Here is a 144,179-nt window from a genome sequence, read left to right as displayed (position 1 = left end):
CGTTTTATTCGCTCCCTTTTTTCCATTTGCTTTAATGTCTTACTTGGCTCGTTTGCTCGTTTGGTTGGAATAGTTGTTTATTTATTACTAAATAGAGAACCTAATATCTATGGATCCTCATCCACTTGCCAATCTTTTTAAGAGATCCAATTATGATGAACCAATTCCTAGTGATTTGGATGCACTAGATTATCTTTATAAGCTTTTGCCTGAAATCCGTAAATCTGAAAATTGCGATGAAGTGCTTCACGATAGATCTTTGAATAAAAAGCATGATTGCAATGATATTATTATAAATTCTATTTATGTCAATTGTGCTAATAATATGCAGGAACAGATTTAAAATTGCGAAAATCATAAAGCATACATGGCATAGCTTAACATCGCAGATGAATAGTGTCATGCACAACAAAATATGCACGATGGCATAGCTGGATAAGAGTTGAAAGCTAGCCTATTAGAAAGCGCCTGGTGACCAAAAGGATAATTGTTTTTATGTCTTGCAGAACACAGATGATAAACCGGCCCTGGTACATGAGTCTTGGCCTGGATGGCTTGAAGGTTGTGATTCATCCCTTGCCGTTTCGTCTTCCTCCTCCACCGTATGGAAGTTGGGTTTGGACCAGTCAAAGCCACGCAAGGCGCCGAATTCATCTTCATCATCAATCAGATCAGACGGGTCAATATCAGGGGCGAAAGTGTGCTTACGAATTGGCAGGATTAAATCAATCACTTTATACGAAGGAGTCTACATCTTCTGATTATCTGCATCATAAGCCGGCTGGTACTTGGTGAGATTGGTCTCTTCAGCGATGATTGTTGCATGCGGATGAAAGATACGTCTCCAATGTATCTATAATTTTTGATTGCTCCATGCTATATTATCTACTGTTTTGGACTATATTGGGCTTTATTTTCCACTTTTATATTATTTTTGGGACTAACCTATTAACCGGAGGCCCAACCCAGAATTGTTGTTTTTTGCGTATTTCAGTGTTTCGAAGAAACGGAATATCAAACGGAGTCCAAACAGAATAAAATCTTTGGGAACATGATTTTCTCACCGGACGTGATCCAGGAGACTTGGACCCTACTCCAAGGAACAAAAGAGACAGTCACGAGGGTGGGGGGCGCCCCCCCTTGGGCGTGCCCCCTGCCTCGTGGGCCCCTCGTTGCTCCTCTGGCGTACTTCTTCCTCATATATATACACACGTACCCCCAAACAATCAGAACAGGAGCCAAAAACCTAATTCCACCGCCGCAACTTTTTGTATCCACGAGATCCCATCTTGGGGCCTGTTCTGGAGCTCCACTGGAAGAGGGCCGTCATCACGGAGGGCTTATACATCATCATAGCCTCTCTGATGAAGTGTGAGTAGTTTACCTCAGACCTTCGGGTCCATAGTTAGTAGCTAGATGGCTTCTTCTCTCTCTTTGAATCTCAATACAAAGTTCTCCCCCTCTCTTGTGGAGATCTATTCGATGTAATCTTCTTTTTGCGGTGTGTTTGTTGAGACCCATGAATTGTGGGTTTATGATCAAGTCTATCTATGAATAATATTTGAATCTTCTCTGAATTATTTTATGTATGATTGGTTATCTCTGCAAGTCTCTTTGAATTATCCGTTTGGTTTGGCCAACTAGATTGGTAGTTCTTGCCATGGTAGAAGTGCTTAGCTTTGGGTTCGATCTTGCGGTGTCCTTACCCAGTGACAGAAGGGGCAGCAAGGAACGTATTGTATCATTGCCATCGAGGATAACAAGATGGGGTTTATTTCATATTGCTTGAATTTATCTCTCTACATCATGTCATCTTGCTTAAGGCGTTACTCTATTTTTAACTTAATACTCTAGATGCATGCTAGATAGCGGTCGATGAGTGGAGTAATAGTAGTAGATGCAGAATCGTTTCGATCTACTTGTCACGGACGTGATGCCTATATACATGATCATGCCTAGATATTCACATAACTATGCTCAATTATGTCAATTGCTCAACAGTAATTTGTTCACCCATCGTAGAATACTTATTCTCTTGAGAGAAGCCACTAGTGAAACCTATGGCCCCCGTGTCTATTCTCATCATATCAATCTCCACCACTTTAATCTTCCTTTGCTTTTACTTTGCTTTTACTTTTTACTTTGCATCTTTATACCAAAAATACCAAAAATATTATATCTATCAGATCTCACTCTCATAAGTGACCGTGAAGGGATTGACAACCCCTAATCGTGTTGGTTGCGAGTAGCTATCGCTTTGCGCAGGTACGAGGGACTTGAGCGTGGGCTCCTACTGGATTGATACCTTGGTTCTCAAAAACTGAGGGAATACTTACACTACTCTGCTGCATCATCCCTTCCTCTTCGAGGAAAACCAACACAAGCACAAGACATAGCAATGAATCTCTTTGACGCAGGCGGCAAAGTCTTGCTGGTCAAAAGAGGTTCCATCTTCCTTCAGACTAGGATCTCCACTAGCTACATCTGCCGAGTCTAGTTCTGATACCCATGCTTTGGCACGGCTCAAGGCTGTTACAGCTCCGGCTCTAGCACAAGACCGTTTGATTTCCTGGAACCTGGTGGGTAAGATGGACAGTTTCTTCAAAACATCACTTAACAAGTTTGGCCCTTGATTCGTTGGAGAGATAGTAGCGAGAGTCCGCTGAACTCCAGTGTATAATTGCTCAACATGCGTATAAACCGCCTTGAGCTTCACCAGCGTATCTTGGCTAAGATTGCTGCTCCTGGGACCTGAAAAAGTTCAAACAATTGGATCAGTGGTGTCTTACATTATGACGACAAATACTTACTTTGGATAAATAACAAGGGGATTTACCGAAGATAGCAGAAACCATCTAAGACACACGGTATTTTAAATCGGTGAGTTCAGTGGTAGCTTCCTCAAGAATCGCCTCTGCCTTCTCAGCATGCTGTATCAAGGCAGTTTTTTCCTCAGCCCAAGCCTTGTTATCCTCATCAAAATTGGTCTTCAATTTTTCCGACTCAGACACACTGAACTGGAAATTTGATTCTGCCTTCCGGGTCTCATTTTCTTGAGCCGCCAGCCGAGTCTTGGCATCGTTCAGTTGAGACTCTAGTTCAGTATGAGCAGCCTGCATACAACACAAGTTTATCAAACATATTTCAAGGAGGATTACAAAAGTTAAGTCCCAAGTGCTTTGCAAGCAACAACACTTGGCACTTGGGGGCTAATGCATATTGCTTGTTTCTTCCTAAAGATGAGTCGGGTGAGCTGTTAACAATCTCAGCCGACTCATGTGGGCTATATAGTTCAATTATGTTCTTTCACAATGATCAATACGACCGGCTCATTCATACTGATTAAACTGGCCCTTGGGGACTATACATGCAAAATTGTGCTACTATCAGCATCCGGCTTAGTTGTAAACTGGACTTGGAGGGAGTCTAGGATAGAGGCTTGTAAGTTTTTAAGTCTATAGATTATTCAATCTCATCATAATCAGAAGACTTGGGGGCTGGCAGGATATATAACTTATATAAGCCTGAGAACGTACCTCATACTTCTGGTGCATCTGTTTGACCACCTCAATTTCTAAGTCACTGCTGGAGTGTACTTGACTGAGATAACCAGATAATACTTCACTATTACTCAATTGAGCATAGTGGGAGACATTGAACCTCACTTTCCGTATTTCCATGACTTCTTGTTTGGCAGAATGTCTCGCTAGTACAGTTGGATTCCCCGGTTCAGTAAATCCAGTGCCAGTGATTAAAACGTCATCACCATGAGTCTCTGACGGGTTAAATGAGCTTGACGGTTCAGTAGTTGACTGATCAATGGTGGTTTGATCAACAGACGGCTCAGGTATCTCAGGTTGAGCATTGGGAGCAGGATCTTCTGGTTGTTCAGGGTGTTCTGGTACAAAGGTTGGCTGGTCCGGTTCAGCGGCTTTCAGATCCTCGGCCGGCTTTATCACCTTCACTTTCTTGTTGGGTTTGCTTGACCGCTAAAAGAAATTTGGACAAGTCAGCATAAAGATGAAGATAGAAATGTACAGAAGAAAGATATTTATTGTTACCCAGGGGCAGTCTTAAAAGCCGACAGTTGAATCTGCGAAGAGTCGCCAGGGGAAGAACGGGAAATCTCCTGCAAGAATGGAATCAAAAGGAATTGAGTGATTAACGAAAGAAACCCGCCGGTAAATAAAAGAGTTAAGGTTAAAAAGAACCTCATTTTGGCGCTTCCGAGCAGTATTTGGTAAGCCGGAGGCTAAATCTTCACCTCCACTGGTCCAGGTCTAGCGGCGGCTCTCATGTTGCTGTCATTTCAAGAGAAAATGAGGATCTAAATAAGCCAAGGGGTGTGAAAACCTTACTTTCCGGGTTACCCGCTGAAGTTTCTTCCTTGGTAAAGGTTCTGAGTCAGAGGAAATAATAGCTACCTCTTCTTTGACTACTTGGCTGGCTCCCGTGTCATCCTGGCAATAGTCAGTGTCAATAAGGTGGTTACAAAGCAAGCCAAGAGAGTCAAGGGCTACCTCCGACTCAGAGATTTCGTCCAGCTTAAGCAGGTCAGAGGCGCTTGGCTTCTTCTTAGACCTCCTGATGGTCTTTTTTGGCGGCTTTCACGGAAGCCCTAGCCTTTTTGGCAGCCTCATGGTCATATTTGGCTTTCTAGAAATCAGACTTAGCCTACAGAAGAATAACATAAGTTGAGTTCATACAATGTTTGGGTGATGAAGTAAGGTAAAAGAAATCAAGAGACTCACCTCTGGCGACGGGTTAACCTTTCAAAAAGGATTCAAGCCCACCTTGCTGCAGTCTTCAAATTTGCTATTTACAAGGGTTGTCGCCATTTCAATGATGCCCTCTTTAGTTAGACACACAGAGCTATGGCGCAAGGATCGTATGTTCATCCGGTATAAGAACACATCAAGCCGGATCAGTGGCTTAAAGGTATGATCTGCCATGCGACCCAGCAGTGGATTAAATCGACTCCAGTTAAGACGTTTCCTAGCAAGGCTTGGACTTTTCCGATTGTATGGATGAGTTTCTTGCATTCGGCGGCGGTAAGTTTATCAAGAAGTTGATAACTTGAGTCGAGACGTTCAGCATGATAACCCAGCAATGGGTTCTCATCAGACGGCGAGATATCTTTGCAGTAGAACCATGTTTGATTCCAGTCCTTGGGGTGACTCGGCAGATCTGCTTGATGGAAGATAGCATCCCTTCTGCGCTGGATTGAAATTCCACCAAGTTCCAAGCTGGGCCCGTTGGTGAACTCATTTTGCCGGTTTAGGTAGAAGTATTCCCTGAAAAGCTCAATACTAGGCTCTTCTTGGAGGTATACCTCACAGAAAACTTACAGATGTTTGATATTGAATTGGGTCCAATGTCTTGCGGATGGAGTTTGAAGAAGTGCAGGACATCTCTAAAAAACTTAGAGCCGGGCGGCAAGAAGCCCCGGTTCATATGATCAGTAAATACAATAACTTCACCGTCCTTTGGCTGACGTCTCTCTTCGCCCGGGTCAGGAGCATGGTAATGCATGGCACTTTTCTATGGAAAAAATCCAACACTGACAAAATCCTTCAAAGTGCTCTCAGTGATGATGGAGGGGACCCAGTTACAGGTCGTAATTGTCTTTGGAGGCATGGTGAAAGGACAACCTAAAGAAAGGACATAATTTGACGGCTCAAGTTAGTTGGCGGGATTACAAGTTAACAATTGCAGTGCATGTTCAGAATGGCGGCTTAAGTGAGGTCTAATGATATATGAAGTAATGATAAGCCGATAGAATCAACCGCCATGACTAAGATATTCAAGAGCTACCAAGAGTGAAAATTGCTAAGTGTTGGACAAACAGGTTCCACAGGTCGGAGCTATAAATTTGGATCTACCACTATTCAGAAAAGGGAATAAATTCGAAACCTACAGAGGCGATAGTGGAAAATCTTGTGCCCTAGAAGAAATCTGTAGCGATGAGGATATATTCTAGTATCAAAAGTAGGTGCTAAAACTACTACCGCACAAGATTTATATGATTTTTGGATCTAATCCATGGATCTAAGCAAGGAGAAAGAAGGGAGGCGACGAATACCGACAAACACCGATGAAACCTAATGATAGATCTATGATGAAGGAAAGAGGGCTTACTAATGCTGATAGGACAGCGGAGTGGCACCACAGTTTCTGGTCTGTTCAGGGTGATGCAGTGGCCGAAGTTGAGGTTGGAGACAAAGGTCGACGGCGGCAGAGTTCGTGTAGGTTGGTGCACCGCGAGGAGCAAGAAGGCGAGAAGGCAAAGGATAAGAATGGAAGGCGACTCCATGGCCCTATTTATAGGCTTGGAAGTACAAACGGCAGGCACAGGTATAGAGGAACAGTAAAATGGATATGTGTCGGCACGGGTGCCTCAATTTTCGGAGGGTCAGGAAAGAAAGAGATTTATTAAGATTGGAACTCTGTGTAGTATTAATCGCAGGTGACGTCATGGCAGGTTATCACAATTTTTGGAGACGACGTCATGGAGGGTTATAATATTTCACAGTAAGAGGAGGAACGATTTTTTTAAGTCTTGAAGATTGACATGAACGAGTTCAAATCAACCTGGGGCCTAATGTTGGGGATATGACTATCAGGTATGACCCGCCCAGGAGGGGCCGGGTCACCCTATGGCGGTTCATCTCAATGAAGCCCAAGAGCATATTAACAATGGCGGTTCATAGATAGGCTTAGTGGAGGGCCCAAACCCGAAGGCGGCTTAAGGCCCACAGTTTCACAAACCCCGATAGGAGCAGCGCATATCTCGTTCTCAGGGCACACTGGATGGGCCAGACGTCGGGTTGGCTGAGACCCTGGTTGCCCAGGGGGCGCCGGACATCGCCCGGTTTTGACCAACACTCAGAGGAGCACTGGCCCGGGGGGGTTAAATAAAGATGACCCTCGGGTTTACAACTCCCAGGGGAAAAGATTAGGTTGTTATTTGGCAAATGTTAAAACCGAGGTTGGGCCTTGCTGGAGGGGTTTTATTCAAAGCGAAGTATCAAGAGGGTCCCATACCCCTCATCGTGTTAGGGACACAAAATCAAGGAACATAACACCGGCATGACCGAAACTAGGGTGGCAAGAGTGGAACAAAACACCAGGCATAAGGCTGAGCCTCCCACCCTTTACCAAGTATATAGATGCATTAATTAAATAAGAGATATTGTGATACCCCAACATATCCATGTTCCAACATGGAGCAACCTGCAACTAGCAATGCTATAGGAGGGGCTGAGCAAAGCGGGAACATAGCCAAAAATGGTTTTCTAGGAAGGGTGAAAAAAGGTCAGAGGCTATCAAGGCAACTGGGAGGCATGATAAACAAGTAGTAGGTAGCGTGACATAGCGATAGCATCGAGACAACTAGCATAGCAAATATAGTAGTGAGATCCAAGGTGACGGTTATCTTGCCTAAAATCCCGCTAGGAAGAAGAACGAGTCCATGAAGAAGATGAAGTCACGTAGACGAATGAATCCTCACGATCGCAACGAAACGGGAACTATCGAGAAGGGGCACAACCGAAAAAAGAAAAACAACATGGTAAACACACAACACATAAACAAAACATGATGCTCAACCAAGTATGATGCATGACAAGGCTACATGAAGCTACTCATGGCAAGATATGATGCATACAAGAGGAACACATCAATGCAAGTTTACGAGGCCGGAAACAACATAGAACAATTCCGGTAAGTCCCCATATGCAAATTTCGAAATTGGTTCAGATCTGGAAGAACACAATATTGAAGTTGTTAAACATCAAGTTAAAATGCACCAATATGATCTACATGGTTTTCTAGTCAAATTACATATAAAGTTCGTTTACTTCAGAGCTACGACCTAGACGATATGAGCAAAAGAAGTTATACATGGCATTGATGCAAATGCAAGCAAAACAACATCACAAACACTCTAAAACATGGATGCAACAAGATAACATGAAACTACATGCAAAACTAAGCAAGTTTCATATAGAGCATGCACAAAATGGAGCAACGGTCCAACACATACACTCCAAACAAGATCCAAACACAATCTACCCAAAATAGCAACTAAACACTTTGCAATCGAGGAAACAACATGCTACAATAATCATATGGGCACAAACTTGATATGCACTCAAAGTATAGTCAACATGCTTCAAAACATCTTTAAGGCTCAGGTTCATAGGCATCAAGATTAATCCAAGATGATCAATGCAAAAGACAACTTAATAACACATATTATGACTTCGTGAAAAACAGGGCATACATATGAGCAGGAATAACATATTGACATGTTGGAGGCATGAAGCAATGATGATATAGTGCAAGAACATAACAAGAAAAAGCATGAAATTAAATTACATGTCAAACATGGCAAAACATCATTACTAAGCATCTCCATATGTGTTGGGGATATGACTATCAGGTATGACCCGCCCAGGAGGGGTCGGGTCATCCCTATGGCGGTTCATCTCAATGAAGCCCAAGAGCATATTAACAATGGTGGTTCATAGATAGGCTTAGTGGAGGGACCAAACCCGAAGGCGGCTTAAGGCTCACGGATATAAACCGCCATGTATATAGACTTGTATTGTAAGGCATGTAAGAAAGGTCACCGAGCCGGATACGTTGTATAAGCCGGTCGGGACTCTATAGGCCGCAGGGCATCAACCCGTGTATATAAGGGGATGACCCAGCGGCGGCTTAGGGCATAAAAGAATAGATCGAGAGCTGGGTCAAGCGTATTCTCTCCCTGCTCATCGAAACCCTAGCAAAACCACCTCCAACTAGACTAGGCTTTTACCTTCACCGTAAGGGGCCGAACCAGTATAAACTCCTCGTGTCCTTTGTCCTGATTAACCCCTTTAACCTAACCTCATCGCGATGGCTCCATGATTAAGTCCTCACACTAGGACATCTGCCGTGACAATTCCATGACAATATGAATCCTAGATCAATGGAAATCAACAAGACAAGATGCAACAAGATATAAACTGATTCTCAGACAAGGAATTCTGGGAATGCAAAACATAACACTATGATGCTGAATTTGGAGGCACACAAAAGCAAGAATAGCAAATTAAATAATGATGCAAAAGAAATGGACATGTAATAGACATAATATACTTCAACTTAGTCCATGGGCACAAGTTCATATGAATCATGGAGCAACTACTAAGATGCTTTGCAAAATGGAACATGATGTTAACAGGATGACAGATTTACCATGATGGCAACTTGAGAGCAAGAAAGAGACAAGCTACCACAAGTTATAATGACAACCAAGGGCATGGCTTCAAAGTAAACATAACAAATAGCAAATAACATGAAGGCATCATATACATATGACTCAAGGACTAGTGGGAACCATCAAGACAAGATTGCATGTTGTAACAGTTTCAGCAAGTGTAAACAACTACTACAACATAGCATGTTTGCAAGCTTGGAATAGAGGTCATATGAAGACCAAAATTAACAAACTTGGCATGAGGATAAAGTACTCATAGCATACTTCAATTCATGTAATTGGAGCAACTCAAAAAGCGGCATAGATCAATCAATACCAAGCTCACAACATGGCATCATGAAGTTAACAGAAAACTGGAACATCATATAGGCATGTTCATGACAATGAAAACATATGATACATGTCATATATGAGGCATCCAAAAGGCATCGAATGATAGAGCACAACATGGACATCAAAACATGTCAAACTAAGCACCTCCAGATTATGCATGGAATAGATGGTAGCTTCAAATCAACAAGGCATGACAACATAACAGTTACATACTTAGTAAAAATCACTAAGTCTTAGAAATCAGCAACATTGAGTAGCACACTTCATAAGCTTGTGCTAGTCACCACAAGGCACATAAAAATACACGGATTGCGCCACTGTAAAGATGGCATGAATATGCTCCTAAAACATGTAGACATGATGCACAAAAGATGCACAGACAAAATGCAACGAAAAAGACAAAACAACAAGTTATGACAAGTTCCAGCAGTTAACGGCACATGGCACTTTTCCAACAGGGATTAACATGGCATAATGCACCCCAACGTGCATGCAAATCACACCATCATGTAGAGCATCACGATATGAACATTTTGACATATCATTCACTCAAATCGGGTAAACATGCACAAAGTTACATCCTCTCAAACATGCACACATGATATGAATATGCAGGGACTTGGTCATTTTCTGTAAAAAAACTAAATGGCACAAGATATTATAAAACGCATGGGTCGGGGTTTAGCTGGTGACGCTCACCATGGGCTTGGCCCACTCGGTGGAGAGGTAGCAGGCCAGGTGGGCTGCTGTGCCTGTGAGGCCGAGGTGAGGCCTAGGAGGCTCGACGCGGCCCAGCCGACGACGGTGGATTGATCGGGACTTCCCGATCTCGCAAGGCGATGGCGGCGACGGGAGTGGATGGCGGTGGCGCCAGTAGGGCTCCGGCGAGGGGAGGTTCGCCGGCGAGCTGGGTGGCAGATCCGGGCGTGGCGCCCCTAGATTCGGGGACTATGAGGCTGGGCCGTGACAGTCGTGAGGGGTGGCGCAGGCGGTGGTGTCCGGTGGCGATGGCAGTACGCCTTCGCTCCGGCGCGGTGGTCGTCGTCGGTGGCGGAAGCAGATCGGCGACGGGTGCTTCGCGGTGGATAGAGGGAGAGCGGAGGTGCCAACTCTCGCGATTGCCGGCGAGGGGTCACAGGAGATGGTGGCCGGCGACGAGGCGGTGGTGGTTGTGCGTGGTGGTGCAGGGCGGTTGGCGGCGGCACGCAGGCGGGCGGCGCTCGGGCCGGGCGGTGGTGTTGTTGGGCTCGCGCGGGCCTCGGATGGGCTTCGTGGGCCGCGGCGCGGTGGGGTGCTGGCGGGGACGTGTGTCGCCTCCTGGTTGGGCGCGGGAGGTGGCGTCTCCGGATTGGCCGGACGACGTGGAGGCTAGCGGTGGACATGTCCGTCCATCGGCGGACGTGTCCGGCGGCGCGGGGAGGTGGTAGACTACAGTTTCGTCCGTGAAAAATGGATGGGAAGGTGTTTATACAAGTACATGGAGCTAGGAGAGACCAAAAGAGGTGCAGTTTTTGCCCACACAATCGTGATTCAATGTCGGAGAGCATGGAGGGGGTTTAGATGAGCTAGCGGGCTGTTGTGGAGGGCTGCAAAGAGAAGGGGGTTTTGGTTAACGCGGTTAACCGTTGGGGCATCAAACAACCTCCAAATGGAATGAAATTTGACAGGCGGTCTACCGGTGATATACCAAGACCACACGGCAAATCTTGGCCCATTCTGAGAACGTTTTTCTCCTGCTCACGAAACAAGGTCTAAGAGGTGCAACGGGTGCAAGTGAGAGAGAAGGAAGTCGAAGCGGACAACAGAGAAAGAGGCTGGATGCAAGTTTTGAAAACATGATAATGCAATGCACATGATGACATGGCAAAATGCAACACGCAAGAAAATGACATGGCAACGACGGCGAATAACTGGAAGACACATGGTGCATCATACTAGGGGCATTACAACTCTCCTCTACTAACAAGAGATCTCGTCCCGAGATCTTAGGAACGAGACAGAATAGAGAGGATGAGGTGAAACAAGAACGCAGGAGAGAAGATTATGACAAGAATCAAAAGCTCAAGGTATAAGATAGACTCTGCAACCACTCCGGTTAGAAAGGAATAAGAATGAAAGAATTGGGATAGAAACTTGGTTGAACATGGGATGAATAGAACATGAACTTGAGAGGATGGAACTATACTTGAGGAGATGGACAACACAATGCCTCCAGAAGAACTTGAAAGAGTTGAATGAAAGAACGAAGAAGATATGACAACTTCTAACACGAATGAAATTGAAAGAATCCTTAGAGGGAAGGATTGAACGGAGTTGTTGAGGAAATCAACAACAAAAGAATAAGCTTGTTGTGGGCTTATGGAAAACATCTCAAAATTTTGAGGTGATAACCGGCCACAAACAAAAATTATTGAATAGCTGAGAAGAAAGAAGAAATGCAAAACTCCCCTTCAAAAGAATACGGAGAATTAATTGCACTTCGCGATGCAAGAAGAAATGATACTAAAGATCCTCCAACAAGAACCTTGATGAAACACTGGCAGAATGAATTAAATCATGATGAACCACCATGAAGAATTCCGGTAACAAAAGGACGATGAGATAGACTTGAAGGATGAAAAGAATAAGATTAAAGCCTTACGATGATTAAGATGGAGGTTCGCGAAGAGTCAAGCGAGAAAAACTTTGAACTCCGGAAAAGAAAATATGAAAAAAAACTTTGAACCGAGAATGTGATAAGATGAACAAACTCCGGAATGAAGAGATTAATCAACTTGATGAAAGAATAATAAGACTTATGTTATGCTTATCCTTCATCAATTAGATTGATGAGAAGCAATGTATTTGCATACTAATTCTTCGCGTTGGGAAAGATTAGGAGTGATATAGCACAAAACTTGGGAAAGTCTTCATGAACCACCGGTAGGACTGGAAAGAATGAATGAATTGATATGACAATGAAGGAAAAATAATCTTGAATGAACCACCATAAGAATTGAAACAAATGACGAAAAAGAGAATGAACCACCAGAAAGAATTTGAAAACGAATGAAGATACTTGAGAGAATCAAGGTGCAAGAGGACGAAGAGATCTTGAACTGATTAAAGAATGCTTGAATGAAGCACCGGTACAAATAAGGGAACGAACGAAGATGAAAACTTGGAACAAAGGAATCTTCTTTATGGTGGCCTACAGATAATCGAAACGGAAAAACAACAACTGAAACACTCCGGATGGGTAAGAAAAGAATTGCATGATTGGATTCAATTTTAGAGGATAACATGAAGCTAGAACCATGAATCTTTGGAAGAACGGACAAGATTTGGAGGAAAGTCTTCTTCGGTCTTCAGATGTTGAGAATGACGACGAGGAACACCACCAAAATTGCTGAGATACACCGGGGTAATAAAAGCGAAGAGGTTGAACCAACAATGAAATAATTCGAAATCGATCTTGGGAAAACATCTGACTGATGAAATTCATTCTTACATCAAACTTCGAAAAGGCATTTGAGAATACTCTAGGAAATTAGAAGAGTTAGGTAAGATCCTGGGAAAAGACATGTTGGTTAGGGCCCACTAAAAAGAAGCACCGTTGGAAAGGATTGCTTGAATGAGAAATGATGCACTGGAATGATTGAAAGACTTGGATGAGGTGACAACCTTGAATTAATTGAATGCAAACATGAATCTTCTGATATGTCTTGAAATCTCTGGAACGATAACCTGGCGAGAGGAGAACGAGCAAGTGAAGCACTTGAGTCGAGGAAAAGAATATGATCAAGAACAAAAAAGATTGAATTGGATCCACCGGAAAAAAATGAGATGAACCACGTTTAACTAGACGAGAATTCACCGGTGGAGAAAATTGAGGAAAGACTGAAGAGGCTCCGCACAAATAAAACTGATGCTCAAATATGGCTCAGACTTCGGGAAGAAAATGGTTGGGAGGGCGGGTAAAACAGAGGCAAGGTTGGAATGAGGAACTGACGAATAACTTGAATAGAAAAGCACCGATTGAAATAATTGAGGAAAGAATGCAAAGGCTTCACATGAGTAGGACGGATACTCGATCACGGACTTCGGCTCCGAGAAGAAAAGGGTGGGCGGGTGGGAAAAGAAAGACAACTTCACACGGGGAACAACGTTGTTGAGAAAGAACTGATAACCGATCTCGTAAAGGACGACGAGGATCGAATCAACTTGACGAGAAAGCACCGGATGAAAAGAGCTGACAACGCAACAAATGAAAACTAACTGCATGAACCTAAAAAAATTTGGAGGAGAAGAGGAGTAGTTCAAAACACCTACGATAAGATTCCTTACTAGAGCAACGAAGGAGGCTGAGGAGTAAAAAGAATCCTACTCTCCGATATAACTAGACTCCGAATTTTTTTCTTCTAGACTCAACAACGGCCAAACTTCACGATAAAACAAGGGGGGCTCATAGGGTTGGTCGAGGCTCTGATATCAACTTGTCAAGCCTAATATGTGATGCTATCCTAAAGAGACTCGAAGGTCCCACCAAGGATAGAACCGCATATTGACATGCTTTTGCAAGGTGGATATCATTACATCAACATTACATAATAGATGGGGATACATACAAGGCGTACAAATGCCACAAGAATACATCAATACAACATACATAAGATCAAAATCCAACTAAGGATGAAACACAAACAAAAGCCCAAGTGACATCCACCCTCCTAGCCCAGGCTGCTGACCAGGAACCTATCCCTCGAATGAAGAAGAAGCGGAAGAAGAACTCCAAAAACAACAAACATCGCTCTCGCATCATGATCATCGCATAACCTGTCCCTGCAACTGGTGTTGTAGTAATCTATGAGCCACGAGGACTCAGCAATCCTATTACCATGGGCATCGAGACTAGCAAAGCTTAATGGGTAAGGAAGGGGTAAAGTGGTGAGGTTGCATGATACGTCCATTTTGCATCATGCTTTCATATCAATATTTATTGCATTATGGCTGTTATTACACATTATATCACAATCCTTATTCCTATTCTCTCTTATTTTACAAGGTTTACATGAAGAGCGGGAATGCCGGCAGCTGGAATTCTGGGCTCGAAAATGAGAAAATATTAGAGACCTATTCTGTACATCTCCAAAAGTCATGAAACTTCACGGGAGCATGTTTCAGAATATATATAAAATATTGGGCGAAAGAAGTACCAGAGGGGGGGCCACCCACCGTCCATAAGGGTGGGGGCGTGCCCTACCCCCTGGGCGTGCCCCCTGCCTCATGGGCCCCCTGGCAGCCCTCTGATGCCCATGTTTGGCTATATGAAGTCTTTCGTCAAGGAAAAAATCATAAGTAAGCTTTCAGGAAGAAACTCCGCCACCACGAGGCAGAACCTTGGCGGAACCAATCTAGGGCTCCGGCGGAGTTGTTCTGCCAGGGAAACTTCCCTCCGGGATGGGGAAATCATCACCATCGTCATCACCAACGATCCTCTCATCGGGAGGGGGTAAATCTCCATCACCAACTTCACCAGCACCATCTCATCTCAAACCCTAATTCATCTCTTGTAGCCAATCTTTGTCCCAAAGCGTCAGATTGGTACCTGTGGGTTGCTAGTAGTGTTGATTACTCCTTGTAGTTGATGCTAGTTGGTTTACTTGGTGGAAGATCATATGTTCAGATCCATTATGCATATTAATACCCCTCTGATTATAAACATGAATATTATTGGTGAGTAGTTACGTTTGTTCCTGAGGACATGGGAGAAGTCTTGCTATAAGTAGTCATGTGAATTTGGTATTTGTTCAATATTTTTATGAGATGTATGTTGTCTTTCCTCTAGTGGTGTCATGTGAACGTCGACTATATGACACTTCACCATTGTTTGGGCCTAGGGGAAGGCATTGGGAAGTAGTAAGTAGATGATGAGTTGCTAGAGTGACAGAAGCTTAAACCCTAGTTTATGAGTTGCTTCGTAAGGGGCTGATTTGGATCCATATGTTCCATGCTATGGTTAGGTTTACCTAAATACTTCTTTTGTAGTTGCGGATGCTTGCAATAGGGTTTAATCATAAGTGGGATGCTTGTCCAACGAAGGGCAGTACCCAAGCACCGGTTCACCCACATATCAAATTATCAAAGTACCGAACGCGCATCATATGAACGTGATGAAAACTAGCTTGACGATAATTCCCATGTGTCCTCGGGAGCGCTTTCCTTTATATAAGAGTTTGTCCAGGCTTGTTGAGGGAGTCCTGGATTAGGGGGTCCTCGGACTATGAAGATACAAGATTGAAGACTTCGTCCCGTGTCCGGATGGGACTCTCCTTGGCGTGGAAGGCAAGCTTGGCAATTCGGATATGTAGATCTCCTTCCTTGTAACCGACTCTGTGTAACCCTAGCCCCCTCCGGTGTCTATATAAACCGGAGGGTTTAGTCCATAGAGAGGACACACAATCATACCATAGGCTAGCTTCTAGGGTTTAGCCTCTTCGATCTCATGGTAGATCAACTCTTGTACTACTCATATTATCAAGAACAATCAAGCAAGACGTAGGGTATTACCTCCATCAATAGGGCCCGAACTTGGGTAAACATCGTGTCCCCCGCCTCCTGTTACCATCCACCTAGACGCACAGTTCGGGACCCCCTACCCAAGATCTGCCGGTTTTGACACCGACATTGGTGCTTTCATTGAGAGTTCCACTGTGCCGTCACCGTAAGGGAGGATGCCTTGTCTTGTCGTAAAAACAACATTACCGCCAGGGGAGCCCTGGCTGTCGGCCAAACTCTCCGGCTAGGCAGTTTCATCATGACCGCCCGTTCGGCTGCTGCACCGATGATGACTTCTCGGGTCATCGAAAGCAGCCTCCACGTCAGCTCAGAATTTGCTGAGCAGATGGATCCAATGGAGCTCTCTTCCCTAAACGAGCTCTTAGATTGCATCACCGCCTTGGGAGTCGCTACGGACTATGATCGGATTGGGCTTAAACCCGATCAAAGGGAGATTAACTCTCCACTAGTCACCCATCATATCGCGGTGGTGGGGGAACAACGCGGCGATTCTCCCTCTATCTTGAGGACTAACTATGTCCGGATTCCTGAGCTCTCCGAGCCGGATACCCGTTTACGGGAGGACATCACCCAAGCCCTGAACCTAGAGTCGAGCAGCGGGCCAGACTTATCGGGCAACATCCCGGAACCCGAACTTCCAAGATTGGAAACTCCTCGGCCCCTGGGTCTCAGATCGGGTAATGGTTCGGACTCAAATCCACCCACCCACCCAAACATAAATGATCTTTCCCACATCAGGCAAGAGCCCCAGTAAACAATACATCATTATTGGGCCAGATTCCTCCTTGTGATGAACAAGGTTAAGGACTGTCGCGAGGAAGGTGCAGTCTCAATTTTCTGCAATAATTGCACGGACAAGGGAATCCTTAATGCCATAAGTCGTCGTGACATATCACGCTTCGCCGACTTGGCGTCCATAGTATGAAAGTACTGTGCGATGGAAAGCGCCTGGAAAACCGAAACGAAATTTTGGGATAATCCGGCTCCGAATATACACCCAGTCCGAAGTAAAAGGGTGCACTATCATAAGACACCCGAGTTAATTACAAAGAAGCAAAAACCATCTACAGGGCGTGGAACCATATTGGAGGGATGGCTCAACGGACCCTGCAAAATTCATAGTACAGTGGATACCATACCAACACACAGCCTTAGAGCATGTTGGGTACTCCGGCAGGTGGCCAAAAGTGATGAGGATCTTCTCATCCCAGATGCCACAGAGCACCATCCCGGGGATAACAATATGGTATTAACAGTCCTTGAGACCTTCGCATCAAATAATAGGCGCAAGCGAACACTCTGCAGCCTTGCCGAAATCTGCCACGTGGCAGCAATAAATCCATGGAGTGACACGGCTATTACCTTCAATGCCAGTGACGAACCTAAATTCCGAACAGCCCGAGCACTAGCTACACTGGTCCTCAGTCCAATTTTGGACGGCTTTCGACTCACCAAAGTACTCATGGACGGCGACAGTGGATTAAACCTCATTTATGAGGAAACTCTTCAAAAAATGGAAATAGACTGGAACCACATTGAGCGAAGCAGCACAACCTTCAGAGGAATCATCCCCAGTCGGGAAGCACGCTGTGCTGGGAAAATCACACTAGATGTGGTATTCGGCACGCCGGAGGACTATAGGTCCGAAGAAATTACATTCCAAGTGGCCTCGTTCAGTAGCGGATACCACGCCCTTTTAGGGCGGGAGGCGTTCACGATCTTCCAAGCCATACCCCATTACGGGTACATGAAGCTCAAAATACCCGGGCCCAACGGAATCATCACTCTCGCTAGTGATCTGGACACAACACTTCGCGCCAAAAACAAAACAGCCGCATTGGCCCTCGAGGCATTATTCGAAGCCCTTGCGGCCGAGGAATTAACTGCGCTGCGCTCCATAGTGGACAGGGACGATGTGATACTTGACAAGAGATCCAAGTCCACCTCTTTTAAACCAGCGGATGAAATAGTCAAATTCGAAGTCCACCCAACGGACCCTACAAAAACAGCCTCCATCGGGGCACAGTTAAACCCCGCAGTAGACGCCGCACTGCGAGAGTTCCTGTGCGAGAATTGGGACATATTCGCCTGGCATCCCTCGGATATGCCAGGAATCCCACGCAGGCTGGCCGAGCACAGCCTTAATATTCTAAAGGGATTCAAGCCGGTCCAGCAGACTCTTTGGCGTTTCGCTGAACCTAAGAGACAAGATATGGGAGAGGAACTAGCTAAGTTATTGGAGGCCGGATTCATTAGAGAAATAAAACACCCGGACTGGCTAGCAAACCTGGTGATGGTACCAAAGAAGGACAAATCCTGGCGCCTATGTGTCGATTTCAAGGACCTCAACAAGGCTTGCCCAAAGGATCCCTTCCCCCTCCCCCGCATCGATCAAATTATCGATGCTCCCGCATGACACGATTCATTGTGTTTCCTCGACGCATACTCCGGCTACCACCAAATCAAGATGGCGGAGTCCGACCAAGCCGCAACGGCATTTATCACACCATACGACCCCTTCTGTTTCAACACAATGCCTTTTAGGCTCAAAAATGCCGGCGCAACATATCATCACATGATTCAGACATGTCTGGAGAAACAGATCGACAAAACAGTAGAGGCATACATAGATGATGTGGTTGTCAAAACCAAACACGTCGACTCTCTAATAGACGACTTGAGGCTCACATTCGACAACCTCCGAACATATGACATCAAGCTCAATCCGGAAAATGCGTTTTCGGTGTACCAGCCGGAAAGCTCCTGGGCTTCATTGTCTCCAGTAGAGGAATTGAAGCAAATCCGGCCAAAATCCGAGCTCTATCACAGTTGGCTATCCCAACGGACCTCAAACAAATCCAGAAATTAAACGGATGTGTGGCGGCTGTAAGCCGCTTTATCTCCCGCTTAGGAGAAAAGGCATTACCCCTTTATTGCCTCCTTCGGCGCACCGAACACTTCGAGTGGACGGATGCTGCCACAGCCGGATTGGAAGAAATAAAAGCCATACTGGCAACCAACCCAATCCTGGCTGCGCCAAACATCAGCAAATCAATGCTGTTGTACATTGCGGCAACTCATCAGGTTGTAAGAGCAGTGCTCATTGTCGAATGAAACGGACAAACATAAATTCCCCCTTCAAAAGCCGGTATATTATGTATCCACTGTCCTCACTCCATGAAAATCACGGTACCCACATTATCAAAAGATAGACTATGCAGTATTCATGACATCCCGGAAGTTGCGACACTACTTTCAAGAGTGTTCAATTACAGTAGCCTCGGAAGTGCCACTTAATGATATTATAAACAACCGCGACGCCACGGGCTGGATTGCCAAATGGGCCTCCTCCCATTCGACATAACATACAAACCTCGGTGAGCCATTAAGTCGCAAGTATTGGCCTACTTTGTCGCCGAATGGACGGAAGTCGAACTCCCTAAAGAGTACGACGCATACTCCAATTGGATCATGCATTTCGACGGCTCCAAAATGCTGGCTGGTCTGGGGGCTGGCGTCGTCCTGACGTCCCCAACTGGAGATACAGTTCAATACGTACTCCAGATACTGTATATAGACTCCAACAACGCAGCCGAATACGAGGCCCTGTTACATGGTGTTCGGATGGCGGTTTCCATGGGTATTCAACGCCTGGAGGTGCATGGGGATTCGAACCTCGCAATATCCCAAATAAATGGAGACTTCGATGCCAAGGATCCGAAGATGGCGGCCTATCACAACACCGTCCAAAAGATGTCAGCTCGGTTCGAGGGGCTCAAATTTCACCATGTGGCTCGGGAAAACAATCAGACGGCAGATATCCTTGCCCGCATCGGTGCAAAATGCCATGCGGTCCCCCCAACATATTTTTGGAGAGGTTGTTTAAGCCATCCGTGGTATGGGAAGAGGACACCAATTACAATAGTCCGGACCCGGCCAAAATGCCCGATACCGAACACTCTGACATAATCGGAGGCTCTGCCACCGAAATAACACCTTCAGCCCACGTAATAATGGCCATCATCGCCCCGTGGACAGAACCATTCCTGGCCTACCTAACGAGGCAGGAACTTCCCGAGGACCAAAATGAGGCACGCTGCATAGTGTGGCGATCTAAAGCCTACATGGTCCAGAGGGAGAGCTGTATAAAAAAAGCACTACCGGAGTCCTTCAAAGGTGCATCTCCGAAGAGGAAGGGCGGAAGCTTTTGGCAGAAATTCATGCCGGACTCGGCGACCACCACGCCGCAGCCCGGGCCCTTGTAAGCAAGGCCTTCCATACAGGTTCTTATTGGCCGACGACCCGGGCAGATGCACATGACTTGGTCCAACGCTGCGTCGGTTGCCAGCTTTTTGCAAACCAAAGCCACATGCCACCCACTGCCCTCCAAACAATCCCCATTACCTGGCCCTTCACGGTCTGGGGGCTTGACATGGTTGGACCCCTTAAAGGGGGAACCTGTAAGAAAAAATACTTACTGGTCATGGTGGATAAATTCACCAAATGGATAGAAGCCAAACCTGTTAAACAGCCGAATCCAGACCGATGATAGACTTCATATCCGGGGTTGTACACCGTTATGGCATTCCCCACAGCATCATCACTGACAACGGCATGAACTTCACGGCCGACGAGGTAAAACTCGGGTGCAGCAACATGGGCATCAAGCTCGATTATACTTTTGTCTATCACCCACAAACTAACGGCCAAGTTGAGCGAGCAAATGGTCTTATCATGAGCGGCATCAAACCCAGATTAGTGCGGTCCTTAAAGGAATCTAACACGCACTGGGTAGAGGAGCTCGACTCCGAACTCTGGGGGCTGTGGACCACGCAGAATCATACTACCAGATACACACCCTTCTTTATGGTGTACGGTGCAGAGGTGGTTCTGCCCCGCGACATAATTCATGACTCACCTCGAGTGCGCATGTACGAAGAAAGAGAAGCCAAGCTCGATCGGCAGGATAGTCTGGACACCCTGGAGGAGGAGCGCGACGTGGCAAAAGCCCGTTCCGCATTCTATCAGCAACAGGCTCGCAGATACCAAAGCAGAGAAGTACGGGCCAAAACTTATAACGTTGGAGAGCTAGTTCTATGCCTGTCGGAGAAGAAAAAGACCAAGCTCGAGCCCAAATGGGAAGGTCCCTTCATTATTGACCAAGTTCTGACCGGTGGAGCGTACCGTCTGCGGGATGCATCGGATAATCGACTTGAGCCAAACCCATGGAACGCAGCCAGGCTCCGAAGATTCTACGCCTAGTGCCGGACTCTATGTTCGTCTCCTTCCTCTGTCCATTTTTTGCATATACATTATCTGTCTTTTCTTTCTTTCTTTCCTTTTTTCTTTCTCAAGGCCTTCAAGGGAAAACTTGTGCCTTGCCCGCACACTATTGACGCGCTAACCGAGCTCATTATACCTGGGGGCTTCTTACACAGAAGCTTAAATTATTTATCTGGGCTTCATGCCTCGCACATGTGTTATTCTTCCGCATGTACCTTTTATTCGCCATTATATGCATCGATATGACTTAAGTTTTGGCCAAGATAGGTTGCCTGGCTCTTGAATTTATGCCCTACATTCCCGTTAATTCGGCTAGGGCATAAGGGGAGCACCTCTGTGATTGTTAATGCCGGGTCAGCCGAATGTGTACCTCAGACTGGGTGAAGCCGAAAGTTAGCGTTCTTGAGGGAATATTCGGTCGACGAACAAAAGATGATTTTTATTCATTTTCCATATGTTCCCACAGATGTTTTTGCCTGCGTCTCTTCTCGCAGTCCGGACATGCACTTTAGGGCATGCATACCCAGGGAAAGGAACCCTCAACGGAACTATTCTCCCTGGAAGATGTTTCTTACTACCCATGTAATATAACATAACTAGTTGGGTATTTGTCTGTTCAAGCACTAATGACCCCTACGCCTGGTTTCCATGCATACCCCAGTTCTTATATAACTGAGTGGGTATTTGGATACACTACGGACTATCGGGTCCCGAGGTTGAAGCGAAAAGGTCCGCCATGACAAATGATTTACAATCCGGCTAGAAGGCATTATACATGTCACTTTAATTACATAGTCATTTAGACTAACTAAATTCCTCTTCTATACCATCCAACAGGCTGTCTAGCCTACAATCCTGTTGGGAATACTTTGCGGCTAATTCTACTTGCCCATACACTAAGCTAATGGGGATCTCTTTCCCATCGGGCCCCACAGGTCCGACCTCGGCCATGTGGTTTGGGCCAGCCTTGGTATACCGCGTCTTCACCATGGCCCAGGCTTCCCTGGCACCTTGACGGCAGGCCGATATCTTCCATAATCGGAAGCGCCGCGTGCTCTCTTGAGCTTCTCCGCAAGCTCTCCAATGCCTGCTGGCAGGGAGACGGATGGCCACAAGGCCTGGGCAATACTTTGCATCACCTGCCGAACTTGTTCGTGCAGTTGTGAGAGCTCGGGTAGAAGATCACCCGTAGACCCGGGCATCTCCTCCGCGGGACGACCCGTCAGCATACCTGCAGACATAACTCTGTTAGCCGGCTTCTTCACCGCACTCTTTTAAGGGTTCGTTCAAGCACTTACTGAACATGCCGCGTCGAAGCCGCTTATTCTCCTTCACGGAGTCCGCAAGCTGGGCTCTAACATCTTTCAGTTCCATGCTCAGCTTGGTATTGGCGTCTTGGAGATTGTTTTTCCCCCGCATGACCTTAGTCAGCACGCGTTCGCCAACCTATAGCTATCGTACGACATGCTGGTCCTCCAGATTCTCTCCGGAGTCATCTGCAATATCTATTATTAGATTTGCAGACATGCCGCACACTATATGGTACCTATCATTCTTTGAAATAAGTGTTACCAGCCGGGGACTTTTCAGGTTCCTTCAATGTGGCAACGGTGGCCCGAAGTTGGGTCTTGCATTCCTCCAGCTCCTGTGACAGTCGAGTATTCTTCTCTGTAAGAACCTGCACAATAAATGATCCTTAAATCAGTTGTGTCAACTGTTTCAAGTCTCAGGGGCTACTGGTATATATACTCATCAAATTTTCTTACCCGTACATCCTTTACATACTGGTCCGTGGCTCTGGCTAGACCATTTTGAGCAGCACGGATGTACGCATCTCCCGAGTTGAATGCATCAAACGCCTCTTGGGAGAAACAAGCGTCACGGAGTACGGCTCGGCGACGCCTGTGATTCATGGCGCTCTCCACTTCGGAATTTCTAGCGGATATCTTATCCGCATCCTCTGTAGAAGGAGCATCCGACGTGTACCTCGTGTTAGCTTCTGCCTCTGTGTCCGGCCCTGGAGCCCGACTGGTAGTGGTGTGATTGGTGACCTCTACGGATATTGTCCGGCGAGCGTTCTTCCTTCTAGGAAACACAGGTGTTATTATGTTTTTAAAGACGACAACCATGGAGTGAGGTGTTGCATCATACCTCTGCGCTGGCGTCTCCGTCCAGACCGCCTTGCTTTTTAGCCTGTCCGGCTTTGAAACCCCTTGTTGGCGAGTCGCCGCGGGCTCGGCATGGCGTCCCGAGGGCCTTCCCTATAAAACACCATTTGTATACAGTAGGTAAAGTGCATAAAAGGAAATCCTTTTCAAAGGTTGGGACTCCGGTCTCATTTACCTGCGAGGCTGGGAGTAGCCCAGGGTAGTCAGCTATAATGGCAACCATGGCGTCATCATAGCATAGCTGATAGAGAATCCTATCAATCAGCTCCATGAATATGTCAGGATCCTCTTTCAGGCTGGGGTCGAGGACCCGCTCAAGATCCTCCGGTTGTGGAGGTGGGCTATTGATCTCCCCTACTGCCTTACGCAGTTCCTGCGATGAAACGGCAAGGTAAATATTTATCACAAAAACAAGGGTAGGATGGAAGTAAAAAGAGCGGAAGCTCACCCAGCTTCGAGGGTTGTTCATGGAGAATCCATCCCGTGGCTTGATGCAGAGGAACTCCTCTTCTTCCCCCTTATACAGATCGGATAGAATTTTTGCTAGAGCAGCAACTGAGTCCGGTCCCTTGCGCCCGCAGCGAGTGGCATCATCTTCCCCGTTGAAGTGCCACATGGGGTGGCCTCGATATTGAAGTGGCTGCACCCCCCGCATAATGCATATTGCCATAACCTCGGTTATGGTCAGTCCTGATTTGGCCAGCAACTTTATCCGGCCCATCAGATAAAATACGTCTCTATCATCTTCCTCCTGTGGGCTCCGTGGGCGCTAGCTTAGGTGTTTCTTCAAAGGGGCGTTGTCGAACTCAGGAAGACCAATCCGGATAGGATCCGGGAGAGGAACATCCTCCATATAAAACCACTCCGAAGGCCAGTCCTCGGACGTCTTCTTCGGGGTACCGGATAGGTATCCGGTCCCGGCGATGCGCCATACTTCGGCTCCGCCCACTTGATATATTGATCCCCTCTGTGTACGGGGCACAAGGCAGAACAACTTCTTCCACAGCGGAAATGAGCTTCGCAACCCAGAAACAGCTCGCAAAGGGCTACGTAACCAGCGATGTGCAGTATGGAGGCAGGGGTGAGGTTGTGCAACTGGAGGCCGTAGAACTCCAGGAGCCCTCGGAGAAATGGATGGATTGGAAATCCGAGTCCCCTTAACAAATAAGGGACAAGGCATACCCGCTCTCCCTTAGAGGGGTTGGGAAAGCTCTCCGCTTGCTCCCCGCCATTATAGGTGGCGAGCCCGGCTCGAACCGGGACCATATACGCTGGAGGGAGGAATCCCTGGGTCTGTAGCTTCACTAATTGGCTGTGCGGGACGGAACACTTCTCCCAATCTACGGGCTTGGGGCTGCGGGAGCGAGAGGAGGAGCTGCGCTAGCCGGCCATGTTGGGATGGATTTTTTCGGGCGCGCTCCGATGAATGCTCGCTGAGGGAGGATGGTGTGGTTTGGATCTGAGGATACTCGTCTCTTTAATAGACAGTTCATTCACATAGATGGGGCGGTAAATGTAAAAACACCCTGGCTCCTCACATTCGCTTGACACGTGGAAGATGGCCATTATTGGATGCAGAAGCCAAGAAGCGCAACATTTACGAGAAGCCGGGCACTATTTAACAGGTACTCAGAGTTTGAAGAAGAACCCGCCTTGCAATGCCGAAGACAATCTGCGTGCCGGACTCGTCATCATTGAAGCCTCATTCAGGGGCTACTGAGGGAGTCCTGGATTAGGGGGTATTCGGACGGCTGGACTATATCCTTTGGCCGGACTGTCGGACTATGAAGATACAAGATTGAAGACTTCGTCCCGTGTCCAGATGGGACTCTCCTTGGCGTGGAAGGCAAGCTTGGCAATTCGGATATGTACATCTCCTTCCTTGTAACCGACTCTGTGTAACCCTAGCCCCCTCCGGTGTCTATATAAACCAGAGGGTTTAGTTCGTAGAGAGGACACACAATCATACCATAGGCTAGCTTCTAGGGTTTAGCCTCTTCGATCTAGTGGTAGATCAACTCTTGTACTACTCATATTATCAAGAACAATCAAGCAGGACGTAGGGTATTACCTCCATCAAGAGGGCCCGAACCTGGGTAAACATCGTGTCCCCTGCCTCCTGTTACCATCCGCCCAGACGCACAGTTCGGTACCCCCTACCCGAGATCCGCCGGTTTTGACACCGACACTTGTCCTTTTCTACAAAAAGGATTGGGCCATATTGTTGCACCCTATTTACTTTTATTACTTGTTACACGTTACAAATTACCTTATCACAAAACTATCTATTACCGATAATTTCAATGCTTGCAGGGAATACCTTGCTGAAAACAGCTTATGATTTCCTTCTACCCCTCATTGAGTTCGATACTATTACTTATTGATAAGGCTATGATAGATCCCCTACACTTGTGGGTCATCAAGACTCTTTTCTGGCGCCGTTGCCGGGGAGTGAAGCGCCTTTGGTAGGTGGAATTTGTTAAGGAAAAATTTATATAGTGTGCTGAAATTTACTGTCACTTGTCACTATGGAACATAATCCTTTGAGGGGCTTGTTCGGGGTATCTTCACCCGACCAGTAGAGCAAAGAGATGCTCCTCAACCTACTAAACCTACTTAAAATGTTCACTTTGAAATTCCTTCGAGTATGCTAGAGAAACTGCTAGCTAATCCTTTTACAGGTGATGGAACATTACATCCCAATGAGCACCTAATCTATGTGGATGAAGTTTGTGGATTATTTAAGCTTGCAGGTATACCCGATGATGTTGTTAAGAAGAAGGCCTTCCCTTTATCTTTGGAGGGAGATGCATCGACATGGTATAGGCTATGTGATGATACGGGGTCATGGAACTACAAATGATTGAAATTGGAATTTCATCAGAAATTTTATCCTATGCATCTTGTTCATCGTGATCGCAATTATATATATAATTTTTGTCCTCGCAAAGGAGAAAGCATCGCTCAAGCTTGGGGCAGGCTTAAATCAATGTTATATTCATGCGCCAATCATGAGCTCTCAAGAGAAATAATTATTCAAAGTTTTTATGCTTGGCTTTCTGATAACAATCGCACCATGCTCGATACTTCTTGTGTTGGATTTTTTTACGATGAAGACTATTGAATTCAAATGGAATTTATTGGATAGAATTAAACGCAACTCTGAAGATTGGGATCTCGACGAAGGTAAGGAGTCAGGTATGATACCTAAGTTTGATTATGTTAAGTCTTTTATGGATACAGATGTTTTCCATAAATTTAGCACTAAATATGGACTTGACTCTGAGATAGTAGCTTCCTTCTGTGAATCTTTTGCTACTTATGTTGATCTCCCCAAGGAGAAGTGGTTTAAATATCATCCTCCCATAGAAGTAAAAGTAGTTGCACCTATTAAAGTCTAAGAAAAGACTGTCACTTATAATGATCCTATTGTTCCTACTTCTTATGTTGAGAAACCACCTTTCCCTGTTAGAATAAAGGATCATGCTAAAGCTTCAACTGTGGTTCATAAAAGCAATATTAGAACTTATACACCTCCTGAGCAAGTTAAAGTTGAATCTAATATTGTTATTGTTAAAGATCTCTTGGCTGATAATATTGATGGGCATGTTGTTTATTTCTGCGATGAAACTGCTAGAATTGCTAGACCTTGTGCTAAAGATAAACATAGACCTGTGGTAGGCATGCCTGTTATTTCTGTTAAAATAGGAGATCACTGTTATCATGGCTTATGTGATATGGGTGCTAGTGCTAGTGTTATACCTCATGACTTATAGAAAGAAATTAAGCATGAGATTGCACCTGCTGAGTTAGAAGATATTGATGTTACAATTAAACTTGCCAATAGAGATACTATATCAGCAATGGGAATTGTTAGAGATGTTGAAGTCTTGTGTGGGAAAACTAAATATCCTGCTAATTTTCTTGTTCTTGGTTCCCCACAAGATAGCTTTTGTCCCATCATATTTGGTAGACCTTTCTTGAACAAAGTTAATGCTAGGATAGACTGTGAAAAGAATGTTGTTACTATTGGCTTGGGTGATATGTGTCATGAGTTTAATTTCTCTAAATTTAGTAGACAACACTATGAAGAAGAATTTCCTAGTAAGGATGAAATTATTGGTCTTGCTTCTATTGTCGTACCTCCTAGTGATCCTTTAGAACAATATTTGCTAGACCACGAAAATGATATGTTTATGAATGAAAGAAGGGAAATAGATGAAGTATTATTTAAACAGGAACCCATTCTGAAACACAATTTGCCTGTTGAAATCCTAGGGGATCCTCCTCCACCCAAGGGTGATCCCGTGTTTGAGCTTAAACCGTTGCCTGATACTCTTAAATATGCTTATCTTGATGAGAAAAAGATATATCCTGTTATTATTAGTGCTAACCTTTTAGAGCATGAAGAAGAGAGATTATTGAAAACTCTGAAGAAGCACCGTGCTGCTATTGGGTATACTCTTGATGATCTTAAGGGCATTAGCCCCACTCTATGTCAACATAAAATAAATTTGGAGGAAGATGCCAAACCAGTTCATGATCATCCACGACATCTGAATCCTAAAATGAAAGAAGTGGTAAGAAAATAAATACTAAAGCTCCTTGAGGCAGGTATAATTTATCCCGTTGCTGATAGTCGGTGGGTAAGTCCTGTCCATTGTGTCCCTAAGAAGGGAGGTATTATCGTAGTTCCTAATGATAAAGATGAATTGATTTCTCAAAGAATTATTACAGGTTATAGGATGGTAATTGATTTCCACAAATTAAATAAGGCCACTAAAAAGATCATTACCCCTTACCTTTTATCGATCAAATGCTAGAAAGATTATCCAAACATACACATTTTTGCTTTCTAGATGGTTATTCTGGTTTCTCTCAAATACCTGTGTCAGCCAATGATCAAACAAAGACTACTTTCACTTGCCCTTTTGGTACCTTTGCCTATAGATGTATGCCTTTTGGTTTATGTAATGCACCTAATACCTTTCAAAGATGCATGATGGCTATATTCTTTGACTTTTGTGAAAAGATTTGTGAGGTTTTCATGGATGACTTTTCTGTCTATGGTCCTCTTTTGATGATTGCTTGAGCAACCTTGATCGAGTTTTGCAGAGATGTGAAGAAACTAATCTTGTCTTGAATTGGGAAAAGTGCCACTTTATGGTTAATGAAGGTATTGTCTTGGGGCATAAAGTTTCTGAAAGAGGTATTGAAGTTGATAAAGCCAAGGTTGATGCTATTGAAAAGATGCCATGTCCCAAGGACATCAAAGGTATAAGAAGTTTCCTTGGTCACGCCGGATTTTATAGGAGGTTCATTAAGGACTTCTCAAAAATTTCTCGGCCTCTGACTAATTTATTACAAAAAGATATACCATTTGTCTTTGATGATGATTGTGTAGAAGCATTTGAAATACTTAAGAAAGCATTGATCTCTGCACCCATTGTTCAGCCACCTGATTGGAATTTACCCTTTGAAATTATGTTTGATGCTAGTGATTATGATGTAGGCGCTATTCTAGGGCAAAGAGTTGATAAGAAATTAAATGTTATTCAATATGCTAGTAAAACTCGAGACAATGCTAAAAAAAATTATGCTACTACTGAAAAAGAATTCTTAGCAGTTGTATTTGCTTGTGATAAGTTCAGACCTTATATTGTTGATTCTAAAGTAACTATTCACACTGATCATGCTGCTATTAAATATCTTATGGAAAAGAAAGATGCTAAACCTAGACTTATTAGATGGGTTCTCTTGCTACAAGAATTTGATTTGCATATTGTTGATAGAAAGGGAGCTGAGAACCCCGTTGCAGACAACTTGTCTAGGTTAGAAAATATTCTTGATGACCCACTACCTATTGATGATAGCTTTCCTAATGAGCAGTTAAATGTCATAAATGCTTCTCGTAGTACTCCATGGTATGCTGATTAAGCTAATTATATTGTGGCTAAATTTATACCACCTAGTTTCACATATCAGCAAAAGAAAATTTTTTTCCATGATTTGAGATATTACTTTTGGGATGACCCACATCTTTATAAAGAAGGAGTAGATGGTGTTATTAGACGTTGTGTACCTGAGCATGAACAGGAACAGATCCTACGCAAGTGTCACTCCGAAGCTTATGGAGGACACCACGCTGGAGACAGAACTGCACATAAGGTATTGCAATCCGGTTTTTATTGGCCTACTCTCTTTAAGGATGCCCGTAAGTTTGTCTTATCTTGTGATGAATGTCAAAGAATTGGTAATATTAGTAGACGTCAAGAAATGCCTATGAACTATTCACTTGTTATTAAACCATTTGAAGTTTGGGGCTTTGATTATATGGGACCTTTTCCTGCCTCTAATGGATATACACATATTTTAGTTGCTGTTGATTACGTTACTAAGTGGGTAGAAGCTATTCCAACTAGTAGTGCTGATCATAACACCTCTATTAAAATTCTTAAGGAAGTCATTTTTCCGAGGTTTGGAGTCCCTAGATATTTAATGACTGATGGTGGTTCACATTTTATTCATGGTGCTTTCCGTAAAATGCTTGCTAAGTATGATGTTAATCATAGAATTGCATCTCCTTATTACCCTGAGTCTAGTGGTCAAGTAGAATTGAGTAATAGAGAGCTCAAATTAATTTTGCAAAAGACTGTTAATAGGTCTAGAAAGAATTGGTCCAAGATACTTGATGATGCATTATGGGCCTATAGAACTGCATATAAAAATCCTATGGGTATGTCTCTGTATAAAATGGTTTATGGAAAAGCATGTCACTTACCTCTCGAACTAGAACATAAGGCATATTGGGCTATTAAAGAGCTCAACTATGATTTCAAACTTGCTGGTGAGAAGAGGTTATTTGATATTAACTCACTTGATGAATGGAGAACCCAAACTTATGAAAATGCCAAGTTGTTTAAAGAAAAAGTTAAAAGATGGCATGACAAAAGGATACAAAAGCGTGAGTTTAATGTAGGTGATTATGTATTGCTATACAACTCTCGTTTAAGATTTTTTGCAGGAAAACTTCTCTCTAAATGGGAAGGCCCTTACGTTATCGAGGAGGTCTATCATTCCGGTGCCATAAAAATCAACAACTTCAAAGACACAAATCCGAAGGTGGTGAACGGTCAAAGAATCAAACATTATATCTCAGGTAATATCATAAATGTTGAAACCAATGTTATTGAAACCGTAACCCCAGAGGAATACATAAGGGAGACTTTTGAAAACGTTTCAGAGTCCTAAAACGAATAGGTACGTGGTACGGTAAGTAAACCGACTCCAAAACAGTTCTAATGGCAATTTTTCTCCATTTTGGAATATTTAAGAAAATAGGAAAATAAGAAGCAGTCCGGAAAGGACACGAGGCTTCCACGAGGGTGGAGGGTGCGCCCCTTGCCTGGTGGGCTCCTTGTGTGCTCTTCGGACTCCGTTTTCTTACACGATACTTCTTTTGGTCAGAAAAAATTAATTATATAATCTCCCGAAGGTTTTGACCACTTTATCACGCAAATATCCCCTGTCTTTGTTTCGAGCTATTTATGCTGCAGATATAGAGCAAGGTGTCTTCTCAAGAGTCAGTCGGGGAGAGTCGGGTGTCTCATTCGACACCGGGGCCAAGAGCAAACAGCTATGCTGACCACTTTGGGCCATCAACTGAGGAAGAGATGGAGGCCTACTTGAAAAGGATACATGCCATGGAGGAGGATGAAGAAGTTACTTCTTGTTTCCATGCTGGATTCATGATGGGGGAACTACAGAGCTCAGCTATTCCAAACTCGGTCATCCCTTCCAATGTTAGATTTCTTTCTTATGAAAATATGAAAAAGAGTGTTACTTGTTCTCCCGCAGCTATGCAACATCCTTGGGTGAAAGGAGCTTTAGCCGTCACGGGAAAGCTCCGTAAGGAAATAATGGACCTCAAGCAGCAAGTCAATAAGCTCGAGGAAGAGAATCGTATCCTAAGGGGCATGATCGCCAATAATATCACATCACCAGCCCTGAAGAAGGAGACATAAACACATGGGTATGGGCACTCCCCTTGGCAACTGCCAAGCTTGGGGGAGTGCGCCGGTATCGTATCACCATCACACTTTTATCTTTACCGTCTTCCTTTGTTCAATCATTTTGGTAATATCTTGATCTAGTAGAATAAAGTTTTAGTATGATCTAGTTTTGAGGTTTTCTTTATTATCCTTCTATGTAATCGATTCCGTGAGCTATATATAATAAAGATTAGTTTTGAGTCAAGGGCTTGGTTATCTTGCTATGATCTTGAGGGAATAAAAGAAAAGATAAAAAGAAATAAAGAGATCATATAGATCTTATGGAGAGTAATGACTTCACATATAAAGAGTATGATGAATAAAGGTTGTTGAGAGTTGACAAACATAGTTTTGGTCATCGTTGCAATTAATAGGAAGTAATAAGGAAAGAGAGGTTTTCACATATAAATATACTATCTTGGACATCTTTTATGATTGTGAGCACTCATTAAAATATGACATGCTAAAGAGTTGATGTTGGACAAGGAAGACAGCGTAATGGGTTATGTTTTCTTATATATGAAATAAATTATATTGCCATGGATCATCCAACATGTTGATCTTGCCTTTCCCTATCATGCTAGCCAAATTCTTTGTACCAAGTAGAGATACTACTTGTGCTTCCAAATATCCTTAAACCCAGTTTTGCCATGAGAGTCCACCATATCTACCTATGGATTGAGTAAGATCCTTCAAGTAAGTTGTCATCGTTGCAAGCAATAAAAATTGCCCTCTAAATATTTATGATTTATTAGTGTGGAGAAAATAGGCATTATAAGATCTTGTGATGTAGAAGAAATAAAAGCATTGGACTGCATAATAAAGGTCCATATCACAAGTGGCAATATAAAGTGACGATCTTTTGCATTAAGATTTTGTGCATCCAACCATCAAAGCACATGACAACCTCTGCTTCCCTCTGCGAAGGGCCTATCTTTTATTCTTGTATTATACTTCATGCAAGAGTCATGGTGATATTCACCTTTCCCTTTTTACATTTTATCCTTTGGCAAGCATAGTGTGTTGGAAAGATCCTGATATATATAGCTAATTGGATGTAAGTTTTCATGAACTATTACTGTTGACATTACCCACGAGGTAAAAGGTTGGGAGGCAACACTATAAGCCCCTATCTTTCTTTGTGTTTGACTAAAACTTCATACCCATAAATATTGCATGAGTGTTAGCAATTGTGAAATACTAAATGATAGTTGAGTATGTGGACTTGCTGAAAATCTCTTATATTGACTCTTTCTGATGTTATGATAAATTGCAATTGCCTCAATGACTGAGATTATAGTTCGTTGGTTCTCAATGAAGTTTATGATTCATACTTGAAATTGTGAATGAATTGTTACTTTAGCATAAGAAATCGTATGACAATATTTATATACGTTGCTGTTATAAGAATGATCATGATGCCCGGTTGTCCGTATTTTATTTTTATCGACACCTCTATCTCTAAACATGTGAACATATTTATCGATATCGGCTTTCGCTTGAGGACAAGCGAGGTCTAAGCTTGGGGGAGTTGATACATCCATTTTGCATCATGCTTTCATATCAATATTTATTGCATTATGGGTTATTATTACACATTACATCACAATACTTATGCCTATTCTCTCTTATTTTACAAGGTTTACATGAAGAGGGGGAATGCCGGCAGTTGGAATTCTGGGTTGGAAAAGGAGAAAATATTAGAGACCTATTCTGCACATCTCCAAAAGTCCTGAAACTTCACGGGAGCACGTTTCAGAATATATAAAAAATATTGGGTGAAAGAAGTACCACAGGGGGGCCACCCACTGCCTCGTGGGCCCCCTGGCAGCCCTTTGATGCCCATATTTGGCTATATGAAGTCTTTTGTCAAGTAAAAAAAATCATATGCAAGCTTTCGGGAAGAAACTCCGCCGCCACGAGGTGGAACCAATCTAGCGCTCCGGCAGAGCTATTATGCCAGGGAAACTTCCCTCCGGGAGGGGGAAATCTTCACCATCGTCATCACCAACGATCCTCTCATCCGGAGGGGGTCAATATCCATCAACAAATTCACCAGCACCATCTCATCTCAAACCCTAGTTCATCTCTTGTATCCAATCTTTGTCCCAAAGCGTCTGATTGGTACCTGTGGGTTGCTAGTAGTGTTGATTACTCCATGTAGTTGATGCTAGTTGGTTTACTTGGTGGAAGATCATATGTTCAGATCCATTATGCATATTAATACCCCTATGATTATGAACATGAATACTATTTGTGAGTAGTTACGTTTGTTCCCGAGGACATGGGAGAAGTCTCGCTATAAGTAGTCATGTGAATTTGGTATTCGTTCGATATTTTGATGAGATGTATGTTGTCTTTCCTCTAGTGGTGTCATGTGAACATCGACTACATGACACTTCACCATTTTTTGCGCCTAGGGGAAGGCATTGGGAAGTAATAAGTAGATGATGGGTTGCTAGAGTGACAGAAGCTTAAACCCTAGTTTATGAGTTGCTTCGTAAGGGGCTGATTTGGATCCATATGTTTCATGCTATGGTTAGGTTTACCGTAATACTTCTTTTGTAGTTGCGGATGCTTGCAATAGGGGTTAATCATAAGTGGGATGCTTGTCCAAGGAAGGGCAGTACCCAAGCACCGGTCCACCCACATATCAAATTATCAAAGTACCGAACGTGAATCATATGCACGTGATGAAAACTAGCTTGACAATAATTCCCATGTGTCCTCGGGAGAGCTTTGCTTTATATAAGAGTTTGTCTAGGCTTGTCCTTTGCTACAAAAAGGATTGTGCCATCTTGCTGCACCATATTTACTTCTATTACTTGTTACTCGTTACAAATTACCTGATCACAAAACTATCTGTTACCGATAATTTCAGTGCTTGCAGAGAATACCTTGCTGAAAACCGCTTATCATTTCCTTCTGCTCCTCGTTGGGTCCAACACTCTTACTTATCAAAAAGGCTATGATAGATCCCCTAACTTGTGGGTCATCATTGCAGCAGCGACTAAGCAATGTATGGTGGCTAACTTAGGAAAACAAGAGTAAGATGAGAAACTACGCAATTGGTCGCAAACTAGAAATGATCAAGAAGTGATCCTGAACTACTTACAGTCAAACATAACCCAACCGTGTTCTCTTTTCGAACTTCCCCGAAAAGAGACCATCAAGGTTACACAACGCGGTTGGTGTATTTTAAAAGAGCTACTTCAAATCTTCTACAACCGGATATTAACAAATTCCCATCTGCCACATAACCGTGGGGCATGGCTCTTCAAAGTTTAAACCCTGCAGGGGTGTCCCAACTTAGCCCATTACAAGCTCACGATCCACGGAGACAATCCTCCATCGCGGGACACCCGATCAAGTCGTAATCCCGGTGCACAAGACATTTCGACAATAGTAAAACAAAACCAGCAAGACCTCTTGATGCGCCGACAAATCCCGATAGGAGCAGTGCATATCTTGTTCTTAGGGCACACCAGATGGGCCAGACGTCGGGTTGGATGAGACCCTAGTTGCCCAGGGGGCGCCGGATATCGCCCGGTTTCAACCAACACTCAGAGGAGCACTGGCCCTGGGTGTTAAATAAAGATGACCCTCGGGTTTATAACTCCCAGGGGAAAAGTTTAGGTTCTTATTAGGAAAATGTTAAAACCAAGGTTGGGCCTTGCTGGAGGAGTTTTATTCAAAGAGAACTATCAAGAGGGTCCCATACCCTCATCGTGTTAGGGATGCTAAATCAAGGAACATAACAACGGTATGACAAAAACTAGGGCGGCAAGAGTGGAACAAAACACCAGGCATAAGGCTGAGCCTTCCACCCTTTACCGAGTATATAGATGCATTAATTAAATAAGAGATATTGTGATACCCCAGACATATTATTTATATAAGTGGCCTGAAAATGTTCTCGGAATGGGATGGAAGTTGGCATGCGGTCTTGTTATAGTGTAGGTAGACCACATGTCAAATTTCATCGCATTTGGAGCTCGTTTGTTAGCCCAACCGTTAAACATACAGCCGTAATATAGTCGGTATATTCGTCGGACGTTTCGGTCCCCGAAACTGCTGCCGGGCCGCTCTGCTTCTCTCTCTTCTCACCCAACACATCTACATAGCCCATCTAGCCTTCCTACACTCTCCCTCCGCTCTGGAACCATCCGTTGGTGATCGTATGGCTCCGAAAAAGCCTCAAACCCCCTTAACCCTAACACCTTCCTTATATAATACCCTCCCACTGCCTAAATTGGAAACGTAGCCCCCTAGCACTCCTTCCTCGGATCTGGCGCCGCCACCTCCCTTCCCTCCTCGTTTTCCAGCACTGGCCATCTCCTCCATGCCACTTGGCGGTGTCTCAATGGCCGCGCCGCCACCTGCGCGCCCCTCCAGCCAGCCACAACTGTCGTGGAATCGAGAGGCCAATGCATCTATGTGGTAGCTTGAGAGGGGTTGAGCGGAATCGAGAGACGCAACACAAGACAAGGGTTTAGACAGCTTCGGGCCCCGGGAAACATCAACCGGCAACAACCCTACATGCTGTTTGTGGCTAGGTCTCATTATCATAACGAGGGAGTCGCCGTAAACCGGCTCTCCTAGTTGTGTCTAACCTTAGCGATTGTTTTCTGTCCCCCCCCCTCTTGGGGTGCCCTGCCCCTCCTTATATATGTTGAAGGGGCGGGTTACATGACTAGTCCTAGTAGGATTAGGATTACTCTATTACAAGTGGAGTCCTAGTCTTGCTTCCTTTGTAGGAGAATATTCCTTACGCCTTTTCACTTAAGCCGACCCACCATCATACGAACCAGCATACTGGGCCTTGGGCCTTGTCGTCCGTCTGACCCGCCCGCCGGGTTACTAATGAGTCGCAAAGATCGGGCGGGTTACCCATGAGTCGCCAAGCTTCGGGCGGGTCACAAGTGAGTCGCCAAGATCCATCCGGGTCATACATCCAGCCGGGTTACACTGCGGGGTATATCCCCGACAATAACCCTCCACGTTGCCTCCCCGCCGCCAAGTCAATGCTGCCTCCACCGTGCGCCCGCCAGGGCCCAGGATAGGCCCGCCAAGCCCATCGGGGCCCATCCTCGAGCTCGCACGCCGCCGCCCATCGCCTGTCTCCCGCTTGCCGCACTCCTCCCGAGATCCTCTGCGCCGCCCACCTCGAACCCGCTTCGGCCGCCGAACGTCGCCGACGACCTCCTTCGCTGCCCAGGTCGTGCCGTCCCTGCCGTCTGCCTCCTCCTCTCCTCCTTCTTCGAACCCACTTCTTCCTCTCACCCCACCGACCCCGTCCTCCCGCATGTAACCGCCACCGCCGCCATAGGATTTCGTCGGAGCCGGAGCTCCCTCCGTGCCACCCTCGTCTCCTGCCGCTGGTTTCAACCAGAAACGGAGCCGCCGCCTCCGGATCTGTCGTCCTCCGTTGCCTCGCGTCCGTCCCCGACCTCCTCGGCCACCCCTTGCCGGAGATCGTGCCGACGCCACTCTCTAGTTCGATGGGGGGAAGCCATGATCGCATCGCGCCGCGCGCTGACCGGTCCAGGTGGGCCCAGTCGTCAGCGCCATGGACCACCCCGACCCGTCTAAACCGATGAACCGATCGGTTCACTTGGACCGGCCCGGTCCACCTCGAGCCGCCTGAACCACCCCGAACGGCCCATTTGTCCCTAGGTGAGCGGCCCACTCCTAAACCCCGCCCTGAGCGAAGTATACTATCGTGCACCCGTATGTTTTCTCCAGAAAAACGACTAAGTCCCTGGAAACTATTGCTTGTTATATTCTTTGACCTGCCACATCTCCATGCATGTTGCTCCGTTTTGCGTGTATGATATGTAAAAATGTTCATCTGAGAGTGCTCTTCATGTTAGTGTCATTTGCATGCATGTTAGGATGCATTATGCCATGTTAATCCCTAATGCAAGAGTGCTATATGATTTAAACTTCTGAAACTTGTCAGAACTTGCTATTTTGTCTTTTTCGTTGCATTTTGTGTGTGCATCTTCTATGCATCATGTCTATATTTTTTAGGAGCATATTATTGCCATTTTACAGTGGTGCAATCCATGTATTTTTTATGTGCCTTGTGGTGACTAGCACAAGCTTGTGAAGTGTGCTACTTAATGTTGCTCATTTCTAAGACTTCGTGATTTTTGCTAAGTGTGTAACTGTTACATTGTGATGCCTCGTTAACTTGAAGCTACCATCTATTCCATTCATTTTTCTATGAACTTCATTAAGGGTGTTTTGATGTCCATGTTATGCTATATCATGCCATGCCTTTTGATGCCTCATACATGTCCTGTAGCATATGTTTTCATTCCCATGAACATGCCTAAATGATGTTCCATTTTTCTGTTAACTTCATGATGCCATGTTGTGAGCTTGTTATTGATTGATCTATGCCTCTTTTGGTGATGCTCCTGTTACATGAATTGAAGTACGCTAGGAGTGCTTTGTCCACATGCCAAGTTTGATGATTTTGGACTTCATATGACCTCTGTTCCAAGCTTGCAAACATGCTATGTTGCTGTTGCTGTTTTACACTTGCTGAAACCGTTATAACATGCAATCTTGTCTTGATGGTTCCCACTAGTCTATGAGTCATATGTATATGATGCCTTGATGTTATTTGCTCGTTGTTATGTTTACTTTGAAAACATGCCCTTGGTTGTCATTATAACTTGCTGTAGCTTGTCTCTTTCTTGCTCTCAAGTTGCCATCATGCTAAATATGTCATCCTGTTAACAACATGTTCCATTTTGCAAAGCATCTTAGTAATTGCTCCATGATTCATATGAACTTGTGCCCATGGACTAAGTTGAAGTATATCATATCTACTACATGCCCGTGTCTTTTGCATGCTTATTAAAGTTGCTATGCTTGCTGTTATGTGCCCCCAAAGTCAGCACCATAATGTTATGTTTTGCATTCCTAGATTTCTTCTAAGTCCGAGAATCAGCTTATATCTTGTTGCTTCTTGTCTTGTTGATTGCCATTGATATAGGGCTCATATTGAGATGCTTAGTAATCATGTTTTTCCATGTTTAACCTGTACTTGCGTGTCATGCTCTTGCTTGTTATGTTCGTGCACTATATCATCTTTGTTTCATGTCTCCAACATGTCAATATGTTATTGCCGCTCAAGCATATGCCATGTTTTTCACCAAGTCATAATCTGTGTTGTTAAGTTGCTTTTTGCATTACCATCTTGGATTAATCTTGATGCCTATGAACCTGAAACTTAAATGTTATTTGAAGCATGTTGTCTGTACTTTGAGTGCATATCAAGTTTGTGCTCATATGATTCCTGTAGCATGTTGTTTTCTTGATTGCAAAGTGCGTAGTTAATGTTTTTGGGCAGATTGTGTTTGAAACTCGTATTGAGTGTATGTGTTGAACCATTGCTCCGTTTTGAGCATGCTCTATATGGAACTTGCTTAGTTTTGCATGTAGTTTCATCATGCCTTGTTGCATCTATGTTTTGGAGTGTTTGTGATGTTGTTTTGCTGGCATTTGCATCAATGTCATGTTTAACTTGTTTTGCTCATATCTTCTAGGCCGTAGCTCCGAATTAGACGAACTTTATATGTAACTTGACTAGAAAACCATGTAGATCATCATGGTGAATCTTAACTTGATGTTTAACAACTTCAACATTGTGTTGTAATCAGATCTGGACCAATTTCGAAATATGCATATGAGGACTTACCGGAATTGTTATATGTTGTTTCCGGCCTCATTTAAACTTGTTATGATGTGTTGGTCTTGTATGCATCATCTCTTGCCATGAGTAGCATCATGTAGCCTTGTCATGCATCATACTTGTTTGTGCATCGTGCCATGTTTTTGTGATGGTTGTTTACCATGTTGTTTGCTTCTTTCCAGTTGTGCTCCTTCTCGATAGTTCTTGTTTCGTTGCAATTGTGAGGACTCATTCGACCACGTGGCTTCATCTTCTTCATGGACTCGTTCTTCCTCCTAGCAGGATTTCAGGCAAGATGACCGTCACCTTGGATCTCACTACTATCTTTGTTATGCTAGTTGTCTCGATGCTATCGCTATGTCGCGCTGCCTACCACTAGTTTATTAAGCCTCCCAAATTACCATGATAGCCCCTAACCTTTCCACCATCCTAGCAAACCTTTGTTTGGCTATGTTACCGCTTTGCTCAGCCCCCTCTTATAGCGTTGCTAGTTGCAGGTGCAGTTGCAGGTTGTTCCATGCTGGGACATGCATATCATGGGATATAACAATATCTCTTATTTATTTTAATGCTTCTACATACTTGGTAAAGGGTGGAAGTCTTGGCCTTATGCCTGGTGTTTTGTTCCACTCTTGCCACCATAGTTTCCGTCATACCGGTGTTATGTTCCTTGATTTTGCATCCCTAACACGAGGAGGGGTATGTGTCGGATTTCGGGTTCTGGCAGACCCTTGAAGTTCGAACACTGGGATGCGCGCGGAGATTTCGCCTCCTACCTACCCGCACCCCTCCGCCTCGCTAAGATCTAAGCTAAGGAAAGAACAGCACAAGAAACACAGGATTTATACTGCTTCGGCCACCGTTGTGGTGTAATACCCTACTCCAGTGTGTGGTGTGGTGGATTGCCTCTTGGGCTGATGATGATGAACAATACAAGGAGGAACAACCTCGCGAGAGTCTGTTCTTGGCTGGGGGGGGGGGACGAACTGCTAGGAGGAGTTCAGTCACCCTTCTCTCTCTCTTTGATTTCGATCCGATCCTTCCTTCTCGATGCTTGATCTCGACCTTGATCTCGACCCCTTTACCTCTCACCTCTCTGTGGGTGGCTGGTCCTATTTATAGGCAATGGCCCTGGGCCTCTTCCCAAATATTGAGCGGGAAGGGCGCCAACAATTGGCCATTTTGAAGGGGAACATCTGGTACACTTATCCTGACTAAAGTTGGTCCTCGCCTGCACAAAGCTCTGGTGGTGACGCCGTCTTGGGCTCCACGATGACCTCCGTCTTGCAGTCCTCCTGGTCTTGGTCTTGTTGCACCGAAATGGCAACCTTTGCCTGATGCCTCGGTACCCCGCGGCTGCGCTTGCCCCCTTTGCACCAAAGGGGAAAGGAGGACACTGCGCGGGCTGGCGCCCGCCTGGCGCCCTTGGTCGTCATGGCTTGCGTAACGGGCACCTCATGAGGTACCCCGCCTTGATCTCTCCGCCTCCTCGCGAGCCAGCCTGGTGAGGCCGTGCCTGAGGAAGCTCCGTGTCGTCCGCCCCGTGAGGCTTGGCCCCTCGCGAGGGTCTTGGGTCTGTGTTGATGAAGATGGGCCGTGCTGGGCCCCCCTTTGAGCCACGCCGCAGGCTGCAGGCAGGCAAGTCTGGGGACCCCCGTTCCCAGAACGCCAACAGTAGCCCCCGGGCCCAAGGCGCGCCCGGACTTGGCCGTGCAGGGAGGCGGAAGGGCAAGAGCGAAGCGTCGCGGGCCCTAACAGCCTGTGGTCTTGGGCGCTGCGTGGCGGTTGATTGGACGTGAGCGCCTTAGCAACCGCCCGAGTTGATAAAGGAGCGGCATCCGCCTAGGCTTTGCTTTTTTGCTTTCTCCGGTTGCTGCTCAGATCCCCTTTCTTGCGCCTCTCCTTCCTTCCTCCAAAATTTCCAGATCCACTCCGACCGCGTGACCTAGGAAGCCATGGCGCCTCGTCAGTCCCCGGCTGTAGCTTGGTATTCGTCTGCCCTGGAGTCGCCGAACGTGTCGCAGGCGAGCCTCGCCTGGTTGCGCCGGATGGCGGCGGCGTGGGGCATCGACGGGGAGAAGGTGTTCAAGGCCGGCTCCGCCACCCGTGAGGGTCAAGGGAGCACCTTCTATCCGTTCTTCGTAAGCGCCGTTGCTGCTGGCCTGGTGCCTCCCTTCTCCGAGTTCTTCTTCTCTGTCCTCCGCCATTATAAGCTACAGGCTCTGCATCTCCACCCCAACTCCATCCTTCTCCTGGTGATCTTCGCCTATTACTACGAGGCTCATGTAGGGGTGCAGCCCTAAGTGGCCTTGCTGCGCCACTACTTCTACCTCCGGACCTCTCGCGGTCCTGCTTCCGCGTGCGCGAGCTTCATCGCATATGGTGGCGCCATTGCCATTTCGAACCCCGGGAAAAGGATTGAGGGCTTCAGGAGTAAGTGGGTCTTGGCGGATGCTGGGCGCATCCACCCTCGACTGATCTTGCCCATGAAGCAACCCACGAGCTCCAGTGATTGGGGTCGAGCAGAGCTCGCGGACCCCCGCGCGAAGCTGGTGTTGGAGAAGATGGACGCGGATCTGAGGCCGGCCAACATGGCGGTGGCGAAGCTAACCGGCGCGTCGCTGCTGAGGGAATTCCTGGAGCACCAGCTGGCTCCGCTTCGGCAGTACTCACTTCCGATGTGGAGGCCCCATCCGAGCCCCGCGGCCTTGGCCTACGGAGATCTGGGTGCGGTCCTCCAATCTCTGGTCGGGGGCGATGTGGCGAGGTTGGAGGGCGCTCCTACGCCCTTGTTCCTCCGCGACGACTGGGAGCAGGTAGTGGAGTCCATGCCCGTCTTCAACGGGGACGGGCCCATGCCCATGGAAACTCCCGAGGAACCGGTGGACGTGCCCTCCGACGACTCCAGCGAAGAGGAGGAAGGAGGGGAGCGGGAAAAAGGGCCTAACTCCGAGGCGACTGACGGAGAGTTGAGGGCCCCCTCCGCCGGTGCAGGTCCCGCGTTCTCCGCCTCTCTCAGAGCGATGACGAGGATGATGATGAGCAGGACGGCGGGAGCTTGCCCCCGATCCCGAAGAAGGACAAGACCGGGCTGATCTCCCGCGGGTCTGCCCCGGCCCCGAGGCGGACCACAAACGCACCTTCCGCTTCCAAGCTTCCCGAGGTTGACCCTTCTAGCCGGCTTTCGGGCTTCAAATTTGGTCGGAGGCCGCTTGAGCTCACTGGCGACGACCCGTAAGCGCTTGATTCTTGTCTTTATTTCTTGTTCTGCTTCTGAGGCTTGACGTCCGCATCTCTTGGATAGGCTGGCGCCCGCAGCAAAGAAGCCGAAGGGAGCTCCTGAGGTTCCATCTGTGGCAACGCCTCTGCCCGCGAAGGAGGGTGACCGCGACGCACGGGCTTCTCCTGCCCAGTCGTCCTCGCGAGGCCTGGCTGAGCCGGTGGGGGCGACCTCACCCCCCATGGCCCAAGTGACACTCGAGGTGCCTTTGCCTGCTGCCGCCACTACAGCCGTTGGGGCGCAGCAGACTTCGCCTCAGGATGCTATGGCCGCGCTGCTGCCTTCTCCTTCTACTCCACCGACTGCTGTCTCTCCGACTCCTCCTGCCATTCTAGATCGTGCTGCTGCTGAGCTGGACCGGCTGCGGCAGGATCTTCTTGGCGCCGACCCTCGCTTGGTGGCCGGGCGCTTGGAGCTGGCTTCAGGATGGATTCGCTCCAACGCTTTGATTCGGGCGGCGCTAGTCCAGGCGTCGACGGCTTGCGATGAGGAGAAGAAGGCCGTCCTTGAGGCAAAGGCTGCTCGTGACGCAGCCCTGGGGGAGGTGGTCGATGTCCGTGGTCGCTGCAAGGCGCTGGAGGATGAGCTGCAAGGCCTGCAGGACCAGCTCGCGAAAGAGGTCTGCTTTCGCCAAGATCAGGAAGAAGGCGTGAAGGCTCGCGAGGCAGCCATCAAGGATAGGGAGGTCAAGCTCAGGAAGCGCCGCGACCGCCTAGGCGCGCTGGAGCAGGAGTTGGGGGCGAGGAAGGCCGAGCTGGACGACAAGGCCCTGGTTCTTGCCGAGGACCGCGTGGCCTTCACGGAGATGGAGGCGAAGGCTCGCTCCTCGCTGAGGACGCTTTACGATAGCGGCCTAGAGAGCCCGCTGGCTGGCGCCGAGGACGGCCCCACCAAGCTGCTTCCCTTCCTGGTTCGTGCTCTTGAAGATGTCGCCCTTGGCCTTGGCCCCATGGCCAAGGCCGAGGCACGTGTCCTGTCTTCTGCAGCGCTGACGCGGGTCCTCACCCACATCCACCTTCGCGATCCCGGCGTTGACGTCGACAGCCTGCTGGAGCCAGTAAGCGGCGAGTGTGCCGCAGCCGCTGCCGAGGCCGTGAAGGGTCGCACGGAGGCTCTGCTGGGGAAGTTCCGATCCTTCAGCACCAAGCCGAAGCAAGGCGCTGCCGACCCCACTGCTCCATGAGGCGAACCCACTCCGCGCTGCTCCGCCGCCGACAAGTGACTCCGTTGTGGCTCTTGTCCTGCCTTTAATTCCTGCACATGTATCATGCCTCGGGGAGGCATTTAAACTTGCGTTTGGCATTGAGATAACAGTGTGGACTGTAATATTTTCTTTTGAATTCCTTGAGATTTACGCTATTCCTTCCTACTTGCTTATGTTCTACGCCGGTAGAGTCCGGCCCCGCGCATACCTCAGCCGCTGTTAGCCCCGACCGGAAACCAGGACGGGACCAAGGAGTGAGGGGCTACGTGACAAGTTAGGCTCCTGAGTCGCGATGCTCAGGAGTCCCCCTTGGCGCACGAACAACAAGTAGGGAGGTATGATGTGGGTGGATCTACCGTTCTACGTCTGTAGAGCCCGGCCGCGTGCATACCTCAACCGTCGTTAGCCTTTCGGAACTAAGGAGTGAGGGGCTACGTGACTAGTTAGGCTCCTGATTCGCGATGCTCAGGAGTCCCCCTTGGCGCACGAACAACAATTAGGGAGGTATGATGTGGGTGGATCTACCGTTCTACGTCTGCAGAGCCCGGCCGCGCGCATACCTCAACCGCCGTTAGCCTTTCAGAACTAAGGAGTGAGGGGCTATGTGACCAGTTAGGCTCCTGAGTCGCGATGCTTAGGAGTCCCCCTTGACACTCAAACGGCCTTCGTACCTTGGCTCCGCTTGGGGAGAGACGCGCGACGAACCAGGCCTGGGGGGGCCTGGCTGCGCGGCGTGCGTCTGGGCGTGACCCAGGCGCAGCCCCCGTGCCCAGCCCCCTCGCACGGCACTCCCGAGGGGAGGCGTTACGATGAGGCTAGACACTGAGCTCTGGGCTCCTTGAGGTTGATGCGGCCTGGGGGGCCACCCTCAGTTGTTTATCACCAGCGCGGAGCATAGCGCTTCCGTATGTGTACGGGCATAGCCGCTCCTCGGCAGTGTCGTCAGCCAGCGCGGAGCATGGTGCTTCCACTGGTACGTGGGAGGGGGCCCCTCCGGGAGGAGCCCCCGGGGCGTGTACAACCCCGCCCTGACATGTGGCTGGCACGGTAGGGCCTGGCGAGGTGTATCTGGGCACCTGTGAGCCAGCGCGGGACTCACGGGGCCCTACCTCTAGGCGGGTTGCGCCTGGCACTGGGCCTTATCTTGTGATGTGTCCCTGCAAATTTGGTTAGATGCCGGCACTCTACGTCCTCGGGTCCCGGCCCTCGAGCTGGTCTCAGCCGTCGCTGGTATGCCAGGTCGCGATGCCATGGAAAAGGCCAGAGGGTGAGGGCTGGAGAGCCAGTAAGAGCCCTGAGTCGCGATGCTCAGGTACCCCCCCTTTAACATGCAAGTGGTCGGCATGGAGAAGCAGAGGTGCCGTGGACCAGCAACAAATAATCAAGCATGGTGGGTCGAACGCATAACCGAAAGTAAACGCAAAAGGGATACATGTCGCTGGGTCTGGCCCGAGCGACTTGGGGATGATGCAGCCCGAGGGGCGCCCCCAACAAGGTAAGCTAACAACATGAAATAAAAGGGATACATGCCGCAGGGATGGACCCACGCGGCCTGGGAAAAATGCAGCCCTGGGGGGCGCTCCCAGCTGGAAATGAAACTTGAAAGATGTCACCTGATGATGTTGAGGACGAAGGACTGTTGGTGTAGCAGACTCGGTGGGCTGCGGAAGCCGATCCTCATGAGCCCCCAGGCCTAGGGGCCTCGGGAGGTTCTGAAGGCGCTGGTGGCTCCTCGCGGACCATCTCCATCTCCACCAAGGCTGCAGAACGCCTGGCCTCTTGTGCCTCCATGATGCCCCTCATGAGGCGCTGGTACGTGGCACCCGCGTTCAGAAAGCCGTAAGGCATGAGAACATAGCTGTGGGGTGGACCTCTGCAGCGCCCCACTCGCGAGGGCCAGAGGCGCTCCAGAGAGGCGACTCGATTGAGCCCTGGTATGTCGATGCGGACGCGCAGCCCACCATCCTCGCCTGGATGGGGAGCTACTGCTGGTAGGCAGCGGCCGCCTTTCATGACTCTTGACTCCTGTAGCTCCTGAATGGCCTTGCTGACGAACTCCTGAGGGTCTGGCTCTCCTTGCCTTACTCCTTCTTGAAGGAAACGTGCTTCGAAACACGCCTCCATGTGGTGCCCAAGCGCCTCCCTCGTGACCTTAGCCAGGTCGGTGGCCCTCCAGGGGAGAGCCCCCGAGCCCTGCCTGAGGAGGGCGCCGGGCGCGCTTTCCTATGCGATGGAAGGAGGTTCCCCCTGGGCAGGCGCGGGCACTGAGGGGCCTGCCTCCAGAGGGACCGGGCAGGACGATGTCTTCTTCTTCTTGGGGGCGGTCTCGGGAAGCCTCCTGCTTCCGCGATCCGGGTCTTCCAGTGATGCGGCCTGAAAGTCTCGTTCCAGGGAACACACCGCGTCCTTCTCTTCACAGGGCACCGTGATGACTCCGCCACTTCCTGGAATCTTGAGGACATTGTAGCCGTGGTGAGTTACGGCCATGAACTTGGCCAGCGCTGGGTACCCAAGGATGGCGTTGTACGGCAGGAGAATGTGAGCGACGTCGAAGTCGATGAGCTCGGTGCGGTAGTTGTCACATGCCCCGAAGGTGACAGGGAGGTGGACCTGCCCAATCGGGACCGTGGAGCCGTCAGTGACTCCGGAGAAAGGCTTGGTTGGCTGAAGCTGGCTGTAGGGCACTTGGAGATTGTTGAATGTTTCCACGGACAGGACGTTGAGCCCTACCCCGCCATCGATGAGGGTCCTGGTGACCACCACGTTGCTGATGATTGGGGAACAAAGCATCGGGAGGACTCCGGCTGTAGCCACACACTTGAGCTGGTCTGCTGAGCTGAACGTGATGGCGCACGCCGACCTCCTGGGAGGGCGCGTGGTTTCGAGCTTGGGAAGGACTGCATTCACTTTGCGGGCGAACTGCTTTGAAGATGCATTGAGAGGCTGTGGCTTGAGCCCCACCCAGGATGCAGGCGATCGCGTGCGGCTCCTGGAAGCCCCCAGCCCCCTCGTGCTGGCAGCGGTCCTCGTTTCTCCTTGGCTGCGGCGGCAGCGGAGGGAGGCCTGCGTTGCCTTGCGGGCGATCCTCGCGAGGCTGATCCCTCCAGTCTCCCTCGCGAGGCGGATCTTGCCAGCGATCCTCGCGAGGTTGATCGCGCCACTCTTGGCGCGGGCTGCGGTCTTCCCAGCGTCCTGCGTTCCTTCCTCCTCCTCGACCGTAGCCCCGGTCACCGCGGTCGGGGCGACGGCCGATCCTTCCTTCTCGCACGGCTCAGAGCTCTTGACATTCGTTGGTGTTGTGGGTGTGGAGGTCGTGGTACACATAGTATCGACTTCCCTTGGAAGGTTCGGGCTGATCTCTGCCCCGCTTGGTGTCTGGTTCTGCCGCGAGCACGGCAGCCCCCTTGCACTTCACATCCTTGGCCTTGGGCTTCTTCTCTTCTGGGTCTGCGGCAGGCAGCTCGAGGAGGGAGAGACGCCCTTCCTCAGCCCTGGCGCACTTGGTCGCCAAGTTGAACAGCTCCAAGGAAGTGCACATGTCTTCATGTATCGCCAGCTCCTCCTCCATCTTGACATCGCGCGCGCCGTCGGAGAAGTCTGAGATGAGTGCCTCCTCGGTCACCTTGGGAATCTTGAGGCGTGCATTGTTGAAGCGCTGGATGTACTTCTGCAGGGTCTCTCCGGGTTGTTGCTTGATGCGGCGCATGTCGCTCACGGCGGGTGGCCGGTCGCGAGTACCTTGGAAGTTGGCGATGAAGCGGGTGCGCATCTCGTCCCTGGAGGAGATCGTGCCTGGAGCCAGGTTCAGGAGCCATGTGCGGGCCCCGTCCTTGAGTGCCATGGGAAACCAGTTCGCCATGACCTTCTCATCTCCGTTGGCAGCTTTGATGCCCCGCTCATAGAGCTGGTGGAACTCCGCAGGGTCGACCATGCCGTCGTAACGAGGAGGCAGGTCTGGCTTGAACTTGTCAGGCCACGCGACGCTGCGTAGCTCGGTGGTGAAGGCACGACAGCCTGCTGTGGCCACGGGAGGCCTTGGGTGACGGAGAGCTTGGTCTTGCATGTCCCCACGTGCTGCAGCTAGGAGCAGCGCGGGGTCTTGACGTGCGGGAGTAGGAGCATGGTCGCGACGTGCTGGAGCAGGGAGCGCCCGGGCAGCTTCTTACGGGCGAGGGACTTCTTGGCAGCTCTGCTCTTGCCGTGCTGGCACCTGACGGAGCGGGTTCCGCCCAGGGCCACGCGCCTTGGAGCCATGGCGCCTTCTGGAGGAGGAGGCGGCCGGGGCGCCGTCGGAGCCTTGTCGCCCGCGCGGGGCGGGGTGCGGTGCAGCAGAACGGACGGAGCAGGAGAGCCCCCTGCGGCGCGGACAAGCTCGGTGATGCGGTCGAGCCATTCTTCGTAGATGTCGTCAACGGGACGGTAGCGCAGGAGCTCGTTTCCCGCGATGAGCGCAGCTCGAGCCTCCATGGGTGCGCGGAGCGCGCGGGATGAAGAACCAGCTGGGGTGAGCGAGGGAGTAGCGGTGCGGCCGTCTTGCCGCACAGACGGATCCTGAGATGACGCTTGCTGCTCATCCCCCGCCGGGCCGGTGGCGGCGTTGACGGCAGGTGACGGGGAACGGCGAGGACGCCCGCCGACAGGAGCCGTCTGGGCGACGCGAGAAGCAAGAGTGGCCCGGCGCTCGGCGCGGGCCCGACGAGCGTCAGACATGGGCATGATGGTCGGAGGAGAACGGGGTGGTGGAAGACTAATTCCGGTGCACCGCTACCAGGCGCGCCAAATGTCGGATTTCGGGTTCCGGCAGACCCTCGAGGTTCGAACACTGGGGTGCGCGCGGAGATTTTGCCTCCTACCTACCTGCACCCCTCCGCCTCGCCAAGATCTAAGCTAAGGAAAGAACAGCACAAGAAACATAGGATTTATACTAGTTCGGGCCACCGTTGTGGTGTAATACCCTACTCCAGTGTGTGGTGTGGTGGATTGCCTCTTGGCTGATGATGATGAACAATACAAGGAGGAACAGCCTCGCGAGGGTCTGTTCTTGGCTGGGGGGGGGATGAACTGCTAGGAGGAGTTCAGTCACCCTTCTCTCTCTCTCTGATTTCGATCCGATCCTTCCTTCTCGATGCTCGATCTCGACCTTGATCTCGATCCCTTTACCTCTCACCTCTCTGTGGGTGGCTGGTCCTATTTATAGGCAATGGCCCTGGGCCTCTTCCCAAATATTGAGCGGGTAGGGCGCCAACAATTGGCCATTTTGAAGGGGAACATCTGGTACACTTATCCTGACTAAAGTTGGTCCTCTCCTGCACAAAGCTCTGGTGGTGACGCCGTCTTGGGATCCACGATGACCTCCGTCTTGCAGTACTCCTGGTCTTGGTCTTGTTGCACCGAAATGGCAACCTTTGCCTGATGCCTCGGTACCCCGCGACTGCGCTTGGCCCCTTTGCACCAAAGGGGAAAGGAGGACACTGCGCGGGCTGGCGCCCACCTGGCGCCCTTGGTCGTCATGGCTTGCGTCACGGGCACCTCGTGAGGTACCCCGCCTTGATCTCTCCGCCTCCTCGCGAGCCAGCCTGGTGAGGCCGTGCCTGAGGAAGCTCCATGTCGTCCGCCCCGCGAGGCTTGGCCCCTCGCAAGGGTCTTGGGTCTGTGTTGATGAAGATGGGCCGTGCTGGCCCCCCCTTTGAGCCACGCCGCAGGCCCCAGGCAGGCAAGTATGGGGACCCCCGTTCCTAGAACACCGACAGTATGGGACTGTCGGTGTCAAAACCGGCGGATCTCGGGTAGGAGGTCCCGAACTATGCGTCTAAGGCGGATGGTAATAGGAGGCGGGGGGCACGATGTTTACCCATGTTCGGGCCCTCTCGATGGAGGTAATACCCTATTCCCTTCTTGATTGATCTTGATGATATGAGTATTACAAGAGTTGATCTACCACGAGATCGTAGAGGCTAAACCCTAGAAGCTAGCCTATGGTATGATTGTTGTTTTTTATCTCTATCGACTAGCCTGGCCTTGGTTTATGTAATGCACCAGAGGCCTAGGATAACAAGAGTCCTTGCCCAATACGCCGGTGGGGGAGGAGTCCTTGTCTTAACCACCAAGTCTTGTGGAATCTTCCTTGTATGCGGTAGTTGTCCGAACTGGCCCATGAGTATACGGCCATCGGGGTCCTCAGCCCAATCTAACTGATCGGGAGATGACGTGGTGAGTCCCCCCTAGTCCAAGACACCGTCAGTAGCCCCCTGAACCGGTCTTCAAGTTGGGGACACTCCTCGATTCTTCTGAATTGTTCTCCATCTTCGGTCGTCGTTCTTGAAAACTGGTTCAACAAATCTTCTTCGATCTTGAGGATCACTAGCGTGCATCCGAAGAGTTTATACGTCGGGTATCCGAGGAGCCCCTTTAAGTTGCCGGCCTCTATCAATGCCTTGTCATTTTTATTCCACACCTCGGGTTTGAAGTTGTTCCCAGGCGGCAGCGCCCTCTTGCGTCTGAGCTCCAACGCCAGACTATATTCGTGGTATCTTTTGCAGACGAGCACCAACACCGGACCGCTTCCGATCTCCAACGCCGGAATGTATCCGAGCTCCAACGCCGGACTATGTCCAAGCTCCAACGCCGGACTGTATCCAAGCTCCAACGCCGGACTATATCTGAGGTGTCATAAATCACCTTGGTTCAAAAAATTGAAGGAGTTTAGCCGAGCTTAATGCCGGAAATGCCCTCTATGGAGCCAGCCACTAGCGCCCGAGCTTTATGCCGGACTGCTTCCGAGGTAGTGCACCACCCCGACTGCGAGCCGATTTTTTGTCAATATTTTTAATTGGTGCAATTTATTCTCTGCCGAGATATATAGCCAGTAGCCCTCAAGGTGTGTATCGGTCTAAAACCCGAGATGCACCTGAAGGATGACATAAGACCGCTGATCCCAGTAGCCGCTGAGACTCAGGTTGATCTGCAAAATCGTCCTGAGGATCAAGTCCTAGCTCGGCAGAATACTTCAGGACACAAAAAGCGGCATGCTCAGTCCTCGAGACTCAGGTTGGGTGCGGCCGACCAACCTTAGGATCAAAATCTCCTCGGAAACTGTATTGCACTTAAAATTTTCTGCATTGGACAGGCCATGCAATAGCCCCCGAGACACTGGTCGGGTGGCAACACCAGATCAGGGGATCGATGTGCCCCTTTAATATTTGTAAATAATAAGCCCGAAGCCCAGTAGCCCCTGAGCCTTAATGCGGGCACGGGTGGCCGAATTAAGGATCGATATCCATAGTAAAATCACAAATTATGTGTAATGACTCTATGTATCCAAGTACTTTATGTCATTAATGCTCAGATCTGCATTGTATAAAAGTTTGTTGACCGACCATCGGCTTCCACCTCCTCGGCCAGTAGCCGAGGAGTGTTTGTCCTACTTTATAAAGCCTTTATTTGGGCAAAGATTTATGACAAACAAGGCAATCTAGCCATACGATTTTATAAACAAAGGTACGCAGAGAGATATGTTATATTACTGTTTAACATAAGAAATGTCTTCCAAAGAAAATAGTCTCGCTATCGGTTCCTTTCTTTGGATTGTCATGCTAAGCATGATCATGAAACCTCAGCTCTAATGTAAGAGCAAAATATTGAGGATTTAGTTTGGGAGGCCAGTTACTAGCCCCCGATAGTGTTCAACGACAATCGAGGTCCAGCCGTAAACACTTCGGCCAATGTTATGAATGGCCCATCATTTAACACAGTCATCGGATCACTGACCAGTTTACACTTATTGTGACAGTCAGTTTTTGGCTTTCTCCACTAAGGTGCTTAACCATGTGAGCTAGAAGCACAATCGCAGTGGTTCTCCGTTTGCACACCTAGCCGAACAAAGCGGAACGTAGGAGGCAAGCGCAGGAGGTGGGAAACCCAACTATTGACCGAAGACACAATTTGAAACTGATGCATATATAGCAATATCTGAGAATATTTCTGCCAAATCTCTAAAGGTGTCCGACGTTGCACTGCGAGACTTGTGCTGAAAACACACAAATAGTTTAAAAGTGCCAAAAGCTTGGAAAACCAAAAAATGTCAGTAAAAACATGACGTCCGAACAAGATCAAGTGTTTGGTGCCAACCTGAAAATTGGAAGAGAAAGAAAATTGTGCTTCTGTCGTGTTTTGACAACGACCAAGAAGAAAACACATTTACAGCTCATATATAAATTTTAAGAGCCCCCAAGTGACTTGGGTAAAAGAATTTTATGTATAATGATTGGATGTACCGAAGTACTTATATCATATATGTGTTCACCTGAACTTTAAACGCGTCTTAACCGACCGTCAGCTTCTCCCTCTTCAGCCAAGGGCCGAAGAGTGTCATGTACTCCGTCTGTCGAGAGTATCGATGGTGTTTCCGATGACCAGGAAATCAGGCCAAAAGGCTGTAACAGACAAAGCGCGCTTAGGGAACTTATGCTATATTACTAACGAAGTGTAAGAAGCATCTTCAAAGAAAATAGTACCCCCACTGATACCTTTCTTCGGTGCTCATTATTACTATGAGACTTGTGCAATAGATTTTTTGTACTCATGAGTTCCGTTGTGTGCCAACCATGATTGAAAACAATAAGAGCGCTAGCTTTCGGCTTCACCCAGTCTGAGGTCAGAGCTCGGATGACCCGGTCGAGACAATCGCATAGGTGCTCCCTTTACTCCCTAGCCGAACAATCGGGAACGTAGGGGTAAACATAGGAGCGAGGCAACCCAGCTTGCAAATCGCTTAGGTCAATATGGTGCATATTGTGGCGTAATACATGAACAAGGAACGAAGTTGTACAAGTATAATCATATGCAAGAGGAAAGGCTCCATCAAGGGAGCCCCCAAATAAATGGGGTATTGAATATGTGAGTCACAAACAAAGTTTTGACAAGGAACTTTGTCACAAACTACTTTGTGCCGAAAAGTATAATGCTTGGTCGAACCGAACAAAATTTAAAACTGAAAGTTTTTGAGCATCAAAGCGACTTAGCTGGTTAATGTGCTTGATGTTGATGACGCAGGCCGAGATTGTGGCGGGACGAGATCCCAGCCCCCATGCTGGTCCCGAGATGTACGAGTAAAGAACTCGGCTTGATGAATTGGTGACGCGGCATAGTCGATGGGCGCGGTGAAAACCCCAGTCCGACCGCGGCGATAGAGCAGGCCGACAGTGTGACGCCGAAGCCCCCAGCTTGTGTTAATGAAGTGATGACGAAGCCCCCGGTCAGCCGAGGTGACATGGTACATTGGTACACCGCGGTGAAAGCGCTGCCCAGATTATCTACCTGTGCACAGAAAATAGTGCAAGCCGGAGATAATAGGAATAATAATAAAGAAAAATTTGTTGCATAATAAATAATTTATGCAAAGTGAGTAATAAAAGAAATATGGTCTGTGCACCGAACACTCGATGAGGTAGAGCTCTCTCGGTGATGCCGAAGTCCCCGAGGCAACCGAACACGTCGGTATGGCAACACAACCAACAAGGTGATCACGCGAGCTGATTTACGCCGATTGGGATGACGACGTCGGTTTGCCGAAGAGACCACGTGACGCAGTCGAAGTCGATCACCTACACACATAAAATAGTGCGGTCCAAAAAGGATAATTGCTTTTTGCAAAAATAATTTATTGAAAGAGATGTGGCCTGGCGCCGAAGTCGTGGCGATGCAGGGCGTCGGCATGACGCGGTGAAGTCGTGGCCAAGACCGAATTCGCAGGCCGGTTTGAGTTCCGGATGCGGCATTGGCCGAACTGTATATAGAAACCAACTGAACCATCATGCCACCGTTGTTAATGCAGCCACCATTTGATAGACATGTGTATAGATGATGAAACAAACTGGAGTAATAATTCCTTGGGAAAATAAACCCAAGCAAGAAAAAATACTAGGATTAATAGCACCTGCTTTATCTATTGTAGCAATCTGAAGAAGGTTACTCCCAAACATGGGACTCGATCCGCACACCCATTGCCTGATGGGTGATGAAGCGGTGGCATGGGGATGCTGGCAAAGGTTGGCTTGCCGAGGAAAAGCTCGTGGTCCAGCTAATGTGATGAAGCTGGTCGGCTGGTGACGCCGAAGTCTTCGAAGTAAGTTGATGAAGAGATGGTGAAGCCCTCGGTCTAGCCGAGGAGACGGAGCAGGTCGGTAAGGAGGCATTGCAGCTGCCATGTCAGCCGAGGTGTTGAAGCAGTTCGGCTTGATGGACATCGGCTTGAAGAAGCAACAGTGCGGCCATGTCGACGCGGGTCGTAACTTCTGACGCGATCAATGCCGACTTGATGAAGTGACCATGCGGCGATGCCTGTGTGCCCGCTCCCTGTAGTCCGTGGGGCGGCGATGTTGGTGATGATTTATACTTAGTGAGTCCGAACTCTTGTTCGCTCGCCGAGATGATGATCCGAAGAAGTTGAGCTCGGCTCAAAAGGCGACGACGTGTCTAGTGCAGGTCGGCAGCCATGGAGCAATATTGCCGGACTGGTTTGACACCAGCATGATAGTGAAGATTACCCCAGAGGAGGCTTAAAATTTTATGGGCACGTGTTTAAAAACAACGCACAATACCCTAGGAGAAAATTCCTTTAAGAAGGTTGTCCCATCATGTTCATAAAGAAACATGAATTCGGGCCGGATCCGTATTCACGCAGAAAACAGACCCGAAAAGTGATGCACTAGTCGGAAGGTTCTCGGAGTTTGGACGGTCGGATCGAGCTGGAATTTTGAGGCTGTTAGATATAGGAATTCCGCAGCCGATCAACGGTTGGATCTTCCAAAGGACGTCCGAGCTAGGTGCTGGATACAACGCTCTAAACTCGTCCAGATTCCCGTCCAGATTTGACACGGCTCCGGTATATATCGTAGGTTGCCAGAGATTCCTTCATCGGAACTCGACGAAATTTTGCATGGTTGTTGTAGACTCAATCCCGCACAATTCCACCAAAGGGATCGTCAAACCGATGCTCTAAGAGGTTGTGGCAGCGGATACAAGTTCGTTGTTCGGAAAAACAGCACGGTCGTTCGAGGGCAATGTTGACGTTGAGCCCCGAGGCTCCATGGCTGATTCCTCCATGATCCTGATAGAGATTGGAGTTGATGTTGATGAAGGCCCTCGTCCGAACATGTAGATCGAAGATGGAGCACGGTCCTCGGTCGAGCCAAGGTGACCAGTCGAGCCGGCGACGACAATGCCGGCATCACAGTTGACTTGCAGACAAGCCATCGATCCTTTTGCCGATCACACACTGAAGCTCTCAATGAAAGCACCAATGTCGGTGTAAAAACCTAGGGATCTCAGTAGGGGGTCCCAAACTGTGCGTCTAAGGCGGATGGTAACAGGAGGCGGGGGACACGATGTTTACCCAGGTTCGGGCCCTCTCGATGGAGGTAATACCCTACTTCCTGCTTGATTGATCTTGATGATATGAGTATTACAAGAGTTGATCTACCACGAGATCGTAGAGGGTAAACCCTAGAAGCTAGCCTATGGTATGATTGTTGTTTTTTATCTGTATCGACTAGCCTGGCCCTGGTTTATATAATGCACCAAAGGCCTAGGATAACAAGAGTCCTAGCCGAATACGCCGATGGGGGAGGAGTCCTTGTCTTCACCACCAAGTCTTGTGGAATCTTCCTTGTATGTGGCAGCTGTCCGAACTGGCCCATAAGTATATGACCATGGGGGTCCTCGGCCCAATCTAACTGGCCGGGAGATGACGTGGTGAGTCCCCCTAGTCCAGGACACCGTCAGGGACCCTCTTGATAGTTCGCTTTGAATAAAACTCCTCTAGCAAGGACCAACCTCGGGTTTAACATTTGCCTAATAACAACCTAAACTTTTCATAGGGAGTTATAAACGCGAGGATCATCTTTATTCAACCCCCCGAGCCAGTGCTTCTCTGAGTGTTGGTCCAAACCGGGTGATGCCCTGCGCACCCTGGGCAACCAGGGTCTCAGCCAACCCGACGTCTTACCCATCCGGTGTGCCTTGAGAACGGGATATGCGCAGCTCCTATCGGGATTTGTCGGCGCATCGGGAAGTCTTGCTGGTTTTGTATTACCATTGTTGAAATGTATTGTGCACCGGGATTCCCAGTCTGATCGGGTGTGCCGCGATGGAGGATTGTCTCCGCGGATCGTGAGCTTGTCATGGGCTAAGATGGGACACCCCTGCAGGTTTTAAACTTTCGAGAGCCGTGCCCGCGGTTATGTGGCAGATGGGAATTTGTTAATATTCGGTTGTAGAGAACTTGAAGTAAACTCATTAAAAATACACCAACCGCGTTGCGTAACCATGATGATCCCTTTTCGGGGAAGTTCGAGAAGAGAACACGGTTGGGTTATGTTTGAACGTAAGTAGTTTAGGATCACCTCTTGATCATTTCTAGTTTGCGACCGTCTGTGTAGATTCTCATCTTGCTCTTGTATTCGTAAGGTAGCCACCATATGTTGCTTAGTCACCGCTGCAACCTCACCACTTACCCTTTTCCTACCCATTGAGCTTTGCTAGTCGTGATACCCATGGTAATGGGATTGCTGAGTCCTCGTGGCTCATAGATTACTACACAACAGTTGCAGGTATAGGTAAGGCGATGATCATAATGTGAGAGCGATGTTTATTGTTTTGGAGTTCTTGTTCCGCTTCTTCTTCCTTCGAGGGATAGGTTCCTGGACGGCATCCTGGGCTAGCAGGGTGGATGTCGTCTGAGCTTCTGTTTGTGATTAATCAATGTCTACCTCTGCGTCTCTCCAATGGAAGGTACTCGAAGCTTCGGTATGAAAGGGAAGCTTGCCCTGAGATACGTGGGTCCTTTCAAGATCATTGGCAAAAGAGGCGACCTTGCCTATCAACTTGAGCTTCCGTCCAACTTCGCAAACGTGCATGATGTGCTTCATGTGTCACAGCTTCACAAGTGCTTCGAGACCCCCGAGGGAACTATCAACTTCGAAGAGATTAATCTCCAAGAAGATTTGTCTTATAATGAGCATCCCGTTGCTATTCTTGAAGAAACCAAGCGCAAGACTCGCAACAAGTCAATCAAATTCCTGAAAGTTAAGTGGTCGCACCATTCGGACCGAGAAGCCACCTGGGAACGCGAGGATCATCTCCGTTCCGAATATCCGGAGTTCTTTTAGACCTAGATCTCGGGACGAGATCCTCTTGTAGTGGTGGAGTGTTGTAACACCCCGGATGTAACTTTCCATATTTGTATCTCCAACTCTTGCCATTTTCCGTCTATGTGATATGATATTCCCTTCGTGGTTGGGTTTTTGTCTTTCATTTTGCATTTTGTTCATGTCATGCATTTCACCTCATGTCATCATGTGCATTCCATTTGCATTCATGTTCGTCTCATGCATCCGGTCATTTGCCCCGTTGTGCGTTTCGCAATCCGACACTCCCACATGCACCTGTTGCACCCCTCAAACCTCGTTTCGTGAGCGGGACAAAAACGTTCTAGGAATGGATCAGGATTTGTCGAGTGGCCTAGGTTTATCACCAGTAGGTCACCTGTCAAATTTTGTTCCATTTGGAGGTTGTTTGATGCCCCAACGGTTAACCGGGTAACCGCAAAAGCCCATCTCTTGTTGCAACCCAACACCCCTCCAAAATAGACACTAGCCCATCTAAACCCCCTCCATGCTCTTCGTCGTTGGATCATGATCGTGTGGGCGAAAATCACACCTCATTTGGACACTCCGAGCTCCCCTACCTATAAATATGTGTGTCCCGTCCATTTTTCGGGTCCAAAACCCTAGCCTAGCCCCTCCGCGCTGCCTTAATGACAAGTCTTTTCCTGTTACATTTTGATGCTATGTTGCCATGTTTCTACCATGAGATCCATGCACATTTTGAGGTAGTTTAGTATGAGTGTTTTGAACATGTGGTATTGCTCTATCCATTCATGCCTCTGGTTGCAATAATGGAGTATATAGCTTGTCATTACCATGCTCTACTTTTGCTAAACATTGTTGTTGGCAAATTGTTAACATGAGATTCAGTTTTGCCATGTGTGTTGCTAGTGATACATGTACCCTATGAACTTGCTCTTGCCATTTTTAGCTTCTTGAATATGTCTAATTCATGTTGGTTACCTTGTTATGCCATGCAATGCTTTGTGGTGAGTGGCATGAGCTTGAAAAGTCTGAAACTGTTCATATAACTTGCCATGTTTGCTTGGGTGCGACATCATTCTCCATGCATCTTTCGTTAAAGTTCAGTAAGGGATTTTTGTTCTATGCCTTTAGTACTAGCATGCCATGCCCTTATTTGCCATGATATGTGCCTGTAGCATGTTGTTTGCTAGCTCTAAACATTTCTACCTGATGTTGTTTTGACATGTTTAGTATTTTCACCAAGTCTGTGAAGCCGTTATCATTTGCATCTTTGCCATGCTATTTTAGGGTTGTTCTAGTGAGTTCTAGCAGGAGCTCAGTGTTCATGATTTGTAGAGCTTCATGTTACTTCAATGCCATGTGCTTTGTTGATATGTTGGAGTGCTGTAGCACAGTTTCTTGTTGCATTCTAAGTGCTATGGTGCTGTTAAGCGCATATTTGCATCATTCTTGTTTTGCTTGTCATTTGCAAACCGTGCATCCGTTTCCGGTGATCCTTATATCAATTTCGACCTAAATCACTCACTCTTTCTAGCGGCACACTTGGTTTGCCAAGTTGATGCCTTGATCATCATTTTCCTTCCGGAGTACCCATATGCATTGCACATCATACCTTGCATTCCATGCCATGTCTTGCATCATGTTGCTTGTGCATTGCACCGTGATTGATTGTTGTTCCGTTGTTTGTGTTCTTGCTTTGGGTAGAGCCGGGAGACGAGTTCGTGAATGAGGAACCGCTTGAGTACGCTAACGAGGAGCAAGCTTTCGAAAACTTTGAGAACTTTGCAGGCAAGATGATCATTACCCTCGAAATCACTTCTATCTTTGATTACTAGTTGTTCGTTCTATCGCTATGTCGCGCTACCTACCACTTGTTTATCATGCCTCCCATATTTCCATGTCAAGCCTCTACCCCACCTTCCTAACAAACCGTTGTTTGGCTAACTTACCGCTTTTGCTCAGCCTCTCTTATAGCGTTGCTAGTTGCAGGTGCCTTGGAGGTTGTTGCATGGTGGAAAATGGATATGTTGGGATATCACATTATCTCTTATTTAATTAATGCATCTATATACTTGGCAAAGGGCGGAAGGCTTTGCCTTTTTCTCGGTGTTTTGTTCCACTCTTGCCGCCCTAGTTTCCGTCATACCGGTGTTATGTTCCTTGATTTTGCGTTCCTTACGCGGTTGGGGTTATGGTACCCCCTTGACAGTTCGCTTTGAATAAAACTCCTCCAGCAAGGCCCAACCTTGGTTTTACTTTTGCCTAACAACATAAGCCTTTTTCCCTTGGGAGTTTCAAACCCGAGGGTCATCTTTATTTTAACCCCCCGGGCCAGTGCTCCTCTAAGTGTTGGTCCGAACTAGGCAATGTCCAGCACCCCCTGGGCGACCAGGGTCTCAGCTAACCGACGTCTGGCCCATCTGGTGTGCCCTGAGAACGAGATACATGTGACTCCTATCGGGATTTGTCGGCACATCGGGTGGTCTTGCTGGTCTTGTTTTACCATTGTCGAAATGTCTTGTAACTGGAATTCCCAGACTGATCGGGTCTTTCTGGGAGAAGGAATATCCTTCATTGATCGTGAGAGCTTGTGACGGGCTAAGTTGGGACACCCCTGCAGGGTATAAACTTTTGAGAGATAAGTTTGGACACCCCGCAAATGGGAATTTTTTAATATCCGGTCATAGAGAACTTGACACTTGACTTAATTAAAATGCATCAACCGCGTGTGTAGCCATGATGGTCTCTTTTTGGCGGAGTCCAGGAAGTGAACACGGCTTGGGTTATGTTTGAATGTAAGTAGTTTCAGGATCACTTCTTGATCACTTATAGCTTCACGACCGTTGCGTAGCTTCTCATCTTACTCTTATTTGCGTATGTTAGCCACCATATTTGCTTAGCGCTTGCTGCAACTCCACCTCATTACCACATCCTACCCATAAGCTTAAATAGTCTTGATCTCGCGGGTTTTGGGATTGCTAAGTCCTCGTGACTCACAGATACTACCAAAACAGTTGCAGGTGCCGATGATACCAGTGCAGGTGATACTACCGAACTCAAGTGGGAGTTCGACGAGGACCTTGGCCATTACTATGTGTATTTTCCTAATGATCAGTAGTGGAGCCCAGTTGGGACGATCGGGCATCTAGCAGTTGGGTTTATCTTCTTTTCATTTGGATTTGTCCGTAGTCGGACTATGAGTGTACTCTGGATGATGTATGAACTTATTTGACCATTGTGTGAAGTGGCGATTGTAAGCCAACTCTATTTATCTCTTTCTTGTTCATTACATGGGATTGTGTGAAGATGACCCTTCTTGCGACAAAACCACAATGCGGTTATGACTCTAAGTTGTGCCTCGGCATTAGACCTATAAACCGAAAGGAGGTACTACTACCACGTTATATTTAATTGCAACCTGTTCACACCGATCACAACCTAAATAGTTTTCCACTTAGGCACGTATTAGTACTCGGTTATAAATACTACTATGCCAAGATGACTGCACATTCCTCCTCAACTCCTCATCAAAAAAAAAACAAGTCATTTAGCATCCTTCCCTTGCGTCTGCCATGGCCAGCGTGAGTTCTGGGTTGAGACATTACCACCAGGGAGAGGCAAGCATGGAAGTAGAAGCACGAGAGATGTCCCACCTCGCCCCGAAAGCAGCCGACATGTCCCACCGCACGGAACTAGCAGCATAGAGGTCCTGCCGCGCCGCCGAAGCAGCACGGAGGTCCCGCCGCGCTGTCTATGCAGCAGACTGGCCCGGCTGCGCCACGGAAGCAGCAGAGATGTCCCGCCACACCGTGAATGCAGCAGAGATGTCCCGCCGCACCGCGACGGCCTGGGAAAATGTCTCGCGGGCAGGCGACGACTTTTACAGGCGCCTGGATGCAATCATCCGTAGCTAGATGGATCAGATCTCCGGCTGTGTGAGGTTGCAGGACGACATGAAAGCCTCGTTTGAATAGGCTACCGGCGTCATTTGGCAACTAAGGGAGGGTAATGAAAGGCTCCGGGCTGAGCGCGACCTGCTGAGGGCGAAGATTGTCCGAAGTGCAGAGAAGTAGGAGGAGACCAGTGCCTTGTTGAAGAAGACCGGCATCATCGTCAAGAAACTTATGGACGAGAATGACATGCTCTGCATCGAGCGCCAAAGGCTGGTGGAGGAATCCGTGGATGCTCTCAAGCAGCGTCTTGAGAACACGACGGAGCTCATCGCTGCTCGACGCAGAGACTAGTTCCCGCGGCCTGCAGCAACGCTTGAAGAAAGTAGAGATCAACGAGCCAGATCGTTGTCCTCCTTCTTATTTTGCCCTTGTGTATATCGGGCGTAGCCGCATGTGCCTTTTTAAATTATCTTCTTAATTATGTAAGACAATTATTATGCACTGTCGTCGTCCTTATATATTCATCGGTCTTGCTATAAGTCGCAGTAGATGCTATATAGGTCCGTCGGATCTTACATCAAGATCTGTGCAAAACTTTGTTTTCAGATTTTCTTTTTTCTCTCTTAAATCTCAGTCGAGTGAGACATAGCCATGCCATTAAACAGAGGCTCGGGCGCCACTAATGGAGACTTTGGGAGCGAGGTGGACGACAAATGGACCTCAAAGGGCTCTCCTCCTGATAAGCACGCACAGGGGTCTGATCGCATGCCTCCCGTACTCAAATAGCTACCCTGCACGTCACCTCCTAGCTAATAAAAAAAGGGGACGTGTAGCGGCACGTACATGGTAAATAGAACACCCACGGTTTCAATAATACTTGTGTTTCCGATTGTAACGTGACAACACTTGTTCCAAAATGACTTTGTTGATTGTTAATGTGTGCGCCTTCGCAAATCGGACAGCAAAATTACCACATCATGTTGGTCCCATGTCATAAAACCAAGCGAAATTTCATGATTTCATGTGTGTTTTGGATTTACAGGAATTAAAAAGCCAAGTTTCTCAATGTTTTCCAGCCGAGCCATGATCCCGGATGTTTGAATTTCATTCCCATTTCTTGCATGTGACCTATAAATTTACCCGAGCACACACATGTGATTTTTCAACCAAGTTTGGTGCACTGGAGCAAGTGCTTGTATTTCCAATTTGAATTATGCACACAAAGGTGACACGTTCCCTCTCAGAATCACGAGCCTTCTCGAGAGAAGCTCTGGTTTGCAAGAAGCTTATACCAAAACTTGTTCCTATTCAGCCAATTTTTTTACCACGGCATGGCAGTACCATGAAATGACACCATGCCAAGTTTCATGATTTTCAGACGTGTTTTGGATTTACAAGAATTTTAAAACCAAGTATCTCAATGTTCTCGGCCGAGCCACGATGCCCAGATGTTTGAATTTCATTCCCATTTCTTGCATGGGACCAAGAAATTCACCCGAGGACACACATGAGATTTTTCAACCAACTTTGGTGCACGGGAGCATGTTCTTGTAGTTCAAATTTGAATTATGCACATTAAATGACCAGAAACTCAATTAATGTATAAAAAAGGCCACACAAACCCGGAATAATTCCAAATTTTAGCAGGGCACTCATGTAGTTCTATGTTGCCTCTGTAAAGAAACTCAAGGGGGGTAGCGTATATCATTACACACTCAAAGGTGACACATTCCCTCTCAGAACCGCGAGCCTTCTTGAGAGAAGCTCCGGTTTGCAAGAAGCTTATACCAAAACTTGTTCCAAATCATCCCAATTTTTTTACCACAACATGTTAGTGCCATGACATGACACCATACCAAGTTTCATGATTTCCAGGCAAGTTTTGGATTTACATGAATTTAAAAACCAAGTTTCTTGATGTTCTCGGTCGAGTCACGACGCCAGATGTTTGAATTTCATTCCCATTTCTTGCATGTGACCTAGAAATTCACCCAAGGACACACATGTGATTTTCCAACTAACTTTGGTGCTCCGGAGCATGTGCTTGCAGTTCTAATTTGGATTATGCACATTAAATGTCCAGAAACTCAATTAATGTATAAAAAAGGCCAAACAAACCCGGAATAATTCGAAAATTTAACAGGGCACTCATATAGTTCTATGTTGCCTCTACAAAGAAAATTAGGGGGTAGGTAGCATATATCGTTTCGCACACAAATGTGACACGTTCCCTCTCGGAACCACGAGGCTTGTTGAGAGAATCTCGGGTTTTGCAAGAAGCTTATACAAAAACCTGTCCCAATTCAGCCAAAAATTATACATATGAAAACAGGGTTTAGATTATCCTGAACATCTCGCTACCTAGACCAATGTACTCTTATTAGAATTCAACATAAAATGGATACAAATATTTGAATTGGAGATCATATGGTACATGTAGTTCATTGTGAAATATGATTACTGCTATATTCATGTTTTTTGTTATCAAGATAATATTTAAATGATTGGATAACTTGACAACAATCGTATTCAAATAAGGAAAATTGATTCAAATTTAGTCCATATGGTAGACGACAATATATATGGTCATAGGGTGGAGTAAAATGTTCATATATGATGGAAGATCAAAATCTAGGACTACATCCATTATAAACCGCAAGGTGACCTAATGATATATTCGAATTCAACATAACGTGGGTTCAAAAATTGAAATTTGAGATCTTGGCATTTGTAATCATATAAAAAGGGACATGACTCTTTCTTTTGGTGGGAATTGATTTATTTTTTGTTGTTGTTAGGGGAAGTGTGAATCGATTTGGTACTATACAGGGTAATCTTGTTCTCCCAAGTTTTTTACATTTTTCTTGTAGTTTTTTCAATGGCATTCATAGTAATATAGTAAAAGGGGACATGACTCTCTTGTGTATTGCATGAATTGTTTTTTTGTACATGTTAAGTTTGTTCCGCCGAACAAGGAATCTGCGCCTTGTTATCCCGAAATTTTCAAGCTCGAGTATCTTTTGTCTCATCTTCTTTGAAACTCCCGCCTCTTCAACCCGCGACGCGCCTTGTTATATCGAAATTTCGATGCATGCGATAACTCCCTCCTCATCCAAAATCGGTCCCGCAGCTCAGACATGCGAAATGCCCCTTCTACCCCTTAGCCGGAAATGCCGGCTTGAAGTCCTAGTGTCAAAACCGATGGGGTACGCTGGTAACTTACCCTACATTTTGAACAAGCGCGTCCCTATGCCAGGGCTCCCCCTACCTTCCCCTTCGTCCCCCCATTCCTACACCGAGATGGCCAAAACTCGCGAAACCCCACGCCCCTCCATTGGCCTCCCAACCGCCGCCCAGCCGGAGACTCTTCCCCAACGATGTCATCCACCGTAACAGCTCGCCGTCCCTCATCCACCACACCGGATGAGGATTTGTCGTCGATCTCGTCGTCCCATCGGATGAGCCGCCCTGTCCTCCACCTCCAAGGAGCTGCCCCGACATTCGCCTCGTTTGTCGTTACACCTCCATCCCCACAGCGATGTATTGACCCACCCTACCGGAACCGCAACACCCTCACCAATTCCTCCGATGAAACCGAGGCCAACTCGGCACCACCAAAGAGGTTCTACACTCACCGCTGCATTTTATCTTTTATTCGATCTCATGGGGCTGCCGGTGCTCGAACCCTAGTAGCCATGGCGGGTCTCCATCGACGGCGTCGTCGCCGGCCACTTCATCCACGACGTCTCTCCCCCATGTCGTTGCTTCCTCGGCGGCGACTTCCACACCGGCACTAGCTGCAGCTGCTCTGGCTCTCGCTCGCGCTGCTGCTGCTGCTGCTCCAGCTCTCACTTGCGTTGCGGCTCTATTCTTGCTGTCGGTCACGCTGCTGCACTGCTCTTGCTTTCGTTCGTGTCGCTACTCTGCTCCGCTATTGCTGTCGGTCTTGCTGCTGCTCTGCTCTTTCTCTCGTTCGTGTTGCTGCTCTGCTCTTGCTCTCACTCGCTCTGCTTCTACTGTTGCACGACCTCTAGCAGCTACAAGAGTTGCTGCTTTAGCACTCGCTCTCAGTGCTGGTGCACGACTTGGTCTCTGCTAGTGCGCTAGTTCAATCAGTTTCGACAATAAAATTCAGTTTTGACTATAAAGTTCAGTTTCTTCAGTTACGTTCAGAGTGAACAGTATTTATGGCATCTGTTGGAGTGGCCGTTGCGCGTTTGATGCGTTTTACATCTAGCACTTTTTGGTGATGTATTTTACATCATCTATTGCAGATGATATTAGAGTCCCACTTCAGATTAACATTATCTGTCTTGTCCTGCTTCAGCCTCGCTGCCGTACACCTCAACAGAGCTACTCCAACAACGGAACCGTCCATCACAGCGGAGCAGTACCCTCGGCGCCGTTTCCAGAGGCCTCAGATCTTCTTCCCCGCCTCCGACAGTCGCACCAGCATCACCATCCTCCACGTCCAACCCAATGATGCCGAGGTCGACAGGGCTATGCCAAAGAGGTTGTACACTCGTTGCAACACTTTGTTACTCTGCATTCATGTCGATCCCTCAGGGATCCTTTGCTATGGAACTACTATTCATGCATTTGGTTAGAAGGAGTGGAGCAAAGCAAAACTAGAGGATTTTTTTTCCTTTGGTGTCTCTTTCAAAGAAAAAACGTAGGAATTTTAATATCCACTTGGACGTCCTTTCAAAATCAATATGCATGAAGAATAGGACTAATTGCATTACTGGCATAATAAGAATTTAGTTTTTAATTTTCATGTGGTTTGACTTTAATTGACCATGTTTCTCCATTCCTTTTTTCTTCCAATTCATGTGAACAAAACACCCAAGTTGACAAAAATCCTATGTTTCCAAATGCTCTATTTTGCACATGCATTCCTATCCTATTCTTGTGTTTTTCCTGTCCCTGCGTTTATAGAATCCTCCAATTCTAAGGGGCCCTTACAGATTTACTTCATTTTCAGATAGGCGTTAAAGAAAACTCTGTGTGTTATGTCCTGCTCCTGCCGTGCCATCATCCACCCCACCTGAGGTGCACCATCGATAGAAGCGTTCACTGTAGTAGAGATTCCCCCTGCAGACTTTCTTTCGCCACCTCAGATCATCTTCCCCGTTGCCGGCAGCAACGCCAACTGCATTACCATCATCGACTAAGCAGATGAACCTGGGGACTACATAGTTCTGGAAGAGAGGTCGTAGTCTTTCGTGTTTCCTTATGTTATACATCGGTTATTATTACCTGCTACTTTATCGTTCAAACTTGAGTTTTAAAATGCTCATGGGTCTCATATCGAGGCAGCGAAGAGTGGTATCTATCTACTATCTGGTTCATCTAGGGTCTTCTATGTGGTTCATGTTGGGTGGGCAACAAATAGTAGATGATCCATTGTCTATCTTTTTAAACTGAAGCTATAATCTACCTGCTATCATTAGTTTTGGATCTATCCACTCGTTTGCTACCATCAGTCTTGATTTCTGCATGCACCCCTCAGGCCTTACAAAATCTAACTATTTTTTATTATGCATGTCAGTTATTGTACACAACTATACTGAACATGTAGAGAAAAAGAGAAGACCGTTGTGTGGGAATATAATGTCATGCAGACGCCACTCCATGGTGGGCGAAGTGGGCCCCCCTCCCGGCATTCCAGATTGTATTCCAGAGGAAGATAACTTTTCATATGGGGATTCAGAGGGAGCCGACCACTCATATTTACCACCTAAGGTGTTTGCTCTAACCTGGCATGTTGATGTTGGTCATATCATGCATATGGCGCATCGCATTGCTTACATCATACATCTTATATGTCATCAGCTTAGTTTAGATTTTCTTTGTGGGAATGACACCTGTTTGGTTTCTATATCATACTCCCACCGTTCCTAAATATTTCTCTTTTTAGAGATTTCAACAAGTGACTACATATAGAGCAAAATGAGTGAATCTAAACTCTAAAATATGTCTATATACATCCGTATGTGGTAGTCCATTTGAAATCTCTAAAAAGACAAATATTTAGGAATGGAGGGAGTACATGGGAATTATGCAATGCCACCTTCTTTAGCCAGACATCATATACGTGAATCATGCAATGCCATCCAGTTTAGCCAGTCATCATATATGTGAATTGTATTGTGCCATATTTTTTTCATAATGTATTCCATTTGTCAACAATGTATATACATTCATCTACTCTTCCTGTGCATCAGCCATTTGAGTCGGTCATGGGAAAATCTGGAGTGAAAACAAAGTCTTCTGAGCAGTCAGTGCTACCTGTCGATGCAGATTTCTTGCTGGTTACAGATAGCTCCTCACAGGAGGATTCAGAGACAGATGACCAGTCGTATCCCCCCCGACGTGCATGCTCTAACTTGGTAGGATTATATTGCTCATATCATGCATATGGTGTCTTGCATTGCCATGCCATTTACTTAGATTAGACATCCTTTGTGTGAATGCCTCCTGATTGCCTTCTATATCAGATATGTGAGTTATGCAATGCCATGTTTTTTAGCCTATTATCATATATGTGAATTAAGCACCGCCATGTAGTCAGGCATCATATATGTGAATTATCTCATGCCATCTTTTTTTTATTATGTATTCCATTTGTCGACAATCTATGTATATTAAACTACTCTTCATGTGTATCAGCCATTTGAGCCGGTTATGGAAAAATCAGGAGTGAAAACAAGGTCTTCGGAGCAGGCCATGGTACCCATTGAAGCATATATCTCGAAGGTTACAGGGAGCTCCTCATAGGTGGATTTAGAGACAGCTGACCACTCCTATATCCCACCTTAGTTGTATGCTCTAAGTTGCAATGTTTATATTTCTCATATATTGCATATGGTGTCTTGCGTTGCTTAGTTTAGACATCATATGCACAATATTTAATTCCATCTACTTAGTTTAGAGATCATACATGCGAGTGCCAGCTGCTTAGTATATGAATCAATTATGTCAATTATATCATGCCATCCTGTATACTTAGACAACATGTATGTGAATTATTTCATCCCAACCGATTTTAGAAAGACATAATATAGTTTTGTCATGTCATCCTGTTTAGATACTCATCATATGTTGAGTTATGCCATTATATCCTGTTAAGTTATCCATCATATATCTGAAACTGTGTCATGCTATCTTGTTTAGTTAGGCATCATATATGTGAAATTGTGTCATGCTGTCATGTTTGGTTAGACACCATATATGTGAATTACCACATCTTTCTATCATACAATGTTTGTACGTTCAATTTATTTTCTTGTTTATTAGCCATTTGAATTGGAGGGGGTGATGGTAGTATCTAAGGGAGCAAAAACCCGTTCTTCACAAATGAGAGTGCTACCCGTCGATGCAGATAGAACCATGGTTGTACTGGCCCACAAACTAGCCCCGCCACACATAATCGAGACTATTCCAGATTGCACACTTACACCGTTGGGCATAGAACCAGCTACAACCCATCTAACCCCAACCCCAGCGGATAGTAACCCACTTCTAATTGACAAAGCACCATGTCCACCACAGAGTACCCCCACACGAGCAGCTTGTAAAGCAACTGCAGTGCCCAAAGCACGAAGACCACCACAGCGAACCCAAACTCCATGTTTAAAGAAGAAGAGCAATTGTTCTCAGGTCAGATTCCGTAGCTATGGTCCATACTCCTTTTTGGATGCATCACTATATTTACTCATACCAACTACTTTCTAATTTGAAGGATCCAATTGAAACTCCAATGGCACAACAGGTATGTTTTAAACCTATTTCCTTAACTGGATTGATGTTCTAACTTCTTTCTCTATGTTGATTTCAGTTTCAGTTGTATAAACAGTTCTGTTCTCATGTGATGCACATTACAAGTGTTGCAAATGTTGTGTAGTTTCTCACACTTGACTATGTTGTTGTGTCTTAAAAATATATGAGTTGAACTGTGTCTCTATCTTCATTTGGAAACATAAATTAGAATGATATGGACAATGCAGTGACCATGGTACCTAGATATATGTTTGTTTCATGTTGTTATCCTGTACACCTTACTACTCAACCGGTTTACCAAAATGAGTTTCGTATACTATATGCTAAACCCGTGATGTGTCTACTTGTTTCTCTTGTAGTATGCAAACAGAATATTGGAGAAGAGCACCCCAATATGCAATGGTAGAGAAAGTAATGCAAATAAGGTTCAATATAGTGAGACAACCCTGTTGGTCTCCAAAAAAGGTGATAAAAATGATCTTGTAGACAGTGAGAAAACCCCATAGTCCAGCATTGATGTAGTGTTCGAGTTACTGGCCAGTACCGCTGGCACAAGCTCTTTGAACTCGCTCCCTGAATCACTTCGGCTTCTTCAGTCTCAGCTACAAGATGAAAGGCATTAGTCAGCTGTGCTGCGGCAAGAAGCCGAAGGACTGAGGAAGTCCCTGCAGAATTCAGATGCATACTTTCTTGTGCAAAAGCAAGTGCTGGAGGATTTAAGCGCCAAACAAGAGAAAGTTAATAAGCTTGCTAAGCATCTTGCCAGCATTATGGGTACCCGGGATATTATTTCTTGAGCTCTTCTGAAGTGGTTTCAGTTCTGGACTTGTTTTGTAGCGGCGTTTATTTGCACTGGTCACCAACTTTGACAACCAGTGTATATGATATGCTGCTTTGTTCCCTATATTTGCACTGTTGGTGAACTTTGATGCCCAGTGGATGTAATATGTGTAATAGTTGCGATAGCCTAGCGTAAGTTGCTTGCTTATTTATTTCCTTGTTGTTTTGTTTATTGGTTTGCTTGTAGTCAGTGCAGTTATTTTTCCACGATTTGCTAGTGGCCGCAATAAGCTATTTTTTAAACTAGGCCACAATAACCATGGGCTACATATTTACTATAGTTACCATGGGCCTCCTATGGGCCATAGAAACAATGGGCCTTCTAAGGGCCATGGAAACAATGGGCCTTCTACGGGTCGTATGACCGATCGGCCAAACATGGGTCAACAAAGGACTGCATTATTGGCCTTAAATGGGCTAGAGTTGGAATCATCCATTCATGGGCCAACCATAATGGGTTGTCGTTAATCGGTCGTATTTGATGACGCTATGGAAACGGCCTAATGGAACGGACCACAAATACGCCGACTGTAACCACGGGCTGAATTTGGCCCACAATCAAAAAATGCCAGTAACAAGTTGTAAGTAACTGAATGCTGGAAATGAGCCCAAGAATAAATGGGCCCTGAGAAGGCCAAAAGATACATGGTCTTGAAAGAGCCCATTAGAATAATGGGCTGTTAATGGGTATAAAGCGATGTACTATTCATTATGGGCCAGTTTCACCGTGGGCCGTTAATGGGCCAAGATTTACAATGTGCCTCATATGGGCCGAAAGACGTCATGGGCCAGACATGGGCCGGAAGTAACACCTGGCTAGAATCATATTGGACAGACCAGATAACGCTACTGGGCCTAATTCTGATAGGCCGTAGCGGCCCCAAGGTTAGCGGGCTATAAATGGTCTAGGTGCGAACATGCCGTTAACAGGCTTTTCGTGGACCGGCCCGCCATATTTTGACCAAGTCAAACGAGCCAGCCTTTTCACAGGAATGGGCCTCTGTTGGGCCGTGCCACATTTTGACGTATCATTGGTGCATTCTGTCCAATGAGTGGATGACATCTGTCCCAACGGTGAGCTGATGTCTACTACACAACCATCTTCTTGTAGATATGGTTGGGCCTCCAAGTGCAGAGGTTTGTAGGATAGTAGCAAATTCCCTCAAGTGGATGACCTAAGGTTTATCAATCCGTGGGAGGCATATGATGAATATGGTCTCTCTCAAACAACCTTGCAACCAAATAACAAAGAGTCTCTTGTGTCCCCAACACACCCCACACAATGGTTAATTGTATAGTTGAACTAGTTAGGCGAAGAGATGGTGATACAAGTGCAATATGGATGGTAGATATAGGTTTTTATAATCTGAAAATATAAAAGCAACAAGGTAGCAAGTGGTAAAAGTGAGCGAAAACGGTATTGCAATGCTTCGAAACAAGGCCTAGGGTTCATACTTTCACTAGTGCAAGTTCTCTCAATAATAACAACATAATTGGATCATATAACAATCCCTCAACATCCAACAAAGAGTCACTCCAAATTCACTAATAGCGGAGAGCAAACAAAGAGATTATTGTAGGGTACGAAACCACCTCAAAGTTATTCTTTCCGATCAATCCATTGGGCTATTCCTATAAGTATCACAAACAGCCCTAGAGTTCATAGTAAAATAACACCTTAAGACACACATCAACCAAAACCCTAATGTCACCTAGATACTCCAATGTCACCTCAAGTATGCATGGGTATGATTATATGATATGCATCACACAATCTTAGAATCATCTATTCAAACCAACACAAAGAACTTCAAAGAGTGCCCCAAAGTTTCTACCGGAGAGTCAAGACAAAAACGTGTGCCAACCCCTATGCATAAGTTCCCAAGGTCACAGAACCCGCAAGTTGATCACCAAAACATACATCAAGTGAATCAATAGAATACCCCATTGTCACCACAGGTATCCCATGCAAGACATACATCAAGTGTTCTCAATTCCTTAAAGACTCAATCCTATAAGATAACTTCAAAGGGAAAACTCAATTCATCACAAGGAGATAGAGGGGGAGAAATATCATAAGATCCAACTATAGTAGCAAAGCTCGCGTTACATCAAGATTGTGCCACATCAAGAACACAAGAGAGAAAGGGAGAGATCAAACACATAGCTACTGGTACATACCCTTAGCCCCGTGGGTGAACTACTCCCTCCTTGTCATGGAGAGCGTCGGGATGATGAATATGGCCACTAGCAATGGATCCCCCCTCCGGCAGGGTGTCAGAATAGGGTCTTGATTGCTTTTTGGTGGCTATAGAGGCTTGCAGCAGCGAAACTCCCGATCAAGTTTCTTTTCAGGGGTTACTGTATTTATAGGAATTTTTGGCGTCGGTCTCACGTCAAGGGGGTCTCCGAGTCATCCACTGGGTAGGGGGGCGTGCCTTCCACCCTCGTGGGGCCCACGGGCCTCCCCTCCAGTAACTCTTTGTTCCAGTATTTTTATATTTTCCAGAAAAAATCTTCATTGATTTTCAGCGCATTTCAAGAGCTTTTATTACTGCACAAAAACAACACCACGGTAGTTTGTCAGTGTAAAAAAGTAGGGGCCCTTCTGTACCCCTTTACTTGTGCACGGGCAGCCGTAGCCATGCCTGCGGCAGGGCTCAGCAAGGTAGGGGAAGCAATGATACAAGGCTGCCGAGGCAGCACCCAAGCCAGAAGCATAATGAGCGAAGAGACAAGATGGGCTTCCCCCGGCAAGAGCCCTTCTCGAGACGGCCTACGTGGCCCCGGCAAGAGCCCTTCTCGAGACGGCCTACGTGGCCTCGGCAAGAGCCTTGCCGGGGCAACTTGCCCAACACTAGCGAGACCGCCACCCTTGAGCCCAAGAGTTATGATGCCATCAACAAACGTCAAGACCGAGGCTCGGGAGCGCCTGCATGGTGGCATGCAGATCTTTGTGGAAACCAAAGGCCTGCAAGCCTATATGAGAACCAGAAGACGAAAGCCCCCGGCAAGATCTTGCCGGGGACAACTGAAGACCCCCAGCAAGACCCTTGCTGGGGACGCCCACGAGATCTCGGCAAGGGCCTTGCCGGGGGTGTCTACGGAGCCAAAGCCAGACCCGCACTTACCAAAGCTTATCTGCCCCGCGCCCGTTCCGACGTGGCAACCAGCCTACCAACTTGGCACACAGCCGCGTGGCAGCATGAAGCCTCTAGGCCAACCAGCCAAGCACCTGTGTGGTGGCATGCAGATCTTCGTAAAGACCCTGCCACCGCACCAGCTCAGCAGCTAGTCGGCCAGTGTGGCGCTGCATGCCTCGTCACCTGGGACGCGCGTCGAAGCAAGGCTTGGCCGTGATGGATGGGACGAGCCTCTTTACCGTCCCTGATAAAGCAAGAGGACACATAAGTGGCGCATTAAATGTGTTTGTTCTAGGATGTCACGAGATAAACTTGTACACTATACACACTTTCCACCTCATGTGTGCCACTGTGGCGACCCCTTTGGCATATAAAAGGAGGACTAGGGTTTTACGCTTTGCTTGCGGGCCGAACCTGGGTAAAAATCCCATTGAGTTGATCTTCTAGACCGGCTCTTTGCCCAACACCACGCCCCGCAACCATAGAAGGGATTCCGTCAAGGGATCCTATAGGCGTGCGACATCTTTGGCGCGCCAGGTAGGGCGCTGAAGCTGTGAAAATCTGGTTTTGAAGCCAACCCATCGACTCCTCCATCGCAATGGCTCGAGAGAAGAAGGCAACGTCAATCAGCTACACTCTGGTGCCATCAGCTGGGCGAGGTGGTGTCGTCCGCAGCCGCACTAACCATTCACGTGGCAACGGACTAAGTTAATTCATGCAAAACTTTGAGCAATTTTCCTTTTTTATAGGGTTATCTTCCTCGAAAGATCTTGCTCCTTGTATGGAAAACCTGGACGCAAGGGAACCCTTCCACGATTGGCAACGCCCCTGTTTCGTTTTGAGTCTGCTCAATAGATCAGGCGGCTGCGCTGAGAACAGCAAGGTGATTTGCCCGTTAGCAAGCGCCCCTGGTAGGCTGCTAAGGATTCATTCCTCAAAGCGCCACAGCATGGGTTTACGCGCCGGCAAACCTGTCCAACTAGGCGTAAGTGTGTACACACAAAGAAAGATCAAACCGGAAGATAGCATGCTTCATTTCAATGTACTGCAGAGTTATATTACATCAATGATTGCCGCAGTTCTAACTTAATATAAAAATTGTCTTTGGCATGAACTCGTGGTGGCAAGGAGAAACGAGGTGGCTAGTCCCGGCGCTGGCCCTCCACCCTCTAGACTCCGTCGGCGCAGCTGATGATGGGCTCGATACGCTCTTCGAGTGCCGTGAGGTCTGTGCCCTCCGTCAAGCTCTCAAGCACGTCCGTGAAGTCGACGTTGGGGTTCCAGAATGCCACCTTGGTGAGCACCTTGGTCAGGACACCCCCGGCAAAGCCTCTGGGACTCACCTGGCCACATAGGTCGCTCAGTTGGAGCGGAGCCATTACAGAGCGTCGAGGATGCCCTCGAAGAACAATGTCCACCTGGCGTTGGTGCTCATGTTCGACTCTTGGGAGTACCTGACATCCAGCATGCCCATGACAGCTAGCTGCGCAGTGAGCCTCTTGGAAACATCGGCGAGACGGCTGATCCAGAGGTTTATGCTGCCCACATATTCCTTACAGGCGGCGGCGTCATCACTCCGTAGCTGCTTCTCAGTCTCCAGGGCCTTGATCAGGGTCTCCTCCTAGGTTGTGACCTCTGAAAGCTACCCCTCCAAAGCGCCCAGCCGCAGCTTCAGATCGTCAATGGAGCTGTTAGCCTCGGAGAGCATCTTGGTCTGGTTGGAGACAGTGACCTATGAATCCGCCAGAGAACGGTTAGCCATGTCGCTCTCCTCCGTCAGCCCTGAGACCATCTTCTTCATCTCCTCCCACTCCAGCTCCAGCTCCACCTTGCCGGCGTGGTCCAGGTTCAGAGCATTGAGTGCATCCTTGTGCTTCTGCTCCAACTCCTGGGTCCGCTGCACGACCATCTTCCCAACCTCCTCGTCCTTGTTGTAGAGCATGGCGGCAAGTGCCTGCTCACTCGCAATGAGGTCTTTGTCCTAGCTGTCCAGCAGAGCTTGCTGCTGCTGCAGGGCGGCTTCATCCTTGGCGGCCTGCTCCTTCGCCGCCTCTTGGACCTTGTCGATGTCGGCCTGCTTTAGGATGAGCTCTCGCTTGCGCTCATCCAGCTCACCTTGGGCAGTCCTCAGCTCTTCCTGGGCCTCGCCAAACCAGACCTGCGTCTGGGTGACGCGCTCCTCAAAATCCGCCTCTGCCTTGTCCACTGCCGCCATCCTGGACTTCACCTTGTCCTGGAGGGCACGATGGAGCGCTTGGAGCTTCTGGAAGTTGGTGTAGGAACGAAAGTATATCTAGAGGGGGTGATTAGACTAGTTGACCAAATAAAAACTTATCCTTTTCCCAATTTTAGTTCTTGGCAGATTTTAGCTACTTTGGACAAGTCAAGCAATCTTAACACAATTTAAGCAAGCATGCAAAGAGTATATGAGCAGCGGAAAGTAAAGCATGCAACTTGCAAGAATGTAAAGGGAAGGGTTTGGAGGATTCAAACGCAATAGGAGACACGGATGTTTTTGTCGTGGTTCCGATAGGTGGTGCTATCGTACATCCACGTTGATGGAGACTTTAACCCATGAAGGGTAATGGTTGCGCGAGTCCATGGAGGGCTCCACCCACGAAGGGTCCACGAAGAAGCAACCTTGTCTATCCCACCACGGCCGTCGCCCACGAAGGACTTGCCTCACTAGTGGTTGATCTTCACTAAGTAGGCGATCTCCTTGCCCTTACAAACTCCTTGGTTCAACTCCACAATCTTGTCGGAGGCTCCCAAGTGACACCTAGCCAATCTAGGAGACACCACTCTCCAAGAAGTAACAAATCGTGTGTTGATGATGAACTCCTTGCTCTTGTGCATCAAATGATAGTCTCCCCAACACTCAACTCTCTCTCACACAGGACATGGATTTGGTGGAAAGAAGATTTGAGTGGAAAGCAACTTGGGGAAGGCTAGAGATCAAGATTCATATGGTAAGAATGGAATATCTTGGCCTCAACACAAGTGTAGGTTGTTCTCTCTTAGAAAAAGTAGGTTGGAAGTGTAGGTTTGTTATGATGGCTCCCTCTATGAATGAAGAGGTGGTGGAGGAGTATATATAGCCTCGACACAAATTCTAACCGTTACACACAACTTGCCAATCTCGGTGGGACCGAATAGTTAAACTCGGTCGGACCGATTCAGCAAAGCTAGTGACCGTTAGGGTTTTCGGTGGGACCGACATGCAACTCGGTAGGACCGTTATGGTTAGGGTTAGGGCATAACGTAATCTCGGTGAGACCGATTGCGCAAACTCGGTGAGACCGATTTTGGTAATAAGCTAACCATAGAGTTGGTCAGGTAAACTCGGTGGGACCGATCGCTCATTTCGGTGAGACCAAAACGTTATGAAGGGGAAACAGAGAGTTTACATTGCAATCTCGGTGGGACCGATCGCTCATCTCGGTAAGACCGAAATGTTACGAAGGGAAACAGAGAGATTACAGTCCCATCTCGGTGAGACCGAGATCCCTATCGGTGAGACCGATTTGCCTAGGGTTTGTGGCAGTGGCTATGACATTTGAACTTGGTGGCGCCGGATAGAAAGAATCAATGGGGCCGAGTTTGACTTTTGGTTTAGGTCATATGTGGATGTGAGGAAGTAGTTGAGGGTTTTGGAGCATATTACTAAACATTTTGAGCAAGAACCTCATTAAGCAACACCTCATCCCTCCTTGATAGCATTGGCTTTTCCTATAGACTCAATGTGATCTTGGATCACTAAAATAGAAAATGTAGAGTCTTGAGATTTGAGCTTGAGCCAATCCTTTGTTCTTAGCATTTTGAGGGGTCCACTTTTCTCATCCATGCCATGCCAATCATTGAGCTTTCCTGAGATATTAATCTTGAAATAGCATTAGCTCAATGAGCTATATGTTGTTAGGAATTAACAAAACCACCTAGGGATAGTTGCACTTCCAATCTCCCCCTTTTTGGTAATTGATGACAACATATAGATCAAAGCTTCGACAAATGATAATAACAGTGAAAAACATTGTCGCTTTGAGAAGTATGTGAAAAGCAAGAGCTCCCCCTAAATTTGTGCATAGTTTAAGATTTGCTTTGGACTGCAAATGCACAATGAGTTAGGAACATGGGTTACTCTTCCACGTCACATACATCTTGGTGGAGCACTCAAAATGATAATAATGAAATACGTGCACTCATCACCAAGCAAAGTGAATGATCATATATGGGGATATAAAAGGATAATGTCATCCAACAAGCATTAAAGTAGCATATGATCAAACACATGATCATCCAAGTATCGCACAAAAGCATAAAGTATCTCAAACAAGCAAATAAACAAAGTTTAACCACGAAACAAAAAGAGAGAATAAAAAGCAACACTCTCTCTCGAAGCTTATGATCTATACATTGTCTCCCTCTTTGGCAACAAGTTACCAAAAAGTTCATAAAAATGCATAGTGCTAGATCGACTCTCAAGCTTGGTCTTTAGGTGGTGGCGTAGATAACATGCCAAGGACGAAGGCATCAGTTGATGTAGATGGAGCTGGTGGACTGGGTGCTAGAGCTGGTGGCACTGAAGCTGTAGCTGGTGCAGATGAAGTTGCTCTGGTGTCTGTGATAGGCACTGCAGCAGATCTTTGTCCTCTTGGCACTCTAGCAAAAGCATCAGTGGTAGACTTGCCCTTCTTCTCCTGCACTTCATCCTGAAGTTGCTCAACAACTGACTAGATCTCTGTGACCTTCACATCTAAGTCATAGAACTTCTGCTCCATGATCCTCTCCAAGTTCTCCTGATTTTGAGTCAGGGTAGCCAATCCCTTCTCAATCCTCAGAGTGGAGGCAATCAAGTAGCCAAGATGATCTTGCTTGCTCTTGAGGAGATACTAAGATGCCTCTTCAGTGGTTGGCATCTTTGCAGCCTTTTCAGCCCTTTCCTCCTCCCTCTTTGCTTGTGCTTGCACAGAAGATGGTTCATTTTCATCCATCACCACAGTGTTGTCCTCAAAGTCTGGGTAGATGGGCATGTGTTCCTTGTGCAGGAGATATGTGCCAGTGCCCATCTTGGAGTTGATTAGCTCCTGGATCTATGGGGCATACCCACAACTTCTCTTCTGATCTGCAGCTGTTCTCTTAATGGTTTCCACAATTAGGCTCATGACCTTGAACTTTTGAGGCACATCAAATATGTGAAGCAAGTTAATTGCATGGCCTCTGATCATCTTGTGATCACCTGAATTTGCCAAGAGAGTGTGCCTGAGGATCCATTTGATTGTTGGCAAGCCTGACAGAAGATAATGTACTGATCCAAACTTGTGTGTCTCAAGAGCAGCATCTGGGATCTCTTTGCACATATGTGCCATGTTGTTGTGATCCTTCATCTTCTTGGCATAGACATCCAAGTCATCTTCACTCTCCTCATGAGCATTGATCAATTTTGCCCATTATGCAACCGTTGACTAGTACCTAGTACCTTCAGACATCCAGACAATCCTTCCATCTGGGTAGAAATGAGATGTGGAGTAGAACTGCATAATGTGCTCATCATTCCACTTTTTGAGCTTCTGAGCCACAAACTCATCGACTCCACATGCCTTGAAGCTGTCATATACACTAGGGAAGTGATCCTCATTTTCCTCAATGAATTTCCAATCAACCCATCTCATGTCACACACTATGGGCTTCTTGTCAAGTAAGATAGTCTCATAGAAGTCCTGTTGTTCCTTTGTATGGAACCTGTAGTCCACAGCAGTCCTTCTCCTCGTGGCATATGGATTAGACTCTCTCCATAGCCTTAAACCTGAATCCTTCCTGATTTTCATGTTCTCTGCAACTGGGTGAGCATCATTGTGATCTGGAATTTTGGGCTTCAACTTCCTCAAAATGACAGAATCATCTTCTTCTTTAGCAGCTTGAGGCACTGGGGCCTTGTTCTGCTCCTCAGCAAGGACGTTCCTGGTGCTCCTCTTGGGTTTTGGCTTTGGAGCTAGAGCAGCAGTCTTAGGAGCAGTCTTAGGCTTAGATGGAGTAGCCCCTACCCTTATAGCATCTCGCATAAGATTTTGAGCTTTCGGTGCTGGTGCTGCATATTCTTCCTCTTCCTCTTCTTCAGAATCTTTCATTATTGAAGATCTGCCAAGCACTCTGGCAGTGGTCTTCTTGACCCTTTCGTTCCTTTTCTTTTCTGCCACAACCTGTTCTTTGGGTGCAGATCCCAAAGTCTCTTGTGTGGATGTTCTGGCCTTTGACATGGGAACTCTCTTGGCAGGAACCTTTTGCTTCGTTCCTAGCTTAGTGGCAGCAGCTGTGCCATATTCCTTTTTCAGAACTTTCCTCTTTGAGGTGGCCTCTTCCTCAGCAGCCACATAGTCCTCATCCTCAGAATCTGAGGTTTTCTTCTTTCTGGTCCTGGTGGCTGCCTTAGGCAAGTTGCTGGGTGTACTTCTACTTCCCTCATCAAAGATGCTAGAGGGACTAGTGCCCTCACTCATGTTCACTTTCTCCTCAGACTTCCTCTGACTATCACTCTGATCTGACATGATGCAAACACTGACAGCAGACCATGTGAATAGATTATAGATGAGGTAGATTTGATAAGCATCACAAAGTACAGAGGTTTTTGCAAAAGAATGAGTGAAAAACTTAGTTTTAGTTTTCCACAGAAAGCATTTCGGATCTACCGATTTGCAAACTCGGTGATACTAAAGCATCTTTTGGAACATAAACTAGTGAACTCGGTCAGACCGAGTCACAGTTCGGTGGCACCGAGACTGCTAGGGTTTCACAAAGTATTGAACTCGGTCACACCGATTTGCAATTCTCGGTCAGACCGAGAATCACATGTGTAATGGCCTTGGCCAAATCGGTGGAACCGATTTCAACAACTCGGTTGGTCCGAGATGGTTTCGGCGGAAACCTAACCCTAAATTTTCAATCCACGACTAAACTACGGAGTGATTTCGCTGGATAGAATGATCTCAATCGTGGCAAGAGACATGGCAAAACAATGTTCTAAGAATCGGAGGGGAATAGCACAAGGATCAAGTCCATACCCTAGTGCGGCGATGGACCTGCTACGGCGGCAACGGCGGAGATGATTCCCATTGACGGCGGCGGAGACCAGCGGTGGGAGGCAGCTGACGCTGAGGAGGACGATCCGGAGACCCAGGGAGGCAGAGCAGGCTGAGCGCGGGCGAAGGGGTTTGGAAAATTTTCCAAATTTTGGGCCGCGGATATATATAGCATGACTCTATCTGTGTAACCGAGTGGAACAACTCGGTGACACCAAGATTCATAACTACAAGCAGTTACTAAAACTCGGTGTGACTGAAAAGTTCAAATCGGTTGCACCGAGATTGAAAACCTAGACTGACTTAGTGATCTCGGTATGACCGAAAGGGATGAATCGGTCAGACCGAAAAGCACAAAGAAGTTTTTGAAGTTTAAGTCTATGATGAATCGGGGACTCCGAGTGCTCCTCACACAGAGTGGTTCGAATCTGACTTGATCAAACTTTGTGATGTAGCATGAATAGAGTTTCAGACGAGGAAAGCATAGATAGCTAGAGAAGGTTCTTAGGCATTCTTGTCCATCCACTTGGCAAAAAAAAGGAACCAAACAATCAAAACAACAAGTGGATGTCCTCGAATGAGTAAATTATGCAACCAACATGCTCACATAATAAAATGGCAAATGAAATATGTGGCAAAACATGCACAACCAATTCTAGCATCTATCAAGCAATTGGCGATGACTAGGTCATCTATATATGAGTATATTGACTTAGGAGTCAAATGAGAACATCTGATCATAGGTCATACAAATCGTTTAAGCACAAATGGGGTTACCATTTTTACATAAAGCGTTGTTGTGTTCACACCATTAGAGTTGCTTTAGCTCAATTTTAGAGTAAAGCTCTCCCTAGATGTGAGATCCCCCAAAGAGGGATGAACTAACCTTGGGTTTTGTCGATGATGACTTCATGTAGGTGTTGAAGATGTGGATGTTCAATGTTGATGTAGATCATTTGGAGCAATCCTTTGGAGTGAGTTGCACTTTCAATACCTACACGGGTTAGTCCCACAAGGAACAAACAAGGATATCCATAGACATAGAGTGATGCACACACAAGATGATGTCTATGAAAGCATTAGGTTACCTTGTCCCTTGTCTTACCAACAAGAGGGTTTGTGACCCCTTGAACTAGTGCAAGATGTGGAAGTTGATTGCACTTGTTCTTGCCAAAAATGTTAAGAGTGAAGTATGTTGGCGGAGTCACCCTCAAGAACTCTCTAGTTCTTCTTCTTCGGGATCCACATCATCTTGATGGGAATCCTTGGAGTTGTAGTCGTACTTGATGAAGTAGAACTTGATGTAGTCTTGGGAACCCACTTGACCAAGGCCTTGGGTGCTTCTTCGGAGGCATCAATTTCCTCTTGAAGCTCATCCTTGCCTTTTTGCTTGTGGTCTTGTGGTGGAAGATCATCTTGAGCTTGTGTCCCTTTGAAGGAAGTAGGATCATACTTCTCTTGTTGAGGAACAAACTTCGTCTTGGGGTATTGATCTTCTTCCCACTCAACTCCATTGGCATTGAACTTTCATTCAAAACAAACACCTTGGTTCTTCCGGTGCCTTCCTTGCTTGTGTACAATTTCCTCGAATTGCTTACTCCCGGCAAGGCTCTTGTAAACACCTTTATCTATAATTCCCTTCAATAAGCTATTTTCTTTCTCAAGTGTAACTTGGCTAAGAGAATCATTAGTGGAATCAAGAGAACTACTAGAAGCGACAACATTAGATTTAGCATGATTATTGTTACTACTAGAGGAAGAATCTTTCTTGTTCTTGTTACTAGACTTGACTTGAGGCATGTAAGTGGATAAGAGTAAACACTTGGCAATGTAAGAAGAACTTTTCTTGCGAAGATCATCATTGATTGCCTTTAAGAAGTCATGCTCTTGCTCAAGGTTGAGCTTTTCAAAATGTAATTTCTCATGAGTCCTTAAAAGTTCGATGACCTCCTAAGATAGTTTCATGAGCTAACTTAAGAGTGCTTAGTTCTTTAGTTAGAAACTCAATCTTATCCTTATCATTTTCATTCGTTTTATCTTGATTAGCATGATTAATTGATGTTTCATCATAGTATTCATCACTAGAGTTGTCAACAAGTAGATCATCATGACCTAACAAGTCATCTTCATCACTATTGAAATCAACATACTCGGGGTGTGATACCTTTGGGACTTTAGCCATGAATCATCTTCCAAGTCCTTCATTTGGTGAATCAAATATGTCGTAGGAGTTGGTTGACACAAGTGCTAGACCGGCAACACCTTCATCTTGAGTATATTCAGAGTCGGAGTGATAGCTTCTCTCTGAGTGATTGTCGGAGTCGGAGCCGGATACCCATTCACCAACATGAGCTTGATGTCTTCGTTTTGTGTAGCTCCTTGATGACTTGTCCTTCTTTTCCGAATCTTTGCTTCTCCGGGATGTTCTTCATTCATAATGATCATCTCTACTCCTTCTCCCTCTTGATGGTGATTCTTCTCTTCTACTTCTTCTTTTTGGAGAATCTTCTCTTCTTTTGTAGGGTGTCGTACACTCATTGGAATAGTGTCTAGGTCTTCCACAATTGTAGCAATTTCGCTCTCGACTAGAAGATCTTTTGTCATTGTAGGACCTTGACATGGAACTTCTCTCTTTGCTTCTACTCTTCTAGAACTTGTTGAAGTTCTTCACCATTAGGCTCAATTCTTCATTGAAGGTTTGTTTCTCACTGGATGATGTGGGAGCTTCACATGAGGCTTTGTAAGCACCACTTGACTTGTTATGGAGCTCCTCCTTATCCTTGAGTGACATCTCATGAGAAACAATTCTTCCAATGACTTCCGTTGGCTTGAGATCTTTATAATTGGGCATCATTTGAATCAATGTGCAAACAGTATCATTTTTTCCATCCAAAGCTCTTAGGATCTTCTTGATGATGAATTTGTCGGTCATCTCTTCACTTCCTAAGCCGGCGATCTCATTTGTGATAAGAGCAAGCCTAGAGTACATTTCAGCGACACCTTCACCATCATTCATTTTGAACTTGTCAAGCTGACTTTGAAGCACATCCAACTTGGATTCCTTGACGGAGTCGGTACCTTCGTGCATATCAATCAAAGTATCCCAAATTTCCTTTGCATTCTGAAGACGGCTGATTTTGTTGAATTCTTCGGGGCACAATCCGTTGAAGAGGATATCACAAGCTTGAGCATTGTATTGCAGCATCTTCAACTCTTCCGCGGTAGCTTCATGGTTCGGTTCTCTCCCATCAAAGAATTCACCTTGCAAGCCAATACACACAATAGCCCATACGGCGGGGTTATGTCCAAGAATATGCATTTTCATCTTATGCTTCCAACTAGCAAAATTAGTACCATCAAAGTAAGGACCACTACAGTGGCAGTTTCCCTCACTAGACGCCATACTCTCCTAGGTTGTGAAACCAAGGCTATGACTTCCAAAAGCTATGAAAATCAAGGCAAAATGGAGACCAAAGCTCTGATACCACTTGTAGGATCGAAAGTATGTCTAGATGGGGGGTGATTAGACTACTTGACCAAATAAAAAATTATCATTTTCCCAATTTTAGTTCTTGGCAGATTTTAGCTACTTTGGACAAGTCAAGCAATCTTAACACAATTCAAGCAAGCATGCAAAGAGTATATGAGCAGCAGAAAATAAAGCATGCAACTTGCAAGAATGTAAAGGGAAGGGTTTGGAGGATTCAAATGCAATAGGAGACACAAATGTTTTTGTCGTGGTTTGGATAGGTGGTGCTATCGTACATCCATGTTGATGGAGACTTCAACCCACGAAGGGTAACGGTTGCGCGAGTCCATGGAGGGCTGCACCCACGAAGGGTCCAGGAAGAAGCAACCTTGTCTATCCCACCATGGCCGTCGCCCACGAAGGACTTGCCTCACTAGCATTAGATCTTCACGAAGTAGGCGATCTCCTTGCCCTTACAAACTCCTTGGTTCAACTCCACAATCTTGTCAGAGGCTCCCAAGTGACACCTAGCCAATCTAGGAGACACAACTCTGCAAGAAGTAATAAATGGTGTGTTGATGATGAACTCCTTGCTCTTGTGCTTCAAATGAAGGTCTTCCCAACACTCAACTCTCTCTCACAGGATATTGATTTGGTGAAAGAAGATTTGAGTGGAAAGCAACTTGGGGAAGGCTAAAGATCAAGATTCATATGGTAAGAATGGAATATCTTGGCCTCAACACAAGTGTAGGTAGTTCTCTCTCAGAAAAAGTAGGTTGGAAGTGTAGGTTTGTTCTGATGGCTCTCTCTACGAATGAAGAGGTGGTGGGGGGTATATATAGCCTCCACACAAATTCTAACCGTTACACACTACTTTCCAATCTCGGTGGGACCGGATAGTTAAACTCGGTCGGATTGATTCAGCAAAGCTAGTGACTGTTAGGGTTTTCAGTGGGACCGACATGTAACTCGGTAGGACCAATATGGTTAGGGTTAGGGCATATGGTAATCTCGGTGAGACCGATTACACAAACTCGGTGAGACCGATTTTGGTAATAAGCTAACCAGAGAGTTGGTCAGGTAAACTCAGTGGGACCGATCGCTCATTTCGGTGAAACTGAAACGTTATGAAGGGGAAACAGAGAGTTTACATTGCAATCTCGGTGGGACCGATCACTCATCTTGGTAAGACCGAGATGTTACGAAGGGAAACAGAGAGATTACAATCCCATCTCGTTGAGACCGAGATCCCTATCCGTGAGACCGATTTGCCTAGGGTTTGGGGCAGCGGCTATGACATTTGAACTCGGTGGCGCCGGATGGAAAGAATCAGTGGGGCCGAGTTTGACTTTTGGCTTAGGTCATATGTGGATGTGAGGAAGTAGTTGAGGGTTTTGGAGCATATTACTAAGCATTTTGAGCAAGAGCCTCACTAAGCAACACCTCATCCCTCCTTGATAGTATTGGCTTTTCCTATAGACTCAATGTGATCTTGGATCACTAAAATAGAAAATGTAGAGTCTTGAGATTTGAGCATGAGCCAATTCTTTGTCCTTAGCATTTTGAGGGGTCCACTTTTCTCATCCATGCCATGCGAATCATTGAGCTTTCCTGAGATATTTATCTTGAAATAGCATTAGCTCAATGAGCTATATGTTGTTAGGAATTACCAAAACCACCTAGGGATAGTTGCACTTTCAGTTGGCACTCATGCCCGCAGAAGCTGCTCCTCCTGGGAATCGCCATCGCCTGCGGTCGGTTCATCAACAACCTGGAGCCCGGCGGCGGCCAACACCTCATCATCAAACACCTCCCCTTCGGCTGGCGCTCTGGTGCTCTCCATCCCTCGGAGGTGCATGAACAGGTCGTTGCCCACCCTTAGGTACTTGCCTGGGGTAGGGGCTGCAGGGGAGGAAGGTTGTTTGTTGGCCACCTCCTCGGCAGGCTCCTCGTCGGCCTCCCCGGCAGGCCCCTTGCCGGCCTCCTCGGCAGCGGCCTTGCCAGGCTCCTCGGCAGTGGCCTTGCCGGGCTCCCCGGCAGGCCCCTTGCCGGCCTCCAGGGAAGCGCAACTGGTGAAGGAGTTAACACAGTAAAAACTCTGCCACACATGCCAGCGCACCATTCTGGGCCTAGCCCAACAATGCTCTGAGCTTATGTGTGGCCCAGGCCCGGGGGCTCCTGCCGGTGTACAAAAGTAGGGGCCCTTATGTACCCCATTACTTGTGCACGGGCAGCGGTAGCCATGCCTACGCCTGGGCTCGGCAGGGCAGAGGAAGCAAAGATACAAGGCTGCTGAGGCAGCACCCAAGCCAAAAGCATAAAGAGCGAAGAGGCATGATGGCCTTCCCCCAGCAAGAGCCATTGCCGAGACGGCCTACGTGGCCCCGGCAAGAGCCTTGCCGGGGCAACTTGCCCAACACCAGCGAGACCGCCACCCTTGAGTCTAAGAGTTATGACGCCATCGACAAACATCAAGACCGAGGCTCGGAAGCGCCTGCATGGTGGCATGCAGATCTTTGTGGAAGCAAAAGGCCTGCAAGCGTAGATGAGAACCAGAAGACGAAAGCCCCCGGGAAGATCTTGTCGAGGACGACTGAAGACCCCCAGCAAGACCCTTGCCGGGGACGCCCCCGAGATCCCCGCAAGGGCCTTGCCGGGGCATCTATGGAGCCAAAGTCAGGCCCGCACTACCAAAGCTTCTCTCCCCACGCCCGTTTTGACGTGGCAACCAGCCTACCAACTAGGCACGCACCCGCGTGGCAGCATACAGCCTGTAGGCCAACCAGCCAAGCACCTGCGTGATGCCATGCAGATCTTCATGAAGACCCAGTCACCGCACCAACTCAGCAGCCAGCCAGCCAGTGTGGCGCTGCATGCCTCGTCACCTGGGACGTGCCTCAAAGTAAGGCGAGGCGGCTATGGATGGGACGGGCCTCTTTACCATCCCCGTTAAAGCAAGCGGACACATAGGCAGCGCATTAAATGCATTTTTCCTAGGATGTCAGGAGATAAACTTGTACACTGTACATACTTTCCACCTCCTGTGTGCCACTGTGGCGACCCCTTTTGCATATAAAAGGAGGCCCAAGGCATACTGAGGGAGGATTCGGACTTTTTGGACTGGGCAAGCATGGCATCTAGTTCAAGAACTCAAGAACACTAAATACACACAAAGCATGACTAGGGTTTTACACATCGCTTAAAAATCCCACCGAGTTGATCTTCTAGACCGGGTCTTTGTGCAGCCCCACGCTCCGCAACCTTAGAAAGGATTCTGTCGAGGGATCCCATAGGTGTCGTTCCAGAACCCCGACATATTTCTGCTGAAAACAGCGTCAGTCCGGGTTAGTTCTAACCAAATCATACCAAAATCAGGTAAAAATATTATAAACATGGCATGAATACATAAAAATTATAGATACGTTGGAGACGTATCAGCATCCCCAAGCTTAATTCCTGCTCGTCCTCGAGTAGGTAAATGATAAAAACAGAATTTTTTATGTGGAATGCTACCTACCATATTTATCAGTCTAATCTCCCTTTATTATGGCAAGAATATTCAGATTTAGAACAAAAGTTTAATATTGACATAAAAATAGTAATACTTCAAGCATACGAACAAAGCAATCATGTATTCTCAAAATAACATGGCCAAAGAAAGCTATCCCTACAAAATCATATTGTCTGGCTATGCTCTATCTTCATCACACAAAATATTTAAATCATGCACAACCCCAATGACAAGCCAAGCAATTGTTTCAAACTTTTGATGTTCTCAAAAATTTTCAATCTTCACGCAATACATGAGCTTGAGCCATGGACATAGCACTATAGGTGGCATAGAATATGGTGGTTGTGGAGAAGACAAAAAGGAGGAAGATAGTCTCACATCGACTAGGCTTATCAATGGGATATGGAGATGCCCATCAATAGATATCAATGTTAGTGAGTAGGGATTGCCATGCAACGGATGCACTAGAGCTATAAGTGTATGAAAGCTCAAAAGGAAACTAAGTGGGTGTGCATCCAACTTGCTTGCTCACGAAGACCTAGGGCACTTTGAGGAAGCCCATCATTGGAATATACAAGCCAAGTCCTATAATGAAAAAATCCCACTAGTATATGAAAGTGACAACATAGGAGACTCTCTATCATGAAGATCATGGTGCTACTTTGAAGCACAAGTGTGGTAAAAGGATAGTAGCATTGCCCCTTCTATTTTTTTGTTTTTCTTTTGGTCTGGAGTCTCAACCCGACTTGTGGGGGAATCATAGTCTCCATCATCCTTTCCTCACTGGGACAATGCTCTAATAATGATGATAATCACACTTTAATTTACTTACAACTCAATTACAACTCAATATTTAGAACAAAATATGACTCTATATGAATACCTCCGGCGGTGTACCAGGATGTGCAATGACTCAAGAGTGACATGTATGAAAGAATTATGAAAGGTGTCTTTGCAACAAATATGATGTCAACTACATGATCATGCAAAGAAATATGACAATGATGAAGCGTGTCATAATAAACGGAACGGTGGAAAGTTGCATGGCAATATATCTCGGAATGGCTATGGAAATGTCATAATAGGTAGGTACGGTGGCTGTTTTGAGGAAGGTAATGGTCGGTGTTATGGTACCGGCGAAAGTTGCACGACACAAGAGAGGCTAGCAATGGTGGAAGGGTGAGAGTGCGTATAATCCATGGACTCAACATTAGTCATAAAGAACTCACATACTTATTGCAAAAATCTATTAGTTATCGAAACAAAGTACTACGTGCATGCTCCTAGGGGGATAGATTGGTACGAAAAGACCATCGCTCGTCCCCGGCCGCCACTCATAAGGAAGACAATCAAAAATAAATCATGCTCTAACTTCATCACATAACGGTTCACCATACGTGCATGCTACGGGAATCATAGACTTTAACACAAGTATCTCTCAAATTCACAACTACTCACTAGCATGACTCTAATATTACCATCCTCATATCTCAAAACAATCATAAGGAATCAAACTTCACATAGTATTCAATGCACTTTATATGAAAGTTTTTATTATATCCCTCATGGATGCCCATCATATTTGGACTAAATTCATAACTAAAGCTCAAAATATTTCTTGGGGGCTCTTTTGTTCTAAAGAACAAAGAGTTTGTGTAACCCTTGTAATAGGCTTAAAAGCCAGGCTTGGAAGCCAGGTGTATTCACCTAAAACCCTAGGTTATCCTGCCTTTTTAAGTAAGGCACTCCTCCCAGGTAATCCTGGAATGACCCGCCGAACGTTTGACAAGTAAATCTTATATAGACACCGAACTTGTCAAAGTTAAAACGACGATTGGTTAATGTGAGGTCCATCTTATAAGGTTTGTATATAGGTTTAACTCAATGGCCTGGCAGCCCATGAAAAGCCTCATTTTTCGGCCTGGCAGCCCATGGAAAGCCTCGATTTTTGTCTGTTTTTATTCGACATATTTTCTTTTTGAGGTTTATTTGATGAGGCTTATAAAGCTTTGTGATTATAATTCACCGGTGTGTATTAACCCAGCCTGGTTTTTGACTATAAGTTGCCAGTATGAGATGAGATACTATCCGGTGTTTATTAACCCGGCCTGGCTTTTGACTATAAGTCGCCAGTTTGAGATAAGATAATATCCGGTGTTTATTAACCAGACCCATCTTTGTTTATAAACTGGTAATCTTTGATAATTACCAGTGCTCAAATTTTTGGTTATCACCCTTACCGCACTGGCTTGGTAAACCAACAAAGTGATCACATATCATAGGTATGACATATTTTTAATATATGGTTATCATTCAGTTCAACCTTGGTTATAAATTGTGATAGTTTTCTATGGTTTATATCAGGCATTATAACCCATCCAGTGGTAAACCGCCAGGACACTTTTCACCTGTTGTATGCAGGAACAGATTTAAAATTCCTAAAATCATAAAGCATACATGGCATAGCTTAACATGGCGGATGAATACTGTCATGCACAGGAAAATATGCACGATGGCATAGCAGGATAAGAGTTTAAATCTAGCCTATTAGAAAACGCTTGGTGCCCAAAATGATAATTGTTTTTAAGTCTTGGAGAACACAGATGATAAACTGGCCCCGGTTCATGAGTCTTGGCCTGGCTAGCTTGAAGGTTGCGATACATCCCTTGTCGGTTCGTCTTCCTCCTCCACCGTATGGAAGTTGGGTTTGGACCAGTCAAAGCCACGCAAGGCGATGAATTCATCTTCATCGTCAATCAGATCAGACGGGTCAATATCAGGGGCGAAAGTGTAACACCCCGTATGTAACTTGCCATATTTGTTTTCCAACTCTTGCCTTTTCCGGCACTAAGTTATGTTATTTCCTCGTTGTCGGGTTTTTGCATTCATGTGCTTTTGTCTTTGTCATGCACCTCATATCATGTCATCATGTGCATCGCATTTGCATACATGTTCGTCTCATCCATCCGAGCATTTTCCCCGTTGTCCGTTTTGCATTCCGGCACTCCTATGTCCTCCAGTGTCCCTTTTCTACCTCTTTTCGTGTGCAGGTGTTAAATGTTTTCGGATTGGACCGAGACTTGTCATGAAGCCATGGTTTACTACCGGTAGAACGTCTGTCAAGTTTCGTGCCATTTGGACTTTGCTTGATACTCCAACGGTTAACCGAGGAACCGAAAAAGCCTTGTGTGTGTTGCAGCCCAACACCACTCCAAAGTGGCCCAAAACCCACCTAGACCTCCTCGATCACCTAGGCCATTCGATCAAGATCACGTGGCCGCAAACCGTGCTCAATTCGGAGCCTCCTAGCTCCCTCTACCTCTATATATAGGCCACTCTCCGAAAATCCCAGGTCTCCACCACCCCTAACCCTAGTCCATCTTCCCTGCCACGAGCCGGACATGTCCGCCGCGCCGGACGAAACCACCGCCCCTGCCCGCAGCCATTGAGGCGCTGCCACGTGGCCTGCCGGACGTCCCCGTGCCGCGGCCCGCCCGGGCCCAAGTCCAGCCCTCCCCGACGCCGATCCGGGCCGCGCGTGGCCGCAGCGCCCCGCCGCCCGCTCCCTCCTTTGCGCCGGTCAGCGCCGCTGTGCGCCATCACTGGCGAGCACCGCCACCTCGCCCCCTCCGGCTAACCGCGCCACCGAGCTCCCTCGCTTCGCCGCAGCAAGCCTCGCCGCCCGAGCCGCCGCCAACGCCGCCGTCCACCAAGTCCGGCTGGTCCCGGCGACCCCTCCGAGCTCCTCCGGCCATCCTCGCTGCTCCGGCCACCGCGCAAGTCCGGCTAGCAACCTCGGCTTCCGTGCCACCGATCCGATCTGGATCTGAAACCCTAACTAGGGTTGACCTTTTCCCTCTCTCTCAATAATTTTTGCACATGTTTTCAGCATCATAACTTCATCACCGTTGCTCTGATTCGTGCGTGTAGCATATCGAAATGTTCGTCTCGACAACTACTTCATTTCATCTCATTGCATGATATTCATTTGAGCTCATCTTGATGCCCTAAATGATGTTGGAAGAAGGCTATGTGATGTTAGTTTCATATTATTATCAGCAAATGCACTTTTGTCACTTTTGCCATGATTAATGTGTGCATGCTATGATCTTGAGCTCTACATGTGATTTGAAGTATGCCATGCCATCTTTAAAGGGGTGTATGCCATGTATTTTTTTGATCTCTGTGGTGACTAGCACAAGCATGCAAAGTAGCTTACTTAATGTTGCTGATTTCAGGGACTTAGATTTTCACTAAGTCCTTTTCCTGCTGTAATTTTTATGCCATGTGTTCATGTTGCTACCAAGTGATCCGTCCCTCTTTTGAGCATGATCAGTAAGGATGTTTCGTAGATATTGTGGTGCTCTATCCATCCATGTCTTTGTTTGCATTTATGGAGCACCCTAGCTTGAGTAAATCGAGCTCTACTTTTGCTATAAAATTTTCCTGGCTGATTGTTAACTTGTTTAGCAATTTTGCCGAGGTTGTTGTAGTTAATCCGTGCATGCTATGTTGTTGTTATTGACATTTCTAGCTTCCATGCCATGTCTACTTGCTGGGTGTATGCTTAGTTTGTCATGCAATTCCTTGTGGTGAGTGCATCGAGCTCGTAAACATGTCTACTTGATATCTGTTTTGCCATGTTCCAGTTTTTCACTAAGTCTGAATCTGTTAACGAAAATTGCTATGTTCACATGGTTGCCATTGTATTTTCTGATCAATTTTAGCTTATGGTCAGTAAAGGAATTTTTTTTATGCTTTGAGTAGCTTCATGTCATGCCTTGCTTTGCCATGATATGTTTCCTGTAGCACATGGTTACCTTGCTCTAAACATTGCTTCTTGATTTTAAATTTCTGACTTGATGTTAATTTCACTAAGTCTGAAACCTGATATTTTTTTCACTTTTGCCATGCTTGTTTGAACCTGATATTGAGTGAATTAGCCATAGCTCAGTGTTCATCTTTTATCAAGCATCATGAGTGGATCCCTGCCATGTATTTTTTTGCCATGTTAGAGTGCAGTGGCTTATTGTTCTTGATGCATTTAGATGGTCTCGTGATGTTAAGCGCAGACCGGTTCCATATTTGTTTTGCTTGCCATTTCCAAACCGTGCATCTGATGCCGGTGATCTTTATATCAATTTCGACCGAAATCAACTCCTCTTCCCAGTGGCACTCTTGGTTTTCCAAGTTGAGGCCAGGTTCAATCACTCCTTTCCAAATCATGCATATGCATCGCATATTGCATCCCGCATATCATGACATGTTTTGCATCATGTTGCTTGTGCATTGCACGTGGTTGATTGTGTCTACCTTTGCTTGTTGTTCTTGCTTGGGTAGAGCCGGGAGACGAGTACATGATCGGGGAGCCCATTGAGTATGCTTACGAGGATCAAGCTAACGTCAACTCGGAGAACTTTGCAGGCAAGATGACCATACCCTCGAAATCACTTCTATCTTTGCTTGCCAGATGCTCGCTCTTCTGCTATGCCTTTGCTACGATACCTACCACTTGCTTATCATGCATCCCATATTGCCATGTCAAACCTCTAACCCACCTTGTCCTAGCAAACATTTGTTTGGCTATGTTACCGCTTTGCTCAGCCCCTCTTATAGTGTTGCTAGTTGCAGGTGAAGATTGGAGTTTGTTCCTTGTTGGAAAATTGTTTATTGTTGGGATATCATTATTATATCTTGTCTATTTTAATGCACCTATATACTTGGTAAAGGGTGGAAGGCTCGGCCTTATGCCTGGTGTTTTGTTCCACTCTTGCCGCCCTAGTTTCCATCATACTGGTGTTATGTTCCTTGATTTTGCGTTCCTTACACGGTTGGGTTATAATGGGAACCTCTTGAAAGTTCGCCTTGAATAAAACTCCTCCAGCAATGCCCAACATTGGTTTTACCATTTTCCACCTAGCCTCTTTTTCCCTTGGGTTTCCGGAGCCCAAGGGTCATCTTTATTAAACCCCCCGGGCCAGTGCTCCTCTGAGTGTTGGTCCAAACTAGAGCCCCTTGCAGCACCACCTCGGGGAAACTCGAGGGCTGGTTTTAGTTGTACGGATTGCTTATCCGGTGTGCCCTGAGAACGAGATATGTGCAGCTCCTATCGGGATTTGTCGGCACATTCGGGTGGTGTTGTTGGACTTGGTTTACCATTGTCGAGATGTCTTGTAACCGGGATTTCGAGTCTGATCGGATTGTCTTGGGAGAAGGAATATCCTTCGTTGACCGTGAGAGCTTGTGATGGGCTAAGTTGGGACACCCCTGCTGGGATTTGAACTTTTGAAAGTCGTGCCCGCGATTATGGGCAGATGGGAATTTGTTAATGTCCGTTTGTAGAAAACCTGAAACTTAACTTAATTAAAATGAATCAACTGAGTGTGTGGCCGTGATGGTCTCTTTTCGGCGGAGTCCGGGAAGAGAACATGGTCTTGAGTTATGCTTGAACGTAGGTTGTTCAAGGGTCACTTCTTGATCATAGTTGTTCGACCTTTCCTTTGCCTTCTCTTCTCGCTCTCATTTGCGTATGTTAGCCACCAAATATGCTAGTCGCTTGCTGCAGCTACACCTCATACTTTTACCCTTCCTATAAGCTTGAATAGTCTTGATCGCGAGGGTGTGAGATTGTTGAGTCCCCGTGACTCACAGATTCCTTCCAAAACCAGATGCAGGGACCAATGATACCACTCCAGGTGATTCGACTGAGCTCAAGTGGGAGTTCGATGAGGACTCAGGACGATACTACGTTTCCTTTCTAGATGATCAGTAGTGGTGCCCAGTTGGGGCGATTGGGGACTATGTTGCATTTGGGGTTTATCTTTATTTTGGTTCCGTAGTCGGACCTTGAGTGTATTTGGATGAATGTAATGATATTTATGCTATTTGTGTGACGTGGCGAGTGTAAGCCAACTATGTGTCCTTTTACCTTATTGTATTACATGGGTTGTTGTGAATATTACCTCACTTGCGACATTGCTTTCAATTCGGTTATGCCTCTAAGTCGTGCTTCGACACGTGGGAGATATAGCCGCATCAAGAGCGTTACAAGTTGGTAATCAGAGCCTTCCCCGACCTTAGGAACCCCCTTCTTGATTGAATCGTTGGCGTTGTTGAGTCTAGAAAAATCTTTTGAGTCATTTAGGATTATATATATCGGAGAGTAGGATTCTTTTTACTCCTCAGTCCCTTCATCGCTCTAGTGAGGCATCCTGACATAGAGTTTTGACTCTTCTCTTCTCAAATTTCACTAAATTTTTTTGTTAGGATCTCGCGGGTATCTTGGAATCGTTCCGATGGTTTTGTGACGAGAACATTGTTCTTGGTGCCTCCTGACATTTAGGGGTTGTGGCAGTGTCCCAGGGAGTTGAGCTCCGAGGTGTTGTCGTCACAATTTTATCGTTGCAATTCTGGAATACCTGAGTTTCGCCGACATCGAAAATCTCTTTTATGCAGTTGTTGGTGAGATAACCTCGACCCCACCTAGTACTGGGCGGGAGTTCAGGAGTATTGCCATAACTCGTATAACGGATGCTTTTCGAAGGTTGAGGTAAATGGTTTCCGAAGGTTTCTTGGTTATGTGTTGAAGGATGGTTACAGCTGGATGTAGGATTTGCTAGCTTTGGGTGAGATATTATGATTCCCCTGTATCCCCAACACCTGATTGCATAACCGGAAAGGTTCAGGAGTTTCATAGGTGGGAATTCATGTAGCTCTAGTATTTCTTCCGCGGATATTTGGTTTGTGATTGGGTAATCCTCACCAAGTATTTGTTCTTGTCTATACCTTGTTGTTTTATTCTTCTACCTCTATCTAGGTGGCTTCTCAATTTATGGAAATGTGACCATTTCAATTGGAATGCATTCGTTCATTTTGTTCGGATGTTAAGACTATATGTTGCAATTTCAATCCGTTTGATTCATCTTGAATATATGTCTGTCAAGATGCTAACGGATGTCACCCTCTCCAGGATGGCTCATCCAATGCGTACGACTCCGAATCCGGATCCGCCACCACCACCTCCACCTACGGAGGCATGGCAAGCTGTGATGGCCGCTACCAATGCAAACACATAGCTGATCATGCAAATTCTGCAAGAGCGCAACCAAGGGAATCATGGCCATGGCTACAATCAGAATCAGTTTGCTACACTCAACCAGTTCCTCGCTAATCAGCCAAAGACCTTTAGTAACTGTGTCGAGGCAACAGACTCTGATGATTGGCTCGTGGATATCTACAAGCATTTCGAGTGCAGCAACGTCAGGCCTGAGGGCTTTGTCAAGTTTGCCTCGTTCCAACTCAAAGACCAAGCTGCTGAGTGGTATCAATAGTACAAAGATTGCAGAGGAGGCCGTGTGATTACCTTGGATGAATTCCGTCAAGACTTCAAAGCTCACCACATTCCTTAGAGTGTTGTTGATAGCAAGCATGAGGAATTCCGCAACCTGAAGCAAGGCAGCTTGTCTGTTTACCAGTATAACATCATGTTCCAGAAGCTCGCGCGTTTCGCCAAGCAGGACGTCCCCGACGAGAAGAGCATGATTTATCAGTTCAGAGGTGGCCTCAGAGAAGATCAACTTGCTCTCGTGCTTTTCGAGCCTCAGAAGTACGATGAGTTTTACAACATGGCACTGAAACAAGAGACTGCTCAACTCAAGTGCGATGCTTCCAAGAAGCGAGGTAGAGATGCAACTCCTTCTTCCTCAACTCAAGTGGCAACTAAGCAGCAAAAGTATTGGTTGCCTCCTCCTCCGTTCCATCAGCCTTATCAGCAGAAGAGCAAAGGTGGCAATGGATCTTCCCACCCACCCAACCCAGGCTTTCAGAACAAGATTCGTCTCATGCTCCAAGGCCAAGTGCTCCGTATCACCGTCCGCTCTCGGAGGTCACGTGCAACAAGTGTCAGCAGAAGGGTCACTATGCCAACAAATGCTTCAATCAGAGGTGTCTTCCTCCTCCTCCTCATGTGAGATCTGCCAGTACCGCAGTGGTCAAGCATAATCCCAAGCACGCCAAGGTCAACTTGTTGAACGCAGCTCAGGCAGAGGACTCGTCAGATGTGATAATGGGTAACCTTCCTGTTAACGATATTCTTGCAAAAGTTCTTTTTAACACTGGTGCATCGCATTGTTTCATCTCGAGACCTTTTGCATCTAAGCATGAATTGGTTACTCAAGTTTTGCCGAAACCTTTGGCTATTGTTTCTCCGGCCCGTCAAATGACTTCTCGAGTTTTTGTCCCAGATGTTTCTATCACGTTGGGCGACTATAAGTTCTTGTCTTCTCCTAATGTCCTTGGTGACTCGGATATTGATCTTATTCTCGGAATGGATTAGCTTTCTAAGCACAAGGCTCAGCTTGATTGTGCTGCCAGGCAGATTCAATTGACACATTCATCTGAGGATGTTATCGTCTTTGCTGCTCGTGATGATACCATTCGACTATTTTCACTCAATGAGAAGGGAGAGTTGGATGCCATCTCTCAAATTCCAGTCGTTTGCAAATATCAAGATGTTTTTCCAGAAGAGCTTCCAGGAATGCCTCCACACCGGCCAGTTGAATTCGTAATCGATCTTGAGCCTGGCATGGAACCTGTTTGCAAATGTCCTTACAAGCTTGGACCTGAAGAGTTGAAGGAGCTGAAGAAACAACTCGATATTCAAGAGAGTATGGGTCTCATCTGACCAAGTTCTTCTCCATGGGGTTGTGGTGTTCTTTTCGTCAAGAAGAAGGATGGAACGGACCGACTTTGTGTCGACTACCGTCCATTAAACAAGAAGACCATAAAGAACAAGTACCCACTTCCCAACATGAATGAGCTTTTCGAACAACTCAAAGGTGCTCAAGTATTCTCCAAGCTTGATCTCCATATGGGCTATCATCAGATTCGCATTCATGAAGAAGATATCCCCAAGACAACATTCAGAACAAGCTATGGTTCATATGAATACACTGTCATGTCTTTCGGCCTCGTCAACGCTCCTCCAACATTCTCTCGCATGATGAACTTCATCTTAAACGCCTACACAAATGACTTCGTCTTGGTCTACCTCGATGACATTTTGTTCTTTTCCAAGAACAAGGAGGATCATGCCAAGCACTTGAGATTGGTGCTGGATAAACTCAGAGAACATCAGTTCTATGCGAAGTTTTCAAAGTGCGAGTTTTGGCTCGATGAGGTTCTCTACCTTGGACATATCATCTCCGCCAAGGGCATAGCGGTTAATCCTGAGAAGGTGTCTGCAATTGTGAATTGGGAACCACCTCAAAATGTGAAGCAACTCCGTACCTTCCTTGGGCTTGCAAGCTATTGTCGAAGGTTCGTTGAGAACTTCTCTAAGATCGCGAAGCCTCTTTCCAACCTTCTCCAGAAGCATGTGAAGTATGTCTGGTCGCCTGAATGTGACATCGCTTTCAACACCCTCAAAGAGAAGTTAGTCACTGCTCCAGTTCTAACTCCTCCTGATGAATCCAAATCGTTTGAGGTCTTCTGTGATGCTTCCCTTCAAGGTCTTGGTGCAGTGTTGATGCAAGAGAAGAAAGTTGTGGCCTATACATCTCGCCAGTTGTAGCCCAATGAAAAGAACTACCCCACTCATGACCTCGAATTGGCGGCAGTTGTCCATGCTCTTTTAACATGGAGACATCTCTTATTGGGACAAAAAGTGGACATCTTCACTGATCATAAGAGTCTCAAGTACATGTTCACTCAGCCAAACCTCAACCTCAGGCAGACTCGTTGGGTCGAGATGATTCAAGGGTATAATCCGAGTATCGAATATACTCCTAGCAAGGCCAATGTAATTGCTGACGCATTGAGTAGGAAGGCTTACTGCAACAGTTTGATTCTCAAGCCTTACCAGCCAGAGCTTTGTGAAGCTTTCCGCAAACTCAATCTTCAAATTGTTCCTCAAGGATTTCTTGCCAACCTCTAAGTCTCTCCTACTTTGGAAGATCAGATTCGCAAGGCTCAACTTCTTGATGCTATTGTGAAGAAGGTGAAGATTGGGATTGCCAAGAGTTAACCCAAGTACAAGTGCTATCGCCTTGATGACAAGGATACTCTATTCTTCGAGGATCGCATTGTTGTGCCTAAAGGTGACCTTCATAAAGTCATTATGAATGAGGCTCACAATTCACTCCTCTCTATTCACCCTGTAAGTACAAAGATGTACCAGGACCTCAAGCAGTCGTATTGGTGGACTCGAATGAAGCGCGAGATTGCTCATTTCGTGAATGAATGTGATGTTTGCAGAAGAGTGAAAGCAGAACACCAACGACCAGCTGGTCTCCTCCAGCCTCTTGCCATTCGAGAATGGAAGTTTGACCACATTGAGATGGACTTCGTGACTGGATTTCCAAAGTCCAAGCGTGGCAATGATGCTATCTTCGTTGTCATCGACAAACTCTCTAAAGTGGCTTACTTTCTTCCTATCAAAGAATCTATCACAGCAGCTCAGTTGGCAGAGCTATATACCTCCAGGATTGTCTCTCTGCATGGCATTCCGCAGTTGATATCTTCGGATCGTGGCAGCATCTTTACCTCTAAGTTTTGGGATTCTTTTTCAGAAGGCCATGGGTACCAACATTCGCTTCAGCACAGCTTTTCATCCTCAAACTAGTGGCCAAGTCGAGTGAGTAAATCAGATTCTTGAAGATATGCTCAGAGCTTGTGTCATCTCTTTTGGTATGAAGTGGGAAGATTGTCTTCCATATGGCGAGTTCTTCTACAACAACAGCTTCCAAGCGAGTCCGGGCAAGGCCCCATTCAAGATTCTCTATGGCAGGAAGTGTCGTACTCCTCTTAACTGGTTAGAGACTGGTGAACGCCAACTTCTAGGTAATGACTTGATCACACAGGCTGAAGAAATGTGCAAAGCCATTCGTGATAATCTCAAAGCCGTGCAATCGCGCTAGAAGAGTTACTATGATAGCAAGCATCATGACTTGGCTTTCGAGATTGGAGACCATGTCTACCTCCGCGTCTCTCCAATGAAAGGTACTCGTCGCTTCGGTATCAAAGGGAAGCTTGCCCCTAGATACGTGGGTCCTTTCAAGATCATCAGCAAAAGAGGCGATCTCGCCTATCAACTTGAGCTTCCCTCCAACTTTGCAAACATGCACGACATGTTTCATGTCTCTCAGCTCCGCAAGTGTTTAAAGACTCCTGACGGCACCGTCAACTTTGAAGACATTGATCTCCAAGAAGACCTGTCTTATGGTGAGCACCCCGTTGCTATTCTTGAAGAAACTGAGTGCAAGACTCGCAACAAGTCTATCAAATTACTGAAAGTCAAGTGGTCACATCATTCCGACTGTGAAGCCACCTAGGAACACAAAGGATCACCTCCGTCCTTACCCGGAGTTTTTTCAGTCCTAGATCTCGGGACGAGATCCTTTCGTAGTGGTGGAGTGTTGTAACACCCTCTATGTAACTTGCCATATTTGTTTTCCAACTCTTGCCTTTTCCGGCACTAAGTTATGTTATTACCTCATTGTCGGTTTTTGCCTTCGTGTGCTTTTGTCTTTGTAATGCACCTCATATCATGTCATCATGTGCATCGCAATTGCATACATGTTTGTCTCATGCATCTGAGCATTTTCCCCGTTGTCTGTTTTGCATTCCGGCGCTCCTATGTCCTCCAGTGTCCCTTTTCTAGCTCTTTTCGTGTGCGGGTGTTAAACATTTTCGGATTGGACCGAGACTTGTCATGCGGCCTTGGTTTACTACCGGTAGACTGTCTGTCAAGTTTTGTGCGATTTGGACTTCGTTTGATACTCCAACGGTTAACCGAGGGACCGAAAAGGCCTCGTGTGTGTTGCAGCCCAACACCCCTCCAAAGTGGCCCAAATCCCACCTAAACCTCCTCCATCACCTAGGCCGTTCGATCACGATCGCGTGGCGGAAAACCGTGCTCAATTTGGGGCCTCCTAGCTCCCTCTACCTCTATATATAGGCCACTCTCCGAAAATCCCGTGTCTCCACCACCCCTAACCCTAGTCCATCTTCCCCGCCGCGAGCCGGACATGTCCGCCGCGCCGGACGAAACCGCCGCCGCCGCCCGCAACCACTGAGGCGCTGCCACGTGGCCTGCCAGACGTCCCCGCGCCGCGGCCCACCCGGGCCCAAGGCCGGCCCTCCCTGCCGCCGATCCAGGCCGCGCCTGGCCACAGCGCCCCACCGCCCGCTCCCTCCTCTGCGCCAGTCAGCGCTGCCGCGTGCCATCACCGATGAGCACTACCACCTCGCCCGCTCTGGCAACCGCGCCACCGAGCTCCCTCGCCCCACCGCGGCAAGCCTCGCCGCCGTCCACCAAGTCCAGTCGGTCCCAGCGACCCCTCCGAGCTCCTCCGGCCATACTCGCTGCTCCGGCCACCGCTCAAGTCTGGCGAGCAACCTCGGCTTCCGCGCCGCCGATCCGATCTGTATCTGAAACCCTAACTAGGGTTGACTTTTTCCCTCTCTCTCAATAACTTTTGCATATGTTTTCAGCATCATAACTTCATAACCGTTGCTCCGATTCGTACGTGTAACATATCGAAATGTTCGTCTCGACGAGTACTTCATTTCATCTCATTGCATCATATTCATTTGAGCTCATCTTGATGCCCTAAATGCTGTTGGAAGAGGGCTATGTGATGTTAGTTTCAGATTATTATCAGCAAATGCACTTTTGTCATTTTTGCCATGATTAATGTGTGCATGCTATGATCTTGAGCTCTACATGTGATTTGAAGTATGCCATGCCATCTTTACCGGGGTGTATGCCACGTATTTTTGTGATCTCTATGGTGACTAGCACAAGCATGAAAAGTAGCTTACTTAATGTTGCTGATTTCAGGGACTTAGATTTTCACTAAGTCCTTTTCCTGCTGTAATTTTTATGCCATGTGTTCATGTTGCTACCAAGTGATCCGTGCCTATTTTGAGCATGATCAGTAAGGATGTTTTGTAGATATTGTGGTGCCCTATCCATCCATATCTTTTTTTGCATTTATGGACCACCCTAGCTTGAGTCAATCAAGCTCTACTTTTGCTATAAAATTTTCCCGGCAGATTGTTAACTTGTTTAGCAATTTTGCTGAGGTTGTTGTAGTTGATCCGTGCATGCTATGTTGTTGTTCTTGCCATGTATAGCTTCCATGCCATGTCTACTTGCTGGGTGTATGCTTAGTTTGTCATGCAATACCTTGTGGTGAGTGCATCGAGCTCGTAAACATGTCTACTTGATATCTGTTTTGCCATGTTCCAGTTTTTCACTAAGTTTGAATCTGTTAACGATAATTGCTATGTTCACATGGTTGCCATTGTATTTTCTGATCCCTTTTGGCTTATGGTCAGTAAGGGACTTTTGTTTTATGCTTTGAGTAGCTTCATGCCATGCCTTGCTTTGCCATGATATGTTCCTGTAGCATGTGGCTACCTTGCTCTAAACATTGCTTCCTGATGTTAAATTCCTGACTTGATGTTAATTTCACTAAGTCTGAAACCTGATATCTTTTGCACTTTTGCCATGCTTGTTTGAACCTGATATTGAGTGAATTAGCCATAGCTCAGTGTTCATCTTTTGTCAAGCATCATGAGTGGATCCCTGCCATGTATTTTGTTGCAATGTTAGAGTGCAGTAGCTTGTTGTTCTTGATGCATTTATATGGTCTCATGCTATTAATCGCAGACTGGTGCCATATTTGTTTTGCTTGCCATTTCCAAACCGTGCATCCGATTCCGGTGATCTTTATATCGAATTCGACTGAAATAAACTCCTCTTCCTAGTGGCACTCTTGGTTTTCCAAGTTGAGGCCAGGTTCAATCACTCCTTTCCAAATCATGCATATGCATCGCATATCGCATCTCGCATATCATGCCATGTTTTGCATCATGTTGCTTGTGCATTGCACGTGGTTGATTGTGTCTCCCTTTGCTTGTTTTTCTTGCTTGGGTAGAGCCGGGAGACGAGTACATGATCGAGGAGCCCGTTGAGTATGGTTACGAGGATCAAGCTAACGTCAACTCGGAGAACTTTGCAGGCAAGATGACCATACCCTCGAAATCACATCTATCTTTGCTTGCTAGATGCTCACTCTTTTGCTATGCCTTTGCTACGATACCTACCACTTGCTTATCATGCCTCCCAAATGTCAAACCTCTAACCCACCTTGTCCTAGCAAACCGTTGTTTGGCTATGTTACCACTTTGCTCAGCCCCTCTTATAGCGTTGCTAGTTGCAGGTGAAGATTGGAGTTTGTTCCTTGTTAGAACATAGTTTATTGTTGGGATATCATTATTATATCTTGTCTATTTTAATACACATATATACTTGGTAAAGGGTGGAAGGCACGGCCTTATGCCTGGTGTTTTGTTCCACTCTTGCCGCCCTAGTTTCCGTCATACCGGTGTTATGTTACTTGATTTTGTGTTCCTTACACGGTTGGGTTATAATGGGAACCCCTTGACAGTTCGCCTTGAATAAAACTCCTCAAGCAATGCCCAACATCAGTTTTACCATTTTCCACCTAGCCTCTTTTTCCCTTGGGTTTCCGTAGCCCAAGGGTCATCTTTATTAAACCCCCAGGCCAGTGCTCCTCTGAGTGTTGGTCCAAACTAGAGCCCCTTGCAGCGCCACCTCAGGGAAACTCGAGGGCTGGTTTTAGTTGTACGGATTGCTTATCAGGTGTGCCCTGAGAACGAGATATGTGCAGCTCCTATCGGGATATGTCGGCACATTCGGGTGGTGTTGCTGGACTTGTTTTACCATTGTCGAGATGTCTTGTAACCGGGATTCCTAGTCTGATCGGATTGTCTTGGGAGAAGGAATATCCTTCGTTGACGGTGAGAGCTTGTGATGGGCTAAGTTGGGACACCCCTGCTGGGATTTGATCTTTCAAAAGCCATGCCTGCGGTTATGGGCAGATGGGAATTTCTTAATGTCTGGGTGTAGAAAACCTGAAACTTAACTTAATTAAAATGAATCACTGAGTGTGTGGCCGTGATGGTCTCTTTTCGGCGGAGTCCGGGAAGAGAACACGGTCTCGAGTTATGCTTGAATGTAGGTTGTTCTAGGATCACTTCTTGATCATAGTTGTTCGACCGTGCCTTTTCCTTCTCTTCTCGCTCTCATTTGCGTATGTTAGCCACCAAATATGCTAGTCGCTTGCTGCAGCTCCACCTCATACTTTTACCCTTCCTATAAGCTTAAATAGTCTTGATCGCGAGGGTGTGAGATTGATGAGTCCCCGTGACTCACAGATTCCTTCCAAAACCATATGCAGGGACTAATGATACCGCTCCAGGTGATTCGACTGAGCTCAAGTGGGAGTTCGATGAGGACTTAGGACGATACTACGTTTCCTTTCCAGACGATCAGTAGTGGTGCCCAGTTGGGGCGATCGGGGACTATGTTGCATTTGGGGTTTATCTTTATTTTGGTTCCGTAGTCGGACCTTGAGTGTATTTTGATGAATGTAATGATATCTATGCTATTTGTGTGACATGGCGAGTGTAAGCCAACTATGTATCCTTTTCCCTTATTGTATTACATGGGTTGTTGTGAAAATTACCTCACTTGCGACATTGCTTTCAATGCGGTTAGCCTCTCAGTCGTGCTTCGACATGTGGGAGATATAGCAGCATCGAGGGCGTTACAGAAAGTGTGCTTACGAATCGGCGGGATTAAATCCATCACTTTATATGAAGGAGTCTGCATCTTCTGATTATCTACATCGTAAGTCGTCTGGTACTTGCTGAGATTGGTCTCTTCATCAATGATTGTGGCATGCGGATGAATCTCTTTGACGCAGGTGGCAAAGTCTTGCTGGTCAAAATAGGTTCCATCTTCCTTCAGACTACGATATCCACTAGCTACATCTGCCGGGTCTAGTTCCGGTACCCTTGCTTTGGCACGGCTCAAGGCTGTTACAGCTCCGACTCTAGCAAAAGACCGTTTGATTTCCTGGAACCTGGTGGGAAAGATGGATAGTTTCTTCAAAACATCACTTAACAAGTTTGGCCCTTGATTCGTTGGAGAGATAGTAGCGAGAGTCTGTTGAACTCCAGTGTATAATTGCTCAACAAGCGTATAAACCACCTTGAGCTTCACCAGCGTATCTTGACTAAGATTGCTGCTCCTGGGACCTGAAAAAGATCAAACAATTGGATCAGTGGCGGCTTACATTATGACGAAAAATACTTACTTTGGATAAATAACAAGGGGATTTACTGAAGATAGCAGAAACTATCTGAGACACACGGTGTTTTAAACTAGTGAGTTCAGTGGTAGCTTCCTCAACAGTCGCCTCTGGCTTCTCAGCATGCTGTATCAAGGCAGTTTTTTCCTCGGCCCAAGCCTTGTTATCCTCATCAAAATTGGTCTTCAATTTTTCTAACCCAGACACACTAAACTGGAAATTTGATTCTGCCCTCGGGTCTCATTTTCTTGAGCCGCCAGCCGAGTCTGGGCATTGTTCAGTTGAGACTCTAGTTCAGTATGAGCAGCCTACATACAGCACAAGTTTATCAAACATATTTCAAGGCGGATTACAACAGTTAAGTCACAAGTGCTTTGCAATCAACAACACTTGGCACTTGGGGGCTAATGCATATTGCTTGTTTCTTCCTAAAGATGAGTCAGGTGAGCTGTTAACAATCTCAGCCGACTCTTGGGGGCTATATAGTTCAATTATGTTCTTTTACAATGATCAATAGGACCGGCTCATTCATACAGATTAAACCAGCCCTTGGGGACTATACATGCAAAATTGTGCTACTATCAGCATCTGGCTTAGTTGTAAACTGGACATGGAGGGAGTCTAGGACAGAGGCTTGTAAGTTTTTAAGTCTATAGATTATTCAATCTCATCATAATCAGAAGACTTGGGGGCTGGCAGGATATATAACTTATATAAGCCAGAGAACGTACCTCATACTTCTGGTGCATCTGTTTGACCACCTCAATTTCTAAGTCACGGCTAGAGTGTACTTGACTGAGATAACCAGATAATACTTCACCATTACTCAATGGAGCATAGTGGGAGACATCGAACCTCACTTTCCGTCTTTCCATGACATCTTGTTTGGTTGAATGTCTCGCTAGTATAGTTGGATTCCCCGGTTCAGTAAATCCGGTGCCAGTGATTAAAACGTCATCACCATGAGTCTTTGACGGGTTAAATGAGCTTGAAGGTTCAGTAGTTGATGGATCAATGGTGGTTTCATCAACATATGGCTCAGGTATCTCAGGTTGAGCATTGGGAGCAGGATCTTCTGGTTGTTCAGGGTGTTCTGGTACAAAGGTTGGCTGGTGCGGTTTAGTGGCTTTCGGATCCTCGGCCGGATTTATCACCTTAGCTTTCTTGCTTGGCTTTGCTTGACCGCTAAAAGAAAATTGGACAAGTCAGCATAATGTTGAAGATATAAATGTACAGAAGAAAAATATTTATTATTACCCAGGGGCAGTCTTAAAAGCTGACAGTTGAGTCTGCAAAGAGTCGCCAGAGGAAGAACAGGAAATCACATGCAAGAATGGAATCAAAAGGAATTGAGTGATTAACGAAAGAAACCCGCCGGTAAATAAAAGAGTTAACGTTAAAAAGAACCTCATTTTGGCGCTTCCGAGCAGTATTTGGTAAGCCGGAGGCTAAATCTTCACCTCCACTGGTCTGGGTCTGGCGGTGTCTCTCATGTTGCTGTCGTTTCAAGAGAAAATGAGGATCTAAATAAGCCAAGGGGTGTGAAAACCTTACTTTCCGGGTTACCCGCCGAAGCTTCTTCCTTGGTAAAGGTTCTGAGTCAGAGGAAATAATAGTTACCTCTTCTTTGACTGCTTGGCTGGCTCCCGTGTCATCCTGGCAATAGTCAGTGTCAATAAGGTGGTTAAAAAACAAGCCAAGAGAGTCAAGGGCTACCTCCGACTCAGGGATTTCGTCCAGCTTAAGCAGGTCAGAGGCGCTTGGATTCTTCTTAGACGTCCTGATGGTCTTTTCGGCGGCTTTTGCGGAAGCCCTAGCCTTTTTGGTAGCCACATTGTCATATTTGGCTTTCCAGAAATAGAGTTAGCCTGCAAAAGAATAACATAAGTTGAGTTCATACAATGTTTGGGTGATGAAGTAAGGTAAAAGAAATCAAGAGACTTACCTCTAGCGGCGGGTTAAGCTTTTAGAAAGGATTCAAGGCCACCTTGCTGCAGTCTTCAAATTTGCTATTTACATGGGTTGTCGCCATTTCAATGATGCCCTCTTCAGTCAGACACACAGAGCTATGGCGTAAGGGATCGTCTGTTCCTCTAGTATAAGAACACATCAAGCCGGATCGGTGGCTTAAGGGTATGATCTGCCATGCGACCCAGCAGCGGATTAAATCGACTCCGGTTAAGACGTTTCCTAGAAAGGCTTGGACTTTTCTATTTGTATGGATGAATTTCTTCCATTCGGCGGTGGTAAGTTTATCAAGAAGTTGATAACTTAAGTCGATACGTTCAGCAGGATAACCCAGCAATGGGTTCTCATCAGACGGCGAGATGTCTTTGCAGTAGAACCATGTTTGATTCCAGTCCTTGGGGTGACTCGGCAGAGCTGCTTGAGGGAAGATAGCATCCCATCTGCGCTGGATTGAAATTCCACCAAGTTCCAAGCTTGGCCCATTGGTAAACTCATTTTGTCGGTTCAGGTAGAAGTATTCCCTGAAAAGCTCAACACTAGGCTCTTCTTGAAGGTATACCTCACAAAAAACTTGAAAGTTACAGATGTTTGATATGGAATTGGGTCCAATGTCTTGCGGATGGAGTTTGAAGAAGTGCAGGACATCTCTAAAAAACTTAGAGCTTGGCGGCAAGAAGCCCCAGTTCATATGATCAGTAAATACGATAACTTCACCGTCCTTTGGCTAAGGTCTCTCTTCGCCTGGGTCAGGAGCACGGTAATGCATGACACTTTTCTCTGGCAAAAATCCAACAGTGACAAAATCCTTCAAACTACTCTGAGTGATGATGGAGGGGACCCAGTTACAGGTCATAATTGTCTTTGGCGGCATGGTGAAAGGACAACCTAAAGAAAGGACATAATTTGCCGGCTCAAGTTAATTGGCGGGATTACAAGTTAACAATTGCAACGCATGTTCAGAATGGCGGCTTAAGTGAGGGCTAATGATATATGAAGTAATGATAAGCCGACAAAATCAACCGCCATGACTAAGATATTCAAGAGCTACCAAGAGTGAAAATTGCTAAGTGTTGGACAAACAGGTTCCACAGGTCGGAGCTATAAATTTGGATCTACCACTGTTCAGAAAAGGGAATAAATTTGAAACGTACAGAGGCGACAGTGGAAAAGCAAAGGTGCCCTAGAGGAAATCTCTAGCGATGAGGATATATTCTAATATCAAAAGTAGGTGCTAAAACTACTACTGCACAAGATTTATATAGTTTTTGGATCTAACCCATGGATCTAAGCAAGGAGAAAGAAGGGCGGCGACGAACACCGGCGAACATCAATGAAACCTAATGACAGATCTATGATGAAGGAAACATGGCTTACTAATGCTGATAGGATAGTGGAGTGGCACCACAGTTTCTGGTCCATTCAGGGTGATGCAGTGGCCGGAGTTGAGGTTGGAGATGAAGTTCGACGGTGGCGGGGTTCGTGTAGGTTGGTGCGTCGCGAGGAGCAAGAAGGTGAGAAGGAAAAGGAGAAGAATGGAAGGTGACTCCGTGGCCCTATTTATAGGCTTGGAAGTACAAACGGCAGGCGCGGGAATTGAGGAACAGTAAAATGGATATGTGTCAGCACGGGCGCCTTGATTTTTGGAGGGTCGGTAAAGAAAGAGATTTATTAAGATTGGGACTCTGTGTAGTATTAATCACAGGTGACGCCATGGCAGGTTATCACAATTTTTGGAGATGACGTCATGGCGGGTTATAATATTTCACAGTAAGAGGAGGAAGAATTTTTTTTAAGTCTTGAAGATTAACATGAACGAGTTCAAACCAACCTGGGGCCTAATGTTGGGGATATGACTATCAGGTATGACCTGCCCAGGAGGGGCCGGGTCATCCCTATGGCGGTTCATCTCAATGAAGCCCAAGAGCATATTAACAATTGCGGTTCATAGATAGGCTTAGTGGAGGGCCCAAACCCGAAGGCGGCTTAAGGCCCACGGTTTCACAAATCCCGATAGGAGCAGCGCATATCTCGTTCTCAGGGCACACCGGATGGGCCAGACGTCGGGTTGGCTGAGACCCTGGTTGCCCAGGGGGCGCCAGACATCGCCCGGTTCGGATCAACACTCAGAGGAACACTGGCCCGGGGGGGTTAAATAAAGATGACGATCGGGTTTATAACTCCCAGGGGAAAAGTTTAGGTTGTTATTAGGCAAATGTTAAAACCAAGGTTGGGCCTTGCTAGAGGGTTTTTATTCAAAGCAAACTGTCAAGAGGGTCCCATACCCCTCATCGTGTTAGGGATGCAAAATCAAGGAACATAACACCAGCATGACCGAAACTACGGCGGCAAGAGTGGAACAAAACACCAGGCATAAGGCTGACCCTCCCACCCTTTACCAAGTATATAGATTCATTAATTAAATAAGAGATATTGTGATACCCCAACATATCCATGTTCCAACATGGAGCAACCTGCAACTGGACCTGCAACTAGCAATGCTATAAGAGGGGCTGAGCAAAGCGGGAACATAGCCAAAAACGGTTTTCTAGGAAGGGTCAAAAAAGGTTATAGGCTATCAAGGCAACTGGGAGGCATGATAAACAAGTGGTAGGTAGCGCAACATAGCGATAGCATCGAGACAACTAGCATAGCAAAGATAGTAGTGAGATCCAAGGTGACGGTCATCTTGCCTAAAATCCCGCTAGGAAGAAGAACGAGTCCATGAAGAAGATGAAGCCACGTAGACGAATGAATCCTCACAATCGCAATGAAACGGGAACTATCGAGATGGGGCACAACCGAAAAGAAGCAAAACAACATGGTAAACACACAACACATAAACAAAACATGATGCTCAACCAAGTATGATGCATGACAAGGCTACATGAAGCTACTCATGGCAAGAGATGATGCATACAAGAGCAACACATCAAAGCAAGTTTAAACGAGACCAGAAACAACATAGAACAATTCCGGTAAGTCCCCATATGAAAATTTTGAAATTGGTTCAGATCTGTAAGAAAACAATGTTGAAGTTGTTAAACATCAAGTTAAAATGCACGAAGATGATCTACATGGTTTTCTAGTCAAATTACATATAAAGTTCGTTTAATTCGGAGCTACGACCTAGAAGATATGAGCAAAAGAAGTTAAACATGGCATTGATGCAAATGCAAGAAAAACAACATCACAAACACTCCAAAACATGGATGCAACAAGATAACATGAAACTACATGCAAAACTAAGCAAGTTTCATATAGAGCATGCACAAAACGGAGCAACGGTCCAACACATACACTCCAAACAAGATCCAAACACAATCTACCCAAAACAGCAACTAAATACTTTGCAATCAAGGAAACAACATGCTACAAGAATCATATGGGAACAAACTTGATATGGACTCAAAGTACAGACAACATGCTTCAAACCATCTTTATGGTTAAGGTTCATAGGCATCAATATTAATCCAAGATGATCAATGCAAAAGACAACTTAATAACACAGATTATGAATTAGTGAAAAATAGGGCATACATGTGAGCAGGAATAACATATTGACATGTTGGAGGCATGAAACAATGATGATATAGTGCAAGAACATAACAAGAAAAAGCATGACATTAAATTACATGTCAAACATGGCAAAACATCATTACTAAGCATCTCCATATGTGTTGGGGATATGACTATCAGGTATGACCCGCCCAGGAGGGGCCGGGTCATCCCCATGGCGGTTCATCTCAATGAAGCCCAAGAGCATATTAACAATGGCGGTTCATAGATAGGCTTAGTGGAGGACCCAAACCCGAAGGCGGCTTAAGGCTCATGGATATAAACCGTCATGTATATAGACTTGTATTATAAGGCATGTAATAAAGGTCACCGAGCCAGATACGTTGTATAAGCCGGTCGCGAATCTAAAGGCCGCAGGGCGTCAACCCGTGTATATAAGGGGATGACTCAGTGGCGGCTTAGGGAAGAAAAGAACAGATTGAGAGCCGGGTCAAGCATATTCGCTCCCTGCTCATCGAAACCCTAGCAAAACCACCTCCAACTGGATTAGGCTTTTACCTTCACCTTAAGGGGCCGAACCAGTATAAACTCCTCGTGTCCTTTGTCCTGATTAACCCCTTTAAGCTAACCTCATCGCAATGGCTCCACGATTAAGTCCTCACACTAGGATATCTGTCGTGACAATTCCACGACAATATGAGTCCTAGATCAATGGAAATCAACAAGACAAGATGCAACAAGATATAAACTGATTCTCAGACAAGGAAATCTGGGAATGTAAAACATAACATTATGATGCTGAATTTGGAGGCACATAACAGCAAGCATAGCAAATTAAATAATGATGCAAAAGACATGGACATGTAATAGACATGATATACTTCAACTTAGTCCGTGGGCACAAGTTCATATGAATCATGGAGCAATTACTAAGATGCTATGCAAAATGGAACATGATGTTAACAGGATAACAGATTTATCATGATGGCAACTTGAGAGCAAGAAAGAGACAAGCTACGGCAAGTTATAATGACAAACAAGGGCATGGCTTCACAGTAAACATAAAAAATAGCAAATAACATCAAGGCATCATATACATATGACTCAAGGACTAGTGGGAACCATCAAGATAAGATTGCATGTTGTAACAGTTTCAGCAAGTGTAAACAGCAACAACAACAACATAGCATGTTCGCAAGCTTGGAATAGAGGTCATATGAAGACCAAAATTAACAAAGTTGGCATGAGGATGAACTACTCATAGCATACTTTAATTCATGTAATTGGAGCAACTCTAAAAGCGGCATAGATCAATCAATAACAAGCTCACAACATGGCATCATGAAGTTAACAGAACGCTGGAACATCGTATAGGCATGTTCATGACAATGAAAACATATGATACAGGTCATATATGAGGCATCAAAAAGGCATGGAATGATAGAGCACAACATGGACATCAAAACATGTCAACTAGGCACCTCCAGATTATGCATGGAATAGATGGTAGCTTCAAATCAACAAGGCATGACAACATAACAGTTACATAGTAAAAATCACTAAGTCTCAGGAATCAGCAACATTGAGTAGCACACTTCACAAGCTTGTGCTAGTCACCACAAGGCACATAAAAATACATGGATTGCACCACTGTAAATATGGCATGAATATGCTCCTAAAACATGTAGACATGATGCACAAAAGATGCACACACAAAATGCAACGAAAAAGACAAAACAACAAGTTATGACAAGTTCCAGCAGTTAACGACACATGGCACTTTTCCAACAGGGATTAACATGGCATAATGCACTCTAACGTGCATGCAAATCACACCATCATGTAGAGCATCACGAGATGAACAATTTGACATATGATTCACTCAAATCGGTTAAACATGCACCAAGTTACATCCTCTCAAACATGCACACATGATATGAATATGCAGGGACTTGGTCATTTTCTGTAAAAAAAACTGACGGGCGCAAGATATTATAAAATGCACGGGGCCGGGTTTAGCTGGTGAAGCTCAACCATGGGCTCGGCCCAGTCGGTGGAGAGGTAGCAGGCCAACTGGGCTGCTGGCCCTGTGAGGCCGAGGCGAGGCCTAGTAGGCTCGAGGGGGCCAAGGCGGCGACGGTGGATGGATCGGGACCTCCCGATCTCGCAAGGCGACGGCGGCGACAGGAGTGGACGGCGGTGGCGACAGTAGGGCTCCGGCGAGGGGAGGTTCGCCGGTGAGCGGGGTGGGCGGATCTAGGCGTGGCGCCCCCAGATTCAGCGACTACGAGGCTGGGCGGTGACAGTCGTGAGGGGCGGCGCAGGCGGTGGTGTCCGGTGGCGACGGCAGAGCGCCTTTGCTCTGGCGCGGTGGTCGTCGTCGGCGGCGGAAGCAGATTGGCGGCGGGGCGCTTCATGGTGGAGAGAGGGAGAGCGGAGGTGGTGACGCTCGCCGTTGCCGGCGAGGGGTCACCAGAGACGGTGGCCGGTGACGAGGCGGTGGTGGTTGTGTGTGGTGGTGCAGGGCGGTTGGCGGCGGCGCGCAGGCGGGCGGTGCTCGGGCCGGGCGGCGGCGTGGTCGAGCTCGCGCGGGCCCCGGATGGGCTCCGTGGGCCGTGGCGCGGTGGGGTGCTGGCGGGGACGTGTGTCGCCTCCTGGTTGGGCATGGGAGGTGGCGGCTCCGGATTGGATGGACGACGTGGAGGCTGGCGGTGGACATGTCCTTCCGTCGGTGGACGCGTCTGGCGGCCCGGGGAGGTGGTAGACTACAGTTTCGTCCGTGAAAAATGGAGGGGAAGGTGTTTATATAGGTAGAGGGAGCTAGGAGAGACCAACAGAGGTGCGGTTTTCACCCACACGATCGTGATCCAATCTCGGAGAGCATGGAGGGGGTTTAGATGGGCTAGTGGGCTGTTGTGGAGGGCTGCAAAGAGAAGGGGGTTTTGGTTAACGCGGTTAACCATTGCGGTATCAAACAACCTCCAAATGGAACGAAATTTGACAGGTGGTCTACCGGTGATATACCAAGACCACTCGGCAAATCTTGGCCCATTCCGTGAACGTTTTTCTCCCGCTCATGAAACAAGGTCTGGGAGGTGCAACAGGTGCAAGTGAGAGAGATGGAAGTCGAAACGGACAACAGAGAAAGAGGCCAGATGCAAGTTTTGAAAACATGATGATGCAATGCACATGATTATATGGCAAAATGTAACACACAAGTAAATGACATGGCAACGATGGCGAATAACTGGAAGACACATTGCGCATCGGAATCGGGGCATTACAACTCTCCTCTACTAACAAGAGATGTCGTCCCGAGATCTTAGGAACGAGACGGAATAGAGAGGATGAGGTGAAACAAGAATGCAGGAGAGAAGATGAACAAAGTCGAGAGCAGTCGGGTATAAAAGAGGAACGGCGATTATGACCAGAATCAAAAACTCAAGTAATAAGATAGACTCTGCAACCACTCCAGTTAGAAAGGAGTAAGAACGAAAGAATTGGGATATAAACCCGGTTGAACATGAGATGAATAGAACATGAACTTGAGAGGATGGAACAATACTTGATGAGAGGGACAACACAACGCCTCTAGAAGAATTTGGAAGAGTTGAATGAAAGAACAAAGAAGATATTCCAACTTCTACCATGAATGAAATTGAAAGAATCCTTAGAGGGAAGGATTGAACGGAGTTGTTGAGGAAATCAACAACAAAAGAATAATCTTGTTGTGGGCTTGTGGAAAACATCTCAAAATTATGAGGTGATAACCGGCCACAAACAGAAATTATTGAATAGCTGAGAAGAAAGAAGAAATGCAAAACTCCCCTTCAAAAGAATACGGAGAATTAGTTGCACTTCGAGATGCAAGAAGAAACGATACTAAAGCTCCTCCAACAAGAACCTTGATGAAACACTTGCAGAATGAATTAAATCATGATGAACCACCATGAAGAATTCCGGTATCAAAAGGAGATGAGATAGACTTGAAGGATGAAAAGAATAAGATTAAAGCCTTACGATGATTAAGATGGAGGTTCGCGATGAGACAAGTGAGAAAAACTTTGAACTCTGGAAAAGAAAAGATGAAAAACACTTTGAACCGAGAATGTGATAAGATGAACAAACTCTGGAAAGAAGAGATTAATCAACTTGATGAAAGAATAATAAGACTTATGTTATGCTTATCCTTCATCAATTAGATTGATGAGAAGCAATGGATTTGCATACTACTTATTCGCCAGTAGGACTGGAATGAATGAACCACCGGTAGGAAAGATTAGGAGCGATATAGCACAAAACTTGGGAAAGTCTTCATGAACCACCGGTAGGACTGGAACGAATGAATTGATATGACAAGGAAGGAAAAATAATATTGAATGGACCACCGTAAGAATTGAAACAAATTACGAAAAAGAGAATGAACCGCCAGAAAGAATTTGAAAATGAACGAAGATACTTGAGAGAATCAAGGTGCAAGAGGACGAAGAGATCGTGAACTGATTAAAGAATGCTTGAATGAAGCACCAGTACAAAAAAGAGAACGAACGAAGCTAAAAACATGGAACAAAGGAATCTTCTTTATGATGGCCTCCAGATAATCGAAACGGAAAAACAACAACTGAAACACTTTGGATGGGTAAGAAAAGAATTGCACGATTGGATTCAATTTGAGAGGATAACATGAAGCTAGAACAACGAATCTTTGGAAGAACGGACAAGATTTAGAGGAAACTCTTCTTCGGTCTTCAGATGTTGAGAATGACGACGAGGAACACCACCAAAATTACTGAGATACACCATGAGAATAAAAGCGAAGAGGTTGAACCGACAATGAAATAATTCGAAATTGATCTTGGAAAAACATCTGACTGATGAAATTCATTCTTACGTCAAACTTCGAAAAGGCATTTGAGAATACTCTGGGAAATTAGAAGAGTCAGGTAAGATCCTGGGAAAAGACCTGTGGGTTAGGGCCCACTGAAAAGAAGCACAGTTGGAAAGGATTGCTTGAATGAGAAATGATGCACCGGAACGATTGAAAGACTTGGATGAGGTGACAACCTTGAATTAATTGAATGCAAACATGAATGTTCTGATATGTCTTGAAATCTCCCAAACGATAAACTGGTGAGAGGCGAATGAGCAAGTGAAGCACTTGAGTTGAGGAAAAGAATATGATCAACAATGAAAAAGATTGAATTGGATCCACCGGAAAGAAAATGAGACGAACCACGTTTAACTAGACGAGAATTCACTAGTGCTCGAATAGCGGCTCAGACTCCGGGAAGAAAAGGGGTGGGAGGGCGGGTAAAACAAAGGCAAGCTTGGAACGAGGAACTGACGAATAACTTGAATAGAAGAGCACCGGTTGAAATAATTGAGGAAAGAATGCAAAGGCTTCGCATGAGTAGGATGGATACTCGATCACGGACTCCGGCTCCGAGAAGAAAAGGGTGGGCGGGTGGGAAAAGAAAGACAACTTTACACGGGGATCAACATTTTTGAGAAAGAACTGAGAACCGATCTCGTAAAGGACGACAAGTATCGAATCAACTAGACAAGAAAGCACCGGATGAGAAGAGCTGACAATGCAATGAACGAAAACTAACTGCATGAACCTAAAAAAATTGGAGGAGAAGAGGACTAGTTCAAAACACCTACGACAAGATTCCTTACTAGAGCGATGAAGGAGGCTAAGGAGTAAAAAGAATCCTACTCTCCGATATAACTAGACTCCGAAAAACTTTTCTTCTAGACTCAACAACGGCCAAACTACACGATCAAACAAGGGGGGCTCATAGCGTCGGTCGAGGCTCTGATACCAACTTGTCAAGCCTAATATGTGATACTATCCTAAATAGACTCGAAGGTCCCACCAAGGTTAGAACCGCATATTGACACGCTTTTGCAAGGTGGATATCATTACATCAACATTACAAAATAGATGGGGATACATACAAGGCATACAAATGCCGCAAGAATACATCAATACAACATATATAAGATCAAAATCCAACTAAGCATGAAACACAAACAAAAGCTCAAGCGACATCCACCCTGCTAGCCTAGGCTGCCGACCAGGAACCTATCCTCGAATGAAGAAGAAGCGGAACAAGAACTCCAAAAACAACAAACATCGCTCTTGCATCATGATCATCACATAACCCGTCCCTGCAACTAGTGTTGTAGTAATCTGTGAGCCACGAGGACTCAGCAATCCCATTACCATGGGTATCAAGAATAGCAAAGCTTAATGGGTAAGGAAGGGGTAAAGTGGTGAGGTTGCATGATACGTCCATTTTGCATCATGCTTTCATATCAATATTTATTGCATTATGGGCTGTTATTACACATTATATCACAATACTTATGCCAATTCTCTCTTATTTTACAAGATTTACATGAAGAGGGGGAATGCCGGCAACTGGAATTCTGGGCTCGAAATGGAGAAAATATTAGAGACCTATTCTGCACATCTCCAAAAGTCCTGAAACTTCATGGGAGCACGCTTCAGAATATATAAAAAATATTGGGCGAAAGAAGTACCAGAGGGGGGCCACCCACCGTCCACAAGGGTGGGGGGCGCGCCCTACCCCCCGGGCGCGCCCCTGCCTCGTGGGCCCCCTGGCAGCCCTTTGATGCCCATCTTTGGCTATATGATGTCTTTCGTCGAGGAAAAAATCATAAGCAAGCTTTCGGGAAGAAACTCCGCCGCCACGAGGCAGAACCTTGGCGGAACCAATCTAGGGCTCCGGCGGAGCTGTTCTGCCGGGGAAACTTCCCTCCGGGAGGGGGAAATCATCACCAACGATCCTCTCACCGGGAGGGGGTCAATCTCCATCAACTTCTTCACCAGCACCATCTCATATCAAACCCTAATTCATCTCTTGTATCCAATCTTTGTCCCAAAGCGTCAGATTGGTACCCGTGGGTTGCTAGTAGTGTTGATTACTCCTTGTAGTTGATACTAGTTGGTTTACTTGGTGGAAGATCATATGTTCATATCCATTATGCATATTAATATCCCTCTGATTATGAACATGAATGTTATTTGTGAGTAGTTACGTTAGTTCCTGAGGACATGGGAGAAGTCTTGCTATAAGTAGTCATGTGAATTTTGTATTCGTTCGATATTTTGATGAGATGTATGTGGTCTTTCCTCTAGTGGTGTCATGTGAACATCGACTACATGACACTTCACCATTGTTTGGGCCTAGGGGAAGGCATTGGGAAGTAATAAGTAGATGATGGGTTGCTAGAGTGACAGAAGCTTAAACCCTAGTTTATGAGTTGCTTTGTAAGGGGCTGATTTGGATCCATATGTTTCATGCTATGCTTAGGTTTACCTTAATACTTATTTTGTAGTTGCGGATGCTTGCAATAGGGGTTAATCATAAGTGGGATGCTTGTCCAAGGAAGGGCAGTACCCAAGCACCGGTTCACCCACATATCAAATTATTAAAGTACCAAATGTGAATCATATGAACGTGATGAAAACTAGCTTGACGATAATTCCCAGGTGTCCTCGGGAGGGCTTTCCTTTATATAAGAGTTTGTCCAGGATTGTCCTTTGCTACAAAAAGGATTGGGCCATCTTGTTGCAACCTTTTTACTTTTGTTACTTGTTACTCGTTACAAATTACCTGATCACAAAACTATCTGTTACCAATAATTTCAATGCTTGTAGAGAATACCTTGCTGAAAACCGCTTATCATTTCCTTCTTCCCCTCATTGGGTTCGACACTCTTACTTATTGAAAAGGCTACAATAGATCCCCTACACTTGTGGGTCATCAAGACTCTTTTTTGGCGCCATTGCCGGGGAGTGAAACACCTTTGGTAGGTGGAATTTGGTAACGAAACATTTATATGGTGTGCTAAAATTTACTGTCACTTGTCACTATGGAACATAATCCTTTAAGGGTCTTGTTCGGGGTATCTTCACCCGACCAGTAGAGCAAAGAGTTGCTCCTCAACCTACTGAACCTACTTAAAATGTTTACTTTGAAATTCCTTCGAGTATGATAGAGAAACTGCTAGCTAATCCTTTTACAGGTGATGGAACATTACATCCCGATTTGCACTTAATCTATGTGGATGAAGTTTATGGATTATTTAAGCTTGCAGGAATACCCGATGATGTTATCAAGAAGAAGGTCTTCCCTTTATCTTCTAAGGGAAAGGCATTTACATGGTTTAGGCTATGTGATGATATGGGATCATGGAACTACAGACAATTGAAATAGGAATTTCATCAGAAGTTTTATCCTATGCATCTTGTTCATCATGATCGTAATTATATATATAATTTTTGGCCTCGCGAAGGAGAAAGCATCGCTCAAGCTTGGGGGAGGCTTAAGTCAATGTTGTATTCATGCCCCAATCATGAGCTCTCAAGAGAAATTATTATTCAAAAAATTTATGCTTGGCTTTCTCTCGATAATCGCTCCATGCTTGATACTTCTTATACTGGCTCTTTTATGATGAAGACTATTGAATTCAAATAGGATTTATTGGAAAGAATTAAACGCAACTCTGAAGATTGGGATCTCGACGAAGGTAAGGAATCAGGTATAACACCTAAGTTTGACTGTGTTAAATCTTTAATGGATACCAATGCTTTCCGTGAATTTAGCACTAAATATGGACTTGACTCTGAGATAGTAGCTTCTTTCTGTGAATCCTTTGCTACTCATGTTGATCTCCCTAAGGAGAAGTGGTTTAAATATAATCCTCCCATTGAAGTAAAAGTAGTTTAACCTATTAAAGTTGAAGAAAAGACTATCACTTAAAATGATCATGTTGTTCCCACTTCTTATATTGAGAAACCACCTTCCCCTGTTAGAATAAAGGATCATGCTAAAGTTTCAACAGTGGTTCGTAAGAGTAATACTAGAACACCTACTCCCTCTGAGCAAATTAAAGTTGAACCTAGTGTTGCTATGGTTAAAGATCTCTTAGCCGATAATATTGATGGGCATGTTATTTACTTCTGTGATGAATCTGCTAGAATTGCTAGACCCGATACTAAAAATAAACATAGACCTGTTGTAGGCATGCCTGTTATTTGTGTTAAAAGAGGAGATCATTGCTATCATGGCTTATGTGATATGGGTGCTAGTGCAAGTGCAATACCTCATTCCCTATATAAATAAATTATGCATGATATTGCACCTGCTGAGATAGAGGAAATTGATGTTACTATTATACTTGCCAATAGAGACACTATTTCACCAGTTGGGATTGTTAGAGATGTTGAAGTCTTGTGTGGGAAAGTTAAATATACAGCTGATTTTCTTTTTCTAGGTTCCCCACAAGATAACTTTTGTCCCATTATATTTGGTAGACCCTTCTGGAATACTGTTAATGCTAAGATAGACTGCAATAAGGATATTGTTTCTGTTGGTTTAGAGGATATGTCTCATGAGTTTAATTTTGCTAAGTATCGTAGACAACCCCATGATAAAGAATTGCCTAGTGAAGATGAAATTGTTGGTCTTGCTTCTGTTGTCGTGCCTCCTAATGACCCTTTAGAACAATATTTTCTAGACCATGAAAATGATATGTTTATGAATGAAAGAAGGGAAATAGATGAAGTATTCCTTAAACAATGACCTATTTTGAAACACAGCCCTATTTTGAAACACAACTTGCATGTTGAAATCCTAGGGGATCCTCCTCCACCCAAGGGTGATCCCGTGTTTGAGCTTAATCCTTTACCTGATACTCTTAAATATGCTTATCTTGATGAGAAAGAGATATATCCTGTTATTATTAGTGCTAACCTCTCAGAGCAAGAAGAAAAGAAATTATTTAAAACTCTGAAGAAGCATCGTGCTACTATTGGATATACCCTTGATGATCTTAAGGGCATTAGTCCAACTCTATGCCAGCACAAAATAAAATTGGAGAAAGACGCAAAACCGGATGTTGATCACCAACGACGGTTAAATCCTAAGATGAGTGAAGTGGTAAGAAAAGAAATACTAAAGCTTCTGAAGGCAGGTATAATTTATCCCATTGCTGATGGTCAGTGGGTAAGTCATGTCCATTGTGGCCCTAAGAAGGGAGGTATTACTGTTGTTCCTAATCATAAAGATGAATTGATCCCACAAAGAATTGTTACAGGTTATAGAATGGTAATTGATTTCCGCAAATTAAATAAAGCTACTAAAAAGGATCATTACCCTTTACCTTTTATTGATCAAATGCTAGAAAGATTATCCAAACATACTCATTTTTGCTTTCTAGATGGTTATTCTGGTTTCTCTCAAAAACCTGTGTCCAAAGAGGATCAAGAAAAGACAACTTTTACTTGCCCTTTTGGTACCTTTGCTTATAGACGTATGTCTTTTGGTTTATGCAATGCACCTGCTACTTTTCAAAGATGTATGACTGCTATATTCTCTAACTTCTGTGAAAAGATTGTTGAGGTTTTCATGGATGATTTCTCTGTTTATGGAACTTCTTTTGATGATTGCATAAGCAACCTTGATGTAGTTTTGTAGAGATGTGAAGAAACTAATCTTGTCTTGAATTCGGAGAAGTGCCACTTTATGGTTAATGAAGGTATTGTCTTGGGGCATAAAATTCCTGAAAGAGGTATTGATGCTGATAAAGCTAAAGTTGATACTATTGAAACGATGATGTGTCCTAAGGACATTAAAGGTATAAGAAGTTTCCTTGGGCATGCTAGTTTTTATAGGAGGTTCATTAAGGACTTATCTAAAATTTCTAGGCCTCTGACTAATCTCTTACAAAAAGATGTTCCTTTTGATTTTGATGATGACTATGTAGAGGCATTTGAAATACTTAAGAAAGCTTTGATTTCTGCACCTATTAGTCAGCCTCCTGATTGGAATTTGCCATTTGAAATCATGTGTGATGATAGTGATTATGCTGTAGGGGCTATTGTAGGACAAAGAGTTGATAAGAAATTAAATGTTATTCAGTATGCTAGTAAAACTCTAGGCAGTGCTCAAAGAAATTATGCTACTACTGAAAAAGAATTTTTAGCAGTTGTGTTTGCTTGTGATAAGTGCAGACCTTATATTGTTGATTCTAAAGTAACTGTTCACACTAATCATGCTGCTATTAAATATCTTATGGAAGGAAAGATGCTAAACCTAGACTTATTAGATGGGTTATCTTGCTACAAAAATTTGATTTGCATATTATTGATAGAAAGTGAGCTGAAAACCCCGTTGCAGACAACTTATCTAGGTTAGAGAATGTTCTTGATGACCCACTACCTATTGATGATAGCTTTCATGATGAACAATTAGCTGTGATAAGTGCTTCTCGTACTGCTCCATGGTATGTTGATTATGCTAATTATATTGTTGCTAAGTTTATACCACCTAGTTTCACATACCAGCAAAAGAAAAAGTTCTTCTATGATTTAATACATTACTTTTGGGATGACCCACATCTTTATAAAGAAGGAGTAGATGGTGTTATTAGACATTGTGTACCTGAGCATGAACAGGAATAGATCCTACGCAAGTGTCACTCCGACGCTTATGGAGGACACCATGCTGGAGATAGAACTACACATAAGGTATTGCAATCTGTTTTTTATTGGCCTACTCTCTTCAAGGATGCCCGTAAGTTTGTTTTGTCTTGTGATGAATGCCAAAGAATTGGTAATATTAGTAGACGTCAAGAAATGCCTATGAATTATTCACTTCATATCGATCCATTTGATGTTTGGGGCTTTGATTATATGGGACCATTTCCTTCCTCTAATGGGTACACACATATTTTAGTTACTGTTGATTGCGTTACTAAGTGGGTAGAAGCTATTCCAACTAGTAGTGCTAATCATAACACCTCTATTAAGATGCTTAAAGAAGTTATTTTTCTGAGGTTTGGAATCCCTAGATATTTAATGACTGATGGTGGTTCACATTTTATTCATGGTGACTTTCGTAAAATGCTTGCTAAGTATGATGTTAATCATAGAATTGCATCTCCTTATCACCCACGGTCTAGTGGTCAAGTAGAACTGAGCAATAGAGAGCTTAAATTAATTTTGCAAAAGACGGTTAGTAGATCTAGAAAGAATTGGTCCAAGAAACTTGATGATGCATTATGGGCTTATAGAACTGCATATAAAAATCCTATGGGTATGTCTCCATATAAAGTGGTTTATGGTAAATCATGTCACTTACCTCTTGAACTAGAACATAAGGCATATTGGGCCATGAAAGAGCTCAATTATGATTTCAAACTTACCGATGAGAAGAGGTTATTTGACATTAGCTCACTTGATGAATGGAGAACCCAGGCCTATGAGAATGCCAGAAAAAGTTAAAAGATGGCATGATAAAAGGATACAAAAGCGTGAGTTTAATGTAGGTGATTATGTATTGTTATACAACTCTCGTTTAAGTTTTTTTGCAGGCAACCTCCTCTCTAAATGGAAAGGTCCTTACGTCATTGAGGAGGTCTATTGTTCTGGTGCCATAAAAATCAACAACTTCAAAGGCACAAATCTGTGGGTGGTGAACGGTCAGAGAATCAAACATTATATCTCATGTAATCCTATAAATGTTGAAACTAATGTTATTGAAACCGTAACCCCAGAGCAATACATAAGGGACACTTTCCAGAACGTTTCAGAGTCCTAAAAGGAATAGGTACGTGGTACGGTAAGTAAACCAACTCCAAAACAGTTCTAATGGCAATTTTTCTCCGTTTTGGAATATTTAAGAAAATAGGAAAATAAGAAGTAGTCTGGAAAGGACATGAGGCTTCCACGAGGGTGGAGGGTGCGCCCTACCCCCTAGACGTGCCCCCTGCCTGGTGGGCGCCTTGTGTGCTCTCCGGACTCCATTTTCTTGCACGATACTTCTTTTGGTCGGAAAAAATTTATGATATAATCTCCCGAAGGTTTTGACCACCATATCACGCAAATAGCCTTAGTCTTTGTTTCGAGCTATTTCTGCTGCAGATATAGAGCAAGATGTCTTCTCAAGAGTCAGTCGGGGAGAGTCGGGTGTCTCATCCGACACCGGGGCCAAGAGCAAACAGCTATGCTGACCACTTTGGGCCATCAACTAAGGAAGAGATGGAGGCCGACTTGAAAAGGATAGATGCCATGGAGGAGGATGAAGAAGTTACTTCTCGTTTCCATGCTAGATTCATGATGGGGGAACCACAGAGCTCAGCTATTCCAAACTCGGTCATCCCTTCCAATGTTAGATTTCTTTCTTATGAAAATATGAAAAAGAGTGTTACTTGTTCTCCCGCAGCTATGCAACATCCTTGGGTGAAAGGAGCTTTAGCCGTCATGGGTAAGCTCCGTAAGGAAATAATGGACCTCAAGTAGCAAGTCCATAAGCTCGAGGAAGAGAATCGTATCCTAAGGGGCATCATCGCCAAGAATATCACATCACCACCCCTGAAGAAGGAGACATAAACACATGGGTGTGGGCACTCCCCTTGGCAACTGCCAAGCTTGGGGGAGTGCCCCGGTATCGTATCACCATCACACTTTTATCTTTACCGTCTTTCTTTGTTCGATCATTTTGGTAATATCTTGATCTACTAGAATAAAGTTTTAGTATGATTTAGTTTTGAGTTTTGCTTTATAATCCTTCTATGTAATCGAGTCCGTGAGCTATATATAATAAAGATTAGTGTTGAGTCAAGGGCTTGGTTATTTTGCTATGATCTTGAGGGAATAAAAGAAAAGATAAAAAGAAATAAAGAGATCATATAGATCTTATGGAGAGTAATGACTTCACATATAAAGAGTATGATGAATAAAGGTTTTTGAGAGTTGAGAAAGATAGTTTTGGTCATCATTGCAATTAATAGGAAGTAATAAGGAAAGAGAGGTTTTCACATATAAATATAATATCTTGGACATCTTTTATGATTGTGAGCACTCATTAAAATATGACATGCTAAAGAGTTGATGTTGGACAAGGAAGACAATGTAATGGGTTATGTTTTCTTACATATGAAATAACTTATATTGCCATGGATCATCCAACATGTTGAGCTTGCCTTTCCCTATCATGCTAACCAAATTCTTTGCACCAAGTAGAGATACTACTTGTGCTTCCAAACATCCTTAAACCTAGTTTTGCCATGAGAGTCCACCATATCTACCTATGGATTGAGTAAGATCCTTCAAGTAAGTTGTCATCATTGCAAGTAATAAAAATTGCCCTCTAAATATGTATGATTTATTAGTGTGGAGAAAATAAGCTTTATATGATCTTGTGATGTAGAAGAAATAAAAGCGACAGACTGCATAATAAAGGTCCATATCACAAGTGGCAATATAAAGTGACATTCTTTTTCATTAAGATTTTGTGCATCCAACCATAAAAGCACATGACAACCTATGCTTCCCTCTATGAAGGGCCTAACTTTTATTCTTGTATTATACTTCATGCAAGAGTCATGGTAATATTCACCTTTCCTTTTTTACATTTTATCCTTTGGAAAGCATAATGTGTTGGAAAGATCCTGATATATATAGCTAATTGGATGTAAGTTTTCATGAACTATTACTGTTGACATTACCCACGAAGTAAAAGGTTGGGAGGCAAAACTATAAGCCCTTATCTTTCTCTGTATCCGACTGAAACTTCATACCCATAAATATTGTGTGAGTGTTAGCAATTGTGAAAGACTAAATGACATTTGAGTATGTGGACTTGCTGAAAAGCTCTTATATTGACTCTTTCTGATGTTATGATAAATTGCAATTGCCTCAATGACTGAGATTATAGTTTGTTGGTTCTCAATGAAGTTTATGATTCATACTTGAAATTGTGAATGAATTGTTACTTTAGCATAAGAAATCATATGACAATATTTGTATATGTTGCTGTTATAAGAATGATCATGACGCCCTGTTGTCCGTATTTTATTTTTATCGACACCTCTATCTCTAAACATGTGGACATATTTATCGATATCGGCTTTCGCTTGAGGACAAGCGAGGTCTAAGCTTGGGGGAGTTGATACGTCCATTTTGCATCATGCTTTCATATCAATATTTATTGCATTATGGGTTGTTATTACGCATTATATCACAATACTTATGCCTATTCTCGCTTATTTTACAAGGTTTATATGAACAGGGGAATGTCGACAGCTGTAATTCTGGGCTAGAAAAGGAGCAAATATTAGAGACCTATTCTGCACATCTCCAATAGTCCTGAAACTTTCCGGGAGCACATTTCAGAATATATAAAAAATATTGGGCAAAAGAAGTACCAGAGGGGGGCCACCCACTGCCTCGTGGCCCCCCTGGCAGCCCTTTGATGCCCATACTTGGCTATATGAAGTCTTTCATCGAGGAAAAAAATCATATGCAAGCTTTCGGGAAGAAACTCCGCCGCCAGGAGGCGAAACCTTGGCGGAACCAATCTAGGGCTCCGGTGGAGCTATTATGCCGGGGAAACTTCCCTCCGGGAGGGGGAAATCATCACCATCATCATCACCAACGATCCTCTCATCGGGAGGGGGTCAATCTCCATCAATAACTTCACCAGCACCATCTCATCTCAAACCCTAGTTCATCTCTTGTATCCAATCTATGTCCCAAAGCGTCAGATTGGTACCTGTAGGTTGCTAGTAGTGTTGATTACTCCTTGTAGTTGATGCTAGTTGGTTTACTTGGTGGAAGATCATATGTTCAGATCCATTATGCATATTAATACCCCTCTGATTATGAACATGAATATTATTTGTGAGTAGTTACGTTTGTTCCCGAGGACATGGGAGAAGTCTTGCTATAAGTAGTCATGTGAATTTGGTATTCGTTCGATATTTTGATGAGATGTATGTTGTCTTTCCTCTAGTGGTGTCATGTGAACATCGACTACATGACATTCACCATTGTTTGGGCCTAGGGGAAGGCATTGGGAAATAATAAGTAGATGATGGGTTGCTAGAGTGACATAAGCTTAAACCCTAGTTTATGAGTTGCTTCGTAAGGGGCTGATTTGGATCCATATGTTTCATGCTATGGTTAGGTTTACCGTAATACATATTTTGTAGTTGTGGATGCTTGCAATAGGGGTTAATCATAAGTGGGATGCTTTTCTAAGGAAGGGCAGTACCCAAGCACTGGTCCACCCACATATCAAATTATCAAAGTACCGAACGTGAATCATATGAACGTGATGAAAACTAGCTTGACGATAATTCCCATGTGTCCTCGGGAGCGCTTTCCTTTATATAAGAGTTTGTCCAGGATTGTCCTTTGCTACAAAAAGGATTGGGCCATCTTGCTGCACCCTATTTACTTTTATTACTTATTACTCGTTACAAATTACCTTATCACAAAACTATCTGTTACCGATAATTTCAGTGCGTGGAGAGAACACCTTGCTGAAAACCGCTTATCATTTCCTTCTGCTCCTCGTTGGGTTCAACACTCTTACTTATCGAAAAGGCTATGGTAGATCCCCTACACTTGTGGGTCATCATTGCAGCAGCGACTTAGCAATGTATGGTGGCTAACTTAGGAAAACAAGAGTAAGATGAGAAACTACGCAATTGGTCGCAAACTAGAAATAACCCAACCGTGTTCTCTTTTCGAACTTCCCCGAAAAGAGACCATCAAGGTTACACAACGCGGTTGGTGTATTTTAAAAGAGTTACTTCAAATCTTCTACAACCGGATATTAACAAATTCCCATCTGCCACATAACCGCGGGCATGGTTCTTGAAAGTTTAAACCCTGCAGGGGTATCCCAACTTAGCCCATTACAAGCTCACGATCCACGGAGACAATCCTCCATCGCGGGACACCCAATCAACTCAGAATCCCCGTGCACAAGACATTTCGACAATAGTAATACAAAACCAGCAACACCTCCTGATGCACCGACAAATCCCGATAGGAGCAGCGCATATCTCGTTCTCAGGGCACACCAGATGGGCCAGACGTCGGGTTGGGTGAGGCCCTGGTTGTCCGGGGGCGCCGGACATCGCCCGGTTTGGACCAACACTCAGAGGAGCACTGGCCCAGGTGGGTTAACTAAAGATGACCCTCGGGTTTATAACTCCCAGGGGAAAAGTTTAGGTTGTTATTAGGCAAATGTTAAAACCAAGGTTGGGCCTTGCTGGAGGAGTTTTATTCAAAGAGAACTATCAAGAGGGTCCCATATCGCTCATCGTGTTAGGGATGCTAAATCAAGGAACATAACAAAGTATGACAGAAACTAGGGCGGCAAGAGTGGAACAAAACACCAGGCATAAGACTGAGCCTTTCACCCTTTACCAAGTATATAGATGCATTAATTAAATAAGAGATATTGTGATAACCCAGGCATATTATTTTTATAAGTGGTTGTAAAATGTTCTCGAAATGGGATGAAAGTTGGGGTGCAATCTTGTTATAGTGTAAGTAGACCGCCTGTCAAATTTCATCGCATTTGGAGCTCGTTTGTTAGCCCAACCGTTAAACATACAGCCGTAATATAGTTGGTATATTCGTCGGATGTTTCGGTCCTCGAAACTACTGTCGGGCCGCTCTGCTTCTCTATCTTCTCATCCCAACACATCTACACAGCCCGTCTAGCCTTCCTACACTCTCCCTCCACTCCGGAACCGTCCGATAGTGATCGTACGACTCCGAAATAGCCTCAAACCACCCTAACCCTAACTCCTTCCTTATATAATACCCTCCCACTGCCTAAATTGTAAACCTACCCCCCTAGCACTCCTTCCTCGGATCCGACGCCACCACCTCCCTTTCCTCCTTGTTTTCCGGCGCTGGCCATCTCCTCCGTGCCACTTGGCGGCGTTTCAATGGCCGCGTCGCCACCTGCGCGCCCCTCCAGCCAGCCACAACTGTCGTGGAATTTTTACGGCAGATGGCCTAGTGTCAGGACTTAGTTGCAAGGCCAACACATCTATGTGGTAGCTTGAGAGGGGTTGAGCGGAATCGAGAGATGCGACACAAGACAAGGGTTTAGACAGTATCGGGCCCCGGGAAACATCATCCGGTAATAACCCTACATGTTGTTTGTGGCTAGGTCTCATTATCATCACGAGGGAGTCGCCGTAAACTGGCTCTCCTAGTTGTGTCTAACCTTAGCGATTGTTTTCTGTCCCCCCTCTTGGGGTGCCCTGCCACTCCTTATATATGTTGAAGGGGCGAGTTACATGACTAGTCCTAGTAGGATTAGGATTACTCTATTACGAGTGGAGTCCTAGTCTTGCTTCCTTTGTAGGAGAATATTCCTTACGCCTTTTCTCTTAAGCCGGCCCACCATCATACGAACCGGCATACTTGGCCTTGGGCCTTGTCTTCTGTCTGACCCGCCCGTCGGGTTACTAATGAGTTGCAAAGATCGGGCGGGTTACCCGTGAGTCGCCAAGCTCCGGGCGGGTCACCAGTGAGTCACCAAGATCCATCCAGGTCATACATCCAGTCGGGTTACACCGCGGGTATATCCGCGACATTAGCCCCCAGTTTAATTTGGATTTATCCATGTTAAACTGATCCTATAAACAAAACATAAGAACAAATTTTAACAGGTTGTGCTCCAGGTTAAATATTCTTGTAAGCCGGCACCTGAACATCCTTAAGTCCTTGTCATTTCCTTCTTCTAGAAAATCCGGGACAATAGACCAGCTTCATAATCAATTTGCTTGTAGAATAAATATTGTAAATAAAGAATGCATTTGAGTAGACCTTCAATGCTCTGACTTGACAAAAATATTGGTCTTCAAATATTCAACTAATATTCAGCCGGCTTTAAAATGTAGAACTTATCGAGCTATGATCTTCAAAATTGTCGGGTTATAATAACTGATGATTCCAGGTCATGATTGTTGCCGACACCGGGTCATAATTATTGGTGACACCGGGTCAATCTGGTTTGCTCAAAACTAAAAATTTGAAGATATTTCTCCCTTACATCTATATTACCTGTAGCCCCCATGTCTTGAGCAGAACAAAGTGATGACTTAATACTTGCTTCAATATAAATACTACCATTTTAAAGAAATCCATGTTTGTTCATCTCAGTGACTAGCAAAGACTAAATACTCCATATATGTAGCCCCCAAGTGCCGGGTTGTCATGCTTGCAACAGCCTGGGACTTGTAATTGTCTTTTTCTCAGAAAAACTTTAACCAGTGTAACCCCCAAGGGATGGGTCATTATGCAATAATGAGAAGAGAGTTTATATGTATGATCATGTAAATTCGAGCAGCAATGTGTAGCCCCCAAGGGTCGACTCATTACAATGTGATGAGTCGGGTCTTCAATAAGGTGATCAAAAAATGACTTTGCATTAGCCCCCAAGTGTCATGGTGCATGCTTGTAGCGACACGAGACTTGCATATTTGATGTAATCTCAACTTGAATAATGTAGCCCCCAAGTGCCGAGTCGTAAGCCTGCAGCGACTCAGGACTATTCCTTCCATTGTAAAATAAATTATATCCATTGATAAAATAATATCCATTGCGCTGAAGCGACTTTGAAAACCTCAATCATAATATTGGTTATTGATAACCATAATAAAAATCCAGCCATGTTGGCTATTAAAGATTTGAATAATATAACCCAATGATTTATAAGCTCATGATTCCAATGGCGCAATCCAAATATATACTGGCGACTTAATGTCCAAAGCTAGACCAGGCTAATAAACACCGGATAATTTCTCATCATACACTGGCGACTTATAGTCAAAAACAAGGCCGGTTTAATAAACACCGGTGAATTGTAATCATAAAGCATTATAAGCCTCATAAAATAAACATCAAAAAGTAAAAAATATGTCGAATAAAAACAAACGAAAAAATGAGGCTTTTCATGGGCTGCCAGGCCGAAAATCGAGTGCTTTCACGGGCCGCACAGCCACTGAGTTAGACCTATATACAAACTTTATAAGATGGACCTCACATAACCAACCATCTTTTTAACTTTGACAAGTTCAATGTCTGCATAAGATTTACTTGTCAAACGTTCAGCGGGTCATTCCAGGATTACCTGGGTGGAGTGCCTTACTTGAAAAGGCAGGATAACCCAGGGTTTTAGGTGAATACACCTGGCTTCCAAGCCTATTACAAGGGTTATAAAAACTCTTTGTTGTTTAGAACAAAAGAGCCCCCAAGCAATATTTTTGAGCTGTGCTCAATGGGCGCCTATGTTTGAGTTGTGCTTTTGCAACAGACTCTCTTTGGTCCGTATTAACCTAGGTAGCAAGCCTCCAAGTGTTTTATAAACATGGTGTATACGCCAGATCAAAGGGTAATCATAGCTTCGCTCAATGAGAAAGAATCCCCCATTTGACCGTAATAAGATAAGCCAGAAGGCTGGATACCCATGTTTGAACTACGCATCATGGCAACAAGTTCTCTTTGGCAACCTTTAATTTTTCTGAGAACTCGAACTTGCAAGAGATGAGTTCTTTTTGAACCAGAATTTCATACCGGATATTGAGAGCTTTAAAGCTTTGTGAGAGACATATTTCCCTTGAACTGGATTTTGAACCGGAATCCTTCTTGATAACCCGGAATTCTTCTATTGAACCGGAACTCTATGATTGTCAATCACTTTTTCAAGCCGGAAATTTTTCTGATGGCCTTCAAATCATCACCAACAGGGCAGTCAGGTGCGAACGGTGGCTGATAATATCTGATAATTTGCTCTAGAGTTATTGGAAGAAAACCAGACCATCTGAGCGGCGATTTGCGTATGCTCATTAAGCAGCTTGTGCACACAGGTGCGGCACGATGTGTTGATATAGACTGGGCCATAAGGGCGGCATGTTGCACGCGCCCATTCACCGTGTAATGTGGCACGGACGAACAATGGGTAAGACGTTGCCAGCGCGTGCTCCGTACCCATGGTATAAACCACGTTTATAATGAATAATTGTCCTACATAACAAAATATATGGACCAAAGTAACTGTTCCCTTGATAAAAACAATATATACCAAGAAAATTGATTTAGATAGATATCACCTCATATGTTGGTCCGGAAATTATCCACCGCGGAGTTGATGATCACCACGATGAAGCTGAAATCAATCACAGCCGAGTCGGCCGCGGGAGTAGACAAATGAGTCGCATGTGGTGTTGTAAGCCGATATGGCCGCGGGCATGGACGACGAGCCAGCCATGTGTGTTGATGAAGCGGGGGGGGGGGGGAACTTACTCACGTATCCGTCAAGCAGCACGACACTGACAAGTGCTAGGGCAAAAAAATGTTGGCCCCCTTTGCGACACCTTTTGTAATGAATAATAGTCCTGGTGATTTTGTCGAATGAATGTAGACGTTGCCAACGCATAATGCTGGACGGTGTGGACATAAACTAGATGAAATACGGCTCTGCAAATGTCATAGTACTTATAGTACTGTTCCAGGCCTCCATGTGGCTAGTAGTCCACCAATAAGTAATCAAATCAGCCTTGACGTAATTGATCTAGTACTAGTGTACTTTGCTTTGTGTCTTTGGGATTTAATCCAGCATCTTGACTGCCATCGACCTGCTGTAAACTTAATAATAGTACTTGTCCACTGAGATTCCTGCTCCATTATTTTCGGCGAACTAGTCTTTGAAACGTCATGCATGCATGCACTGCTTCATTATCCTCCGGTTGAACCCCCGATTTTCTTTTGTTTCGTACTCGCGATACAAGACCACATCAGTAGGGGACACATTGGCACAGCGGAGACGAGTCATGGGCTCACGGCAGAAGAAGCCGCAGGAGCGGCTGCACGGGGCATCTTAAGGCGGAGGTGGCTCACGGGCGCGGCGGCTTCAGCGGCGAAATCAGAGACAGCCGACGGGCGGATGGTTCAGAACAGGTAAGCCCGAGCAGCTCAGCCCTAGCGGCTCGTCACAGCTGTGGGTGAGGAGATCCAAGGCCAATGCAGCAGTAGCTTGGCGCTTCAAGGAGGGCGGTTCAAGACCGCACGGTCGCGACACTGGAGAGGTGCCGGCAGCCCAAAGTTGAGGTGAAGTTGGCTGCTTGAGGCGGCATCGAGGTGAGGCCGCAACACGAGGTGGCTCATTGCAGAGGTAAGGCCGCGGCGGAGTCAAGCGGAAAGGGAAGCGGCTCAAGACCTATGGCTGCCTCTTCGAGCGGTGACTCGGGCGGCGATGCGGAGGTGCGATGGCAGGTCTCCTTTGCCGCCGATCTCGCAACAAGAGCGCTCACGTTCCACGACGGCGAGCTCCTTCTGCGTCGGGATGCTCTACGCCTGGTGCTCAAGGATTCGCGAGGGGTCACGGTGGATGTGCGGTACCTGCGCGCGGCGGAGGAAATCAACATCGGTGATATCGTGGCCTTCCCGTGCCACTTCGCTAGGGTACGCGACCGGCTGCCGGCGGCGAACCGGCCGTTGAGATCCACCGCGGCACCTGACGCGGTTCAGCCCAAAAAAAACTAGACCAAGGGAGCAGTTCGGTCCGAGACGGGTCCGAGCTTTCCTAACCACCCGTCAATGGCGGATGGGCGACACGTGGGGAGACATCCAACCCTCCACTCCCCCCCCCGCAGCCGCGCAATGGAGGTATAAATCCCACGCCCCGACCCGTGCTTGACCTAGATATATCATTCTCCCATTTCTGGGTGGCGGAGAGAAACCCTAGATCCAGGACAGCAGAGTCGTTTGGGTGGTGGAGAGGCAAGGTTGGGGGAGACTCGAGATCCTTCGCTGCGGTGGCCGCCTCCCCTCCCATGGCGACGGAGGGGGAACGCGTCTATCATGGAGACCGGCATGAGGCGACGGGAGGAGGAAGAGCTGGTTGTGGAATGGGTCGGATCCCCGGGCACGGCAACGGCCGCGGGGGCGACAGGAGCAAGTTCTCATGGCGGCGCGACGACGACGGGAGGCACACCAACTCCCACTCCAACTCGTCCAAGGTAGCGTCAGCGTCGGATGACACATCCAGGTGGGATGAGGCTGCGGGGAGGCGCCGCGAGATCCACGACGGCTGGATCTAGGTTCAGAAGGCGCAGGCATCGTCGGGCTCGGGCGGCATCAGTGCAGATCAATACGCCACCCCCTCCGCAGTAGAGTCCTCATGGAAAGCAAAACCAGGTGCACCCTACCAAGAATCCTGATCTCTGTCCCATTTGCAAGTCCCCTGAGCATTCTCCTACGCGATGCCCGCAAGCTTTCTGTGAACGCTGCAACAAATTAGGTCACCTTGCTTCTGTTTGTGTCGAATTCCTTCCGTGGGAATGCATTGCCCCTATGTGTGCTTTCCAGTCAAAAGGGCAGGGCTTCTACTACATACATGATTCTTGTACTGCTAATCAGGTGAAGGAGAGGGCCAATAATATTGTAGTTACTATCATTGAAGGGGAAACATCGACTCGTCAAATGGAGCTTGATCTTAGCGATTACTTGGCTATGGGTTGGCGCTGTTCGGCGCATGCTATTGGCCCTGGAGTTTTTGTTGTGAGATTTCCTAACCCCAGAGCAGTAGCGCAAATCTGTTATGTGGGGAAAGTCACTCTTAAGAAAAGTGGGCTGTGATTCATGCCACACAGTGGTCATCTGTTGTGGGGGCCAAAGGAGTCATGGAGGTAGCCTGGGTTAGAGTCAGTAATGTCCCTCTGGATAAGAGAAGCGAAAGAAATATGGCTTATGTTACATCATTGGTAGGTGTTCCTCTTGAGATTGATGGCGTAACTCTACACCATCCTAGCTCTGTTCGTGTTAAAATGGGGTGCAGAAACACTGATGAAATCCCTGTTGCGTCTGAGGCAGTTTTAGGAGGGAACTTTTATGATTTTTTCTATGAAGTGGAGCAAGTTCTGACTAGAGATCCCAACAGAGAGAAAAAAACAGTTGAGATATCTCAGGGCCCTGATAAGAATGTGGAAAAAGAGGGATATAAGCAGGCGGCTCCTGGAGCTATGATGAACAGTTTCTCTCCCGGGCCTGGGCAGGCCCCTTCCAGGTCCAAGGGAGAGAAGCAGGACGTCATTCGGGAGTCGCGGGAGAGTGTGGAATCCGATGACTCCTTGCACACTTCTCTGTTAATCAACACTATGGCTCAAGGATAGAAACTGAGAGAGGAGAATGTAAGTATCCTTAACAATGAAAGAAAAACGGATACTCTTTGGCCTAGCAATGGGCAAAAATCCTATTCTGATGTCGTGAGGTCATCTACACAGGTGAATGAGATGACTGAATACAAACAAGACAAGCTGGGTGGAAGCAGCAACTACAGAGTAGAATTGCCTGATGATGGTGTGGAAGATGAGGTGATTCCTACCCCCCTCTAGTCACCAAATGGAACCTTCGCTTCAGTTCACGTAATGTGCAGAACAAGCTGGAGAGGGTGGAGGAAAAGGCCGTGGTAGCGGTGAAGAAGAGGAATATGGAAGGTATGCATAACAGCCCAAACTCTTTTGAAACGCTCTCTAACCCTGAGTTGATTCTTAGGGCGGTTAAAATGGGTGTTGACATTCCTGATACTGACTTTACCTGCATTGATGTTCTGAGAGAACTTGAAACATGTCAGAACAATGAACCTCAGGAGGAGAAAAAAGAAGATAATAATAATGTGGAGATCCCTATGATCTTAACTAATGCAAAAGGGGACAAAACCCCCTTGAATTTGAGGTGGGGTGATGAAACTCATGTAGAGGAAGAGAATTTTATTATGGTTAAATCCAGGAAGAAGAGGGATAGAAAAGTTAATGTGGTGATATCCAAACCTATGACCAGGAGTCAGAAAAACGGTGTTTCCTTAATGAAAAAAGAGGGTAATCCTACTCTGCCTCCTAGTAGGATTACTAGAAGGGGAAAAACAATGTGATTAAATGACTGGAATGTTTTGGAATTGCAGAGGAGTAGGAAAAAAAGGAATGACTACCTGCTTCTTTGATTTAATAAGAGATCATTCCCTTGACTTTATAGGTCTGCAAGAAACTATGAAGAAAAAATTCTCTCCTAAATTCCTAAGAAAGGTGGACCCCTTGGATAGATACATCTGGAACTGGACCCCTTCTATTGGCAAATCAGGTGGTATCATATGTGGTATCAAGAAAGAAAATCTTGACATTATATCCTGGGTACTTGGAAGCTTCCTTATTCAAGCTAACATATATGATATTAAAAAATGTGCGTCTGGGCTCTCGTAGTAGTCTATGGGGCAGCTCAGGATGATAGGAAAAATGAATTCTTAAATGAGCTAGATACTACTTGTTCCCAGATCCATGTCCCCTATATAGTGGGCAGTGATTTCAATATCTTACGATACAGTGAGGAGAAAAACAAAAAATGACCCATTCCCATTACACAGACAAATTTAATTATGTTATTCAATCCTTAAATTTAAGAGAGATTTATATGGGAGGGGGAAAGTACACTTGGTCCAATAAGCAGAAACACCCTACCTTGGAGAAACTAGACAGAATTCTGATGAACTCTAAATGGGAGGATCTATTCCCTTTGGTATCTGTTCGTAAGTTGGTGAGAGATACCTCGGATCACAGTCCACTACTTTTGGTCACAGAACCTATGAAAACTAGCCCTTCCCATAATCGGGAGTTTAGATTTGAGCTAAGCTGGCTTAAGAAGGAAGAGTTTTATGCCAAGGCTAAGAGTATTTGGGAGCAACCTGTGAATTCCGAGGATCCCATTGATATCTTGAATATCAAACTCAAACGGATCAAGAAATACTTCAAAGGATGGGGGGCTCACTCTTTTGGGCATGCCAGAAAAAGGAAAAAAAATGCATCAAAGAAGAATTAGAGAAGATTGAGAGGTTGGAAGAAAATGGCCCCCTCGATCCAGAAATTTATGAAGAGAGGACCTCCTTGTATGCAGAACTAAATGACCTCCTTGTTATGGAAGAACTGTTTTGGTTGCAACATTCCAATGAGCGTTGGCTGCTCAAAGGAGATAGTAACACAGCTTTCTATCACAAGATTGCTAATGGTAGAAAGAGAAAAAATACTATTCACTCGTTCTCCGCGGGGAGGTGAACATTGAGGGCACGAAAAACCTACTAGAACACGCAACCTTATATTACAAGGAACTGTTTGGTCCGGCCAGAGGCAATATGTTCCATTTATCCCCTGAAACCTGGTCTGAAGAAGAAAAACTCAATGAAGAGGATAATATCCTACTCACGAGCGAGTTCACAGAAGAAGTGAGAAAAGCATTGTTTGGGATGGGATGTAACCGTGCACCAGGGCCGGATAACATTCCAGCAGAGTTTTATATGCATTGTTGGGAGTTTGTCAAGAGTGACATCATGTGTTTGTTCCAAGCCTTCCATTCTAACAACCTTGACATAGCCCGCCTGAACTATGGGGTGATTACACTTATTCCAAAGATGAAAGGGGTAAAGAAAATACAGCAATACCGCCCCATATGTCTCCTAAGATGCCCTTATAAGCTTATCACCAAGGTTTTGGATAACCGGGTGGCGCTTTTTGCTGACAAGCTGATTAGCAGACATCAAAATGCGTTCATTAAACACAGGAACATCATGGATGGTATCCTTACGTTGCATGAAGTTCTACATCACGCCCACCAGGAAAAGAAAGTCGGAGTGGTGCTGAAATTAGACTTTGAAAAAGCCTATGACAAGATCGACTGGGAATTCCTATTGGAATGTCATCGAGGTCGAGGCTTTGGGACAACTTGGTGTGGTTGTATTAAAAAAATTCTTTACAACGGAACTGTCAGTGTCAAAATGAATAATGAAAAAGGCCCCTATTTCCAAAGGCACAAGGGGGTGCGTCAAGGCGACCCCCACTCCCCCTTTCTCTTTAACCTGGCAGTTGAGACATTGTCAAAAATTATCCGCAACGCACAGAAAGAAAAACTTCTTACTGGATTGGCTTCGGATCTTATCAAAGATGGGGTAGCCATCCTTCAATATGCAGATGACACTGTCATTTGCTTGGAGCACGATAAAAAAGCTGATGTTAACCTGAAGTTGTTACTTTATATCTTTGAACTCATGTCTGGGCTTAAAATCAATTTCCTAAAGAGTGAAATCCTTTGTGTTGGAGGGGATGATGATATTTTAACCTTCTATGCAGAACTGTTTAATTGTCAGATTTGTCATTTCCCAATGAAATATTTGGGCGTGCTAGTCAGCTATTCGGCCCTTCGTAGCCTGCAGTGGAACTTCGCCGATGAGCGATTCATGCATTGTTGCGAGTCCTGGATAGGCAATGCGGCCTCATCAGGAGGAAGACTTATCCTTCTGAACTCTTCCCTTACTAGCATCATCTATTTTTATATGTCTATGTTTCTCCTGCCTAAGATGGTCATTGATAAACTGGACAAACATCGTAAGCGCTTCTTTTGGCAAGAACATGAGGGCCGCAAGAGCTATCACCTGGTCAAATGGACCAGAATATGTAGATCTAAGAATAAGGGAGGACTAGGGGTGAAAGATATCCGAAAACAGAACATCAGTCTTCTCACCAAGTGGTGGTGGAAACTGGAAACACAGCAAGGGCTGTGGCAAGAAGTAATCCAAGCGAAATACCTGAAAAAAGATAAGGTTACATCCGTCAAAAGCAGATTTAGTGATTCCCCTATCTGGAAAGCTATTATGAAAGTAAAAGAATATTACCTGGCCGGTCGTAAAGTGATTATGAATTCGGGCAACCTTGCCAGGGTGTGGAAAGATTCCTTGCATGACGAGCTCCCTATGGAGAAGAAATACCCTATGCTGTACAACATTTGTAATATACAGGAGATCACGGTGGAACAGTTTAGAAATGGTGTAGGGGAAAACTTCTTCCGGAGACAGCTGCATGCAACATTGTTAGATCAGTGGAATGAACTCAATAACACTATTAACTCCTGGGAGTTATCGGATGAAACTGATCAAGTGGCTTGGACCCTAGGCAAGAAGAATAAATTTACAACCAGATCGGTATATGACTACCTGGAGAGAAACATCGCAGGTTGTAACTACAGATGGATCTGGCAGGCAAAGATCCCTTTGAAAATTCAAATTTTCGTGTGGCAAACCTTCCAGGATGCTATTTTGACTAGAGATGTCATGAGTAGAAGACGATGGGCTGGCAACCCCAAATGTTCTTTCTGTTGGAACAGAGAGACTTCAAATCACCTGTTCTTCACATGTCATGTGGCCAGGGTGGTCTGGAGGACGGTGGGGTGTGTTCTGGGTACAGACACATGTCCGAACAATATTTGGTAATACTTTTCATGGTGCTACGTTTTCCTTCCTGATGGAGGAAAGTTTTACACATTTGTGCTTGCAACCGTGTGCTGGGCTATATGGAATTGCCGAAACCAAGCTACCTTTGAACAGAAAAAATTAAAGACTCCTTTCACTGTGATTTATTCTGCTTGTGGTTTCATCTCTTATTGGGCAGGGATGATGACTGGGACGGACCGGGAGGCGATGGAGAGAGGATCAAAAATGCTAAGAGCCAGCGCATCAAACATGATGAGGATTTGTGCGGCTTCAGGCAAGATGGAGCAGGACTGAAGGAACAGGATTGGTGCCTGAGCTGGGTCATGTTAATCTCGTCTTGGTCGTGTGCCTTGGTCTTGATCTGTGGTCATGCTGCTCCTGTGTGAGCGCTCTCATTCTGCTCCCGTGTGAGCTCTTTTGTTGTATCAAAACCTCGCTGGATGATATCGTTTAGGGCTAGTTCTGTGTTTGGGTGTCCTTGGGTTTTCGCCCCACAGTAAGCTGCTCGAGGACGAGTGCTTGCAGTGGGTTTCCCAAGGATGCGTTGAACTCGCTTTCCCCTTTCTCGCCTCCTTAGTAACTGCAATGGTGAAAACTTTGTATTTCCGTTATGTCAAAGTAATGGAAAGGGGTTATGCCCGGTTCAAAAAAAAGACGGCAAGGCAGCTCAAGGCCATATCGGCTCATGGCGGTGGAAGGCCTGCAGCGAGGCAGCTCGGAGTCAGGTGCAGTGGGTCATGGTGGATCAAATTGGCTGTTTACAGGTGAAACGACGTGACTCAGAGCAGAAGCATGCCAGTTTGGAAATGGTGAGGCAACTTGCAGGTGCGGACGAGGCGAATTGCGGGTGCGGCGACTCGCGATGCCGCTACACTAGCGGACGTGGCGTCTCAAGGCGGGGGCAGCTCGATGGCCTCAATAATCGTGGTGTTTCAGAGCGACTTGGAGCAGTGGCGATTAGGAAGGCCGCGACAGCGGAAGTAGGGAGGCCACGTCTTGGAGCAGAAAAGGCAAAGGCAACTTCAAGTCGGCGACGGTCTAAGGTAGCTCGAAATCGAACGCGACGCCAAGGCGGTGACTCGGAGAAGCGGCTCGCAGCAAGGTGAGCCCGCGGCGGAGCAGCAGCAAAAAAGGCAAAGGCGCCAGTGGGTCGAGCAAAAGCCAGACCGGGCGATTTAAAAACACATAGGCGACGGCGACTCATACACGGTGGTTCGAACAATGGCCCCGAGGCAGCCGGCGGCTTACGTGGTTGGCTCGCGAGGCAACACCTTGGCCATGGACGTGAGCGGCTCGAAGGCGCAGGAAGTCATAGCCGGAGTTATGGTTTGACCAAGTCCATCTCCGGGCTAGCTGACCTGCCATATCTCGTATTCTTTCCTGGGTTGTGAACCTGCTTTGGCAATTTCCGCGTTGTCCTTGAACTCGACATATCAGGGCGCGCGAGGTAGACGCTGAACATGCAACCCTAACTTTTCCCTTGATCTTGTTTTGACTGCTCTTTGACGATGTGATCTTCTGCATCGGCTCTTATTTTTTCATCCGGCACATCGCAAGCTTCTCGATCCCATAGAGAGATCCCTCCAAGAACTCAACACCACCGTGCGTGAGCCCCACGATAGGCGCCAACTGTCGTGGAATTGTCACGGCAGATATCCTAGTGTCAGGACTTAGTCGCGAGGCCAACGCATCTATGTGGTAGCTTGAGAGGGGTTGAGTGGAATCAAGAGACGCAACACAAGAGAAGGTTTTAGACAGCTTCGGGCCCCGGGAAACATTATCTGGTAACAACCCTACATGCTATTTGTGGCTAGGTCTCATTATCATCACGAGGGAGTCGCCGTAAACCGGCTCTCCTAGTTGTGTCTAACCTTAGCGATTGTTTTCTTTCCCCCCCTCTTGGGGTGCCCTGCCCCTCCTTATATATGTTGAAGGGGCGGGTTACATGACTAGTCCTAGTTGGATTAGGATTACTCTATTACAAGTGCAGTCCTAGTCTTGCTTCCTTTGTAGGAGAATATTCCTTACGCCTTTTCTCTTAAGCCGACCCACCATCATACGAACCGTCATACTGGGCCTTGGGCCTTGTCATCCGTCTGACCCGCCCGCCGGGTTACTAATGAGTCACAAAGATCGAGCGGGTTACCCATGAGTCGCCAAGCTCCGGGCGGGTCACCAGTGAGTCACCAAGATCCATCCGGGTCATACATCCAGCCGGGTTACACCGCGGGGTATATCCCCGACAACAATCCTCCACGTCGCCTCCCTGCCACCAAGTCAACCCTGCCTCCATCGTGCGCCCGCCAGGGCCCGGGATAGGCCCGCGAAGCCCATCGAGTCCCATCATCGAGCTTGCACGCCGCCGCCCAGTGCCTGTCTCCCGCTTGCCCCACTCCTCCCGAGATCCTCTGTGCCGCCCACCTAGAACCCGCTTCGGCCGCCGAACGTCGCCGACGACCTCCTTCGTCGCCCAGGTCATGCCATCCCTACCGTCCGCCTCCTCCTCTCCTCCTTCTCCTCATCCACTTCCTCCTCTCACCCCACCGACCCCGTCCTCCCGCATGTAACCGCCACCGCCGCCATAGGATTTCGCTGGAGCCGGAGCTCCCTTTGCGCAGCCCTCATCTCCCGCCGCTGGTTCCGCCCAGAAACGGAGTCGCCACCTCCGGATCCGTCGTCCTCCATCGCCTCGCGTCGGTCCCCCACCTCCTCTGCCGCCCCTCGCCGGAGATCGTGCCGACGTCACTCTCCAGTTCGATCAGGGGAAGCCGCTATCGCATCGCGCCGCGCGTTGACCGGTCCAGGTGGGCCCGATCGTTAGCACCCTGGACCGCCCCGGCCCGTCTAAACCGGTGAACCGGCCGGTTCACTCGGACCGGCCCGGTCCACCTCGAGCCGCCTGAACCACCCCGACCGGCCCATTTGTCCCTAGGTGAGCGGCCCACTCCTAAACCCTGCCCTAAGCGAAGTATACTATCGTGCGCCCGTATGTTTTGTTTCCAGAAAAACGACTAAGTCCCTGGAAACTATTGCATGTTGCATTCTTTGACCTACCACATCTCCATGCATGTTGCTCCGTTTTGCGTGTATGATATGACAAAATGTTCATCTCAGAGTGCTCTTCATGTTAGTGTCATTTGCATGCATGTTAGGATGCAGTATGCCATGTTAATCCCTATTGCAAGAGTGCTATATGTTTTGTCTTTTTCGTTGCATTTTATGTGTGCATCTTCTGTGCATCATGTCTATATGTTTTAGGAGCATATTATTGCCATTTTTACAGTGGTGCAATTCATGTATTTTTCATGTGCCTTGTGGTGACTAGCACAAGCTTGTGAAGTGTGCTACTTAATGTTGCTCATTTCTAAGACTTCGTGATTTTTGCTAAGTCTGAAACTGTTACATTGTGATGCCTTGTTAACTTGAAGCTACCATCTATTCCATGCATTTTTCTATGAACTTCATTAAGGGTGTGTTGATGTCCATGTTATGCTATATCATGCCATGCCTTTTGATGCCTCATACATGTCCTGTAGCATATGTTTTCATTTCCATGAACATGCCTAAATGATGTTCCAGTTTTCTGTTAACTTCATGATGCCATGTTGTGAGCTTGTTATTGATTGATCTATGCCTCTTTTGGTGATGCTCCTTTTACATGAATTGAAGTACGCTAGGAGTACTTTGTCCACATGCCAAGTTTGATGATTTTGGACTTCATATGACCTCTGTTCCAAGCTTGCAAACATGCTATGTTGTTGTTGCTGTTTACACTTGCTGAAACTGTTATAACATGCAATCTTGTCTTGATGGTTCCCACTAGTCTATGAGCCATATATATATGATGCCCTGAAGTTATTTGCTCTTTGTTATGTTTACTTTGAAGATATGCCCTTGGTTGTCATTATAACTTGCCGTAGCTTGTCTCTTTCTTGCTCTCAAGTTGCCATCATGCTAAATATGTCATCCTGTTAACAACATGTTCCATTTTGCAAAGCATCTTAGTAATTGCTCCATGATTCATATGAACTTGTGCCCATGGACTAATTTGAAGTATATCATGTCTACTACATGTCCATGTCTTTTGCATGCTTATTAAATGCCCTGTTTGGTTCAGCTTTTATCGACAGATTCCGCTGCCGAGCAGTAGAATCTGAACCAAAGAGCGAACCCAACAAAATCCGATTCTAGAAATCCGCTGCCAAAATCTGAACCAAAAGCTGAAGCAGCTCAGGACGTGCTTTCCAAAATCTGATTACGCTGCGGGCCAAAATCTGAAAGAGCTGTATCAGCTGGTTTGCCAAATGACCAACATCTTTTGCACATCAGATTTTCCACAGTTGTTTTTCCACAGCAGATTTTTCAAAGCTGCTTTTAGAAATCCACAGCCGAACCAAACAGGGCCAAAGTTTCTATGCATGATGTTATGTGCCCCCAAAGTCAGCATCGTAATGTTATGTTTTGGATTCCCAAATTTCTTCTAAGTCTGAGAATCAGCTTATATCTTGTTGCTTCTTGTCTTGTTGATTGCCATTGATATAGGGCTCATATTGAGATGCTTAGTAATCATGTTTTGCCATGTTTAACATGTACTTGCGTGTCATGCTCTTGCTTGTTATGTTCGTGCACTATATCATCTTTGTTTCATGTCTCCAACATGTCAATATGTTATTCCCGCTCATGCATATCCCATGTTTTTCACCAAGTCATAATATGTGTTGTTAAGTTGCTTTTTGCATTACCATCTTGGATTAATCTTGACACCTATGAACCTGAACCTTAAATGTTATTTGAAGCATGTTGTCTGTACTTTGAGTGCGTATCAAGTTTGTGCTCATATGATTCCTTTAGCATGTTGTTTCCTTGATTGGAAAGTGCTTAGTTGCTGTTTTTGGGCAGATTGTGTTTGAAACTCGTATTGGGTGTATGTGTTGAACCGTTGCTCCATTTTGAGCGTGCTCTATAGGGAAGTTGCTTAGTTTTGCATGTAGTTTCATCATGCCTTGTTGCATCTATGTTTTGGAATGTTTGTGATGTTGTTTTTCTTGCATTTGCATCAATGTCATGTTTAACTTGTTTTGCTCATATCGTCTTGGCCGTAGCTCCGAATTAGACAAACTTTATATGTAACTTGACTAGAAAACCGTGTAGATCATCATGGTGAATCTTAACTTGATGTTTAACAACGTCAACATTGTGTTGTAATCAGATCTGGACCAATTTCGAAATATGCATATGAGGACTTACCGGAATTGTTATATGTTGTTTCCGGCCTCATTCAAACTTGTTATGATGTGTTGGTCTTGTATGCATCATCTCTTGCCATGAGTAGCATCATGTAGCCTTGTCAAGCATCATACTTGTTTGGGCATCATGCCATGTTTTTGTGATGGTTGTTTACCATGTTGTTTGCTTCTTTCCGGCTGTGCTCCTTCTTGATAGTTCTTGTTTTGTTGCGATTGTGAGGATTCGTTCGACCACGTGGCTTCATCTTCTTCATCGACTCGTTCCTCTTCCTAGCAGGATTTCAGGCAAGACGACCATCACCTTGGATCTCACTACTATCTTTGCTATGCTAGTTGTCTCGATACTATCGCTATGCCGCGCTGCCTACCACTAGTTTATTAAGCCTCCCAAATTACCATGATAGCCTCTAACCTTTCCACCATCCTAGCAAACCGTTGTTTGGCTATGTTACCGCTTTGCTCAGCCCCCTCTTATAGCGTTGCTAGTTGCAGGTGCAGTTGCAGGTTGTTCCATGTTGGGACATAGATATCATGGGATATAACAATATCTCTTATTTATTTTAATGCATCTATATACTTGGTAAAGGGTGGAAGGCTCGGCCTTATGCCTGGTGTTTTCTTCCACTCTTGCCGCCATAGTTTCGTCATACCGGTGTTATGTTCCTTGATTTTGCATCCCTAACACGATGAGGGGTATGTGACCCTCTTGACAGTTTGCTTTGAATAAAACTCCTCCAGCAAGGACCAACCTCGGTTTTAACATTTTCCTAATAACAACCTGCACTTTTCATAGAGAGTTATAAACCCGAGGATCATCTTTATTCAACCCCCCGGGCCAGTGCTCTCTAAGTGTTGGTCCAAACCGGGTGATGTCCGGCGCACCCTGGGCAACCAGGGTCTCAGCCAACCCGATGTCTTGCCCATCCGGAGTGCCCTGAGAATGGGATATGCGCAGCTCCTATCGGGATTTGTCGGTGCATCGGGAAGTCTTGCTGGTTTTGTATTACCATTGTAGAAATGTCTTGTGCATCGGGATTCCCAGTCTGATCGGGTGTGCCGCGATGGAGGATTGTCTCCGCGGATCGTGAGCTTGTCATGGGCTAAGATGGGACACCCTACAGGTTTTAAACTTTCGAGAGCCGTGCCCGCGGTTATGTGGCAGATGGGAATTTCTTAATATTAGTTTCTAGAGAACTTGAATTAAACTCATTAAAAATACACCAACTGCATTGCGTAACCATGATGGTCTCTTCTCCGGGAAGTTCGAGAATAGAACACGGTTGGGTTATGTTTGAACGTAAGTAGTTCAGGATCACCTCTTGAACATTTCTAGTTTGTGACCGTCTGCGTAGATTCTCATCTTGCTCTTGTATTCGTAAGGTAGCCACCATATATTGCTTAGT

The sequence above is a fragment of the Triticum aestivum genome, chromosome 7A, assembly GCF_018294505.1.
Source record: "Triticum aestivum cultivar Chinese Spring chromosome 7A, IWGSC CS RefSeq v2.1, whole genome shotgun sequence".
In the NCBI taxonomy this organism is placed as follows: domain Eukaryota; kingdom Viridiplantae; phylum Streptophyta; class Magnoliopsida; order Poales; family Poaceae; genus Triticum; species Triticum aestivum.
Note: the sequence above shows the minus strand (reverse complement) of the source record.